Source organism: Anolis carolinensis, chromosome 2 (genome assembly GCF_035594765.1).
Source record: "Anolis carolinensis isolate JA03-04 chromosome 2, rAnoCar3.1.pri, whole genome shotgun sequence".
NCBI classification, from domain to species: domain Eukaryota; kingdom Metazoa; phylum Chordata; class Lepidosauria; order Squamata; family Dactyloidae; genus Anolis; species Anolis carolinensis.
This window is the reverse complement of record NC_085842.1, coordinates 103,800,655-103,922,550: the sequence shown is the minus strand read 5'-3', so window position 1 is coordinate 103,922,550 and position 121,896 is coordinate 103,800,655. Positions and strand designations below refer to the sequence as shown.

Here is a 121,896-nt window from a genome sequence, read left to right as displayed (position 1 = left end):
CCAATGCTTTCCTGGGCACTGAATCAGTCCTGTTACATGGACCCCAATGCTCTTCTGGGCACTGAATCAGTCTTGTTACACGGATCCCAATGCTTTTCTGGGCACTGAATCAGTCCTGTTACACAGATCCCGGCGCTTCCCTGGGCACTGAATCAGTCCTGTTACATGGATCCCAATGCTTTCCTGGGCACTGAATCAGTCCTGTTACACGGATCCCGGCGCTTCCCTGGGCACTGAATCAGTCCTGTTACACGGATCCCAATGCTTTCCTGGGCACTGAATCAGTCCTGTTACACGGATCCCGGCGCTTCCCTGGGCACTGAATCAGTCCTGTTACACGGATCCCAATGCTTTCCTGGGCACTGAATCAGTCCTGTTACACGGATCCCGGCGCTTCCCTGGGCACTGAATCAGTCCTGTTACACGGATCCCAATGCTTTCCTGGGCACTGAATCAGTCTTGTTACACGGATCCCAATGCTTTCCTGGGCACTGAATCAGTCCTGTTACACGGATCCCGGCGCTTCCCTGGGCACTGAATCAGTCCTGTGACACGTATCCCAATGCTTTCCTGGGCACTGAATCAGTCCTGTTACACGGATCCCAATGCTTTCCTGGGCACTGAATCAGTCCTGTTACATGGACCCCAATGCTCTTCTGGGCACTGAATCAGTCTTGTTACACGGATCCCAATGCTTTTCTGGGCACCGAATCAGTCCTGTTACACAGATCCCGGCGCTTCCCTGGGCACTGAATCAGTCCTGTTACATGGATCCCAATGCTTTCCTGGGCACTGAATCAGTCCTATTACACGGATCCCGGCGCTTCCCTGGGCACTGAATCAGTCCTGTTACACGGATCCCGGCGCTTCCCTGGGCACTGAATCAGTCCTGTTACATGGATCCCAATGCTTTCCTGGGCACTGAATCAGTCCTGTTACATGGATCCCAATGCTTTCCTGGGCACTGAATCAGTCCTGTTACATGGATCCCAATGCTTTCCTGGGCACTGAATCAGTCCTGTTACATGGATCCCAATGCTTTCCTGGGCACTGAATCAGTCCTGTTACATGGATCCCAATGCTTTCCTGGGCACTGAATCAGTCCTGTTACACAGATTCTGACGCTACCACCAATAAACATGAGATGCACACCTTCACCTTAGTGATGCCTGCAGAAACGTTTAGGCAAGGGAGTCTTTTGTTAGCTATTCCTTCGCTGCCAACATTTAAATATGTGAGGTACTTCCAACTTGTTGCGTTCCATAATAGAAAAGTCCCTTTATTTAATTATCTCATCAAAAATGTAAAACAGTCAGGAAGTGGTCAGGTTATCCGCTTACGCAAACATACCACCAAAGAAGTAAATGACTGTTTAATCTTTCTTCCACGTTTTGTGACTTCTTGAATTCATTTAAAGAGTATTTAAAGAGTAACAGTAACTTAGTTTATTTATAATGTTCTTGTGGTAAAAGCATAATGGTCACAAAGGTATAAATGCTTAGTAGTTAAGAAACAACGTTTCATTTCAACTCTCCTCCAATCTTTTTCTTCATAAAAAGGAATGCGATATTGCTACATAAATACAGATTTTAGATTATTTTTAACTTATTCTTCTGACTACTTCTCTAACCACCTTTCATTATCGTCCTCCCTGACTCTTACTTAATGACTAGCAAACTATCATGACTCTCCAGCTAACTCCCTCACTTACTAACTGACTTCAACTCCCTTAGACTGTTCAGTTGGGTTTTTCTTTTTTTCTTCAACTGCCATCCTTGACTCTCTCATCTTTCAAATCTTGGCACCCGCTCATTTGCATATGACCAATCAGGTCGCTCTTATGCAAAATAGCTCCTCACCTGGTGCTTCTGCTCCCTGAGAACCACAAAATAGCTACTCACATGCCAGCCCTATAAGGTAGGTCAAATCCCAATATCAACAAACATATTTAAAACTCTACATTATAACTAGGCATTTCATTACAGTAGCTTTTTTTTTGGGGGGGGGGGGGTGTTGTAAGATGGCATTGTGTTAGTGACTTACACCTTCCAATATTTCAGAGATGACCACCAACAGCCCAGTGCATTCAAAATGGCATTAAGTTTTTTGTGAGAAAGAACACAAGCTAGAAGAAGTTGAGGCAGGTTGCTTTTGCTATCTGGGAAGAGTAAGAATGCACTTCCCCTCCTCTCTGCCCTGCTGAGTTAAAACAATGCAAACAACTTGGGCATTTTGAACACCGTTTGAAATAGGCTGCGGACAAACAGAAATGGGAAAGGAAAACTGGGACATTTTCAAAGCATCTGACAAAACAAGAGGATTAAATCAGGGCAATTGAAGGGTATAGTGATGTTTGCTGTTGTCTGCATTCATGTCATTTTCAACTGATAGGGACCCTAAGGCAAACCTATCTGAGGCTGAAAGTGTTTGAGTTGCCCAAGATCACACATTAGGAGGGATCTGAAACCCTTTTCTCCAAAGTTGCATTCCACTACACAATTTATGCCTGCATAAGACATTGCAGAAATTGGATTTTTCTGATGACTTTACATAATGCCCACACAACACAACATTGAGCTGCTGGACCTCCAAAAACATAAAGCATGCTATAGTTGGACACACAGCACTGATGCCATCCTGCAAGACTTCCAATGGATTGTTGCTATGCATCCAGCTATGTGGTTCCCAACCTTTGGTCCTTCACAAGTGTTTAGGACTTAACTTCCAGAAGCCCCAGTCAGCTTGGACAACTGTCAGGAATTCTGGGAGCTGGAAAACCAAAGCTTTGGAACCACTGAGCTATCTAAAGACAGATAGCTACTTTCTCTGTGCTCCTCTGCTCTCCATTGGCTAGTAAATTGGCATGGGCTGGGCACAGCAGAGGAGGTTGGGGGGACATTTAGTTGGTGTGAAACTTTACGATAGTTCTCCTAATCCAGTGATCTCAGTCATAATCTTTATAATTACTTCTAGATTCAAAATGTGTGTAGGTTTTCCACAGCTGTTACACGAGTTCTGTATTGCAGTTTTTTGTATGTTCCCTGGCAGAACATGCAGAAACAGGTGTTCTGGAGTGAGAATAAGACATGGAACCATTAAGTATGAAACTGTAATGAACAATGGACATGAGAGACAATCCTTCCACAAATTAAAGTTGGAACTGCATGCTTCTGAGGGGGAAACCAAACACATCAAACCTTCACCAGAGTTTGGTGAGGAAATCTCTCTCAAAATGAAATTACCACAGTTTTTGTCCCATCCTGTGGGTGTGGAGCCCATTCAGAGAGCTCATATCATTGTATCAAAAATGCAATGCACAGCAGAATTCAGATCACAGCTGTTCAAGAGGAAAAAGAGGAAATTAAAGAGGAACCTCTGAAAAGGGAACAAATATTTGGATATTGAAAATAAGCTTTAATTATTGCTCTATGGCCAGCTTTGAAACTGCCTTAAGCAATCATTACTGTTAAATATCAGTTTCCTCTTTTCTTCTAAGAAAGTGACAGACAAGAAAATCACTTTTTCTCCTTTTTCAGTCAGTTATCCAAGTATTCACAGCAACAGTATTGTGTTGCTTACAAATAATAAAATAGCCTGTCAGTTTTGCAACCTCGCCATACTTCTGACTCAATTCCATCTATTACAAAATCATGTGCCATTCATGAAAAGGCTACTGGCCCAAAGTTTCTGCTCTGATTTTTAACTATTGCTTATGAGTCATTTTTTTCCTTTTTCTTTTTCTTGCCTAAATACCTTAAATCAGTATTTTCAAACTTAGTCCTTCAGGTGTTTTGGACTCAGCTCTTAGAAGCCCTAAATTACTTGGCCAAGTCAAGAAATCTGAAAGATGAAGTTCAAAGCATCCAGAGGATCAAAGTTTGGAACCACTGTCCTAAAGCCACTAGATACTAGCTGATCTTGGAAAATAATTAGGGTCAGCTCTGGTAACTATTTTGATGGTAACCACCAACAAATACCAGATACTGTGTGCTATATTTGAGAGGAAGGAACTGGCAAAACCACATTTGAGTATTCTTTGACTAAGAAAAGCCTATGAAATACATGAGGTTACCATAAGTCAACAAATAACCTGAAAGTGTGTGCATACACACATATATATTTCAAATATTTTCAAGCCATGAATGACTGAATCTGTGGATATTTGTGCTTTGAAATGTTTATCAGAACAACTGGGTAGCATTTTGTTTCTGTCCAAAAATTGTACTCATTACCCCCAAACCATTCCATAGCTGCCTAAAAGGACTATAGCTAATCAGATTCATACCACTCATGCCTGTGGAATATTTTGTTCTTGGCATGGTTACCCTTGACTACAGGCCATCAGCAAACTGAGCTGGGATCTATACTCTTCATAAGTGTGATGAGCCTCAATCTTTGTTAAAGGAGGCTTCATTCTGCAATTGTCCTCAAATGCAGCTCAAAATTCTTTTTCCCTTGCATCATTTTTCATAGGAAGAAAATTAACTCAATTCATTCGAAGACATCTAGCCCTGTTCATGCAATGCAAAGATATTTAAAAGCAGAACTTGGATTGAACTAATCAAAATAGGAGTTACTTGCCGTTAATACCTTTTCATACTACCTTTCTATCATGACAAAATAATACTGGTCCTTTTGTACCTGTGTCTGTTTTAGTCACTATACAATTGGAGTGTGATCTTATTACTGTAGTTAGTATGCTTTATGTCAAGTCTTTCGGTATGACTCTATGGTCAACTTCTGTCAGCAGTTACACTAGAAGACCTAGAGATTTCTAGAGAGATGTTCTCATAGGTTTTTAAAAAATCACTATTGTGGGGTTCCTGCACCCATAATGTCAGCAAATGTGGAGAGCCCACTGTACAGAGATGTGCTTTACAAGGGAGGACTGTCTTTGAAAAAATGTTAGATACTACAAGTGGGCCAAAGAGATGTTATTGGGGTTGACTACATGTGGAACACGGCTTCCTAGCTGCGCTGGCTGCTTGGTTGTTTTCAGGCACAAATGCTGGTGATTACCTATAAAGCCTTATAAGTTGAGTCCAGGTGATTTTTGTCAGAGTAATTGCAGCGCAGCAGCAGTTGGATGGAGTCAGAGGAACGCAGCACAAAGAGACATCAGAGACGATGGTAAAACTATATACAAGTTTTACTGAAAGCAGTAATAAAGACAAACAGACTTGCAGACGAACACAGGACTTGACACTCACTCAGAACTGAACTGAGGCAATCAGTAATACACACACACTTGTGTCTGGACACTCCCCAGTTCCAGCCACACATCAAGGTCATCACAGCTTCTTAGTAATTAACTCTTTCCAGACTATAGTACACTCTGGATGATGCAATCAGTATGCAATACAGGCAAGACACAAATTTTCATTTAAACACTACCAATACACACATCCCACATTAACAATTTGAAGGACAATATCTTCTTTTATGAGCCCATTAGAGTGCTAGAAAACCTCTCTGTCACACCAGCTGTTGGAGATCACTTGAGGATGTGAGAAGCCATGTGGTCAATTAACAGTCCCAATGCTGAGAGCTAAAGTATCAGTCAAAAACCAATAAACCAAAATGTACAGAAGGGCATGCAAAAATAGTCTGGATTCAGGAATAGGATCAAGTCTCAGAGCTGACTTAAAGTCTCCCATGGAGTTGGTAATGAACGTTGCTTCCAGTCTCCACAGTATTTGCTGTTGCTTTATTTAGGAAAGTACCTTGTTTTGTGTTAACAGCTAGGTAACATCAATTGAATTGCAGATATGTGGGGCCTTTCCCAAAATATTTGGGTCTTGCTAGTATTTCCAAGGGATACACAGTAACACCTTATCAGGCCCATTTGGTGGCAACAAAGATGCTTTTAGGGCCCTTTTACACATGCCTAAAATTACAGAAGTAACTGGGATAAAAGAGGTGGCAGCAGCTAAATGATTTTTAGTGAAGGTGCAGGTGAAATCGGGTTAACAGCTGAAAGCACATGTTTAAAAGGTGAATTTAAGACCCAATTCTGCCCCCCAAAATTAGCAAAACATGTATTTTCCTTCCCTTCCCCCTGTGTGGATTGCCCCAGTGCATGTGCGCATTTTAAAAGCCCAAAAAAGCTGATCAGGCTGTCAAAATATGGAGCCACAGGCACACAGGTGGCTAAAGGGAATCAGAATTGGAAAGCAATTAGAACTTTCTGCAACCATTCCTTTATTTAGATCTTTATAACATTGAGCTTGAATTAACAGTTGGGTGAAGGGTGAGAATAAGAAATCTGCTTGTGTGTAGATTTGGATCTCTACACATATAAGATCCAGCACATATTGAAGTTATTTTTTTTAAAAAAAAATTCCGCCTGATGTCCCATCTGCCCTTCATCTTGATCTGCTTCAAAGGAAGGTATGAGGATGGTGAGGGACCATTTCCCAGGACTGACAGATCTGTTGTGTGCTTACTGTCAGGTCCCAGGATTTTTTGCCCCACTTTTCAAACCTGCATTTTGGCGCTTTCAGGAAGCGCCCTTTAAAAATACTGAAATATTTGCTTAATTTTGCGATCAATTTAAGTATTACACCACCTCACTGAAGCAGCTGGGTGAGGTCATCTGGAGTTTTGGAGTTGGGTGCCATCTCTACGCAGATGACATTCAACTTTACTACTCCTTTCCACCTAGCTCCAAGGAACTCCCTTGTGTCCTGGAACAATGCCTGTCTGCTGTGATGGACTGGATGAGGGCTAACAAGCTGAAACTTAATCCAGACAAGACAGAGGTTCTCCTGGTCAGTTCTATGGCTGGGGTTGTTGTATGTCTTTCGGGCTGTGTGGCCATGTTCCAGAAGCATTCTCTCCTGACGTTTCGCCCACATCTATGGCAGGCATCCTCAGAGGTTGTGAGGTATGGAGAAAACTAAGCAAAGAGGTTAATATATATCTGTGGAAAGTCTAGGGTGAGAGAGGTCAGTGTGAATGTTGTGTAGTTAATCACTTTAATTAGCATTGAAAAGCTTATCTGCTGTCTTCTTCCTGCCTCTGGGGCATCCTTTGTTTAGAGTCGTTAACTGCCCTTGGTTGATTCATGTCTGGAAATCCTCTGTTTTCAGAGTATTGCTTTTTATTTACTGTTCTGATTTTTGAGTTTTTTAATACTGGTAGCCAGATTTTGTTCATTTTCATGGTTTCTTCCTTTCTGTTGAAGTTGTCCACATGCTTGTGGAATTTCAATGGCTTCTTTGTGTAGTCTGACATGATAGTTGTTAGAATGGTCCAGCATTTTTGTGTTCTCAAATAGTATTCTGTGTCCAGGCTGGTTCATCAAATGCTCTGCTATGGCTGATTTCTCTGGTTGAATTAGTCTGCAGTGCCTTTCATGTTCTTTGACTCTTGTTTGGGCGCTGCGTTTGGTGGTCCCTATGTAGACTTGTCCACAGCTGCATGGTATCCGGTAGACTCCTGCAGAAGAGAGAGGATCCCTCTTGTCCTTCGCTGACCGTAGCATTTGTTGGATTTTCTTCGTGGGTCTGTAGATAGTTTGTAGGTTGTGCTTCTTCATCAGCTTCCCTATACGGTCAGTAGTTCCCTTGATGTATGGTAAGAACACCTTTCCTCTGGGTGGATCTTTGTCTTGACTCTCATGGCTTGTTCTTGGCCTTGCAGCTCTTCTGATGTCTGTGGTGGAGTATCCATTGGCCTGTAGAGCCCAGTTTAGGTGGTTGAGTTCACCTTGGAGGAGGTGAGGTTCGCAGATTCTTTGTGCACGGTCTGTCAGGGCTTTGATTGTGCTCCTTTTTTGACTTGGGTGATGGTTGGAGTTTTTATGAAGGTATCTATCTGTGTGTGTAGGTTTTCTGTAAACTGTGTGGCCCAATTGTTGATTGGGTTTGCGGATGACCAGAACATCTATGGCTGATCGGGGCATTGGGTGGCAACCTGTACTGGATGGGGTTACAATCCCCCTGAAGTCTCAGGCCCGCAGTTTGGGTGTCCTCCTGGACTCAGTGCTGACACTTGAAGCTCAGGTGTGAGTGGTATCGGGAAAGGCCTTTGCATAGTTAAAGCTTGTGTGCTAGCTGTGGCCATACCTTAAGAAGCCTGACTTGATCATGGTTGTCCATTCCTTAGTTACCTCCAGACTGGATTACTCCAATGCACTCCATGTGGAGCTGCCTTTGAAGATGGCTCGGAAACTCCAATTAGTGCAACAGGCAGTGGCCAGGTTGTTAACGGGAGCAAATTATAGGGAGAAGACTACCCCCTTTATTAAAACAGCTCCACTGGTTGTCGATAAGTTTCTGATCCCAATTCAAGGTGCTGGTTATTACTTATAAAGCTCCAAACAGCTCGGGTCTGGCCTATCTTTGTGATCGCATCTTCTATTATGAACCTGTATGAACTTTAAGATCTTCTGGGGAGGCTCTTCTCTCACTCACACCACTGTCTCAAGTGTGGTTGGTGGGGACAAGGGAGATGGCCTTCTCAGAGGTGGCTCCCTGGCTCTGTAACTCCCTCCCAAGAGAAATCAGATTAGCCCCCACTGTGGCCTCATTCCGAAAAGACTTTAAAACCTGGCTATTTCAATGTGCCTTTGACTAGATTGGACATTTTACAGAGTCCCTATCTCCACCCATATCCAGCCATTGCACTTACCACTGGCACATGTTACTTTTTATACATTTTTATGAACTGTATTTTGTAGTCGCTGTTGTTTTATTTTGTTGTATATCACTGGGCTTGGTCCCCATGTAATCTGCCCCAAGTCCCCTTGGGGAGATGGGGTGAGATACAATAATAAAGTTGTTGTTGTTGTTGTTATTTGATGCATGTGTTCTGTGATGAGATTTCCACAGTTTTCAAATTCTGGAGACTACCAGTGAATGAGATTAACAGAGGTAAAGACCAGACAATGGATAAAGCCTGGGAAATATTATGAGAATGCTGCCATTTTAAAGAACAGAATTTGTTAGTAAAAGCTGGAAAAAACTGTCCTTGAAAACATCACTGAATAAATGGGTCCTTTTTGCTACAAATGATCACCTTCCTTCAACCTTTCATTGCTGTTTGGCACATATAAGGAGAAAGACTGCACAGTGCTGTTTCAAGACAGATTCCATACATAGTGATTCAGTTGTAAAATGTGCGTTTTCTCAGCCATGTGGAAGAAACAGAGTATTGTTCTTCTGGTTGACAAAGCCGGTTGAGAGTTGATATGACCAAAGGACTGATGTTTGGGTGGTCATTTCAAGAAAACAGTGCCACAAACTCTACTAGATGCACTATTAATATATATGTGCATCTCATTAAACTCTTTTTCAACATGTTGCTGCTTAAATGTGCAACAGTGGGAGCATTCATTTCTAGAAAAAGGCCACCCAGGGCAAAACAGTTGACCAAGAAAAAGGAAGACTGTGACACAAGCTCAAATACACCCCCCCCCCAACATCATTCAAACGGGCAAAGTGAAAGGCAAGGTGAAACCACCCACAGGTTATGGTTGAAAAGCATTTATTTCCCCTCAAAAATATTATTGCTTTATGGTTATAAATGAGCAATAAAAATGCGTATAAATGACTAGTAGCTTGCATTAATTTCTATGATGATCAGTTAACTAAAGCAAAAGGAGGAGGGAGAATGTTAAGATCTTGAAGTTCACCAGCTCATAGAGACAACAGAAATCAGCAGTATTGAGTCAAAGGCATCAATACATTTGTTTTCTTGTTTTCCAGTAACAACAAAGAAATAACATGCAGGATGAATTTTTTAAAAAAAGAAAAGAGGGTCAGGTGTGAAGTTATTTCCCAATCCTTACATCAGAAGACCAAGTGATGAAGATATAAATATATTTTGTTTGTTTAATATTGTTTGCATTCTAAGGCAGCCTGACAACCAAAGCTTAATATGCATTCAATGAATAGAATGAATCAAGACAGTAATTAGCCTAGAACAAAGTAGCCTCAAAGGAAACCACGGCATATAAAGCTGAAATGCAAACTGGTAGAAAAATCAATGAGTTCAGTAGTCTAATAGTATTAAGATGGATCTTCAAATGTAGGCAAACTACAAAATATTTATCCGGTTTTGAAATATTTATAATGTAGATGTGAGGAGAACTATCTTTGTGAATGGATTCCAAATGTGGTGTTCCACCACTAAATAGCTCTCCCTTTGGTAGTCCTCCATTTTGCTTCACAGGATTAGGGCTGCACAAGAGCTTTGGGTGACATTGTTGTTCCATGCCTAAAAGTCATTTCCAATTTATAGGGACCCTAAAACAAACCCAACATAGGGTTTTCTTGGCCAAATTCTCTCTTTCATTTCCCTCCTTTAGGGATGAGAGTGCAAAATAGTTTAACTATAATCACAAGTTGATCATATATAACCGATGTTGCTTAGTTTAACTTCATATTATGTGTGTGGTGTGTACTGCCTACTGCTGCACAGATGGGCAAAACTGAAAAAGATTATCTTCATCCAACTAGAACTGGATCTATACCACCATATAATGCAGTTTGAATCTACATTATATGGTCAGCATAGATCCATATGTGGTCTCAAAAGAAACTGCTGCATAGAAAACCAAAATTCATTTATGGCAGTGTAGATCCAATTTAGGGACCTCATCAAATTAGAAAATACTGTGTTTCTGAAATAAGGAGAAAGATCTCCGGTAATAAGAAAATTGGCAATTGCTGCTTTACCTCATTATGTGTGTGTGTGTGTGTGTGTGTGTGTGTGTGCATGTGTACATACATGGGAATCTTTCTCCATGACATTAGATTCCTAAGAACTCCTTATTAGATTCCTCAGAACTCTGTATTTTCTGCCATAAGGCAGCTATCAGACAAGTGCATTTACTGCACAGATGCGAGCATATTTTCACATCTCAGAAGAGCAGTAATTCGGGATTTGGAGGCTATGTCACTCCACAGATTTAGAAAAATGTTTAAAGAGTGATGTAGGGAGTCTTTTGAATGGATTGGGAGGAGCCAGCCTTCCATGGTGTGATGGGACGCAATGCAGCATTTTCTGAAGGCAAGAATCGTAGTGTTTGGGTGTCAGTATACATCCCATCTGCATTCATTATGCATTCCGTCAGAAAAAAAAACTATGGGATGTATACATTATTTCCTAATGTGATGAGTTTCTATATCTTTGTAATAAATGCCTGGTCTATATGCCAGCAGCAGACTCACCCCAGCAGTTGCCCCACTTGCATTCTCCAGCCCAGGGAGCTAGCCCAGTCTTGCTGAAGTCTATTGCAAAGAGGCATCTCACTCTGTTGCGGTGTGAGAGTCCCAGATGGTTATGAACATGAATCTCAGCAGTATGTGTCAAAAGGATATCAAAAAAGAAAAAGAAGACAAGAAAGCACAATTTGGAGGGGGAAATTGTGTGATGGGGCAATTGTGTTTGCTTGCTTAGAGCTCTGCCTAGTATATCTCTACCTCCTCTCTGATCTCTTCTTCATATTATCCTGCAGGGATTACAATATATGAAGAAGGCCTGCATAGTTTTCCTGTATCTCTGGCAAGTTGAGATCTTTGCTTGGGGACATGTGGGAGAACTGCTATATCTTGCAAAAGCAAGCCAGACATGTCCCACTCTCTGCCTGTGCAATGCCTTGAATGATGGATGGGAATGTGAGGAGACATTAAGGCTGTTGCTGCAAAGAGAACAAGGGGAGTGCTTTTCCAGATTCAATCCCACTCCCCCGCAACCTCTACTTATCCCACATTATACATAGCCCTTTGAACCTGTGAGGGATATGAAATTATATGCAGGCAACTGACAGTGTACTGAAAGCTGAATTTGAAAGAGAGGAAACAGATATGGAAAACTGACATCAGAGGTACAGGCTTAGCTGAACTGCTTCTCTTTATTATAGTTGGATAGGGTGGAAATGTCAGTCACAGCATTTATATGAGGTGTTATATTCCCTTGGCAGCCATTGAGTGAACTCATGATGAACTGGTTGCTTTGCATCAGATTTCCTTACACTAATGAGAGCCTCTTAGCATTGTGTTGAATTTTCCTTTCATTTTAATTATATTTTCCAAAATTTGTGAGATGTTTCCAATCTGAATATCGCAGCGACATGGCCCTCCTCAACAACAGTTGGTTTGGATTTCTCCACACCCCCACTTCCCTGGTGTAAGGAGGGAGGGATTGGCTTCTCCTCTGACCATTTACAGGAAATGAAATATATGTTGTTGATGCATGGTCTGGATCACATGAGATGTCTATCCAGGCTTAAATCACTTTCTCCCTTTCTGAGTTCTCTCTCTTTTTTATTGTGTCAGAAGCAGATTGAGGCAAGTTGCTTCTGGTGTGAGAGAATTGGCCATCTTCAAAGATGTTGCCCAGGGGATGCCCGGATGTGTTATCATCCAGCAGGGGGCTTCTCTCATGTCCCCACATGGGAAGCTGGGCTGACAGATGGGAGCTCACCCTGTCTCGCGGATTTTAACTGCCAACGTTCAAGTCAGCAGTTCAGCCGGCACAAAGGTTAATCCATTGCACCACCGCAGCTCCTACATATGGTATGTTATGATTCCTGTTCTACCTGGAGCCAGGCTGGGATTTCCGAGAGCAGGAATTACTTACCAGTCTTGGAAAGATATATTCTTGCCTACTCTTCCTCATCAAAGAACTATACAGAGACAGCCACTTACAGGTTAGATGTGGTCTCCAAGGCCAAATTATTGAAGCAACAAATGAGGGACATTGTCCTGGGAGAGCTCAGAGCTCGCTCAAATTCACCATGTTCCCCTAGGGCCCTGAACTTACCATACACTGAGCCATTTAAGTAATGTAATTTTCTTCTTCATGGTGCTTTACCAAAGACTCTTCACAAAAGCGATACTAAATGTACTTCCATCAGAGCTGTTAAATGGCAGACTATCTGGTATCCCATACTCCCAAAGGATATGCCCATGCGGTGGAAATGAAATAGAATTATTAGAACACATCTTGTTGCAGTGCCACTATTACTCAGCCCAACACGGTCAACTCATACACCCAATCCTGACCCGATTGTCTGACCATGCCCCACAAGGGAAGGTCAGATATCTTATGGAGGATAAACACGAGGTGACCCTCACTGTTGCAAAGTTCCTTGAAGTGGCAGCAAGGCTGAGAAAGAGCCTAGTCTCCGATCAGAGTATTACCTGATATTGTGTAGTATATGTCTGTTAAACACATTTCTGTTTTAAATGTTATGTAAACTCCTGTATGTTATACACTTAACAGCTGCAGGTCCATGGACCATAATAAAGTTTATTGTATTGTTGCCTGCAGTTGAATAGAACCACACTGAGGCCCCTTCTACACTGCCATATAATCCAGTTCAAAGCAGATAATCTAAATTTTATATTGCAGTGTAGAAGAGGCCTGAGCCATGTAAGGTGGTATGACCTGGTGCAAATACTGTGCTATAAATTGATGGCCAGGGATTTAACTAAAGGGTTGTAATAGACAATATATTATATTTGAGAGAGTTTTTTCCTGAAATGAGAAACCCAGTCTACAAAAGGTGAAACTGTGCAGAGATAGGGTGGGGTAGGTTTGGAGCCAAATGGAATTTGGAAAAGCTAGAATGGAGTCAAAGGGCTTATCCACAAAGTAAAAGAAATTGTTGGAATTATAAAGACTTTCTAGTTCTTTTTGTTGCTTTGAACCAAATATCCATGGTTTTGCATCCAAACTCTCTCTTGAAATATCCTGGGTTTCCCTCCCTTCTCCCCCCTTGTGTCCTCCCCCCTGCTTGTTTCCTTCCCCCCTTCCCCTCCATTGACCATCTAGATTCAGGCAATATGTCAGATATTAACTTCCCCCAACTTCTAAATTATTATTCAAGCGCTATAGTCATAATGTAGAGTGCATAATATTAAAGTGCAATATCACACTATTTAATCCTTAGGATCATTGTCTTTTATTGCTAGCATTCCTCCTTTCCTCACTTGATCTCTGTGGAATCTGGATCCTGGAAGCAAACACTGTGTTTCTTGGCAGTGGTCAGCTTAGCTAGTTACAGTACAATCACAAACAGACAGCTATAGAGAGAAGTGAATTTAATTTCAGGAAATATTAAGTTAATTTAAACTGAATGGGAAGTGGGATTAAAAAGTTGGGATTTTCCAAGGAATACATTTTGATAGAGAAAACATCATGCAGATCTTCAAAACTTGTGACTTTCATATACATAGGGGTTTCTTTTTGTTCACAGAGGCTCAAAGATCAATTTCCCCCTTTTAACATACACTTAAAATGCTTTCCCTTCATATCTCCTCTCTGCCCTAATAGACAACTGGACAGTCACAGTTATGTTTGGGGAGCCCATTTGTACCCCAGTCACTAAGAAAAATGTGCCCCAGATGCTGCTGGTTATGCAAGATGGAACAACAATGTGTAAAAAAGGACACCCTGGTCTGGAATCCCATTCTTCTTTGGATTTCAACAGATTTTCAATGGATCACATTGGCAATCCACCTAAGAATAAGAGTTGGAGAAGGTACTCTTTTAGATTACTATTTCCAGGATCCTCCATCCACCTGTGTAGTCCAAAAAGGTAACTTTTCATAATGACACAAGGATTTCAAGGTGTGTGAAGTACTGAGTGGTTGATTGTGAAGATCTTCTGACTAGCTTGAAATGGTTAGTTGGGTGGCAAGCATGGCTGAATGATAGATCTAGTTCAACTATGGTTTATTGAGATCCATCATCCTCTGCTCTTCCAGTTCTTTTTCCTTGAAGCAGTTAATCTTCCTCATTTTGTTTTGGCTAAATTTCCAAGCTGCCATGCAGGACAAGGGCCAGAAAATGGGAGACAAGTTAATTTGTTCCATTCAGCTGTTGAGTATTATGATATCTATGATTTTTAGTAAGTAGAAATCTAGGTAGCTAGAATCATCAAGAGCGCATCCAGATAGGCACTAAAATGCATGCCCTCCCATTTCTTCAATTGGGGTATCCAGATGACGCCCCACAAAAACATGAATGCTTACTCCACAAAGCAGGAAAACCCTGCTTTGCAGCAAGATAATTTGACTCCTGGAAATACACGGGTCTTTCAGAAGGCCCATGTCTTTCCAGTTGTGGGGGCTGTGTAGATTTATTTATTTATTTATTTATTACAATTTTTATATCCTGCCCTTCTCATCCAATAGGGGACTCAGGGCGGCTTACAATAAAACACATATATAAAATTGTGCAATACATTGTGAATCAATTAAAAAGTTATTAAATTACATCAGACATTCATAAAAACACTTATAAAATACAGATAGGCATGTTCGAGTCTAAAAGACTGGGTCTGTCAATTGTGTTCCAGCGTACATAATAATAATTAGTGCTGCTAATTGTTATTTGAAAGCCTGGCCCCACAACCAAGTTTTAACTTTCCTACGGAAAGATAGGAGGGAGGGAGCCTGCCTGACTTCACTGGGGAGGGCGTTCCATAGGCGGGGAGCCACTACTGAAAAGACCCTGTCTCTCATTCCCGCCAGCCGCCAGTTTCATTGGGTTTCATTGGGTTTTCTGGGGCTGAGAGTGTGTGACTTGCCCAAGATCACCCAGTTGCTGAGTGGGGAATGAAGCCACAATCGTAGTCCAACTCTCAAACCACTACACTAAACCATGCTGTCCCAAAAGCGGGCCTGCTGTTTCTTCCTATGAGGCTTAGCTCACTTCCGATGCTACACTATGTCTTAGGAAAAAACCTCAGTCTTTTTTTATGAATGCTCCCATGAGAAAATGTATGGGTGAACTACAATTCCAAAAAGTCTTAGGTCAACCCTCCCAAAACTCCCCCAGGATTCACAGCTGGCCATATTGGGTCTTTGTGCCAAGCTTGGACCAGATCTGGGATAAGAAGATAATCTAGGAGGGGGTTTCTTCTTCTGATGGGGCTTAGATCGCTTCTAACAAGGAGGGGTTTCTTCCTATGGGGCTTACACATACACAAATATAGAGCGAATTTTAAAAGGAATACTGCTAAAACAGATTTAAAATGCAACCTTTTCCCTTTCCAGAATGATACTATACTATATATATTTTGCAAATCTCCGCTTCTGCAACCAGGTAGGGAAGGCAGATTTCTCTCCATTTTAAGCCCTTTGCAAAGTCTGCTTTCTCTCTATGCAAATACTCATTGACTTTGCAAACTTCATGGCAACTCAAATGCTAATTCAAGCTGACTAACATCAACATTAACACTTGCTTTAAACAGAGAAGGGTTCTTTCTCCTACCCTGGACATTCCACAGGTATATACCCTCCACTTGTGTCACTGCCAACAGAACCTCTGAAGATGCCGACTACAAACACAGGCAAAATGTTAGAATACTGCTAGAACATGGCCACACAGTCTGAAAAACTCACAGCAACTCAATGATTCCAGCCAGAAAATCTTTCAACAATACAGACACACCCAATTTGGATCTAATCTAGATAGACCAATTGGTTGCACAGGACAGAATAATGTTGTACCATTAATAGAGAATTTCAGTAGGTATTTCTTGTCATTAATTCATTTGGCTAGATTGATATACATGTTTCACTTCATACATATTTTCATCTCATTTTGGAGGTATGGAGAGATCTAAAATGTCTTTCAGAGGATGTATTAACTCATTTTTGAGTAATAATTGTGTGGTTCTTTTGCAGTAGGGTAGCTGCTTTATATAATCACCTATTGTTTTGTTCATATTAATTTAAACTGCAAAGATGCATTGATAAGGAGGATCCACACAAATTGAACAAGTACAAAATGTATAAGCTGAGTTTTTCAGCACTTTTTAGGGCTAAATAGGCCCCCTTAACATATACTCAAGTGAGGGTCCTGGTCGGTTTATATTCGGGTTAGGTAATACTCGAGTATATAGGTAATCAGTTGGACAGTCTTATCTTACTATTATTATCTTAAATTACAGTTTTATGTAAATATTCAAAAGCATTTAACCTCAGTTAATGTAATTTTATTGGTATCTATTTTTATTTTTATTTTTGAAATTTACCAGTAGCTGCTGCATTTCCCACCCTTGTCTTATACTTGAGTAAATAAGTTTTTTTCAGTTTTTGTGGTAAAATTAGGTGCCTCCGCTTATATTCAGATCGGCTTATATGGTATATGCAGAATAGAAAGTTAATGAACAAGTAACTAGTTACAGTTAAAACTTGGCAAATCCTTTACCTTTATTTTTAATGATCTCATGGCTTTCCAAGGATGGATCATCTTGAACCCTGAGATTTCCCAGCCCTAATCTGACTAGGGATGGCTCATAATACACTTATTTTATGTTCCTGAAGAGCACCAGGATCATAAAGAGGGGCGTGTGCTGAATAATTGGGGAAACCAACCCAGCAGGCACTCTGATCACAGCTTTCCAAAGATGGCCTCATAGGTTTTAACAGCCCTCAACAAGGTACTTGTGCTTTAAAAAACCAGTTCTGAACCTTTTTGCCTAATCCTTCATGAGTCTGGCTAAGTTGGCCATTTGTTATATGCACTTCCTCTTGTCTCAAATAGGTCAATATTTTTAACTTGATGACTGGCAAGAGGAATAGATAAATGTATTTGACAGACTGACTTTTGGGTTATATTAACTCAGCACATTTTTCTTGGAAACATTTGTTTTTCTTTGGCATTGTTTCTTATTTTCCTTTGAGTCCCTGTTTTTCTTCCTGTGGACATGACCAAGAGAAAGAAAGATTAAAGAATAAGCATGACATTAGACTGCATCCTATTTTATCAAAGGTGTAAAATAGGTTAGAAACTAGATTGATTTATATTTTGTTATATTTTAGTTTCTTTTGGTATATATTTTAACTAAAATATAACAAAATGCAATGAATGCTTCCTCTACAGCAGTGGTTCCCAAACGTATTTGGCCTACCACCCCCTTTCCAGAAAAAATATTACTCAGTGCCCTCTAGAAAGGGTGTGTGGCTTAGTCAGGTAGGAGTAGCTCCTGCTCAAGATGGCGGGGCTTAACTTCTCCCCTAGTCCAAGATGCAGGGCGGGAAGGGGGAGGGGAGGTGGGCGGGGCCACAAATGGGCGGGCAGGACTGGGATGGGCAGAGTCACGAGCTCTGAGGCAGGGCTGAGCTTCTATCCCTGTCCTGCGGCACCTCCGGTGATAGCACCCACTTTGAGAATCACTGCTCTACAGGTTCAATCTAGCCAAGTCTACAAACTTTCTATAAGAAGTAAAGATAAGATAAGTAGGAACAGGGCTTGAAGGATCAAAGCATTGACACTACTTATGTTTTCAGCCAGCTGAGGACAGCATGTGACATTGTCTTCAGTGTCCTCTTTACATTTAATTGCAATCATCACATTAGCTGGAGGCGGAAGATAGACTTTTTAACAGCATTATATTATTTCGAACTAACTTTGCTGTAATGCAGAGAATTTGTAGGGCTGGTTAGTCCTAAATGGATAATTTAGCCTTTAGATTTCTTTAAAAATCTGTTCCTGTGGAGATGAACAGCTTTGTCTCAGTGTGTTTGCATGCCTGCATTCTTTTGATTTTATTATAGAATTTATTTTGCTTTTAAAAAAAGGAATATAAATGTGCTATGATTAGTGTGAAATAAATGGAGCAATGGCTACAGATTAACTTCATAATAGAGTTTCAATTTTTTTTTAATTAAAGTGCACCTCTAGTCTAACATTTTAAAAATTCAGGCCCCAAGTAGACTTGCAATTTCATAAATAATTTCATTCCATTTACTGGAAATCAAAGATTTCATTCCACTCTGGGTATTCCCTTCCAGCACATTCCCATCTGCAAAGTAACTTAAATGTGGTCGCCATTCCTTGAATCTATTTCCTCACCAAGTGATGTTTTATATTAAGCCAAAGAGGTTTTTAAAGCATAACAACAATTGAGTGCTGCAGTTGGAAAATCAACCAAGGCTTAAACCAGAAGCTATCAATTCAATGGCAGCTCCTTTTGGAAAGGGTTTCCATTACTTAGATACAGAAACTCAAATTGTTGTTCTTTCAGTGATTCTGTATGATATTTGGTTCCTTCTGAGAAGTCATTTTCCATGGTAGAATGGCACATACGTGCCAGTAATGCTTAAAAGAATGTTTGCTTTCTTTTATAGCTGAATGAAAGAAGGGCATATTCTCCAATACTGAACAGAGGAAAACTGGGATGCATATGTCTATGCAATATTAGAACGTGTTTAAGTTGGCAAAAGTTATTAAAGAAGAAGAATACACAAGCTAGGAGAAGTTGTGGTCATTTGCTTTTCCTTGCTTTATTGACTTTTTCCAGTAGTTGCTCCAAGTCTTTCCTATTTTCTGATAGTAGCATGATATCATTTGAAGATTTTCAATGGTTGATGTTCATTCCCCCCCAATTTTCACCGCCTTGCTCAGTCTTACCTTGCTTTAATATATGTCAGGGATATAAAGTAAACAGGAAGGCTGATAAAATGCAGCCTTGCCTAACTCCTTTGCCAATTGCAAACCATTAGGATAATCAAATGTTGTTATACATCCATTTCTTTAAGAGTGAGCCATCCTTTGTCAGATGCATAGAGTAAAGCACCCATCGACAGACATTTATACTCGTGTCTGGGCACATATATCGATTTCTTTTTTCTATCCCTTTGTTTACTATCTCATTTCACTGCTTCAGTTTCTAAATGCTATAAAGCACAGTGCCACATTTGATAACTGCTGGAAGGGCTTGGACTTCCTCTGTGATGAGAAAAGCACACTGACACCAAGGAAACCTGTTTTGTTTCCAAAAGAATTATTGCCTCAGCTTTAAAACCATCATGAAATCTGGCATTCATTTGAAATGAAGGCATCTGGAAAGTAGTTTATAGAACAGAAATAACATTGACTCTAAGTGACTGATAAGAAAGCTTTTAGCTTACTATAAAAAAATCCTCCTGACAGGTAAAGAAAAAAGAGTGCAGAGGTGGAGGCCCAGGATTTTCACCTGTGGTACAGTGTCATTAATAAATGCTGTGGGAAAGGCTCTAGTCTATTGATACTTCATTAGGGGTAAGGTCACTAATACATCAATCAGAACAGATGTGACATTTGTTTAGAATTTAAGTGCTCCGAGGAAATAGGCCCGAAATATTTTTGATTAATCTCTATATAACTTCCCATGCCAGTTGAATTAGAGCATTTCATTCCACACACACATGTTGAATCCCCCCCTCCCCCAGTTCCCTTGGCATTTGCTGCCTGAAGGTGAGAGGCATTGAATTAGATCAAATGTCAGCATTTTCACACTGTAAGAAAGGACAGGAAGAAGGCTCAAACCTCACTTTCAAGTTCTATTGTGCTGTGCATGAACACTGCTTGATGCCTGAGAATATCCAACTGCGGCAGAGGGAGCTTTTTACATTCCTCACGTGTGAAAAACACAGCCTTCTTGTCCTGGAAAGTATTTACAATAGCAAATCTAACACAAGTCCTATTCTAATGTCCTGCATAGGGAAAAAAAGTAAAGAGTTGTGTGGCACTTGAAAGGCTAGCAGGTTGACTTTGGGAAAGGATGCTATAAGCCATGAAAATTTCTGCCACCATGAACTTGGCACCTTAAAGGCTCAAGCTTGTGAGCTTTCATGATGCCAAAAGAGTCTTTGTTGCTTATAATGACTCCTCTAGAAACTTAATAGGAGCAGAATCTATGTGTGGATTACACATAGATCCACACATGGATCTGTGGAACCATGTGTGGATCTATGTGTGGATCTGTTTTAAAAGCGTATGGCACTTTATCACTGTTACTTATTTCCATGACACAGCACTTTATGAAACCTGTCCCTTCTGGTTTGCTTTTAATTATTCTGATTTTATCTGCTTGGATTTTAATGTATTGTCCATTATTTTATTTTGTGTATCGTTGGAATGTTTTAAGTTTTTGTAAAATATGTTGTGTTGTTGTTTCGGGCTTGTCCCTGTTGTGAGCTGCCCTGAGTCCCTTCGGGGAGATGGGGCGGGATATAAAAATAAAGTTTATTATTATTATTATTATTGTTAGTAGTAGTAGTAGTATTATGTGTATGTGTGACAAGTGGGCAGTAATCAGGTCTTCTCAAGTGGTCACTTGCATGCAGGGCCGTAGCCAGAAAAAACTTTCGGAGGGGGTTTTGAAAATTTCAGGGGGGGGGGTTGAACCCCTAACACACACACACACACCCCGGCTACAGACCTGTCAATATCTGCTTGAGATAGTGCCTGGAGGGACTCTTAATTTTTTGCGTCTCATAGACTTAGCATGGGGATTTGGTTAACCAGTTAAAATTCATGAGTAAACTAGGTTTTTTTTTAACCTGAAAAATTTTGGGGGTGGTTTGAACCCCTAACCCCCCCCCCTCCCGGCTACAGGCCTGCTTGCATGCAACTTGTATGTGTGAAATCAAGACACATACAAGTTTGATTTCAAGATTCAGAGACTTCAAACATAAAGGTGTTTTACTCTATTTATGTTGTACTCCAGAGCTGGAACCCCTCTGACCTTAGACACCACACCAGCAAGCAGTTTATTGAAGAATATATGAAAGCCAAGCAATAAAAATGCTGCAAAAAGTATAAACCAAAAAGGAATTTTCAAAATGCAACAATTAGTCCATGAATCTCAAGGTACAAATATAAAACACAAAGTACAAGGTTGTAAAATCCACAAGAACAAGGCAGCATAAAATCCCAATACTCAGAACAGGAACTTAGCAATACCGGAACCATGAAGCTAGAAATCCACTTGAATTCTCCAAACAGGAACTTGGCAAGACTGGTACCTGAAACTAGAAATCCACTTGGAAGCAAGACTGGCATGAATAATCAATGTTGATCACACTGAGGTAAAAAGCTTTCCCCTTTCTCTTATAAAGCTTTCACTGTCTCATGCAATGAAAAGAAGACATTCTGTTTCACTTTCCCACCAGATAAAGATTTACTTACCCTTTTACTCTGGAGAAGAACTGACCTTCGACGGACTTGTGAACTCTGCCTTTGTTTACAAAAGTCGTGTTGCCTATCTTCCAGCGCATTAAAATCTACACCTGACAAATCATCCTCAGAAGCACCAATTCTCAGAGAAAACCTGCTGAGGGCCCCTTTCAGGAATTTGTCCTTGAACATACTCACTCTGTTTGCAAGAAACCTCCAGCCCAGGTCTGTCAAAAAAAAAACTATCATCCCCATTTTCATCAGACACAGGCCTAGAAACCCCAGCATCCCCATTGACATCAGACACTATCACAGGCTGAACTACAACAATTTAAAATGTTTGAACAGGGAGTTTTATTTGTTAAGAGCACAAAGAGACGAACATCCATCCACTCCAAGTTTCACCATCTTCTCACAGGACTGACATTTCTGTGAACTCACTCTTTTGCCTGCAGGTACTTTTTCACATGTCACTGAGTTTAAAAATGTCTCATTGTGGAGACTGAGGAAACAGATTTTTTTTTATTCCAGCTATAACCTTTCATTTACATTTTTACATTCTGTATTTCATTTCATAATAGTCACATTTTATCCCTTTTTATATATATATTAAAAAAAGAGGTGTGTGACTATTATGTGATAAAAAAATTGCCTCTGGTTTCTGTTTATTTAAAAATATTAACTATCTTACCTCTGAGGCAGGAAGAGGAAGAGGGGTGATACAACCTCAAACAAACAGCTCCATTTCAGTTTCTTTGGTTTTCTACCAAACAAACAGAAACTGTGAAAAGATGATGGGAGATCTCTCTCCCTTCTTACTTTCTCTGAAGGCAAGGCACTTTACAAAATCTGAAACAGAGCTCTTTAGGTAAAAGAGAAAAGAGCAGAGTTCCAGAGACCTCACACTCATAGTTTTTAAACTGCCTTTCCTTCAGGGAAGGAAGGGAGGAAGGCAGGCAGTGAGGTGGGGGAAATCAATCCCAAACAGCTCTGCTATTGTAATGTGAGGAGCACAAAAATAGCAACTTTGCCCCCCTAAAAATCGAGGTGTGACTCTTATGTGATGGTAACTATTATGCGATGAAATTCAGTATATCCTGCCTTTCATTTGACATGGGGCATGGGGCATGGTTTTTAATAATATGGTTTTTAACAATAGGTATCCCACTCTGAATTGCTTCTGAACTATTTTGGTAGAGAAGCTGCAGAAAGGAGAAAAGATAGCAGAAACAAGGAAAGTATTTTGAAAAAGCTTTTAGGCAATAAAATCCAGGCACATGATAGCAAGATAACTAGATCAAGTCAGACATACTTCACTGTGTCACTGGATCCAGGCCTTTTCCAACTATTACTGGTTGAAAATATGTTGGCCACTTTGATCCATTTCTGTTTGGTTTTTCTTAGCATCAAGTTGAATAAAAGAGTTCAGAGCAACTATAAACTTATTGGAAAGAAATTAGGACATTGAATCAAAGCATTTTTTTTCTAGATAATAAATCTTTATAGCACACACCAAGGACCTGATACAAGTTGAACAATGTTCAGGTCTGGTTATGTCGACGGGGGCAGCTCAGTACGCAGTAAACTTTGGGCATTTTGTCTCAAGATGGTTGTTGTCATTTTGTTTCTGGGGCCCATGTCTAGACATGATGTAAATTTGTGTGCAGTTATCCTTCAGTTTGATAGGGGCATAAGACCCCTTGAAGAGTGAAAAAATCACATAGGAAAAATGCTTTTTTAAAAAAATCAGAGAGAATGTGTCTTCAGTAATCTCTAGGCCTTCCATCAGGACTCTGTGAACATTCCGCAGAAGAATTGCACTGGAGAATAGAGAGTTTGCATAAGAGGTATTCTCTCTAGGAATATCTCTAGGTCTTCCAGCATGACTTTTTGTTCAGCTTCTGGTATAATGTGGTCATAGAGTTTGAATTAGAGGATCAAATCAACCACTGAAAACTCTTATCAAATGCAAAAAAATCAAACCTGCAAATGTGGGGGGCTGACTAAATGTCATCTGACACTTATTGTAAAAATATTTGTTTTACTCTGAATATATAATCATGCTAATTTCAAACAGGCTGTATAAATGCCACTGTTAAACTTGGTGAAACAAAGCATAGTATCAATGATGATTTGATGATTCCTCATCAAATATTATTTTATCCCCAAAACAGATTTTTTAAAGTAAAACTTAAATAATCCATCATTTCCTTAAAAAAAAATCAAGACAAATAATAATAGAGTAAAAAACAAATATATTACACATGACCACTAATTGCAAAATGTAGAATTATTAACAGCAATTACAGAGTACAATCCTCCAGTTGTAACAGCAATTTAGTTCTTTTTCTCCCAGAACAATTTCAACAGGTCAAAGCAGGAGATCCCTCTAGTGGTCAATAGTTTGAATTACCAAAGAGGACATTCATTTTGACAAAGAGATGTGGAGGAGTCTTTAAAACAAGAATTTTGAAATGCTATTTTTCTTGCACAATATCTCTCATAATTCTACAGCTACCATGACCTTGGCAATTCTGTGAGCTACAATCCAAAACAAACAAAAATGTAATTTTTATAAACTCTGCTTGAAATGCAAATGTATGGTAGATTTCCCCAAAACAGATATAAAGAACCTGGATAAATTACTTGTAAAAGAAGAAGCTACTAATCATTACTATTTCAAGACCCCAAAAATAGTTACTTTTTGGTTACAAATATCAAAAATACTACAAGTTACTACAAGGCCCTCAGTAATGTCCTTTGTCCTGATGCTAAAATACTACATCTCCATTTTGTAGCACAAGCAACTGGAGATCCAAGGAGACAGTGAAGTTCCTATCAGAAAGTGTTACCAGGTACATCCTCAGAACACATTAATGAATTCATATGTGCTCAGAGTATATGTGCCTATCAGTGACCTTGTTGTATCTTAGGCAAATTGGATAACTATCACAATGAACACTCTACAAGGAGGATCTGATTGAACACACAGTAATCACTATATTCACAACAGCGGCACAGGAGAGTGACAAATATTAAACAGTGCATGCAAAATAGAACACATTTGTTTTAGGGTGGGGAAGATATAAACTCAAAGTGTGCAAACTTGCAAGGTTGCATGGTTTTGGAATTAAGCAATTTGAAGCTGTTGCTATTGCCTTGGGGCAAAGGGAGATGAGAGAAACTGGTTCAAAAGTAAAGGTAGCACAATACTTTCCTAACCTCGTCATACACCAGAGAAAAAGGGGGTCTATCTTGAGGAGCTGCAATATGTAGGGAAAGTGCTCTCCAAAAGGATGGATTTTAGAGATGGAGAAAGTTACCATATCTCTCCTTGACCCTATTAGATTTGTGAGAAGCTCTTTAAGCTGATAGAGTTCAAGTTCAAGGAGGAAATTTAATCATGGTTCTCTATGCTGAACAAGCACTTTGAAAAAGAAAATGAACTAAAAGATTATCTGAGTAAAATCCAAGATTCCTGGGGCCTAAAAGGTTGATTGCAAAATCAATCTTTCAGAGGTATAAGAGAGACCGAGTAATGTAGTGGTTGGAGAACTGGACTTTGGAGACTAAGATTCAAATTCTTTCTCAGCCATAGAAACTCGCTGGACAACCTTGGGCATGTCATATTCTGTCAGCCTCACAGGACAGCAAGCATAAACTCTATTTTAGCAAATGTGGGCAAGAAAAACCTATGACTTGAAGGCACACAACAAACAAATGGAGTGAAACTTAACTTACCTAGTGATTTCAGCAGGAGAGAGGCAAAGCTAAGTCATGGATTTTAGCAAGAGTCCTGTGGAAGAAAGATAAAGGCAGTTCAAGCTTTGGTTTGAATCAGTGATTCCCAACCTTTTTATGAACAGGGGCCACTTAACCAGGGACCACTTTGACTAGGGACCACTCTCCAACATTAGTACCAAAAGGGTTACAAATCAGTTTTTGGTCAACTTTAGATTTGGTTTGGTTATTTGGGGTGCAGATTCAGAAAATTGCATTGGATAGACTACATCATCTTGAGTTTCTGATACAGAACATATGCCATCCAGTAGCCACCATCTGCTCACCCACAGAAAACCATATTTAGTTATCTAGAGCTGATGTGGTCAATCCAATGCAATTTTCTGAATCAGGAACAGGAACAGGCCTAAAAACAAAGACACCAAGGTGCCCCCACTTCCAAGCGCCACATGGAATAGTGGGAGGAAGGAGGAGGAGAAGCAGCAATCAGGAGGCTTGTTGTTGTGCCTTTCATGGATAGTCAGCCTCTTTTCTCTCGACATCCCAGTTGCCTTGGCAATAAAAGAGGGTTTCAGTTTTGCGAGACCAGTTTCTCTTGTTGCAACTGTGAGGCTGCGGACCATATTTTAGTTCTTGGGGACCACTGGTGGTCCACACCCCACCCCCAGAATGACTACTTTTCAATTTGGGTGTATTTTAAAAAGTATTTCAAGTCAGAAAAATAAGCATGATTTCAAGAAGCTCTCTACAACAATTTCAAACAATTTCTGGCTTTCCTGGGAGGCATTATCCTATGCTCGGTTTAACAAATGTTAATAATTCATATATATATATGCACACACACATACATACAGCTATGATAGTGTGGAATATCAGTATGCAAAAGGCTTTTGTAGCATTTAGAGACTGAAGACCATCCCATGTGGGGTGGAAAGTGGGGGGAATCGTCATCTTACTGTAGCATTTCATTTCATTGTGTTTATAATGAAAATGGATAATATATTCACCCCCATTGCACACATTCTAACATTTATTCTAAAATAATAATCTGAGCTATCAGACAGGCAAGTGTCGTCCCTACTCATGCCTTAAAAAAATTAAATAAAAGGGAAAACTCAGAATTTAGATCTAAAAAAGAGGAAAATATAGCTACAGCAAAATGGCGGTATATCAAAATTACACAATTCTGGATGAATAAACTAATTTTTAAAAGGTTACCATAAAAGATTAGTGCAAGAGGATTACTGGTGACAAAAAGAGGATTGAGGCTCATTTGGAGACTGCCCACATGAATGCCCATTCTTCAATGTCACTAAAGTGATGTAACACAGGTGAATCTGACAGATCCCATCACACATTAAACAGCCTTCAGCTGTTTCCATGAAAATCAGGAGCTCTTAAGATGATTGCTCCCCGACTACATAATCTTCTGCTTCTCCACACTTTTGAAACCGTTTACTGACAGAGTCCCATGGGTGACTGGTGGAAATAGAAATATGGTGGGCTCTGTGTGACTCTGTCTATAAACGATTTCAAAAGTATGTGGAAATGCATCTGAAGAGGTCCTGAGAGAACAAAGTTGGAAACATAATCTTTCATAGACTAAGAATGCATCTACATTGTAGAATTAATGCAGTTTAACACCCTGTTAACTGGTATGGCTCAACATTATGGATCATGAGATCATAGAATAAAGGAATCATAGGGCTGGCAGAGACCACAAGGGCCATCCAGTACAACCTCCAATGGAATAATGGAAGTTGTAGTTTGACAAGGTCTTTAGCTTTCTAGCTTCATCAACCTCAGATCTCTCAATATTCAATAGAATTGAGTCATGGCAGGTAAAGTGGTATCAAACTGCATTTGTTCTACAGTAGAATAGAAATTAAACGGCACCCCAAGTTTAATTAATTAATTAATTTAATATTGCACCCTGCACTTGCCCTATAAGCCTTATATTTCACCTGTCACATCAGCACTTTTAATCTTGTACCCATTACTCTGGCCCGGCCCAGTTTTATTGTGTTTTAGCGTATTGTTTACTGCTTGTTGTTTATACTGTTTTAATTGTTTTAATTTGCCTTTTGTTTTGTATTGTTATATTGTGTGTTGAGGCCTTGGCCTTTGTAAGCCGCATCGAGTCCTTCGGGAGATGCTAGCGGGGTACAAATAAAGTTTAATAATAATAATAATAATAATAATAATAATTTATCAGATGCATAGAGTGATGTGTCCAAGGAAAGATCTTTATAGGCAGGCTGTGTGTATGAAGAACCATAATAATGCATAATCTGTGGGTATGATGATGAGGTTATAAGTTTAGTTTCAATGATAGACCAATGGAGGGACCTCAGGGGATAAAGGCAGGAGAAAGAATGTTGTCCAAAGCTAAGGGGAGAAAATAACCGTATAGATGGTGGAGGGAAATACTGGAGTGTAGTGTGATGCCAGAAAGAAAATGTAATAAACTGACCAAGAGAACCTTCATAAAGCTGGGGTGTAATCTAATGTTATAGCCTTCTCTGCCAAAGATGTTGATGCCTAACCAAACTACAATTCTATGATCCCATAGCATTGGGCCATGTCAGTTAAAGTGGTGTCAAACTGCATGAATTCTATAATGTAGATGCATCTTAGATTAGGAATGAACAATTTTATACCATTCTATAGTTACTCAGAAATCAGAGATATAGGGGAGAAAGGGCATTGTCATGATGGTGATAGAGAAACTGAGTTTCTTGCAGGGAAGTATAGACCAAAACTACGCACATGTTTTGTTGCAAACTTCTCTTGTTGACTTAATTCACAATCTTTGTTCACATTATGTTGCCTTTACTTTCCTACTGAAATGAGTTTATATTTGTTGTTTTTTTAAACACCAAAAATGATTAAGTGCTGTTTGCATACTATGTACTTCTAAACCCAAGAGAAGTGGAATTAAGCTCAGAAGTTTTTGTTGCCTCATTTCAATGCTGTGTGAGAATTGGGGCTGAGCTGGGCATTTAATGACCACTCTGCCTGATCATGTGTTTCACCAATGTAAGAGAACTGTATTTGGGATCCAGACTTGTAATTACAATGAAAATGCTTTAAAAGCCCTAACTGCATCAATTAGACCATTAGCTGTTATTATAACCACAGCGTGCAGTTTAGCTTATAGTGGGCCTCTCGCAGTCATGCCAACTCACAAGAGAGATAATTACTACACATCCCTACCTTTTAAGCTTCCTGATGAGATAGTTTCTACTTGGAATGAAGGCCTGCCAACACGTCTGCTGAAATTTCCTGAGGAAGTAGTTAAACAGCATTGTAAAAATGGGACCAATTTAGAACGCAAAAGGAATTCTTCCTCTTATTTCCAGAAACACATGACATCAAAGGAAAATTTAACACCCTGATATCCACCACCATCTAAATGCTCTACCAACACAACCCTCATTGGAGCAAGTAGGGTGAGTTATTTCCATAATTAGAGGCATGTGCTCACTTTCGATATCCTCATGTCAAACTTTAAATTGAGAAAACGGTGAGAGAGAGAGACAGGAGGCAGAATCTTAGCAGGATATATTTAAAGTGCACACCTTTAGAGAGAACAGAGTCTCATTATATCTTAAAAGATTAATGCCTGTTAAGGCTTTGTAGGATAGAATCTAATTTATCAGATTCAGCTGTAGTTGAGTGATTCACTTTTTGTCCTTCAGCATCCAGAATTCCTGAGCATTGACCTTACTAGCTGGGACTTCTGGGAGCTGAAATCCAAAACATCTCGAGGACCAAAGGATAATTGGTTGCAAGGAACCACAAGACTCATTGGCCAAAATTGTTAGTTCCTCTTAGCGTAGACCCACTGAAGCAATGAAATTTGCATAAGTGCTGCTGTTAGTATTGTTGTGTGTGCTCAAGTCTTTTCTGACCTTTGGCAATCCTGTCACAGATTTTTCCTGACGAGATGTGTTCAGAAGAGGTTGGCCATTAGAATTATGCATTCATGTGGAATAGCTGTTTGTTTTGTGAAGTTTCATTCGTGTCATCTCATTTTCATATTCGTGTCCCACTAACGAAAAATGGGCCCCTACACGACACATATTTTCATCTGGCTAATAAAAAAATGAAAATTTTTGGACGATTGGCTGTAATGGGAGGGCTTCTGAGGCTCACCCCCCCCCCCCACACACACACACACCCTGCTTAGTTTTTGGGGTAAAGGGGTGAAAATGTCACACAAGGAGGGCATTTTGGCCCAAGCCAAGGGAAAGCAGGGCAATAGAAGGCCTGGGGGAAGTGAGGCCCTGAGCCGGAGGCAGGCCTCAGGGGCAAGAGCCCTAATGAGGGCCGGGTGTAGCCCTCCCACTGGGAGAGGGTGGAGGCCTGGGTCTAAGGCCCCGAATAAGCCTCAAGAGAAATGTGAGATTTATTTATTATTTATTTATATTTTAATATTTATTTATTTGTTTGTTTGTTTATTTTAAAGGCCCTGTAAGGTCAAAGCAACCCTCCCAATGTAGCCGGGAGGCAGGAAGTGCCTTAGCAAGGGCCAGGGGTGGGAGGAACCCTACTAACGGAAGGCCGGAGCGGCCCTCCCGCTGTTGCTGGGAGGAGGGGGGGGTAGGCCCCAAAGCGACCTAAAGAAACAAAAAGGAAAAAGGCCTGAGCAAGGCCCCGGAAGGCCAAAGCACCCTCTCAGAGCTACAGAAATACCACACCAGAGCTGCCACCGCTTGGGTCTGCCACACCTTGTGTCTGCTGCTGCTGCTGTCCTTGCTGCTGCTGTCTCAACAATGAAAAGCAGGCCCGATGTCTGCTCTGGCCCTCCGGGCAGCCTTAAATGAATTTCCTGCCACACAGAGGGCTTCTGGGAAGAAGCCCCCTGCAGTGCCATGATGAGCCACAACAGCCCTTGCCTGGTAAGTCGGGCAATGCAAATTATTAAGACCCATTGGTACACATCAGCTGTAGTGGAAAAGCAGCAGCCCTCTGTCAGTACGAAAAGAAAATGAAAGCAAGCACGATAGCTGTGGCTTTCATTTTTGTGTTGTTTCATTTCTTACAAAAATGTCGCCATTTGTTTGTGTAAACGAACGGTCAAAACAAAATGACAGCACGAAGGAAATGAAGGAAAAAGTTTCGTGCACACCTCTTTTGACCATTGCATTCCTCTGGGAATGAGAGGAGTGGCTTGACAAGGTCATTCTGTTTGCAAGGATTTGAAGCCTGGTTTCCAGAATCATAGATCTACGCTCAAACCATTACACCATGCTGGCTCTTTAAGAGCTGACTTACAATTGAGCAGTTTTCAATAAGTCTTTTCTAACTGGGACTAACTTAGGGCTGCACCCTGGGGGAGTGGGGAAAGCAGCGGAAACCGTCTTTTTTTCACATTACCATTGAGGTTCAGTGCCTTTCCATATTCAGGGATGGCAGCTATTCCATGTCCTTTCCTCAGCTTCTCTCTGTCTTCTGGAGAGAAGCTGGGGAACACACAGTCTTTGCTCTGTTTCCCCACATTGATGCAACAGAGTCCCACGGGCAGCCACCAGAAGTGGCCTTATGTCATGTGATGGACTCTGTTTCAGCAGTGCAAAGAAACGGAGCAAAGACTACATGGGATGAAGTCCTAATAGCATTTGTTTTGTTTTCACTGCACAGCAGGTTAACATAATCACCATTCTGTATAACATTTACAGTTAGCAGGCGCCACCATCAAACAGGCCTTCAATAATAATAATAATAATAATAATAATAATAATAATAATAATAATAATAATAATAATACTTTATTTATACCCCGCCACCATCTCCCCAACGGGGACGAGGGGCGGCTAACATTGGGCCATGCCCAGAGCAATACAATATAATAAGATATAAAAACAACATATCATAGCACCATTAAAAAATACAATAAATGATAATAGGCATTACATCAAGAAATCAAAAAACAATAAAACAAGGGCAGGCCGCGTAAACACAAAGATAAAACCTGGAGTGAGAGGGACAGAGGGGTACTCCACTGCGGGCAGGGACATATGGAAGTGGGGTAATCTAAATCTTCAAATATTCTTTGGTTTCCTGTACCAGATTAGACTCCTATTTCCCCACTTTTTCAGCTGGCTTGTAAATGAATGTGGTATTTGCCACATGTCTTCTGAAACTTTGTGGAATTTATCTCCTCAAAAAAAGAGGTAGCTATCTCTTCACATTTTTCTCATTCTCCTAGACATTTTTCCATACAATTCATTCGCTCAACAGGTCTGTTGATACCAATAACTACGTGTAGTGACTGGGGAGCACAAAATGGGAACATTGCCTTCCCCAAAAAGGAAATCTGACCCCTATAATTTTTTCTTCAGCATTGTAGAAAGCAAGACACTGAAAAATGCTGACCCCTGGGATTCTTCTATTTGCTGTGTCCTCTTTACCATGGTATCATTACCTGTTCTTTTTCATTGGATGCCTATACTAAATTTCTGAATGTCCAGCTCAAGTTATTGCAATGCCAGAAATTTTGAAGACTAAAGTAATATTTCATTTGTAGCAATATCCTCATTGTGTAATCACTGTAATATTGGTATTATACTTTGGCATGGTTTGGTGGTGTTTACTATGTAAATAGCCAGCTATGAAGTTCCTGTGGCAAACTTTATGCCAGAAGTCTATCCAGCTTTTCTTAGATTCTTAGTAGCTTCTGGCTTTGTGTTGCCCTTTCTCAACTTGTAAAGCATACTTTATTGAAGGCATGAGCTAGAAGACGGATTATCTGATTTTCTCCATCTCTTCGTTTCAGTTATACAGGAAGTGCAGGCGCTCATCACAAAGCTTCCCAAACTCCCAAGTAGAATGTATAAATCTTGACAGCTGTTTTAATCCATCTCTCTCTCTCATTCTGTATTGTGTGGTATAATGCCCTATTGTCTGGGATTATTTAGCATAGAATAGAGCAATGAACTATCAAAAGACAGAACAGAACAGTGATTAGGCTGCTGGACTTGGGCAGGAGATACTTGGTTACAGAGGCAACTGGTGGTTTCTGTGTCAGTGGAGTAGCGGACCTGCTGTCGGTTTTATTCAAAACTTTAAGAGAGACATTCAAGGTGTGAAATAGTTCCAAATAACACCTGAGAAGTTACCACCCCAATGATTTAGAAAATACCACCTATTCACCAGCCAGAACTCACATTGCTAAACTTCCATTAAGTTAATTTGGTGTTTCTGTAAAGCTAATAGGTCTTAACTACTCATTCATGAGCAAGCCATTATTTGCCTTCAGAGATGACTCACAACAATAGGTGCTTGCTGGGGAAATCCACTTCTCCTAAGAATTATAGCTAAACTCAGAAAGAAAAGGGAAGATCATGTTGTCAGACAATAATAATGTTCACCTGGATAGATCTCATGGGTCAATTTCTTAAGTCTAGTGCATCTATGTGAAGGCACACCTGGGACCAAGCAGTTCATTCCAGAAAATTGTTCTCAGTGATTACCATGTGTTTAAACTGAGGCATTGCAAAAGTAGGACAGAAACAGGCACCTGTAGTCAGAAAGCAGGGCTTGAGAACAATCATGTTCTATGAAGATTTCAACCTATAATGACCCATGAAGCAATTAGATGACACACACAAAGACAAGAGGAATGCAGTCTTAGACTGCAATTCTAAATATCTGTAGGCTGCAATCCTGTGGTACTGGGAATGTAGCCCTGGGGCTATAGGTTGAATCAGGAGTTCCACTCTGTGGCTGATGATAATCCAAGCATCAGGGTTGTCCTTCTTCGGATCCCTTCCTCCAAGTCTCACATTGGCTTCCTTCTAAGGTCAAAACTCCAACCCTGTATATGAGGACGGAATTGGGACATGTTGGGGATAGGATGGCAAGAAAATAAAAGACATAGATTAAGTGGGTTCATGGCCATCTCAGTATCCAATTGACAGAAATCTAGATGGCCTGGAGTTTATATAGCTTCCTTCCTTCCTGTTGCTGCCAAGATGCGGTTCACTGATTGGCTTATTAAAAAGGGAAAGATGTGTTTTAACATCCAATTGGAAACGAACGCCATCAAATGGAGTCCACCAATACCTGCCATGCCAGCAAAACTCAGGAGGGCTGTGGGTGGAATGATACCTCCAAGATTGAAGCACTAATTTACTGGGCCTCTTGACCTTAATGATGGCTCCATCACCCATCACCATAATTTTCATTCATTAATATTCTTTCCCAATATTGGGATTCATGGCAACTTACAGGATATTAAAAACAAATTAAGAATATATTAAAATGTGCTTAAATGCATATGTATGTATGCATATACATATATAGAATAGAGGGGAGAGTTATTTTTAAAGTAATTAAATCATCTATAGAATTAAAACTATTAACCATTGTTAAATGGTGGAATATTTAAAAAAAACAAGAAAAAAGTAACACCATTAAAAGCCCATGGCAGTCAGTCCTGAATGCTTGTAGGAACAGGAAACTTTTCATTTGGCAAGTGAAAAGGAGCAAGGAAGAAGACATCCTGGAGTTTCAAAAGCTAGGAGCTACCACTCAGATGGCCACCTTCTTTGTTCCCACCAAAAATGCCTGGGAAAATAGTAGAATAAATTTCACTAATGTCAGTTAAATTTACTTCTGAATAATCATGGTAGAGGCCTTCCCTGTAAATAAAATCTCTAGGCCATCTGTTTCAAATTTCTCTTCTAGAGAAAGAGAGCTGGCTTCTTAATTGTGCACTGGCCATATTCATATCCTCTTCGTTATTTTGCATAAGTGTTTCATTGTTAACCTTGTAAGGAGTTTGGGAATGTTGTTCTGACAAATTAACTTTGTGCTGGCATTCAATGTTTTTCTCTAAAGAATCATTCAGATACTATTCAGTGAGGGGCAGGGAAAATAACATGACTTTGTTGAGCAAATTAAGACATAATCCAAACTCCTTTGTTACGTTGCATGGTGCCTAGTTTGGAAATTGCAAAGGTAATTAGTCTAACAATTCTCTTTCCACTGCCTGATTATAACTGAGACTTTTCAAAGGCTTCATTAGGAGGCTGGATGTCAGGTGCCTTCTTTCATTTGTCTAATATGCTCTGGAAATTCATTCAAAGGAAAATTGGTAGAGTGCTTTGAGTTTTTAAAAAATGAAACAGTAAGGACATATACTTATAAATGTGTGGAATTTGACTGGAATAGGTTGAACTTGAAATCTGGAGTCCAGGATTAAAACATCCATATGGCCATGGCTACCCATCGGGTGACCTCTGTCTCAGAGGAAGCCAAGGGCAAACAAATTTTGCAGTGAAAACCCTGCAATAGGGTTGCCTTAGGTGCGCTATAGGTCAGAAATGACCTGAAGGCGCATAACAGAAAAATGACAAGAATGACACTAAAAATGTTCTGGTCCAAATATAGGTGATTTCCATAGATTGGATGTGGAGTAGCGGGAGACAGCCACCACATTCTTGTGGTGGTTTTGAAGAAAGAATTTTACTGAGAAGCCAAAGAAGGTTAAGACAGAAGGGAAGGGGAATTGGTGGAATTAAAAAGAAAGCTGAAATTCCCTGCCAGTGAAAAAAGCAACGGAGTCCCTTCCGCTCTGAGTCCCTTCTGGGAGATAGGGCAGAATAGAAATAAAGTTTTTAAATGATTATTATTAAAGCAGTACAAAAGTGGTTTTAGATTGGCAATTGAGGAAGGTGGGGGAAAGGTTCAAGAGAAGGACTTTATGACCTGAAGAAAGAAAGAGAAGGCCTTGAAAGGAAAAATACCAGCTGAAAACAGGGAGCTCAGCAGGAAGGGGTGAGAGAGGGGGGAACGCAAGCTGCTGCAGAACCCTTGTGCCTGCTGATAAGAGAGAACAAAAGGAAGAAAAAGTTCACTGAACTTTGCACATGCTCAAAAAGTTCTGACTATAAAAGGGCTGAGTTGCATCTCAGTCTTATGGCACATTTCTGTTGCTCACCCAATGGCTTTGCTATGCAAATTAAAGCTATGGCAATGTGTTGTTGAAGGCTTTCATGGCCGGGATCACAGGGTTGTTGTATGTCTTTCGGGCTGTGTGGCCATGTTCCAGAAGTATTCTCTCCTGACGTTTCGCCCACATCTATGGCAGGCATCCTCAGAGGTTGTGAGGTATTAAAAGCTATGGCATTTTAATCTTCTCACCTCTAGCATCTGATTGAAACATAGATACTAGGGGTTTGGGCGGCATCAAGCCTCAACAGTTTGAGTATGTTTTCCATGTTTTTCAGCCAGATTAAGGGAGGGCAGTTTTTATTTTAAACTAGCTTGGGGACCCGGCGATGCCCAGGCTATTTGAAAAAGACATTGTTTGTTTTGGGGTGTTAGGTAATATCAGTTTGGTAATTTGTAGCTCTATTTCTTAGAAAAAAAGACTTTCTTGTTGTTGTTTTTATGAATGTTCCCATTAGAAAATGCATAAGGATGTGGGTGAATTGCAATTTCCAAAATCATGGGCCAATCACCCCAAACCCTGTCAGTGAATGTCAACTTCCAGATTCCCAGGGCAATCACCCCCAAACTCTGCCAGTATGCACAGTTGGCCATGTTGCATCTGTGTGCCATGTTTGGTCCAGATCCAACATCAGCTGGGTTCAGTGGTCTTTGGATGCAGCCGAACTACAAGTCCCATGTGCCAAGGACAATCACCCCCAATCCCTGCCTCTATTTACAGTTGGCATGTTGGGACTGTGTGCCAAGTTTGGTCATGAGTTCACTTCTGTCATGATTCTCATTTCTGTTTCCTGTTTAGCTTCTCATGGTAATTAAATTATGGTGTTTTCCCACCATGATGGTTGTATAAATAACTTCATGTTCAAACTGCCTATTTAAATCCACAGGAAAAATGAGTGGGTAACCTTCAAGAACAAATACATGAAACTAGAAATCAAAACTTGGTGGATATGATGAATAGCTTAAGCGTATTTATGTTGACACTGTTGTTGTGTCACTTCAAGTAATTTCTAAATAATGTTGACCTGAAAGAGACATTAGCATAGGGTTTTCTTGTGAAGATTTGTTTGAGGAGATTTTGCCACTGCCTTCATCTGAGGCTGAATTGCCCAAGGTCACTAAGACCTGGCAAGGATTCAAACTCTGGTCCCCCAGTGTCCTAGTCCAAGACTCAAACCACTACATCACAATGGAATACCCATATATCCCTCCTCCCCAATTTCCTTTTCTTTCAGAATCAGAATGTTTATAGGTTTTCATTTGCAGTCAACATTTTACTGCCAATGCCACAAATTATGTCATTTGCTCAGCATGAGACAAGCAATCTTAAATGGCAAGTATAATTAAATACAATTTTTTTCCCACTGCTTTTCACAAACATATACGTACTGACAATTCGGCTGGGTTTATTTACTTTTGGAACTTTCTGAGTGCCAAGCTTGTGTTTCCTTAAAACAGGCACTGCCCCAAAGTTCAATATTTTTTATTCAGAATTCCTTTCTGAATTAAAATTATTTTTTATACATTCAATTGCAAGGGTTAAAAAAGGAGAGCTCTGGCCTGCTTTGTGAGACTTTTTATGAATTTGACTTGGTTTCAAATCGCCAACATTGTGTCATATGTCCAAGGAAGAATTCTCCCACCTTTTCGGAAGCCCCATATGAATAGACTCTGAGGAGCTAGGAAATAGCTTGGAACAAATTTGGTACTGCAGAGGACTGCAGGGAGGAAGAGGATAGAAGAATGTCCAAATGATTTCTTCATCATAGCACTGGAATTAGTCTATTTTGCCTGGTAAGTACTATATATATAAGTACACACAGCCCTCACAGTTTGGAAGGGACAATCCCAACTAATCCTCTCTTCTCCCATTTTTAACTGCTTCTAAAATGTCAATATAAGGGGCTACGGTGGCACAGCGGATTAAACTGCTGAGCTGTGAAACTTGCTGACCAAAAGGTCAGCGGTTCAAATCCACAGGACGGGATGAGCTCCTGTCATTAGCCTCTGCTTCTGCCAACCTAGCAGTTCGAAAACATGCAAATGTGAGTAGATCAATAGGTATCGTTACAGTGGGAAGGTAATGGTACTCCATCCAGTCATGCCAGCCACATGACCTTGGAGGCATCTACAGACAACGCCGGCTCTACAGCTTAGAAATAGAGTCAGACTCAACTAGACTTATTGTCAACGGGAAACTTTTACCTTTACCTTTTAAAATGTCAAAATTTTCTCTCATGTTCCTATCCCCCTTTGTCCCCAGTTCACTTCAAATACTACAAACTGAATTCAAAATATACATGTAATTTGCTCTCAATTACTCAGTGGAGAGGAGAGGAACAGGCACAGTGTTTTCGTCCATAAGATCAGACAAAAGCAAACTGCTGCAGCCTCTCCTAGCTCCCATTTATCAAATGTTGGCAAGAATAATATTAGTGTAGACTGGAACAGAGACAAATATCCTTTCCTCATATCAAAGAACAATTTATCTTAGTGTTCCATATCTCACATTAGCAAAGTAGGTGAGAGGCCCGAAGTAGGGCTTGAAAACAATGGTCTTGTTGTTGTGCCCCAGAAACTACCACATAGGAATGGGAGGGAAAGGTGGATAGAGTGAAAGACCTCCTGCTTGCCCAAGCATTTGCTTCACAATTTATCTGATGTGTGTGTATATGTGTGGGGTGCAGGCCTGTTCAACCCCCCCCCCCCCCGAAATTTTTCAAGTTATAAAAAAAATCTCATTTACTCATGAATTTTAACTGGTTAACCAAATCCCCATGCTAAGTCTATGAGATGCAAAACATTAAGAGTCCCTCCAGGCACTATCTCAAGCAGATATTGACAGGTTTGTAGCGGGGAGGGGTATGTGCTAGGGGTTCAACCCCCCCCCCCCCGAAATTTTCAAAACCCCTCCTGAAATTTTTTTCTGGCTACGGCCCTGGTGGGGTGTGTGTGGGGGGAATTATTTCCTTCAATGTGCTAGAGACCGGTATCATATTTGTGCCTATTGTCTACAACTATATCTTTCTTTCCTGCAAACTAGCCAGGAACCAGCAGCCAATGACTTGTGGATGGCATGGCACCAATCCCTGGACTACCACTGTAAGTAGCACTGTTATGGTGTACGAATGAGGAAATGCTGGTGGAAGGCTTGGTAGTTGAGCTGGAGCCCAGCAGTGCCCAGCAACTCCTTTAGCCAAACTTTGAAGGAGCACCCATGGAAGGAGCTGCTACCGGATTTACTCAAGTCTAATGTGCCATCGAATCAAATGCGCACCACAGTTTTTAAAATCCTTAAACCAAAAAAAGTATTTGTTGCCAAATGTAATGCGCAGTGGCAAAAAGTGAACCCTTTGTAATTTGGTCAAAAAAAGTGTGTATTACATTTGGTGCATGCTTAGAATTTCTCCTTTAAAAACTAGAACACCAAAGCTTCCATCAATGCAAATGAAAACCTTGGGTGCATCTATGCTATAGAACAAATCCACTTTAATTGCTTTGGCTCATTGCAGTGGATCCTGGAGTTGTAGTTTTACAAGGCCTTGAGCTTTCTCTGCCAAAGAATGCTGATGCTGCCCCAAGCTGCAAATCTCAGGATTGCATAACATTGAGCCATGGCAATTAAATTAGAGAGAGCCTCTCTCAAATAGGAGCTCCAGGTGCTCCTGAAGCAGCTTCTCTCTTTACTTTGACTCAGCATTAAGATTACCATATTAAGCAAATCTAATGTGCACCCTAATTTTAGGAAGTGAACTTACCAAAAAAAAGTGAACATTAGATTCAAATAAGTATAGGTATTTCTCTGTCTGCAGAACAAAGTGCAAAGGAGTTCCTTTGAGAAGGCTGAAGAAGAGTTAACTATTCCAGCTTTCATGGACCTGCAAAGAGAGAGGTCTTAGCTGCACAGATCCTTGAGATTGGCTGGGAAGAGAGCCAGCAAAAGATAACACCCATGAATTTAGAATTTAAGGAGCTCAGGGGTCACACCTTGTTGCAGGTGCAACATCAGTTCTAAAAGCTATGACCTAGGATTCTTCCTGTCTTGCTTTCCAGAACTCTGGATTTACATTTGGACCTTGGCTTATGGAGTCTGATTTAACCTTGTACTCTGCACTCTCTGGTATTTGGCTTACGACCCTGGAACGGCCATTCAGCTTCTCTATTGTATTATCCTGCTAATATTTGCATCTCTATGGGCTTCAGGCTGTTGATTAATGCTCTGCTGGTATTTGGGGGTCGAGGCTTCTGACAACCAAAGTCTTTCAGATTCCAGCTCCATCCTCCCAACACACATATACATGACAAAGCAATTTTAGAGGGGGTGGCACCTGACACTGGAATCCTGCTGGAGATTCAGATTGGTGAGAGTTTCAAATCAGCACAAACCAGGGGTATATAGAAGAATAATTATGTTATTTCTACTATTCTCTGATCAAAATGCAGCAGCCATGGTGATGGGGAACAGCAGTAAAATCCATCTTCATAAGAATATAAAGACACTTGGCTACCTCCCAAGCAGCTCAGGAAATGGCAAGGCAGGTTTACTCCTGGCTGGGATAGCCTTTGCTGCTATTTCCCCACCGTAGCAGCAGTAGTCTTTCTTCCTCTGCTGCCATACTGCCCCCTTCTTTTTGCTGCTGTAGTTACACTGGGAAATGAGCTTGGCTTGAGCCTGTTCCAGCAAATCATTGAGGATCCTTGTGGTGTCTTTCGGAGGGAAAAATGTATTTTTGCCTGAACTTCATTCCCTCAGATGCATGAAGTACATACAAGGTAGTTTTTGAGGATGCTTATGCTTTCCCTTTGTGCCATCTGCCATGAAAAATCCCCCTCCTTGCTTTTACATTTGCAGAAGGAAAACACACATACACACACAGATCATTTAAGTCGTAGGTTTAATATCTGTCTGTCTAAATTCATGAATTTCCTATCATCTCCCTCTCTCCCTCTTTCAATAAGGGGAATGCCCAAGCTAAGCATTCTGAAGCACTGTGACACACACGTTTTTGAGATGAAACAATTTGATGCCAGATCACGTCATTAAAGAAGAGGGTAAAAAGCCAAGAAGCGGCCAGCAGTTAAGCAGAGCAGGTGATGACTGAGTTTGGGCAACTAGCTTAATAAGTCGTATACAAGAGACACTTGCTGATCAGAGGAGTGCACAGGTATGGAATTCGGCAGTACTACTGAAATGCACATCATAATTAAGTGTGTTGGCACACAACTCGAACTGAGCATGTTATATCTGATCCTGGAAGAACTGCTCCTCGGCTCTTGTGCCCCACCCAATATAGGCTTTAATGAACACAAACATCAGAAACGTTCTTCAAGTATTTAGTGTTCTTGAAAAGAATGCTAAGTACTGTTTGATTTGCTCCAGGTTTTCTCAACACATGAAAATAAAACCTGTCACATACCATCAATATCTGAATTATTTATACCAAGTCTGCATGACATGTTCACAGAGTGCAACTGCCATTGTCTAACTATTGGCTGTTCTGGGTATAGGGTTAATGAGAAGTGCAGTCCAAAACACTTGGACCTTCAGATGTTACATCACTTCTGATTTATATCATTTGTAACTGTATTCTTCATACCCATCGAAAACCCATGCTGGAGCCACTCAGGATTTCTTCAGTTTTGGCCAATGGAATTTTGTAGGCCCTTGCAGTACTAAGCCTTACAACTATTATTCAATAGTAAGAGAATCATACAACAGAGTCACCAAGTAGGAGGGGACCACAAAAGCCATGTAGGAGGGGGCCACAAAGGCTATGTAGTCCAGTGCTCTGCTATGCATGAATACACAATCCAAATACTCTAAAAAAATGGTCAACCATATTTTGCATTCATTAGGCCACTTACTGTTTTAAAGCATTAATGGTATTTAAAATTCACTATTACAGGTTAATTATAAGCCTCAGAAACAGTTGATTTTCCTTTTAGTTCCATTTTAAATCTTGGATATGGAGAAACTGGCAATATTAATTAAGGAAAACCCCTTGGTTAAGTTTTTAAAAGATTGATGTATATAATATATATAGCCACTAAAGTGAGTAGAAGTTGTTATCCCACCCTGTGTATGTAGTATAATTTGTGGGAGTGTGATCGAGGTGACCACCCCCCCCCCCCCCAGGACTTTGTAAAAGATAGTTCAAAAATCAAGACTTTATGTTCTATATTCCATATATTTATAGTAGAAGGTGATTGAGACTTTTTACTGGAGTTTACTGTGACTCTCTGCACAAAAGGTGTTTGACCTTTTAGCCTGAGGCAAGAGATAACAACTTCATGAATTGTAAAATCATGCTGCTAAAACTCCACTTTTATGGATTTCCACACTGGGTTCTCCAGATGTTATGAACTTCGTTCTTATCAAGTATTTTCAATTGTTTATATCATTCATGATTCCCCTTTATGCAATGTAACTCACTTTTATGAATTCTCCCTTATTTCCATGAAATCTATCTATCTGCCTATATGTATCTGTACTCTTTGGGATCCCCGGAAAATATGTATTTTTCCCAGCATGGTTTATATTCCAACTTTATTTTATTTTTCATTTTATTTCATATAATTGTCAAATCATGAAATCAAATAGGAAATATTTTGAACTCAACCTGAACCCCAGAACTTATCCCATTTCCTATGACCCAGGCTTCCTTTCCCAAAAACAAAAGGATAATCTGCCACCGCTAAATCCAATCAAATTCAAAATGCATGGACAATATAGGGCTTGAGTCACCGAATTCGGAGTGTTGACCTAAAGGAGATTCGCCCCAAGGCAAACATTGTCATAGCTCACCCAAAGAAATATCCAGGACACCTCAGGAAGGCGCCCTGCAGAGCCTGTCAATATGGCTCATCACCACCCATCTTTGCTTCCATCTCTGACACCCCAAGGCATATCTAAAATCTGTATACGTGACAGAAACCCGGACATCCTTGATTGCTGCCATTAATAAATTAAGCACCCTTTAGAAATCGGTCTATCTGCTAGTTCCTGTCCCGTCACCTCATTGTTTCGATAACTCCCGCCTTCTCTCTCCTGATTGGCCCGAGTAGAGACATAAGGCAGCTTCCTATTGGGCCAACGAAACGAGGCGGGAAGCGAAAGCCCGCCTCGTTCAACCTTCTAGCCTATCAACGATCAGATAGGCGGGGGAGCAGGGCGGGAAATTCAAAGGGCTGTCAGACTGAAATTTTGTATAAATATGGCTTTATTTTGATTGTATGGTACCCTAGTAGACCGAATGATCACTACTAGAGTCCTCTTCAGCTGAATTGCTCAATAAAGACTCCTTGGCGGATTTTCATTCAACTTTCGCGGACCTTCTTCATTTCGGCTTCAGGTTGTATTGCGGCTCGTAATTCTCCTTTTGGCTTCGCCAAGGTCCGTTCTCTCAGGACCTGATCGGGTCTCTCCTTAAGGGCCCGATCCCCTAAAACGCGGTCGACAGCAGGAGTGTGTAGAAGTTGTAATGTTTGTAGGTATCTTTTGAATGTTGTTTTATATGACTGGAAAATGTGTATGTGTGTGTGTTTTTTTTTAAAAAAAATAGCTCTTTCTCATTTCTTAAAACTAATTAAAATAACCTTTTTTAAAAAACAAATTTTCAAATGGCATAGGTCACTAGTGTGGTACAAAACAGACTGACGACCTGCTTGTTTCATCAGCACATCAACACTCAGAATAGTGTATAAGACAGTACCACACTAAAATAGCCTTAAACCTTACTGCTATGTTTGAAAAGAAGCGATGTCACCCCATCAATCTACAGCCATAATGTACATTTGCTACTATAAAAATGTAGTAGTGCTAATTTATAATATGCTTTTTTAATGAGTAACTTCCAAACTGATTTTCACAGCAGAAATAGTACAGAGCTAACTTTTGACTCCACTTTGGTCAATTTATAATTGCTTACTGGGGAAAATGGCAGTAGGTGCATTCCTATTTTTTTTTCTCCAGGTTGTCGGCTAACTGCTGGTGCTGGTTCTGGAAAAGCTAATGTTGGGAGCAGGCCTGAGAACAACGAGGTTGCCATACAATCAATGTGTATTTGTATATGTGTATTTGTGTGCACATGTAAGTATGCTGGCAAAGCATCATTCAAGATGTCCATTTTTTTTCTTGGTAAAGAAGGAGAAAATATTATTTTCTAATTGCAAAAAGCCATCAAAATCTTTAAAGAACACCACTCTGAAAACGGGAATTCCAGACATGAAACTATCAGGGCCAGCTAACACCTCCCAACAAAGGATTCCCCCAGGTAGGAATTAGCCAAGCTTTGAGGTGCAAGGCCATTAAATGCCAATCAAGGTGATTGATTACAACATTCACACTTGCCTCCAAGAGACAAGATATATAAACCTCCCTTGCTTAGTTTCCAATATACCTCACAACCTCTGTGGATGCCTGCAATAGATATGGGTTAAATGTCAGGAGAGAATGCTTCTGTAACACGGCTGTTATCGACTTGGTGTATACTGTCATTAATGTCATCCTTTGTAGCCTCAGGCTGTGCCACCGAGAGGAACCTACATTTCTCCTCTCCCATTAGGAGGGTGGACAACAGGGTCATAACAAAGACATATAGCCCTGAAAACTCACAGCAACCCAGTGATTCTGGCCATGAAAGCCTTCGACAACACTTCAAAATATTGGGGGGGGGGGGGGGGGGTTAGAAATTAAGCATCTTAAAACAGTTTGTTTTATAAAAGATGTGGTGCAGCAAACCTCTTTCTATAATTTCTGTTGCAACTTTAATGGGTCAAAGCACAATAGCTTGTCAGGAGGACAATGTTTGATGCCATTTGATAGAACTGTTTATTAAATCTAGGATGTGCAGGTAACATTTGAGGAATACTACTTGGCTCATTGCATGCACACATGCATAAACATTAACAAACAAAAAACAACACCACATGCTTGCCTCAAAAGGCAAACAGCCAAGACCCCACCCACATTCCAAGCTGGGACTGCTGAGGTAGCATGCCAAATAAGTGCTTCCATAATTATAGTATATCACTCTTCTGGATATTAAACTGGCATTTCAGATTTCATCACATGGTTCTGAAGGTTATATTTTCCCAGGCTACTCAAAAATAGTGATATATAGTTGTGCTTGTTTATAATATTGCTTCAATGAACCCCCAATTTTATCTGGTCTTTCAGGCCAAAATTCAGATGTATAGGATAGAGTGCCTTAGCCCAGCAAAATAATGTTTGTCACATCTATATTACTTTATGGAAAATATTCTCCCTTGATGGATTGTCACCTTGCCGTGGTGAGGGGGCTTGCGTGTTCCAATGAACCTGAGGGCACAACCACTGGAGTCACACACTCCCAGGAGTGGCCACAGGGGAGGATCCAGACCAAGAACAATCCTAAGACTCTAAGACCTCAACGGCGGAGCAGGCGGAGGATAACATGGTGCATGCTACAACGGCTGTGAAGGCGGAAGAAGGCTGCAACAGACTGAGAAGCCACTCTCGTTGTGTTAACCACACCACTGCTGGGACCTCACTCTGTGAAGAATGTGTGTTGACTGGCTGTGCACCGACCTCCACACATTAAAAAAAGTCACGCTCAGGCATCTTCCAAGCAAAATGAAAACAAACCAACAAAAGTCCCATGGCAATCAGCGAGTGGTGACGGGGGCAGGACTGTGAAATCTGGAAGCCCCTATTCACAGACTGGCACATGGGCGGTGGATACGGACTCAGTCGCTCTTCTTCAAGGTCCGAGGCAGTTGAGTAGTCCGGCAGCTGTATCCATGATTGAGCAGCCCTTTTTAGGATCCGCTCTGCTCACCCCACACAGGGAAGGGGCTAGAAAAGGTGCCCAAAACATAGTCTGCCTGTCTTATCCCTGGCTGGACTGCCACGTCCAGAGGGGTCACCACTCTGCTGCCAAAAAAGAAAAATGAACTTTGGAACATGGATCGTATGGACACTGTTGGATAACACTGACAGTGAATGCCCCGAATGCAGGATTGCTATCATTGCAAAGAAGCTGGGACACTTTAACATCAACATAGCAGCCCTTCAGGAGACCCAGAGAGCAGGAGAGAGACAGCTGAAGGAAGAAAAAGGAGGCTACACCTTCTTCTGGAAGGGACTGCCTGAAGAAGAGTGAAGAATACACGGAGTTGGCTTTGCTATCAGAAATGACCTGGTGAAGCACCTGACTGGAGCAACCATTGGCATTAACGAACGATTCTCAACCTTCCAAATTAACCGTGGCAAAAACCAACAGGCAACCATCATAAGTGCCTATGCACCAACACTAGATGCTGACGAAGACATCAAAGAAAAATTTTATTGTCAGCTGGACACTATCCTATCGGAGATACCTAAGGAGGACAAAATCATCCCCCTGGGGGACTTTAATGCAAGAGTCGGACGGGACTCCGACCTGTGGCCAGGGATCATAGGAAAAGACGGGGTTGGAAACAACAACTCGAATGGCATCTTGCTTCTCACCAAATGCGGAGAGCACAACCTTCACAGCCTGTGAAGAAACCATTGGATATCAAACTAAGAAACATCAAGACTGGTTTGACGATAATGACAAAGAGATCCAACAGTTAATTGATAACAAAAGGAAAGCCTTCCAAACATGGCAGAGAGACACCAGCTGTGCTGCTAAGAAAAAGACCTATGCTAGTGCAAAAGCTGAGGTCCAAAGAAGGACCAGAAAAATCAAGAACATCTGGTGGCCAAAGAAGGCTGAAGAAATCCAACACTTTGCAGATACCCTTAATGCTCAGGGATTTTTCAAAGCCACAAAGATAATCTACGGACCAAGGGCATACAACCTCTACGCTCATCAGATGGAACCAAACTTCTGAAGGACAAAACATCAATTGCACTACGTTGGAAAGACCACTATCAGAATCTTCTGAATCGCAGCTCCAATGTGGCCGAAGAGGCCCTCTCACAAATCCCGCAACAACAAACCAGGGATGAGCTTGCAGCACTGCCTAGTTCAGAAGTCAGCAATGCCATCAGCCAACAAAAAAAATAACAAAGCCAGCGGACCTAATGGGATCCCTGCTGAAATCTTCAAAGAGGGTGGACCTGAGCTGATACAACAACTCCACCAGCTCATTGAAAAAGTATGGGTGACCGAGAAAATCCCAGAAGACTTCAAGGATGCCACCATCATCACCCTTAAAGAAAGGGGACAGAACAGACTGTGGGAACTATCGCGGTATCTCCCTTCTAACCTCCGCTGGGAAAATCCTTGCAAGAATCCTTGCAAACCGCCTTCTTCCTGTTTCAGAAGACACTGTCCCAGAATCCCAGAATGGCTTCTGCCCCTCCAGAGGAACAGTGGACATGATCTTCACTGCACAACAGCTCCAAGAAAAATGCAGGGAACAAAATCAACCTCTATACATGGCATTAATTGACCTTGCAAAGGCATTCGACACAGTGAATCGCAGCGCTCTCTGGACCATCCTCCAAAAAATCGGGTGTCCTGACAAATTTGTGAACATCCTGCGGCTCCTCCATGATGACATGATGGCAACAGTCTTGGACAGCAACGGCTCCCAAAGTGAGCCATTTAAGGTGGTGTCAGGTGTCAAGCAGGGATGTTTCATTGCCCCTACCTTATTTTCCATCTTCATTGCTATGATGCTTCACCTTGTTGATGGGAATCATCTATCGGACAGATGGCAAGCTATTTAACCTCAGCAGACTGAAAGCCAAAACCAAGGTCACCACAACATCTATTATAGAACTCCAATATGCCAATGACAATGTAGTCTGTGCGCATTCAGAAGAAGACCTACAAGCCACTCTAAACACACAAGAAGCTCGGCCTCTCATTGAACATCGAGAAAACCAAAGTGCTCTTCCAACAGGCATCAGCTAATCCCTCTGCAATGCCAGGAATACAGCTTAATGGTGTAACATTAGAAAACGTTGACCATTTCCGCTAACGTGGCAGCCACCTCTCCACAAAAGTCAACATTGACACTGAAATACAACACCGCCTGAGCTCTGCGAGTGCAGCATTTTTCCGAATGAAGCAGAGAGTGTTTGATGATCGGGACATCCGTAGAGATACCAAGGTGCTTGTTTATAAAGCCATTGTCCTCCCAGCCCTACTCTATGCCTGCAAAACGCGGACTGTCTACAGACGTCACACTCAACTCCTGGAGCGATTCCATCAGCGTTGCCTCAGAAAAATCCTGCAAATTGTTTGGGAAGACAGGCGGACAAACGCCAGCATGCTGGAAGAAGCAAAGACCACCAGCATTGAAGCAATGCTCCTACGCCATCAACTCCGCTGGACTGGCCACATTGTCCGAATGCCCAATCACCATCTCCCAAAGCAGCTACTCTACTCCGAACTCAATAATGGAAAACAGAATGTTGGTGGGCAGGAAAAGAGATTTAAAGATGGGCTTAAAGCCAATCATAAAAACTGTGGCATAGACACTGACAACTGGGAAGCCCTGGCCCTTGAGCGCTCTAATTGGAGGTCAGCTATGACCAGCAGTGCTGCGGAGTTCGAAGAGGCACGAATTGAGAGCTTAAGGGAGAAACGTGCCAACAGGAAGGCAAGGCAACAGGAGGTCAGCAAGTTCAGCAGCTCAGCGATTTAATCCGCCGCACCACCGGGGGCTCCTTTATGGGATATCTCAGAGCTAATCTGCAGGATAGAGAACAAAAGTTAGTTTCTCTTTTTAAATTACAAGTAAGCAACCAGAGAGGTCCCTTGTGCAAATCAACATACAGTACATGGATCTTCTTCCCTTTCAATTTTTGTTTTCCTAAAATTCTCTTCCAAGCAAATGGAGGAAGGGTTGATTTAACTGGTGGCAATGGCATAGGCTTGCCATATTCCAGATTCTCAAGTTTGGGCAGCTAATTCTAAGCATGCTATTAATTTACATTCAGATTGGTAGTATGAGAGTTCAACACATTAATTATTGCAGTGCTTTTGTACCATTGTGTTTCAGCCTTGGAAACTACTTTTCTGGAGTAGCTGTGCTGAGCTGGGAAAATACAATTTCAACTTCTTGTTTGGTCATGGAATTTATCACATGTATTTAAGTAATTGATATTTCTTAGAAATCTACCTTATTGGATTATTTGAGGGGCAAAGGAGTAAAGATAAAGGTTTTCCCCTGACGTTAAGTCTAGTTGTATCTGATTCTGGGGGTTGGTGCTCATTTCCATTTCTAAGCCGAAGAGCTAGCATTGTCTGTAAACACCTCCAAGGGCATGTGGCCAGCATGACTGCATGGAGTGACGTTACCTTCCCACCTATTGATCTATCCATATTTGTATATTTTTGAACTGCTAGGTTGGCAGAAGCTGGGGCTAACAGCAAGAGCTCACCCTGCCCCCCAGATTTGAACCACCAACCTTTTAGTCAGCAAGCTCAGCAGCTCAGCGGTTTAATCCACTGCGCTACCAGGGGCTCCAGGGGGTTGAAAAAGGAAGACCAAATTAAGAGGCTATATGTATTCCTGGTGTGGTAAATGATAGCAATCCAGAGATATGGCAACCCCACAGTGAAGGCATAGACAAAGCCTATTCCTTTGATAATGGAATGTGACCTTCTAAGGTCAGACTGCACGTAATATATAGGTCAGGACTGCTGTGCCTTATATAGATCTGATATCAAAGTTAAACAGGAATGCGTACTAATAAAAGCAAAATGGAAGTAGGTTTAAGATGCCATGGAATCTGTCAGTTGTCAACAGCAGGTGTCTGGAAGCATGCTACCTTTTGAATAATATCTGCTAAGAAATCCTTGTAGCTATGCAGGACCATGCAGCTGCCCAGAACAGATGAAGGATTTCTAACCTTTGTTACTGTGTGTCTTCAAGTTGTTTTCAGTCAGTGGCAACCATAAGGTCAACCTGTTAGAGCTTTTTCTTGGCAAGATTTGTTCAGAAGACATTTGGCATTGCCTTCCTCGGATCCTAAGAAAGTGTGACCCAGTGGCTTTCATGGCTAATCAAGGATTCAAACCCTGGTCTCTAGAGTAGACGTCCATTGCTCAAACCACTGCATCATGCTGACTCCTTGCACGGAGCACTAAGATACTCAATAGAGACCTAATTCTTTTGGGTTCTTTCTGGACCTTACCATCATATGAGGTAAAGCAGATGGCTACTGGGGAAAGACCTGTGTGGTAGATTTTGGAATGTTCTGCTCAAGGAGACTTATTTGGTGGCTGCCCTGATTTCAATGGGGCTAATGTTTTTTGTTTTGTTTTTTTTTAATTCTCAAGGCTTTTTAAATGCATTAAACTTCAAATTGTGATTTTTTTTTTACTATGACCAGCTGTTGGACTGTTTTGGCCATGGAACCTTACTAATGCCAGCAGGGTAGATAGACCTCACCCTACCTTTCTTTAATTGCCCAACAACAAGTTTTCATGATGTGATAATATAGCTTCACATAACAGTCCATGATAAACATGATCACATAACTACAGCTTCTTGATCTCTCTTTGCACTCCAGACGAGGGCCCATCTACATTGGCCATTTAGGTCTGTGTGAGTGTGGATCAACATCTGGGCAGCTACAAAACACAGACAGGCTGCTCTAGTTTAACCCAGGGAAAGCTGTTAAACCAGTGGTTCTCAATCTTCCTAATGCCGCGATCCCTTAATATAGTTCATATTGTGGTGACCCCCAACCATAAAATTATTTTCATTGCTACTTCATAACTATAATTTTGCTACTGTTATGAATCGTAATGTAAATATCTGATCTGCAGGATGTATTTTCATTCACTGGACCAAATTTGGCACAAATACCGGATATGCCCAAATTGGGAGTTTGGGGAAAATAGACAAACAGACAGATTGATAACTGGCAAATAGAGGGAGAAAACGTGGAGGCAGTGACAGACTTTATATTTTGTAGGTGCAAAGATTACTGCAGATGCAGACTGCAGCCAGGAAATCAGAAGACGTTTACTTCTTGGAAGGAGAGCAATGACCAACGTCGATAAAACAGTAAAGAGTAGAGACATCACACTGGCAACGAAGGTCCGCATAGTCAAAGCAATGGTATTCCCTGTAGTAACCTATGGATGCGAGAGCTGGACCATAAGGAAGACTGAGCGAAGGAAGATAGACGCTTTTGAACTTTGGTGCTGGAGGAAAATCCTGAGAATGCCTTGGACCGCAAGAAGATCCAACCAGTCCATCCGCCAGGAAATAATGCCTGGCTGCTCACTGGAGGGAAGGATATTAAAGGCAAAGGTGAGGTACTTTGGCCACATCATGAGAAAACAGGAAAGCTTGGAGAAGAGAATAATGCTGGGGAAAATGAAAGGAAAAAAGGAAGAGGGGCCGACCAAGGGCAAGATGGATGGTATCCTTGAAGTGACTAGCATGACCTTGAATAAGCTGTGGGTGGCGACGGCTGACAGGAAGCTCTGGTGTGGGCTGGTCCATGAGGTCACAAAGACAACAACAACAGATTTGTTGGGAGTTGGGAGTTGTAGTTGCTGGGATTTATAGTTCACCTACAATCAAAGAGCCTCTTGAACCCCATCAATGATAGAATTGGGCCAGACTTCCCATACAGAACCCCCATGATCAACAAAAAATACTGGAGGGTTTTGGGACGAATTGACAGTGATTTAGGGGAGATGTAGTTCACCTATATCCAGAGAGCACTGTGAACCCAAACGATGATGGATCTGGACCAAATTTGGCACAAACACCTGATACGACAAAATTTGAATACTAGTGGGGTCTTGGGGGTATTTATTTTGCCATTTGGTAGTTGTAGTTGCTGGGATTTATAGTTAACCTACAATCAAAAAGCACATTGAACCTGTCCCACAATGGATCTGCACCAAACTTGGCACACTACCTACATGACCAACATTGAATACTGGTGGGTTTGGGGGGTGCTGTTTTTGAATTCTGGGAGTTGTAGTTCACCAGCACTCAGAGAGCACTCTGTACTAAACTGCTGATGGAACTAGCAAACTTGCCACACTGATATTATGTTACTTAAATGGGTAAGCAATAAAAACACCCATTAGTTGCTTAACATGTCTATAAGAAGCATATTTGTAGAGATCTAATTTAATTAAAGGTGTTTGTGATTTTTCAACCATTATAACTACAGGTTATATTACCATTTATTTCATGACAGCATGAGAGTGGGAAGAAAAATTCTCTATAACTTCTAAGTGCTATGAATGAAGGATATAAGATGATGTAACACGTGCATAGGAGAACTTTGATCGCTTCATATGATGGATTGTTTATTATATTTGTTGTTGTTGTGTGCCTTCATATTTCTTCCAACTTATGACAACCAGAAGGCAAACTATAATAAGATTTTCTTCCCCAGATTTGTTCAGAGGGGTTTCATCATTGCCTTGATCTAAGACTGAAAGAGTGTGCCTTGCCCCATGTCACCAAAGGCCTCATCATAGAGACCAGGCGAACCATCATTGTTTGATGTCCAGCGTGGGCTCCATCCCCAAGATAGGGTGGAAGCATCCTAGCATGCTAAATTCACCCTGTCTGATAAGATCGCAAGTGAGTTTCTATGGCTGAGTGGGGATTCAAACTCTAGTGCTCAAACCATTACATAATGCTGCCTCTCCTGTGAATATATGGCCATAGATGTTTCTGAGGCACACCACTGTGATAGGTCCTTTCCTTCCCTCACTTTGATTTACTTCCAGCCATGAGTTGTACTCCAATCTCTCAAACACTTTATTGTTCTGCTTAGGTTATTCCGCTGCTTTATGTTACTGCAAACATCCCTTACATTAATAGACATCCCCAATTATTTATTCTTATGGATGGATGGAGGTGAAAATGAAACATACAGAGATTATATGCAACATTAGCATAAAGGAAAAACAGTAGTGGGAAAGCCTAGAAGTATTTTGAAAAGGAGCACACAAAATGTGTGTGTGTGACACAACTGCAATTTGTTGGATGTGTGTGTGTGTAGATGTAGAGTCCTACTGTTGGAAGAGGAGTAGGGAGTATTTAAAGAGGGGTCTCTCATTTGCCCCCTCTTTAATTACAACTCTGCCAAAAGTAGCAAAGATATATTATGTAAAGTAGCCTATGTAACAGGTTATAGAATAACCACAAAAAAGAAGTCTGTTTTTTATGTACAAACTCATACAATAAATAAAAATTACTAGCTTTGCAGACACAAGTGAACACAGACTGTTGCACTTCAATTCACTTAAGAAAGCTCCACAGATTGGATTTAATTCTCCAATCCACATGGCTGGTTCTAATCAACAAAGGAACTGTTCTCCAATGTTAAGCTATTGTTCTGCTGTAATTGTGATTTGACTGCCTTGTGTTATAAGCTCCTTTGTGTTTCCACAGAAAGTCTTAAGATGCCAAGCAAAAGTTTGCTATCTTTTGTTTACACTGATTGCCTGGTAATATCTGCACAGCTAATATGTCACCCAGGGAGAGGTGATGGTAGAGAAGATGCTATTTCCAGATGTTGCACCTGATAGTATTGTCTTTCTCTTTTGTGAAGACACTATGTTGGCAGTTCTCTTGGCAGTCATACTGAATTTTTCTCATGTTTGAACAAATGCATTGGAATGGACAATATATAGCAATATTCATGTATGCTTCCACCACAGACTCATGCTGAAGGAACTGGAAAATTACTACAGAGGATATGTCTGTAGGATTGGCATTGGGAAGCCAGTGGAGGAATGTTGGAGAACTACAGACTTTCATTATTTGATTTCAGCAGCATGTCTGCAATAAATAACATGATAAACTTTGAGTGGAAGCTCATTCTAACAGATCCTACTGTTGCTGTGTGTGACTACCTTCCATAGGAAAGGTGAACAGCAGCTGCCATCCAAATTCCTTATGGGGCATACATTAATAACAACAAAACATATAAAAAGGAGAAAGGATATAAGCCTAATTGTCAACAACAGCAGCATATTTTTTAAAAGCATAGATCTATGGGTGCACCTACACTGTTGAATGATTGCAGTTTGACACCATTTTTACTGCCGTGGCTAAATGCTATGGAATCATGGGAGTTGTAGTTTTTAAAAGTCTTTCACCCTCACAACTCATTGAGCCATGGCAGTTAAAGTGGTGTCAAACTGCATTATTTCTACAGAGTAGATGCAAGTCTGGTCACCAAAAGGAAATCCGAAGAAAAATTGAATCTAATGAAAAAAAAAAAAAAACCTCTTAATGCACTTTAAGTAAAAAAAGTTTTCTTCTTTGTCTCTAGAATGCTTTTATGTGATGCAAGGCTTACCTAACCATGTTGCTTATTTCATATGCACATATTTTAGTTCTGAATAGAAAGTTTGCTGAAACATGTTAAACTTCTCTTCTTTCCTCCGATGTTATTGTTACCCCTAATATCTGTTTAAGAAGTAATGTTCAGGAGCATATCTGTTTTTAACTGAGGCATCCCTAATTGATTCTTGTTCATTCTCTGAAAAATATTTGAAGTGCTCCACAGTCTTAGGTTTCTTCAGTTTTACTTCTGGACGGCTTTAATATTTTTGAAGTGCTGTCTTTTTCAAAAAGTCTAATTTTGCTGTCATTTCCCTCAAGGTATTTTTGAATGTTGCCTTTCTCATATGCGATTAGTTCAAAAAGGGTTGTTGTTTTGCCTCTCAAAATAGCACCTGGAGACTGGTAAAAATCTCAGCTGAAAACTGCCCTTGTCATTATTGAAATCGAGCAATCATTATCAGATCAAGATTGTCAATTGTTATTTTCTGGAAATTAATGAAGCAACCATGCTCCAATTGAGCCCAGAGATTTTCTATTCTCTCCTGTTGCTGTTCTCTTTAACCACCCAACCAACCTTTCCCTCTTATTGCTAGCTGGGGGGTGCACAGAGTATGAACCTGAGGTCACACAAGGCCCACAACATGTTTTTTTGAAGTTCTTAAAGCCCCCCATACTCCCTGGACAGCCCCTTTTCTAGCAAAAAAAAAAGAGCTGAGTTGTTGTTCTTGAACTTGTGGCGGGGACCCTCTGGCATGGTGTAATATTTTTAAAAAGTGTTTATTAGGACCAGAAATAGATTTCCAATAATTTCTGCTTTATCTTTGTTTTCTTTCTCCATGCATATGACTGAGAAGTTTTGAAGGAAGATAATTGGCCCCCAGACCTGACAAAATTATTCACCTCTTTACTGCTCAATGAGCAAAGTCATAGGAAGGACTTGTTCACTTTTAAACTTTACCTTGCCTCTCCATCACTTGGCAGGAGGTGGCATTAGCAATCCAGGATTTTACTGTGATTTGATAGGCTTTTCCTTAATCTCTCATTATCCAAGATATTCGCTTATCCAAGCTTCTGCCGGCCCGTTTAGCTAGGATAAGTGAGACTCTACTGTATTTTGAAATATTTTAAAAATTACCTTCCCAATGCGTGCAAAAATTGTCTGCCATTGATTGCACTCATGTTATGGCAGGTGGGCCTGGGATGGAGTGTTTTATCAACCCAAGCCAGTGTCCTCATTGCTGGGGCAATGGGATGACGCCGATAACAACAGTATAAAATTATCCAATTCCTCTCTAGTTCAACCGTCCATATACCTAACAAAGTTTTTCTTTCACCTGAGGGCAGAATCAGTTTGGAGTAACATCTGGATTTCATATTGCACAAAACAAGAGAGCAACCATTTCCTTCATCCCAGTAGCCCTGTGAAAGTAAAAGGAGATTGCTCTAGCACAGGACCGGCCCAAGGATATTCAAAGGGGTACGCAAATATTTTTTGTGCCCCCGCCCCTGCGCTGCAGGAGGCGGGGCCAGGACTGGCCCCGCCTCCCACGCCCTAACCCCACCTCCCACGCCGGGTGGCCGGGCGGCGTGGGAGGCGGGGCCAGGGTGCACGGCGCGGGAGGTGGGGCCAGACGTGCCCTTGCGCAGCCAAGCTGCGGCAGGAGTTCTTCCAGGCCGCAGCCTGAAAGGACTCCCGCTGCAGCGGGCGCGCGCCGTGGGAGGCGTGGCCGGTCCCGCCTCCTGCGGGGTGCGCCCTGGCCTGGCTGCGCCATGGCGCCCCCCGCGGGAGGCGGGGCCAGACCTGGCCACGCCTCCGCGTCACACGGCCCCGCCTCCGCCAGGTGTGGCCCCGCCTCCCAGGGGCTCAATAGCACCCCTGGGAAGGTGCCGCCCAATGCTGGCCAGCGTGCCATGTTGGGCCGGGCCTGCTCTAGCATGTGACTGCAGATCCAGGAGGTGACAATCCCATATGCCAGTGATGAAACATAGGTTAGATGAGTTTCAACTGAATTAGTTCTCTTTCCCATGGGCTCCCTCTCTTCACTTGCTCGCCAATAAACAGCCACAGTAACGCCTCTGGGGTTGCTAGCAGGCTGGGGCAGAAGACTGCAGAACATTACAGCGTTCCCTCATTACTTCGCGGTTCACTTTTCACAGATTCGATTTTTCATGGTTTTTCAATAAAGTCTAAAAAACTATTATAAATCATAAAAAATTACAATGTACAGGCTAAGGAAGGGAGGAAGGAGAAGCTGAAGGGAGAGAAAAGACGCCCAAGCGGCAACGGGAGGAGAAGGAGGTGTTTATCAACACACAATTGGTTGATAAAGACTTAAAATAGTGTATAACTACTAAAATAATGTATAAATATTAAAATAAATATAGTGTCCCTATTTTGTGGATTTTCACTTATTGCAGGTGGTCCTGGAACCTAACTCCAGCAATAAGTGAGGGAACCCTTTTGGCTTGGTTACCATCTTAATGTTCCTCTGGCTATGAACGCTTCATGACTGCAGTCTCAAATGAGTCTTTTGCCCCATCCTATCAGCTTTTGCAACATCTTGTCTGATAAAAGGAACTGGTAATCTAGAAAGCCCTGATGGTCAAACTAGCTAAGAGGAATTAGTATTCCCTGTGATTAACACATTTTCCCTTTCACAGTGGGGTTTCCATCAGAGATAAGGCCTGTGGCTAAACAATCAAGACTTGCAAATGAAGCTTACTACACTGGTGTAGTTATGCAGGAGAACACACCCTTAAAACATTTTGAAATCCATTTTTAAAAGTGGTCCCATTAAAAGCTCGTTCTTCAGGGCCTGTTAATTTACCACAAGGCAATTTACCACAAGGCAACTATGTGACAACAATGGGATGATTCGTTCAACCTTCTTTGCCCCTTATCCATTGTTCAAGAACTTGCAGTTTCACTGGTTTTGTGTAGCAGTACCTGTAATTTTAGGTCCAGTCATGAACCAAGCCTGGAGAACCAAAGTAAAGAACCCAAAAATGATGTTGGAGCTGAAGTGGTCATAGCTGTATTGGTTTTGGCTGTTAAGAGTCTTGGGGCAGAATGGAGGAAGAAATCTAGGCATTGCATGGTCTGTATGAGAACTGATTGGATTCCCCTCCAGCTTGCCAGCTGGGGAAACTCAGGAGTGGCTTAAATTGGGATTCTAAATGTAGAAATGAATTCAGTTTGACATTACTTTAACTATAATGGCTGAATGGTATGGAATCATGGAAACTGTTGAAGCACCAGCACTCACTGACAGAGAAGGCTAAAGACCTTGTAAAATAATACTTTCCATAATTGAGCCATGACAGTTCAAGTGGTGCCAAAATTCATGAATTCTACAGTGTAAATGCACCCTCAGTTTCTCCCCTTCCATTGGAGAATGTAGCAGAACCGCTAGATGTCTTAGATTTTTTACTTCAAGATTCCTTAAAGCAGTGGTTCTCAACTTGAGGTCCCCAGGTGTTTTTGGCCTTCAACTCCCAGAAATCCTAACAGCTGGTAAACTTGCTGGGATTTCTGGGAATTGTAGGCCAAAAACATCTGGGGACCCCAGGTTGAGAGATATCTCCAGGGTAGTAGAGAAATATATGCAGCTGTTACACCCCCTCCCATTCCCATGCCTTCAACCCAGTGCCCAAACCAATGGCGACAAAACTTCAACGTTGTAACTGTCAATAATATAATGATCATATAATGTCATCGGTATCTTGGTATCTGCTAGGATTTGATTTCAGAAGTTCACACAGAACCCTAAATCCATGGATACTCAAGTCCTATTATATGCAATGGTGTAGTAAATTGATGTTCCTTATGGTAAAATCTAGGTTTGGTTTTGGGGTTTGTTTGTTTTTTAAAGAAACATTTTCAATCCACGGATAGCTGAAATTGTGGGTGCAGAATCCCTTTATACAGAGGGCTGATTGCAGTTTATTGCATACCATATAATAAAGTGATACTTACATGTCACACCAAAAGGCAGAGCTACTCAATACCTATTTGTTCCAATTTTTCCCATAAGCTGAGCTCTGTGCATCCACACTTCAGCAGTAAGGGATCTAGACCACAAATCAAAATTGGCAAAGAGATAGTAACAGTTTACCTAATCTAAATAAGTTCAAAACTGCAAGGCCAGTTTAAATGCATCCAAAAATTCTGAATGTGCTGATGGTCTCTCAACCACTTGCCATTCTTTCTGAGAAAATTTGGAGAACTTGTGCGGTGCCAAAGGACTGGGGAAGAGCAAAGATTGTTCTTCTTTTCTAAAAGGGTAAAAAAGAAGATCCAGGGAACTACAACCTGTCAGTCTGACCTCCGTACCAGGAAAGCTATTAGAATGGATTAGGGAGTCTATTTGCAAGTTTATAGTCCCTGAGTATGATGAGGTTGTTCAAGTGTTCCTAAAAAGTCTTTTTCCATATCTTTGGTTCCATGAGCTTCATAACCCTTCATTTTTCTTGACCTATTATATGGAAATGCCTCCTGAAGATCTAATTCACTGACTGTCCAGTGTTCAGCGATTTCTTCATGGAATACTTTAAAACTGGCTTCACTATGAAGATATATTCAAAACATTAGTTATAAAACTCTGATATATAATAACATTTCTGAAAGTAATTATATTTATAAAATGTAGTTTTTTTCAGAATTGACTATTATTTTCCTCTTAACATGGCATATAAAATAACACTCAAAGTGAGCCAAAGTGGTGCAGGTGTTTGAGTATTGTACTGACTCCGGAGACAAGGATTCAAACCTCTGCTTAACCATGGAAACCTATTGGGTGACCTTGGGCAAATCACAATCTCTCAGCCTCAGAGAAAGGCAAATGTGAACCTCCTTAGAACAAATCTTTCCACGAAAACCCTGTGATAGGTTTTTCATAAGTTTGAAATTATTTATATATATACAACCCTTCAGCCACCAATATTTTGCAAACTTATAGCACCAGAATATATAAAATGAATGATGACAAAAAGTACAACATAGAGTTAAAATAAATTAATAAGTTAATGCAACTATCTGATGAAGGAAGGTTGGAGAAAAAATAGCTAATGTACATGAAAAGTTGCATCAAATGTATTCTTTCTTCTTTTCATTGGCTTTCCAATGAGAAGAAGAAAAAATACATTTGATGATCTTTCAGAAGTCTTATAGTTTCTGTTTCTAGATGCTTTCCCATGTACACTTTTTTGTAATGCGGATATATGACATATACAGCACCCATACCATCTTATCAAATGGCACCAGCTATTGTCTTCAGAAATATTCACACTGTTGTTTTATGAAAGCCTCTTTAGTGGTGGCCTTGTGACAATACAGATGAATTCTATTGGCACTTCCTCCACTAGGCTGGTGAATATTGGCAAGGATCAGGAAATTGTCTGCCAAATTTGTATCCCTACCGATTGACTGACAAAGCTGAGGCTGCCAAGATCTGCCACCCTTGACAGAGGGTTTTTATTAGACTAGTTGACAATGGCCAATAGATATGAGACAGTGTCTCTGTGTTCTGGGTCAATGGATTCTGAACACTGGCAAATCCAGAAAATGTTGCCACCTTCATAAACTAAGGCAAAACATGTGAACAAGCATATTTCAATAAATTATTTCAGATCTGCTGTTATCTTACATTGAGGACACTTGTTTAAAACTTAAACAAGTTAAAATTGCCTTGCAAAAATGTATTCATCTTTTACTGAAAGGTCTTGGTACTTTTTCCATCATGCCTTCTATCAATATTGTATTGTATACTCATCCCTCGATATACATGAATACTTTAATACCTTGTTTGCCATTTTATATAAGGAACACTGTTTTACTATGTCATTTTATGCAGTGGAACCTGAGCATCTACAGACTTAGGTATCCAGAGGAAGTCTTGGAAATAAATCTCAACAGATACCAAGGGCCCACTGTATACCTACTTATTGAGTGAGACATTCAAGAAAAATCCCATCTATCAGTTTTAAGACCTTTGTCACATGTAGTTCTGCCAAATATTTGTTCTTGATACTCAGAACCCCAGTGTTGAGTTGCCAGCCACATATTTGCTTTTGATTGGATTTGTAGAAGTGAGTACCTGTGCTAAAACCACAGGGGCCCCCGTTATTTCTCAACCTGATGTATCTTTAAGGTGGGTGCCAAGCACGCAGTGAGTCCCTCTCTGGAAGGAAGGAGTGGTCAAATTCCTATCTCACTCTGTATTGTGAGATGAAACCTAGCCATTTACCCCCCTTCGTCATACCCAGCATATATGCTTGCCAGCCAGCGTTTTACAGGCCTAGGCAAAACTCTGTCCTTTTGGCACATTTCCAAAACTGAAGGATACAAATCCAGAGAAAACATTTCAGCCGAGTTGTCTTGGCAGTTAAGGCAAATGGAAGTACTGTCATAGCAAGGTGTCCCATGAGTACGATGGCTGTATATTTAATGTAGTGTCAATACACACATTAAATATACAAATCACTGTTTGTGTTTTAAGTCTTACTGTACACTCAGCCAGCTGGTGTGGAGCAGACCATTCATACTTTCAATGTGTAGTTTGTATTTGTATTTTTAAAAATAGGTTCCACAAGGGAAAGTTTGGATGTATATTAGGACGGAGAGGTGTCCTAGGTCCATTTGCACAGTTTTAACACCCCTTCTTTCTCCAAACAGCTATTTGCCTCTGAAGGGCACAACTCTCTCCTTGGTTTAAGTGGCTATTCCCATTGCCATATTTTAAAAATTATTTTCAGGAGCCAAGGCTTATGTCTGTCATTTCAGGAAGCAGAAGATTCTAGTGTGTGCTGAAGGTAGAGTGACCAAAAAGAGACCAGGGATAATGACTGTGGCTTGTCAAGGGAGATACCATTTTAAGTTCCATGTACGGATGGAAATTCAGTGTTTCATTTAGACATTTACATTTGCAAGAGGCACCAGGCCAGGACAATGAACAACATACCACTGTCAGGTTCATAACCACGAGGAATATTTTAGAACATGCCTTTTCCTCATGGTACCTGATCCAGTGTGGTGCAATGGTTTGAACACTGGACTACAATTCTGAAGACCAGGACTCAACTCCCTGCTTGACCATGACAACCTCGACTGAGTCACATCCTCGCAGCCCCACATAACGATTCGGCTGGTTTATTCAGAACTGGCTGACGTTATTTATACAGCCATCCTGCTTTCCTGGGCTCAGGTGACTCAGGGACAGGGGATGGCACTTTCTGGATTCCTTTTTTATTTTATTTATGATATTTTTACCCCACTTTTCTCCACAGTGGACCCAAAGCGGCTTACACATCAAAAACATACAATACAAAAATTAAAAACATATTTAAAATCACATGTTCTATATAAGTGATTAACCCTTTACTGGGTTTGACTTATAGGAAAATAGAAAATGTTTGTTATAGCCATGTCAATGATAGGAAAGTGTAGAAATCAGAATTGGTTTAAACATTTAATGTTTGCGTAATGATTAATGTTAGTATATTTATTTATTTATTTATTTAAAACATTTATATTCCACCCTTCTCACCCCGAAGGAGACTCAGGGTGGAGCACAACATATATACAGAAAACACTCCATGCTGGGACATAAAATAAACACAAACATTAAAATCAGTTATATCTACTTTAAAACCAGCTATTTATACATGGCAAAACATTTGATGTTAGTCTATTTTGGTTTTGATATGAGTGTGCTGGGTGGTTGTTATGTTGTTTTGTCAATTAGATGTATGTATAACAAGCATTTAATCATATATCTATGTGTGTGTGTGTGTGTGTGTGTGTGTATGTATGTGTGTGTGTGTGTGTGTGTGTGTGTGTGTGTGTGTGTGTGTGTATATATATATATATATATATATATATATATATATATATATATATAAAATTCAAAGACATGGGCGTATTAGTCTGGAATATAAGTATCCAAAGGGACACACACACACACAAGATCCTTCATACTGAGATACATAAATGAACACACATAGAATCATAGAATCATAGAATAGTAGAGTTGGAAGAGACCTCACGGGCCATCCAGTCCAACCCCCTGCAAGCAGCATGAAAATTTAATTCAAAGCACCCCCGACAGATGGCCATCCAGCCTCTGCTTAAAAGCCTCCAAGGAAGGAGCCTCCACCACAGTCTGGGGTAGAGAGTTCAACTGCCCAACAGCTCTCACAGTGAGGAAGTTCTTCCTAATGTTCATACACATGATCCTTTGCATATGGGTGTCCCAAATGTCGACATACAGTAAAGTCTCACTTATCCAAGCCTCGCTTATCCAAGCCTCTGGATAATCCAAGCCATTTTTGTAGTCAATGTTTTCAATATATCGTGATATTTTGGTGCTAAATTCGTAAATACAGTAATTACAACATAACATTCCTGCGTATTGAACTACTTTTTCTGTCAAATTTGTTGTATAACATGAAGTTTTGGTGCTTAATTTGTAAAATCATAACCGAATTTGATGTTTAATAGGCTTTCCCTTAATCCCTCCTTATTATCCAAGATATTCGCTTATCCAAGCTTCTGCCGGCCCGTTTAGCTTGGATAAGTGAGACTCTACTGTACATAGAGAAAATGAAAAATTGTAGCTAAATGTACCTTGATTTACAACAAATTCATTTCAAAATTTTACAAAATATTTACAAATATTCTCTACCTGTTGTATATTTAAAAGTATGTTATATAGTATGGGAGTTTGTTAATTTTTCCTATGTATGGAGATTTTTGGGAGGCTCTATGGATTTTATTGTGTCGGAAGCGATTTAACAACATACTGCCAGTCGCTTCTGGTGTGAGAGAATTGGCTGTCTACAGAGATGTTGCTCAGGGGATGGCCAAATGTGTTACCATCCTGCTGGGAGGCTTTTCTCATGTCCCCACAAGCTAGAGCTCACCCCGTCTTGCAGATTTGAACTGGCAACCTTCAGGTCAGCAGTTCAGCCGGCACAAGGGTTTAACCCATTGCACCACCATGGCTTCCATGCCCTACGGATTTCTTTGTTATGCAATTGTTGTTGTTGTTGTTATTTGTATTTATTTATACCCCGCTTTATGTCCCCTGAAGGAAACTCAAAGTTGCGTAATATAAAAATGTTAGTACAGCATTTAAAATACAAATATTAAAACAGAATTAAATATAAACTGTATAAAGATTCACAGTTAAAACAGTAATCTCTTTCGCTTACAGACATATCTAATAATGCAAAGGGATCTTATTCATTCATAGCTCTATAAATCCGTTGCATGTGGATATTCTACCCTAACAGCCACGACTTTGAATCCTAATTATACAAATATAAATACAAAGAACAAACAACAACCAAAATGTGTTGTCAAAGGCTTTCATGGCTGGAATCACTGGGTTGCTGTGAGTTTTCTGGGCTGTATGGCCATGTTCCAGAAGCATATTATCTCTTGATGTTTTGCCTACATCTATGGCAGGCATCCTCAGAGGTTGTGAGGTCTTGATTGTCTGGAATTCCTCTGTTTTATTTATTTATTTGTTTACATCACTTTTACCCCGCCTTTCTCTCCGAGGGGACTCAAAGCGGCTTTCTGTTGTTTTCTGAGTGTTGTTCCTTATTTACTGTCCTGATTTTCCAGGTTTTTTTTAATACTAGTAGCCTGATTTTGTTCATTTTCATGGTTTCCTCCTTTCTATTGAAATTGCCCACATGCTTGTGGATTTCAGTGGCTCCTCTGTGTAGTCTGGCATGGTGGTTGTTAGAGTGGCCCAGCATTTTTGTGTTTTCAAATAATACACTGTGTCCAGGTTGGTTCATCAAGTGCTCTGCTATGGCTGACTTCTCTGGTTGAGTTAATCTTCCATGTTCCCTGATTTGTGTTTGGGCAATGCTGCGTGTGGTGGTCCCTATGTAGACTTGTCCACAGCTCCATGGTATGCGGTAGACTCCTGCAGAAGTGAGAGGATCTCTCTTTGTGGTTCTGTAGATAGTTTGTAGGTTGTATTTCTTCATCAGCTTCCCTGTGCAGTCAGTGGTTCCCTTGATGTATGGTAAGAACACTTTTCCTCTGGGTGGATCTTTGTCTTTATTCTCGTGGCTTGTTCTTGGCCTTGCAGCTCTTCTGATGTCTATGGTGGAGTACCCATTGGCCTGTAGAGCCCAGTTTAGGTGGTTCAGATCACCTTGGAGGAGAAGGGGTTCGCAGATCCTTTTTGCAGGGTCTGCCAGGAAAATTCACAGCAATCCAGTTATTGGGTTGTTGTGTGTCTTCTGGGCTGTATGTCCATATTCTGGAAGCATTCTCTCCTGACGTTTCGCCCACATCTATGGCAGGCATCCTCAGAGGGTTGAGAGGTCTGTTGGAAACTAAGTAAGTGAGATTTATATATCTGTGGAGTATCCAGGGTGGGGGAAAGAATGCTTGTCTGCTTGAGGTGAATGTTGCAATTTGCCACCTTGATTAGCATTTTAATGGCCCGCAGTTTCAAGGTCTGGCTGGTAGCTGCCTGGGGGAATTCTTTGTTGGGAGGTATTAGCTGGCCCTAATAGATTCTTGTCTGGAATTCCCCTGCTTTTTTAGTCTTGCTCTTTATTTATTGTTCAGATTTCAGAGTTTTAAAAATATTAGTAGCCAGAATTTGTTCATTTTCATGGTTTCCTCCTTTCTGTTGAAATTGTCACATGCTTGTGGTTTTCAATGGCTACTCTGTGAAGCCTGACACGGTAGTTGTTGGAGTGGTCCAGCATTTCTGTGTTCTCAAATGTCCAGTGATTTGAAAACTAATTACACAAATATAAATACAGAGAGCAAACCACCACGCAAAAGGAGACAGCTAGACCTAGACCTAAGGATTGGGTTATTTGCCTTCCTCCCACCCTCACCACCGGATTGGCGGGGGCCTCCTAAGTGACAGCGGCGCTCCGCCAACCGGCGGCCGCCTTGTGTCCCGTGTCACGTGCGCTCCCTCCTCGGCTGAGCGTGCCTGGCTCCTCCCACTTCCCTCCTCCTGCTCCTCCTCCTCCGGCGCCTCAGTCGCCTTTCCCTCCTCCTCCTCGGCCGGGGATCCCTCAGCTTCCCCGCCGTGGTCCAAGGGCGCATTCCCGCTCTCGGGCCGTCGCCTGAAGCCGGAGATCAACTGCAAGGGCGGTCTATTCAGTCGGCCTCCCTCTTCCTGGCTCCTGAGAGGAAGAGAAGGCCTCCCTTGGCCTCCTTTCCTGCCCCTTCGGCGGGGCGGGCGGCCCTGGATGCCAGCTGAGGTCCGGGTGAGGCGGTCCTTCTTGTGTTCTCTTGGGGAGGAAGGCAAGCGGTTGTTTTGAAGGGGGAGGGGTCACGCAGGGAAAAAAGGGGAAGAGCCGGCAGCCAAAGCACAACTTCTTTCCGCCATTATATTCATCTATATCAGGCATGGGCCAACTTGGGCTCTCCAAGCATTTTGGACTTCAATTCCCACCATTCCTAACAGCCTCAGGCCTCATCCTTTCCCCCCTCAGCCGCTGAGGGGGGAAAGGATGAGGCCTGAGGCTGTTAGGAATGGTGGGAGTTGGAAGTCCAAAACGCCTGGAGGGCCCAAGTTGGCCCATGCCTGATTTATAACTTAGGAAGTGCCTCCTGGGACCAACCCGCGGCCTTGGGATTCGCCCATCTGGTGTGTGTTGATGCTGCTTCTCTTAAATCCCCGCCCGGCCTGCAGGCGGAGATCCCCAAGACTTGAGCAGAAAGAATTAAAAGTGGGTCTCCACTGTATCCCCAAATCTAAAATCCCTGGACTGTATCACTTCTAGATTCCCTTGCCTGGCTTGTAGTGTAGATGGAGATTCAAAAGCCTTTGAGCAGAAATGTACAAGATAAATATCAGCTCTTCCTAATTCAAAGGTAAAGGTTTCCTCTTGACATTAAGTCTAGTCGTGTCCAACTCTGGTGGTTGGTGCTCATCTCCATTTCTAAGCCGAAGAACTGGTGCTATCCATAGACACCTCCAAGCTCATGTGGCTGGCATGGCAGTATGAAGCGCTGTTTCCTTCCCACCGGAGTGGTATCTATTGATCTACTCACATTTGCATGTTTTCAAACTGCTAGGTTGGCAGAAGCTGGGGCTCACAGCATGAGCTCACTCCACTTCCTGGATTCGAACCATCAACCTTTCGATCAGCAAGTTCAGCAACTCAACAGTTTAACTCAAAATTATCCACATTGGTAGCTGAGATCATACGCTCTTTGCTTTCTCATGGCTCAGTGTATTCAGACACACCTTGCCTCATGCACAGAATTTTTACAATGTTACATAAAATTATAATAATAGTAATAATAATGATAATAATAATAGTAATAATAATAATAATAATAATAATAAATATTTGTATTCCACCCTATATCTCCCCAAGAGGACTCAGGGCGGATTCCAACAAACAACAGGCACACATTTATTATTTACGACATTTATATCCCGCCTTTCTCACCCTGAAGGGGACTCAGAGCAGCGTATAAGTTATGTGTACATACAATATATTATATTATTAGCATAGCACTACATTAGCATTATATATTACTATCTTGTACTATACCACTATGCTGCAACTCTACCAGTAATACCACATTTAATATAGAATACACAATTATTACATTATTATATTACATTATTAGTAGTACAGCATTCAAAGGCCATGTGCATAATTCTTTTATGAAATATAACTAGAAGATGTGGGTCTTATTATTACAAATATTATTGCTATCTCAGTCAGTCATCTGGGTAGTGTTGGATTTTGGAATTCTAGATAATAATATTTACATCCCGCCCCCCTCTCCACAAGGGACTCGTGGTGGCTTACAACATAAATAATACATAGAGTGGAATAAACAATTAATAGTGCACCCAGTTGATATAAAACATAAAATACGGCACAGACAAGAACACAATTAACAATAAAATTTAAAACATTCCATTATAAAAATGGTCTAGGATTGTGTACAACATATTTATGAAATATAAATGAATTTCATGTTTAGACATGGATATCAAGATATTTCATTATATACATATCTGCAAATACAGGTATTCAAAAATTCAAAACAGTCCTGATGGCAAGCATTTGGAATAAGGGATACTGCGATCTTCAGGGAACAGGGAAAATAGCCCTTTCTTGTACAATAATCCATTAAGCACACACACACATGCATATATACACACTCCAGGTGGATTGAGCTTCTGTGTTATGACTACAGTCTTATTTGTGCCCTTGTTTACAGCTGTAAAATGCAGCTGAAAATGCTGCAGCTACAGTGACTGGAAAAGGATGGGTGTAAATAGGTTTCTGTCCTGATATCACTCCAGGTTTGAGGTGGGATGATCAGTTGGATTTGGTAGCTTAAGGGAATACCTTAATTGAATGGATCTTCATGTGAACTTTCCCAAGTTTCCTATATCCAGAAATTTACTGTTTATTTTTATTTATTTTTTCTTAAGGTACATATTCAGTCTTGTGCATCTCCATCTGAATTCCTGGAAGGACACAGGCCAGGCAGGAATGTTTCTTCTATTCGTGAGATCTAGAAGTGGTGTGTATAAATGCACATCAGCTGGATTTTGCCTAAGGCTGCATGGTGGCCCTACCACTGACTCTACCTCCTGTCTAGAAGACATTTAGAATGTGGTGTGTGTATGTGGTAGTGGTTGAAGGATACGGGCCAGGCATGGGTTTATTTGGCATTCATGAGACCTAGAACTGGTGTCTGACTCACTCTCACACAGCTAGAGTAGGGAATAGGGAAATTTTTGCTTTGTCTGGTAGTGTTATTTGAAAGTACCATGACTGGCTGGCACTTTGATCCATTTTCCTAGCCACAGGTGATATCTACTTTGTGTGCCTCATGTCTAGACATGCAAACCCACATTCAGAGAGAGTGAAATGCAGATGTTGACAAACTGTTCCTCTGCATACTTTCTCCTCCTGAGGAAGTCAGTGCAGGTAGGTCACTCTGCTATTTTCCTTTAGCTGGAAAAACAGGTAACAACTGTTCCCCTGATCATTCTCACACATGACATTGGGTCACCTGGAGGTGGCAGCTTTTGAGAAAGCAGCTGGGAAATAATATAACTTGATTTTGATGGAGAACATAAACGTGACTGAAGTTTGGAATGATAGGCTTTCTGTTTGGACTTCTTTTAGTTTATAAGAAGTCTCAAAGACAATATTTGGCAGTTTCTGTAGCAGGAGCGGAACCCACTTTGTTATTGACATCCTTTCTCATTGTTTAGCGCTTGCTTTTTGCCAGCTGCCTATTGTCTTATGTCTGTACTTGTTGAGTATTCTTCAGGGATTTTATGAGGTCTTATCAACATGTTGACACAGCACACAAGTTCCGTTTGTCATTACTCCCTTTAAAAAAGATAGATCTTGCAGATAGATCTTGTTAGTGATATAAAAGGAACAATTTGTTACTGTCCACTGCATTCCATAAAGGTAGATGATAACTGTGTTCTGGAACAATGAGCTAAAATGGATGTTTATTGAAAATTCTATCTTCCTTAGCATTTTTTTTTATCTGAATAGTGCTACTTCTAGGTGTTGGGGGATTCTTGAATAAGGGTTCATTTACACGGTATAATTCATGCAGTTTGACACTACTTTTAACTGCCATGGCTCAGCATTGTGGAATCATGAGAGTTATAATTTTACAAATGGTTTAGCCTTCTCTTCCAAATAGTTCTGATGTCTCAGCAACCTACAACACCCATGATGCCATAACATTGAGCCATGGCAGTTAAAGTAGTGTTAAAATGCATTAATTCTATAGTGTAGCTGCACCCTAAGATGACTTTACTAGAGCCACATCTTCCTTGTTGCTGTTATTGCTGTTTTTTCACTTGTTCTCTTTGTTCAGGCACTGCCCATCAAGAGGCAATGAAAAATATTGTTCCATCTTTTCACTATGTGTGAGGGTTAGCATGTGCTTCCAAGTCATATGTCAATTTATAAATAAATTTATATCAACCCCATACATTTCATAGAATTTTCTTAAACGTCACCCTTTCAAGCACTCACCAGACCTGCCCTTGTTTAGTTTCCAAGCAAGGGGAGTTGGTGTTTTCAGAGTACTTAGGCTCTTCAGTCTGGTCACTACACAGAGGATCAGTGAGAAAGTAGAGCAATAGAGCCAGGAGCTTCTAGGGCTGGCTGTAACATGTGGACATTTGTAGATGCCCAGTAATGTTTACCCCTGACATCAGATTTGGATTTGATACTAGATTTAGAAAGATTAATTGTAAGGCAGGGATTCATGCTTCTACTTCTTTGTTGTTTCTTCGTATTGTACAATCTCAGTCTTCTGCAGTGTCTAGTTTAATTAAATATTTAATCATTGTAGTCAGTGTTACATTTCCCCTTAATAACTGCATGGGCTCCTTTGAATCCCGTTATATGCACTTACCTCCTTATAGGTCTAGTTGTAAAAAGGGTGATCAAAATTTTATGTGCTGTAAATTTGGCCTTATGCTCAAAAGTTTTTTTAAAAAAAATATTTCAACTTTACAATATCATACAATGGAAAAATGTTGGAGGGATGTTTGCTTCAAAGAATTTCCATTGTCACCTGCACCAGTTGGATTTTCCTGCTTAAATAGTGTGTGTGTGTGTGTGTGTGTGTGTGTGTGTGTGAGAGAGAGAGAGAGAGAGAGAGAGAGAGAGAGAGAGAGAGAGAGAGAGAAAGAGAGAGAGATGAATGCAAATTAAAAGAAAGTAAATGGGTCTGCATCAAATCTGAAACAAATTTAGGCTTTTAAAAAATTAGTTACTCTGTATTGCTTTGTTTCAGTATTTCAAGGGATATGTCATCCACTAATGGATTCTAATTTTTTAACAGGCCTATGAAGAATCTTTTCCTTGGATTAAGAAAGACCAGTTGCTGCAGTTAGAAAACTGCTATTGGGCCTGAGAATCTAAAATTTAGTTCAAAAATTGCTTGAAGACTTGTCAAATGACATCAATGGCCAGCCTGTTCTCTTTTACTAGCCCAGCTGTAAAGCGTTTGTTGGGCTGGAAACAAGGCGATGAAGAGGAAAAATGGGCAGAAAAAGCAGTGGATGCCTTGGTTAAAAAACTCAAAAAGAAAAAAGGAGCTATGGAGGAGCTGGAGAAAGCACTGAGCAGTCCTGGACAGCCTAGTAAATGTGTTACAATTCCCCGTTCATTAGATGGACGACTTCAAGTTTCTCACCGCAAAGGCCTCCCCCATGTTATTTACTGTCGTGTGTGGCGTTGGCCTGATCTACAGAGTCACCATGAGCTAAAACCATTGGACATTTGTGAATTTCCTTTTGGATCTAAGCAGAAGGAAGTCTGCATCAATCCATATCATTACAAAAGAGTGGAGAGTCCAGGTGTGTTTGAGTGTTACGATATTGTCTTCACTTATTTCCAAGTACTGCATAGTAGTATTTAATGACTGAGAAGGTGGCATGGTATAAATGTGGCAGAGGGATTGCTGGATGTTAACAGTATACAGGTTTTTTCCCCAAGTTAAATTTTCTTTCTTGGGTCTAAAGCTGGCAGGGACAAACTTCGGCCCAAAACACCTGGAGGGCTGAAGTTTGCCCATGCCTGGTCTAAAGTAACACTGATGCTGTGTATTTGTTTTGGGTTGCGTGTATGTGTTAAATCTAATTCAGGTTGAAACTGAATTTCTGATCTTGTTACTAACTTGATAACTGGTTGTTTTCCTAAACCTGCTTTGCATCCATGAATATGTCAAAGCCCTATGCATCATTTATGTGCATATGTATATTCATTCATTCATAGGCCAGTTTAAACCAATGAATGTTTCTATTCTACCCTTTCCCCTGATTCGTATCCTCAGTGCGATATTTCTCTCTCCTCAACCTCTTTGTTCCTTAATTCAGTTGATTTTACTTTACTGACACAGTACAGTATTGGTGCACTGTGTTCTCTAGCATTCTGTGCAATTTGTTTTAGTTCAGCCTCAGTTATTCAGGGGTCCGTGATTCATCCACTACACAATTTATCAGTTGGACACATGTCTTTACTCTACTAGGCTGCTACGGTGCACAGAACCAGAATTTTCCCAACTGGGAAATGCAGTGCAGTGCTTTGACAGGTATGATGCTTATGGCTTGTGTGTCTTCCTCTGTCTTTCTCATTTAAAGGGCTGGTAACTAGTGGGATGGGAAATTAAAATCTTCTGATCTATTTTAGTTCTTCTCTGCTTTTGTTTTTTCCAGTTTTACCTCCAGTCTTGGTGCCTAGGCATAGTGAATTCAACCCACAGCATAGCCTCTTGGTTCAGTTCAGAAACCTAAGCCACAATGAACCACATATGCCTCACAATGCTACATTTCCAGAATCGTTCCAGCAACCCAACAGCACTCCATTTCCCATTTCTCCAAATAGTCCATATCCACCATCTCCAGACGGCAGTACCTATCCAAATTCCCCAGCTAGCTCTGGACCATCGAGTCCATTTCAGCTACCAGGTAAAGACTTCTGTGTGACAATCATTGAAAAGTAAAATTTGTATTATGAAGCCATTTTTTATTATTTCATACTATGAGGGTTGAATGAAAAGTAATGCCTCCATCTTTGTAACTCCTCAACAGATGGCAGTACTGGTATGCGGCAGGTACTGGCTTGTTCAGTAGACTCTCCTCTACAGTTCCATTTGGCGGGAAGCCTTAGCGTTGAATGGTTGTGTTGTTAAAGTGCAAAGTATGGAAGCCTGCGCAGACAGTCGATCAATGCAACTTAAGCAATGTGCAGTCAGTGAAATTTTGACAGCAGTGTCAAATTAAAATTTAAAAAGAGCAAGTATCAAAGTCTGTAGCGTAACATGCCTCTAGAGTTTCAGCATTTCTCCAGTTTATTTTGTTTAACATCTCTCATTTACAGAAGTAATAGCAAGAGCAACTTACCATGGATGCAAGAATGTTATGAAGGGACAGTAGTCACAAGGCAGTTATATTTTCCGGTCACACCTCAACTCTTGAGGTTCTTTCCTGTTTTGTGCTTGTCCTTTAGTCCTTAGATTGATAGGAGATTGATATGATAGACAAGGAGAGGGTAAGGAAATGGACAATGTTGGTGATTGCAAAGATCACAGTTCTTCCTTCTTAGTACTGCTAATTCACTTTGCTTTCCCTACAAGCACAAGGAGTTGACAACTCACTTTTTGCCTATCAAATACAAGAAAAATGATGTCCAGTAGGGATAAAAAAGGCTTTTTATTTTTTTACAAAAGGGAAAAATAAAGAAGCTTGGGGTGTGGTTTCCCAAGTTCCTGTGGAGTGGAGATTTAGTCCTGAGTCACTGTCAATTGCCCACCCTTGTGCTAAAGCAATGGAAAATTGCAGAATATGCATGGGGCCTTCTGAAGGTGCTTTCATTGATTGTGTAAATGGATGAGAGGTGAAAACGGGGAGGATGGGAAGAAAAGGTGTAGACAGACGGGGACTGGAATAGGGTTGTCATAGGGTTGGGGAGAGGTAGAGAGTGGTAACAGTAATGTTGATCCAAATGCCAAAATTAGAAATACCAGAGCATAGATTATTTAAAACATGTTCACTTTGAGTTGGATCACATTGTGTCGATAAATCACTTCCAAGTATTTGAACATTCAGGCCTAAACCCCATATAATAGTATAATATTATAGCCCAGTATAATAATAGCAATAAAAACATTTTACCCTTTTTGCCCTCTGTGCTGGCTCTAAAACTTGTTCCAGAACATCTTCTCGCCATGTAGTGTATATTTCAGGAGTGTAGGATATATGTGAGTGTCATTCTTGCTTGGTTGTGGTATATAGTAAACAGCGATAGGGAAGATAAGTGGCATTTGGATTTAAGAGTGAGACATATAGACAAACTGTGACAGATAAAGAATCCAGTGCCTTAGAAACTAACTCAGTCTCAAAGGTGCTATAAGATTCCTTTTAATGTTTTCAGTCTGCTTTAGAATACTAGTACAGGGAGTCCCCAAGTTAGGAACAAGATGGGTTCTGTAGATGTGCTCTTAAGTTGAATTTGTATTTAAGTTGGAACAGGTACATTTTAAGTGTAACTTCAGCCAGTTGTGTGTGTGTATGTGTGTATCCTCTTTGAATAACATAGGGAAGGGTTAACACCCTTTTTCACATTCCTTTTGTTGCCTGTGACTCTGTTCAGAAGATTTCACCTCACTTTTTTCCTATGATAATTTGATTTTTTGAAAAATGTGGCTTGTGGAAACAAAGATTGGTGATAAAGCTTCAGTGGAGACACCTTTTCCTCACAATAACTCTTTCAGGAGTGATTTTCTTTTCCTGGGGGTAGATTTCTCTCCCTGTTGTCTCACCCATTCTTAACTACGAGACGTTTGTAAGTCAGTAACTCAAAAACTACTTGTTTATTTACAGAGGAATTGTAAGAATGTTTTAAAAAAAAAGAAAAATGGAGGAAGGCAGGGAGTACGAATGTCACAAAAATGAGAATAATCCATTGATTTTGGAAGCAATGAAGAGGAATTCAGATTGTGTAGCATAAAATATATTTCCATCACTCCAAAATTCCTAACTTTTATTTATAGCAGATACACCACCTCCTGCTTATATGCCTCCTGAAGATCAAATGGGGCAAGATACATCACAGTCTATGGACACAAGCAATAATATGATCCCTCAGATAATGCCAAACATTTCTAACAGAGGTAAGGAAAACAATATATTTATTAGTCATAGTTGTATTTTGTCATTGTTGATATTTTGCCAGTGTCAGTAGCTGCTGAAAAATACAGCTGGACATCAAACTTAAATTTTTCCTATTACCTTTTTTCCTTTAGAGTGATAATGAGATCCTCCAGATGTTGTTTTATTGTAATTCCCAGCATTTTGAGGCATGGGATGTGTTGAGTGGGGCTGCTTGGACATTCAGTCCAATAACATCTGGAGGACTCTGTGATGCTTACTTCTACCATAGAAACTAAGCAGTGAATGGACAATATGTAACACCTAGGCATGCGCGAATTAATCGGAATTGTCGTTAATCGTAATAAATTTGTTAATTGTAATAAATCCAAACAGGTTTCTGAAGTGGTTTGGTGCTTCGAATGTAACCTTCCAATTTGAAGCGTTAGCGCCCATGCCTCGGAATACCTTTGGATAACCTTTGGATATATGAGAAAGTGTTTTAATTCAACCAATCTCCTGGCTAGCATTGGGGTTTAAGAGCCCCGTAGAAACCAAGCCTGGAGTGTTTCTCTCCTGGCTATCCAGGAGAGAAATCCCCCTTCCCTTCCTGGTTGGTTTCTATGGGGCTCTTAAACCTGTTGCTATCCAGGAGAGAAATCCCCTTTCCCGTCCTGGTTGCAGAAGCGGATGGAGCCTGGTTTGCAAAGGGCATTGCTGGCTGCTTCTTCACACCTGCAGGATCTCCCTTGCACACCACTTCCTCTTCCCCTTCGCAGCTTTCCCCTCCTGCCTTTGCGAGAAGCTTTGAGGAAAGGGGAGAAAGGAGGGGGGAACAATCCACAATCCAGATCAGATCCACAATCCAGATGCTGGCAAAACCCCAAACTAGACCTCTTAACTTAACCTCCACCCAGGTTGGTGTGTGACTTTGCACTTCAGGGGGAGAAGAAAATTGAAAATGGGCAGGGAAAGCAAACTATCACCCTGCTAAGGATTTTCCACAACTCTCCCCCCTTTTATTTTAAATTACCCTGATATTATTATTTTCACTACTAATATTATGTTTTATTATTATTATTATTATTATTATTATTATTATTATTATTATTATTATTATTATTATTATTATTGGTACCCCACTTTTCTCTTTAGATTTGAGACTGAAAGAGACTCACGTTAAAATATGTATAATAGTATCATTCTGGGAAGGGGAAAGGATGCATTTTAAATCTGTTTTAGTAGTATTCCTTTTAAAATTTGCTCTATTTGTGTGTATGTGTAAACCCCATCGGAAGAAACCCAACTCCTGAGCACTTTCCTCCTTAGAAGCGGGCTAAGCCCCATCGGAAGAAACCCCCTCCTAGATTATCTTCTTATCCCAGATTATCTAGCAGTGTAGACTCATATAATCCAGTTCAGAGCAGTTAGTCTGGGATCAGATCTTGGGATATAGCAGTCGTGTGGAAGGGGACTTAGCCTGGATCTACACTGCCCTAATTCCCAGGATCTGATCCCAGATTATTTTCTTGTCCCAGATTATCTGGCAGTGTGGACTCATATAATCCATTTCAAAGCAGATAATCTGGGATCAGATCCTGGGATATAGGAGCAGTGTGGAAGAGGAATCAGGCTGAATCTACACTGCCCTATATCCCAGGATCTGATTCCAGATTATCTGATTTAAACTGGATTATATGCGTCCCCAAAGCCATATAATATGGGATAAGAAGAAAAGTGACAGATCTGGACCAAGCTTAGCACACAGACCCAACATGGCCAACTGTGAATATTGGCAGGCTTTGTGGGAGATTGACCTTTGCATCAGAGAGTTATAGTTTACCCATATTTGAGAACACTGAACCCAGCAAGTGACGGATCTGGACCAAGCTTGGCACACAGACCCAACATTGCCAGCTGTGAATCCTGGGGGTGTTTTGGGAGGGTTGACCCAAGACTTTTGGGAATTGTAGTTCACCTACATCCTTATACATTTTCTCATGGGAGTATTCATAAAAAAAAATACTGAGGTTTTTTCTAAGGCATAGTGTAACATCGGAAGAAACCCACTCCTGACAGCTTTCCCTCCTGGTTAGAAGCAGGCTAAGCCCCATAGGAAGAAACCCACTCCTGAGCATTTTCCCTACTCGCTAGCAGTGAATCCGTTTTGAGACAGCATTGTGTAGTGTAGTGGTTTGAGAGTTGGGCTACAATTGTGGCTCGATTCCCCACTCAGTCATGGAAACCCACTGGGGCAAATCACACACTCTCAGCCCCAGAAAACCCAATGAAACAGGAAATAACACTTTCAAACCAGGAACAGATTTCCTTATTCAGAGGCTGATGGCCATCTGTCAGGAATGATTTGATGGTGTACTTTGATTTCTGTTCTTGGGTGATAAATGTCATTTCCTAATTGGTTCTGTCATAGAAACATGGCAAAACTTTATTACACTGCCATAACTTTGTCTTTGTGCAAGGGACATGGTGCTATGATAACACATTATGGTTTGCTGGGACACTGTCCACCAATTTCACTGTGTTTCAGCCACAAAACAAAGTTTCTGAAGTAGAACAAAGATTTTCAAAGTAAAGACAACCCAGTGAAACAGTAAATAAGATTTTCAAACCAGGAACAGATTTCTGCAACTAATAAAAATGGTTTATTATAAAAGCTATGAAAATTTGCCTCAGAGGATAAGGGAAACGTTCTGAGATTTGGTGAGCTAGCTGTGGTAAATATGTTTTACCACTGTACCACATTTGATCAGGATAGCTCAAAAAATGAGGGCGGGAGAGTCCTCTAAATCCCCCCCCCCCCCAGTGCTGTTTTTCGCCATTGTGTATGCGTGTCCGCCATTAATGAGGTAATTACAAATATTCCGAATGTTTGTAAAGTTTCAAATTTTTTTCTTCAAAATTTGGAAATTACTTTAGAAACAAAGCGCCAGCACCCCCTACTTTCGAAGCGAGTTTTGAACCATTTTTTTCATGGATCACACATGCCTAGTAACACCATCATTGTAAGCTATGTATGCAGTCAGTTTGGTTCAGAAACTACAGCTGGTACAAAGATCAGCGGCCAGATTAATAACGAACTAGCTACAGAGAGCGGTCAAGCCTTCTGTTTAAGCAGCTTCACTGGCTACCAATAAGTTTTTGGGCCCAATTCAAGGTGCAGGTTATCACCTACAAAGCCCTATATGGTTCAGGACCTGCTTATCTTTGCGATTGCCTCCTCCCCTATGAACCTGCACGGGCCCTAAGATCTTCCAGGGAGGCCCTTCTTTTGCTCCCACCTCCATCTCAAGCATGGTTGGTGGGGAAGAGAGATAGGGCCTTTTCAGTAGTGGCTCCCTGACTCTGGAAGTCGCTCCCCAGGGAGATTAGACTGGCTCCTTAATCGTCGACCTACTGCCGGAGCCTAAAAACATGGATGTTGCCGTGCGCTTTTGGGTGAAGAGGCCACCAGCCATGTGTCTTGTTTTCAAACAGTGCTGCAATTTAATATTGCCCCCCATTTTACAGGTTTTAGTGTTTCAACGCGATCAGTTTCTTGTCCTCCCCCGCCCGTCTCTATTTTATTCATGGACTTTACTCAGAGTTTTGTACTAATAACCCTCTGTACATAGCAATTGATGTCATGGTTTTAGTAATTGTCATGTGTTGTTTTATAACTATGTTAATATATTGTATTTTAAATGTATGGACTGTTTTTCTTATGTACGCACCCCACGTCCCTTCGGGGAGATAGCGGCGGAGTACAAGAATAAAGTTATTATTATTATTATTATTATTATTATTATTATTATTATTATTTGCAAAAAGTTCTGTAAAGACGTTTGCCTAGGGTAACCCTCCCCACTGTCGTGGACAAAACTGTATCTTGGGATTTAAAGATGAGAAGGATTTGTGCTCAGAGGGTAACCTTTGAACATATAACCTGCCTTATGGTAGTTAGATGTAAGTATAGTTGATTCAAGAATGTATGTAGATTTTATGCACATAGCAGTGCATGCTGCATGCAGTTGAGAGTAGAAATGTGTTATGGTTACATCATGTAGCCAACTGGAATTTGGAAGGTAATGTAAAATAAAATATTTGTTTCATTTGTGTTGTTTCGATGCTTTAAAAATAATATTGAAAGAAAAAGAAACTACTTTTCAAAAATATTTTTGAATTCTCATAATTTTTTTATTATGTGCTTCTTTTGAAAGTGCATTCAGTATGGCCAAGCTGTAGTTTAAAACAGGGACTACTTCAGTTGAAGTAAACATAAAATATGTTTATATTTTAAATTAAATAAAAAGAGTTTGCTTATTAAAATTGTCCAACTGAGTTCCTAAAATGACATGCAGTAAAATAATTTAAATATCATTTTTAAAAAGCAACGGCAGTGTGGACTGATGCATTTCAGGACCACAAGTTCAACAAGGATGAAACCAGACTGACTTCTTTTGGAATGTTTTCCACAATGCAAGCACTGCAGAGAAATTTATGTCCTGTAAATGTATCAACCTGATTGCTCAGGATGTTCAGACATACAACAGAACTTCAACCATTAATCTTTTTTTGTAGAGGTTATGATTATGAAATACATGCCCATATGAAATGTTTATATCTCAGGTCAGCTGTCCAGTGGAAGGTGGACAAAGTCTGTCTTTGTAATTCACTCCTTGTTTGCAATACAGAGGTAATAGTACTCATTTGGGAGGTGATTGTTGGGAAAATGCTTGAAGTTTTGTAAACCATTAGGAAAGAAGCATTAATGCTAAAATACTGTTTTGCATGACAAAGGGTGTAAATTAGCCCTCTGCACTTTTAAGTGTGTTGGACTATGGATTCCATCATTCTGCAGCCATCGTCCTGTTCAGAAAGTAGAGGGATAGCCTAGCAAATCTGGAGGTTACCATGTTGGGGGATCTTGTAATAGATCGTAACTGCTGAAAATGACCATGTGCATTGTTTTTGTTCATAGATGTTCACCCTGTGGCCTATGAAGAACCCAAGCACTGGTGCTCAATTGTGTATTATGAATTAAACAACCGAGTTGGGGAGGCTTTTCATGCATCTTCTACTAGTATCTTAGTAGATGGCTTTACAGATCCTTCTAACAACAAAAATAGATTCTGCTTAGGTTTGCTCTCCAATGTTAATCGCAACTCAACTATTGAAAACACCCGGAGACATATTGGAAAAGGTAACATGGAAGTGTAGTTTGTTTGATCAGAAGCAACTTGCTTTACTGAGCTGCAATCTCAGTAAATGAAGTAATGTAATTAAAGGCAAGAAACTGAAACAGTGTAAACTTGCATCAGTCACTTAAAAATGCCATGCCAACTTTAATAAAACATTTAACTGGTTTATGTAGTGAAACATTGTATCATGGAATTTCCTATTCTTATTCCAACTTTACCCTTTTGGATTTATTTCACAGCCTGTAGGGTTTACAAATACTGTAACCACTTTTGAAACATTTGTTCATAGTGTACACATTTGAGGGTTTTGTGTAGAAATGTTTCCCTGATGCTAGTATAACAAGCCATTTTAAATAAACAATGGGAGGAGAAGAAAGTCTAAGTCCTGAGTTGGATTTAGAAATATGGCAGGTTAGAGCAGGCAAAGAAAGGTACCTTGAATTCATAATATACTTGAAATCTTCTAAAAAGATCAAAAAAGTGCAGTATCATCTCATAGAATTTGAAACATAATTTCTTATGTATCGCACAAAGGGGCTGTTTTTTCATAACAATCATCCATTGCTAATAGGTTTCTCACCAACAGGACATGAGCATGTCTTTTTCATGGGTAGGGATTAGGACATTCTCCCAATTTTGTTGGACTGCAGTTCCTAGCAGACTGAACCAGCATAGCAGTGGTTAATGTATTGTCGAAGGCTTTCATGGCCGGGATCACAGGGTTGTTGTATGTTTTCTGGGCTGTATGGCCATGTTCCAGAAGTATTCTCTCCTGATGTTTCGCCCACATCTATGGCAGGCATCCTCGGAGGTTGTGAGGTTGTGGTTTTCTAGGTGTTTGGGACTTCTACTCTCAGATGCCCCAGCCAGTTTGGCCAGCTGTAAGAAATTCTGGGAGCTGAAGTTCAAAATACACATAGGACAATCACCTTTTGTGGCCTATTGTGATGAATATTGGGAGTGCAATTTAGTTACTTCAGTAGAGCTGAACAATCACCAATCCCGATCTACGTAGTAGGAGCCCCAGTGGCACAGCGAGTTAAATCCTTGTGCTGGCTGGTTTGCTGACCTGAAGGTCGGGTTGCCGACCTGAAGGTTGCTGGTTTGAATCCCTGATATGGGGATTCGAACCGGCAACCTTCAGGTCAGCAACCCAACAGTCAGCTTTCGTCTGTCAGCTCTAGCTTGTAGGGACATGAGAGAAGCCTTCCAGCAGGATGGAACATTCTGGCATCCCCTGGACAATGTCTCTGTAGATGGCCAATTCTCTCACACCAGAAGCAACTTGTAGTATGTTTTCAAGTCGCTTCTGACACGATAAAAAAAAAACACAACACTATTGAAGAATCCTGTTCTGTAATTAATGGAAGGGAGACCTCTAGTGGCTCATTTTTAGAAAAAAACTTAAGACCTGGCTTTTTATGCAGGTGTTTGGTGAATAGGAAACTACAGAATGAGACTTTTAACAGCTTGAACAATGGACTATGGATTTTGGAAAACAATTTGGATATGAGATCATGACTTGGCATTTTATATAATTTTAATCTGTTAAATGCTTTTTATGTGTTTTAATTGCTTATATATTTAGATTGTTTATATTTTGATGAGATGGGTTTTATTGTTTACATATGCAGCATTGAATTTTTGCCAGATCTGTAAGTCGCCTTGAGTCCCCTCCGGGGTTGAGAAAGGCAGGGTAAAAATGTAGTAAATAAATAAATAAATAAAGTACTGGGTTTGTGGGATGAAACTGGATCTTCTTGAAACAAATCTGGTTTAAAGTGAGGGGCTATAATTGCTTTTACAATTAACTCGATGTTTGGTGTTCTACTTCCTCAGGTGTCCATTTGTACTATGTTGGTGGAGAGGTCTATGCCGAATGCCTGAGTGACAGCAGCATATTCGTACAGAGCCGAAATTGTAATTACCATCATGGATTTCACCCCACAACTGTATGCAAGATTCCTAGTGGCTGCAGCCTCAAGATTTTTAATAATCAGGAATTTGCTCAGCTGCTAGCTCAGTCCGTCAATCATGGGTTTGAGGCAGTATATGAGCTCACCAAAATGTGCACAATTCGGATGAGTTTTGTAAAGGTAAGATATGGTTTATTTATAATCAAATTTATGTAATGCTTCTAAAAGGAATAGCCATATAAGCTTGCTATAAAATAAAATATCGAGCCATATAGAGATTGGATCAGATGATATGGGCTATAGTTAGCAATAGTATCACCTCATGATAGATTTGTCACTCTTTTTAACAGAAGTTGACTACAAACCTACATGACGTATTTAAGATCTAACTCTCATTAAATATATGTTTATTTTATAGGGTTGGGGAGCAGAATATCACCGACAAGATGTTACAAGCACCCCATGCTGGATAGAAATACATCTCCACGGGCCTTTGCAGTGGCTGGATAAAGTACTTACTCAAATGGGTTCTCCACTAAATCCCATCTCTTCTGTTTCATAGTGTGGAAGTATTTCTTCAACAACCATAACTTTAGTGACAATTTTTTAAAAATTCTACAGAAACTTCCAGTGTGGATACTATAAGAATGGGCCACGTGTTAGCTGTCTTGTCCCAATGATGACCAATTTTGTTTTTCTATTACCATTTTACTTTTCATTTTGATAAAAGAAACAGTCGTGTTTGGAGGAAACTTGTTTTTCCTTTCTAGACATATTTTAAAAATTGGCTCCACTGGAAACATTTTACTATGTCTTGGAACACTTTGCTGAACTGAAATTAGAGAACACTATCTTTTTTGCTGGTTGCATGTATTTCCCACTTGCAGACTGTTTTTAATGCTCATGTAAATTTACATTAATGAAGTCCATGAAACTAGCTTTATTACACCTGAGGTTGCCTTTAGCGTTAATAATAATGTGATTCTGATATATGTGTGTTGAAAAACACTTGATACTGGTAGTGCTGTTAGAATGCATCCTTGCAGGTTCTGCCATAAACAAGGGCAATTTTGACGTTCACCCCAGTTCTTTGTGTTTAAATTGAAGGACCTCTGTGAGACTTCCAGATAAATATGTGGCTTGCTTCTTAAATCATTGTTCTGAACAGATATTTGATTCAAGGAAGTATCTTATTTAGCCTAGTCAGTATTTTCTCTTGACTTGGACTCATAGTATATGAGACACTTTTGAGATATAGCCTTTTAAGCAATTCACTTGTGCAGAATGTTACGATTTTGCTTGTTATGCTGCAAGGATTATTTTTTGCATTTACATAGTATCTTGAAGGGTTGCTAACATCACACTACTGCTGTTTTGCAGTATTAGTTTTGCCCCTTTTGTAATTCATTTTTATAACTACAGTATTAGAAATCTCACTTCAGAAAGTGGTACAGAATGTTTGCTTCTCAAGATTGCTGGGCAGACCGGGCCCATCATGAAAACCAAAAAAATAGTTGCCTCTTGACTCTGGAATATTTTGATCTTATTCTTACAGGCTCTCTGACGTAATATGATACTAGAGATCTCTGTCTACATCATTCACTGTTACTAATTCCACTTAATAGGTAAAGGTAAAGGTTTCCCCCTGACAATGTCCAGTCGTTTCCGACTGGGGGTTGGTGCTCATTTCTATGTCTAAGCAGAAGAGCCGGCATTGTCCATAGACACCTGCAAGGTCATGTGGGCGGCATGACTGCATGGAGCGTTGTTACCTTCCCACCGGAGCGGCACCTATTGATCTCACATTTGCATGTTTTCGCAGAAGCTGGGGCTAACAGTGGGTGCTCACTCCGCTCCCCGGATTCGAACCTGTGACTGTTCAGTCCGCAAGTTCAGCAGCTCAGCGCTTTAACACGCTGTGCCATCGGGGGCTCCAATTCCACTTAATAGGCTAACAGAAATAGAGATGGTCCCAATGAATGTGTAAATTTGTCTATGTTGAAATAATTAGAATCCTTTCACGGATATTTTTGTTCATTGGATAAGCAAAGGAGATGTCTGTGGCACAGCCAGCTCTTAGGATTATTACTGATGGAAATCAAGATTATCTAAATGTGTTGTGTGTCTGACAATCTCTCTTCTCAAACAGCAACATATTTAAACCATAGCCTTATGCTAGGTTATTAAGGGTTTTCTTCCAAAATACCTGTGAGCTCTTGTTGCATCTTTTAATTGGTTCTTTTCAGGAACTAGTAGCAATACTTAGTGCCATGTGGAATAAATTTGTTTCTTTAAGGAAGACGGTCCAAGGTACTATTAGTGATATTTTTTTCTTTGACAATAGTAATTAAACATATGCTTCTAATTACTTAGGATGACCTAACTGTAGTTCTGTATGGATTCCAGCCAAGCTCATAAAAATAACAGAATTTCATACAGAACATTAGATTTTCTTTAATGGCACAGAGAGGAGGAAGCATATCTGCTCCTTAGATTTCAGGAATCAATTTCTTAGGTACAAGGCCTTGTGGGAGTTCTAGTGACTGAGATGAAACCTTTTGTGCTTTATGTATTTCCTTGGCCTCCCAGTGATAGGCGAAATAAATCGTACAAATCTGAAATCTGGCTTGTCTTGGCATAGGTTATGTTTGATCACTCTGTTTTGATTGAGAATTATGTCTTCATACCAGGGTTTGATGCCTGCCTCCTCCTATAGCAGATAGAGAGTTATGTGAAAGTATTCCTGATACAATAGTTCTGTCAAAGAACTCTAGATTGTGAGAATAGAAGCTGATTAATAATCATCCTTTCAAATGGGACATTTTAGAGTCTTGGAGAATTCACACATAGCTAGACCTACAAGATATGCATTTTATACTGAATAGTGTCTTCAAGCATCAGTCAAGCATTTTTTTTTCAGGCAAGTTGTAAGTGGGGTTGTCTTTTTTTCCACACAATGTATTATAATGGGACAAAAAAGTCCCTTTCCATTTTGTGATTGGAACATGATGCCAAGAAATTGATGCTAACTCTCAGATAAGAAACTGCTACCCTTTCTGCTGAAAGGTGGCAAGGCAACAAATGTACACTTATGTGATTCACTCTAGAAAAGACTAAGTGGATGTACTGATGTTATGAAAAGAAATAATGGGATGATTTGGTGATATTGGCAGGCTATTCACCACATTTAGAAATGACCAAGGTCAGAGGAGGATACCAAAACAAACAACAACAATGCAGTGCTAGCAACTTTTGACCTGCTCTTCCAATAAAGTTTTTTTTACCACATGGTCAGTAAAAGAAATAGGGATGGGCTGTATTCAGAGTATAGAATGAATGAAGGAATGCTACCAGAATCAAACTCCTGTAGAAGTCCCTTTACATCATTGAACTGAAAGTATAGATTGGGACCTTGAGGAATGGGCATCTGATTTAGTGCAGCAATAAACTTTTAGGAAGTTTTTGTATTCATATGGCACTTAATGTTCAGTATGAGTGATGCATGGAGACAATGATAAAGTACTTTTTAGAACATATGAATTGTGTTCATTGATCAACTTCCAATGTCTTACACATGACTGGTGAACAGCTAGTTGAATTGATAGGTAAATGCCCATATTATAGGTATATGCTAAGTAAATTAAGAAAATGTGGAATAAAAGTGTGACAGTGCCACAGCACTAAACAGCATGTCCTCAGAAAGGAGACATTTGACTGAGCAGGTTGTGTGGTATGTCAGGTATTGCCTAGGTTGGTTATACTGTTTGTACTTTATATTCATACTGGTTTAATTACGGGAGGCATTTTTTCACCCGCGTAGAGCTAACAAGGTCTACTGGCAAAAACCAGCATATTTGAGACTGACAGAATAAGCTATATCCCCAACCACACACATGCACACACACTCCTTGTACATCTGCAATAGTGCACCAGACCAGAAAAGGAGGAGATTATGGCTTGTAAGGCATGTTTCACTTGTCTGGGTTATTGCAGTAGCCACATCACACCATTTAGTTGTCTGTAGCATGGCATTCCTTTATGGTGTGTGTGTGTGTGGGGGGGGGGGGGGGGAGGAGGGGGGGTTTGGGGAGCTCAAGAAGCTACTGTAATTCCGGAAGCACAGTTCTTCTTACTCTGGAGGTAATGTTCATCTTAACATTACTTAGTGGACTTCTTCACAAATATTTCTAATTTTTCATAAATCAAGCTGCTTGGCATTGCCCTGTTTTGTAGTAATTAACATGGCATATCTATATGCTTTGTGAAGAAGTGCGCCTTTTTATGTGTCATGAATTTCTTATCACTTGGCTTCATTGGATGAGCCTGAGTTTTGGCATTTTGTGAGAGTAAGGAGATGAAAAAGAGTGTTCAAGGACAAGAAATACAATTGTTTACATATGAAGAGAAATGTTTTGCAGCTGACTTAAAGTGAAATCAAACCATTTTTCACCATATTCTAGAGCTCTAAAACAGTTACCTTTGGTTTTTTTTTTAATTTTAAAATTTCCATCAGTTTTTTAAAACAACGTAGTCTTGCTTTTGTTACCTTAAATTTCAGGCAGCTGTTTGATCCTTAGAGCTTGATCCTCTTCTTGCCTTTACTGAGCCACAATGCTAGTTAAGGGTTAGATCCACTGGGAAGTTCTGCAGAAGGTCCACTGAGATTAATGGAAACTTCATATTGGATCATCTCCCTCGCCTTTTCTAAATCTCTCTCTTCCTGTGATTATAATGGTTGCGATGTTCTTTTCTTGCACTAGTTGTCGATTTGACATACGAAGAAGTAGTGGGCATCTACATGTTTCCTTGGATTATAAAACAAAAATCAAACCTTCATTTATTGCTCCTCTACAAAGAAGAAATCAGGGATTTGTGTAACTAATTATTTTAGATTTCAGCTCTTTAAGCTAGTGGTTCTCAACCTGTGGGTCCCTAGGTGTTTTGGTCTACAACTCCCAGAAATCCAAGCCAGTTTACCAGCTGTTAGGATTTCAGGGAGTTGAAGGCCAAAACATCTGGGGACCCCAGGTTGAGAACCACTGATTTTTTTTTTTTCATGTCAGGAGCAACCGGAGTTGCTTCTGGAGTGAGAGAATTGGCCGTCTGCAAGGACGTTGCCCAGGGGACGCCCGGATGTTTTGATGTTTTACCATCCTTGTGGGAGGCTTCTCTCATGTCCCCGCATGGAGCTGGAGCTGATAGGGTTTAAGCTATCAAATGGCTTAATATATGATTAAATATCAGTGGTTGCCATACTTGCTGATGTATGCTGTTTTGAGTACATTATTCTGGGCAGTTTGCATATAGTCCCAATAATATTGCTACAGGTCTGCAGTCAAAGAAATGTATGTAGTCCTGATGAGAGCATGGGTAGTGCATTTTATTAGATTTCTGTTTCGAAATGGGAGGAATGTACTAAATGCATATGCAACATGGTGCCTTTTACTTAGATTCCCTACTCCACAGTTCATGATTGTAGTTTTGATTTGCCAGTTTCTTTCTCTGCTGTAGTAGTGAATATTAAGAATATTTGCACCAGCTAGTTGGTTGATGAATTTTTATAATTCACTGCTCCTGCTTCACAGGGATAGGTTTTCCTTTTTTACCACAAGTGAAGCCACTATTTGTCATGCTTGGAAGTGAGTAAGGAGAAAAATATGCTGTCCAATTACTTTAGTCCAAATTATCATCTCATTTAAACTGGCCTTTTGTTGTCATCTCTTTTAAGGGAAGTTAGGGATCAGGATACTAGCCAGTAATATTAGTTCAATGTACTGAAAGGTCTTACTGTAATTGTCCATAAGGTTTTTGGTGGGCATTAGGGGTAGTTGGCACACTATTTTCTTAACTGTATTCCAACTTAATTTAAACTCTACTCAGATTTCTATCTCTATGGATTAAATCAATATGTGAGAAAAGATAGGTTACTTGTCCTGCTTTCCTTTAAGTCTAAATAGGAGAGAGACTATGTAATGTGGCAAGCGGAACAAACCTGAATGAATAGAACCAATAACAGATAAGAAGGATGTAGCCACTGTCTTCACTTTCACAGCTTAAACACTATAAAGAATCTTTGAATACTGCTTGCTTTTACAGTTTAAGTCACCCTAATTGTATGGGATTGTTACTGAATTTGACAACAGCCAGGTTGCTAAAGGACCAAAGTGTATTATAGGATGTATTTGAACTTTTCTCAGCCCCCTTACCATTCACTGAACCTTTTTCACCCAAAACTTGTGTTTTCTCATTGCATCACTTTTGGCTTACTCTGATAATCTGCATCTAAAATACAGGTTTTGTGATTGGTTTTTGTTTTTAAATCATGGATTATTTTGCAGTATTACTCATGTTTACTTGTGGATGGACCGTCTTAAACTTTGTAACAGGCAGAGATATGTTTCTTCCTCAGATTGCCTTAAGAAATAAAATAGAAAGTTAAGGTTTTATTGTTACTGGAATTGTTGCTAGGTAGGAGTGTTTTTTTAAATAAAATCTTTAAAATATGTTTCATTTAATGGACATTTGCCTACTCATGTAACTTTGATATATATCTGAGAAACTATCATTGAAATTCAGACAATGATTCATTTTATATATTCTAACCTTGTTACTTGGAGAATGATGTGTCAGTTTATATTACAGATATAACCTCTGTGCTTTTGTTTACACTACAAGAAGTGTCATTCTAGCAACAGGATTTAATTTTATTCCTCAGAGTGCCTACACTGCAGTTGTTTTTGACTGTATTAAGGTGTTTATTTTTGCAATCTAAATAAATAAGTTCTTTTTAGAATTAACTTCTAGTCTGGCATGAATAGAAACCTAGAGTTGCTTCAAGGGATGATGTCCAGGTTTAAGATAATAGTTTTTTAAAAGCCATACGTTAGCCAGATAGAGTCTATATACATACATCTATACCACTTGGATCCCCATTATGTGGGCTTGTCCCCACTGTATCCCAGAACCACTTTGCTCGGTTTGTGTCCAATAGCAGTGTAACTTAATTATTTTTATTAATCTTATGTATATTAAGTTCCATTCTCAGTGTGCTTGGAAACTTGAATGTCAGGGGAGAGGTGGCTTCCACCTTATAGCAGTAGGTGTATTAAAAGCAGATTCAGCAGATTTGCACTAGTTGCCTGAACTAGTTGCTGAAATTGTTAACAGATGTGTAAGTTAAAAGATGAGTCAAGAGTAGCAAATGGGAAGAAGACATCAAAGTGGATAAAGCGGACAGTGAGATAAGAGGGTGAGAAAGTGAAGGACTGAATCTTCAGGAGCCATAGGGGAATGCTGGAGACATGGGTGCACTAAGGTTCAACTATCTAGCATAGCTGCTGCCAAGCAGGTGAGGAAGACATAAGCCAGATATAGAGCTGGCGGAGCAACATTGCTGGCAACTGAGATCTCAGAAGGGAGGCAGCGAATATCTCAAAGTGAAGGGAGACTGGTGGGGACACATTTACACATGAAGGAATAAACTGGTTATTGTTTTGAATGACGTATAAAAAGTCAGCAAAATTGTATTTCCATTGTTGTAGTTTTATTGTCAGACATAGGAAGATATGTTTGTGGCACTCTGTGGTTCATGTGCCAAACTATGTATGAAGAAAAGGCATCATATTCAGTATTTCTTTCTCAATCTGGCAGCAAAATGTCTTGGACTGGTCTGTTTACTCTCTGTTGTGAAACAGAGGATCAGGCAATTGGTTAATCCTAACTAAAGGAAGGGGCACACTTTATTCATCTTTTGATCAGAACTATGACTAGGACTAGTTGGGCATGCAGTTAGTTAGGTGATCCCTCGTAGTTCGAGGATGATGGTCCTCCGTCTTTGCTATCTTGGGGATGGATCCATAGATGGCTGAAGCCATCTACGGAGTTGGGCATATTTAGATGCATACACATAAGTTTTAGTTCTGGATATGGATGAAAATAGAACCATATCTTATGAAAGAATCAGAGTTGGAAGAGACTACATGGGCTATTTTGTCAAAGCCCATGCTGCCGTGCAGGAATACACAATCAAATCACCCTAAACAAATGGCCATTCAGACTGTTTAAAAATCTTAAAGAAAAGGAGACATCACTATGCTCCAAAGCTGTAACTCAACACTACTTGGAGGGTTGTGTGATTTCTGACCATGGTTGTTAATTCTCTTGTCATTTGCTTATCCGGTCTATCCAAACACCAGAGGTTCTCAGAGTTCTCAAAGTTGTCAAGTGGAGGTAGGTAAATAGGGGTGTGTGACAGACAGACAGGAAGGAAGGAAAGAAGGAAAGGTTGAATACTCCATTGTAATGTGCCAGCAGCTTCAAATCAAAGCTTGGAGCTGAGTTGACAAAATATTTACAGAGCTTATTATTTATCTCACATAATCCACTGTCTGCATGTAAAACACTTAAAGAATGCAGACTATCAATGAGACTTGGCTAGCAAGCTAATCAATTTTAATTGGATTCTTAAATCATTGACTCTTACGCTTACTTAAGAAATTTGAGCCTTCTGGAAAGGCATGGTATGCATGAGTGTCCAACACAGCATTTATCCAAATTGCTCGGCCTGAGATGCTTGCGAATGAAACTGTAAATGAAAACATGCCTGACTAGATATGCTGTGTTGTGTCGCCTTTATTTTCCTATGTATGTCCCAAAAACCGCAACAAAGCAACTTAAGTCCAAAACAGAGAGCACACCAATACCATGCATTTCAGGAAGCCACTTGCGGGGCATCTCTCTCTGACTTTGACTCACCACATCGACATGAAATGAGTGGACCCAAGATCAAAACTTCTGAATATCTGTGGTTTGATAACAGTAGTCACACCGTTCTGTGAAATGATAGTAAGAGATTTTTCACATTGTCTAGCTATGTGGGCTGTAGCCCCCTTTTAACTGTTAACTGGTTAAAGAGCTTGCCTGTTTCCTCAGGTAGTCATCACACTGATGTTGCTTTCTTATTGAATTAAAAAATCTAATTGTATTAAGAAAAAGACAGTACATTGTGATGGAAAGCCATAGTAATCTCATTTTAACCAATCAGCCTGCAAAGGCAGGGAGCTATGTTTACCTGCCTAACTGGGAGAAAAACCCTCCAGGGAATGAGAGAAACAAATCAAGTAAAGAAGACATCAGCAACCCCTAAGAATATTAGTTTAGGTCTGAAGGATTGTCAGCGTCAGCAGACCAGGTAAAATATCCAGTGGCCTGAGGAAATCCAACATTTGCAAACAGGTATTTACTGAGAGTAAATTGAGTTGCACTCCTGTCAATGCCATTTTTTTAAAAAAAAATTAAGCCTGAAGTCTAATCTAATCTATGGCTGTAAACCTAGGAACATAAATATGGAATTCAATCTCACAAAAATGAATGAATTAACTTGTTTAACTTGGTCTGTTTATATCCCATCTCTTTTTTTAATGAGCATATGTCTTGCTTTCCCCTTACTTTATCATAGCAAGAATTCTACAAAGCTGAAAGTGAGTAGCCCATGGACACTCCATGAATTTCATGAGTTAGTGGGGACACAAAGCTGAATCATCTAGATTGTAGTCCATTTTTTGTCCTTTGATGACAGCAATAACAAATTGGATAAACATACTGTCACAGATGAAATGTATGTATTTACCATTATCCAGTGCTGTACTAGCAGATGTCTCCTAGCATGGTAGGATTTCTTCTGTCACAGTATATCTCTGGGCCACATGGCAACCTAATCTGATTCTGCCTTCCCATCCTGTGGTGAGAAACAATTTTGTATGAAGAGCACTGCTGGTTCATAACTTATGTCAACAGTTTCTAAATTACAGATGCCAAGACATTTCTTCCACAGATAAAAATTCTATATTTGAAAGTGAAAATGTTTTGATTTCACAAACTAGCTGACCAAGTTAAATAATTTTCCCAGGGACCTAAGCAGAAGTAAACATCTTTATCTGAAATTAAGGGAGGGTTTACACAAACATTTTCATTATTTGATTAATGCAACATTAATGACTTGCCATTGTGGTTAAGTTGACAGGTAGGACTAGGGCTTTGTAAATAACTCAAATAGATCTGGACTATACAATCAATTCATTTCCACTTGTGTGTACACGCATAGATTAGCTAGCCTTTTATATCCAGCAGCCAAATTCTGTGTAAAAGATACCTTAGGGGGGAGGGGGGGGGGGAGAGAGAGAGATGTTTTAGCTACAATGTTACCTGTTAGCTGAACCACAATGGCAAATCTCTGATGTTGTATTTATCAAGTACTGTAATGAATATGTTTGTGTAAACCAGTCCTTACATTGCTTCTGTTTTATTCCTTGGGAAATTTATTCTGTTTGTTCTGCTAGCTTGTGAAATTAAAATATTTTCACTTTCAGAAATAGCATGTTTATCTGTGGAACAAATGTCTTGGCATGTGTTTTCCAGAAACTTTTGGAATGAGTAATGATCCAGCACTGTTCTACTTATAGCCCTATGCTGTAATTGTGAAGAGAGAACCAAGTTCTGAGTTCATCTTTATGTTTTACAGTGCTAAATAAGACATCTTTGGTGTTCATTGGCAAACTTGAGAATTTTACAAGTTCCTCAAGCCATTTAAATGGGAATTTTACTTGATGGGAGTAAATCATCATGTTAGAGGGGGGAATTAAGTGAAAAGGTCTGCATAATAATTAAATGCTCAAGATATATATAATGTTTCATACTGCAGGCTTTCAGCCTTGCTTGACTTGGTACATAACTGCTCTCATAACAGCTGGAGATACAGCTAGGAAAAATTCATTAATTGCAGTTTTCGGAATCCATCATTGTTAATGCTAGTCAAGGGATTCTTGGCTGTTGTCCAAAAAATTAACTTCCAATCTTTGGAGTTATCTACTAGAAGAAGGGAGAGAATTTTTCATTCCATTCCCCTTAAGCCACCACTAAGGATCTACCAGCTCCCCACTCTCTTCAAACACAGCTATCTTGTCTGATTTTAGAAAATATGTGGGGTCAGAATCAGAGTTCCGATTTGAGAAGTTGTGTTGGGATAAAACAACCAGGAATAACAGAAATAGGAAAAAGTCCTATCTGAAACTGAGAGATGGTTCTAGTATTGAACTCGATAAGCAGTTCATTAGACTCAATATAATGCTTATTTATTGTATTTACACCCTTCCTGTTCAAACAAAAAGGCTTCAAGAGCAGTTTACAAGCACTTACTTGAACAACTGCTTATTCTCAGGGTTTCAGGGCAAGACACAAAAAGAAAAGGGGACATTGATGCAGAAAGAGTTAAGTTCATTAAATCTTGGCTGCTCTCAGAATCTGAAGACAGGAGGGCTTTCACCAGCTGACAAGTCCCAAGCAATTAAAATTGAAATTACTACTTAAAAATAGTACACAATTAAGCTTAAAAAACAGAGCAATGAAAATCAAGACAAATTAGCACTCAATAGCTTTATTTCCCTTTGCAGGACAGTACTGGGAACAGTGCTGCCCTCATGAACATATAACCAGTGGCTGATTCAGCAAATGCCAGTGTTCCCACCCATGTCTTCAATTAAATAACTCTGGCCTCTGAGTATGGTTTTGCAGTTTCTTAAGATCATGTTGATTTATATCTTTAGAACTCATTTAAAATTTTTGTTATACTTTTGGCCCAAAAATGGTTCACGCAGCTTATCATCTCTGTTTTCACCATTGGCAATTATTCCAAAATAAATAGGTTTTGATAAATATATATAGGAAAAACATGTTATGCATAGTATTTTGCACCTAAGGAGAAGTTTTTAGGTTGACAATGACAGTGCACAGGTGCTGAGAAATGCATCAGAAACTCGAAGATGGAATCCTATGTACAGTTGGCTTTGTATCCATGGATTCAACCTTCCACAGTTGAACATTATTTTTGGAAAAAATCCCAAAAGCAATCCTTGATTTTGCCACTTTTTATAAGGGTCACTATTTTACTATGCCATTGTATATTATGAGACTGGGGCATCCATGTGTTTTTGGCATCTACAGAGGGTCTTGGAATCAAACTCCAGCAAAGGCCCACTGTATAGATAGCTGACAAAGTAAATCAGGCTGTTCTTTTGGCAAATCAAGAGTAAGTCTGGTTGCTGGTATGCATTTACATCGTTAGGTAGCCATGCAGTTAAATCCATTAAACTTGTGTATATGAACTGACTTCACTGAAACATATCAGGTCTCACATATGAAGTGTTATTTCTGAGTTATAATTTATTTCAATAATGTGATGACAGGTATAAGCCATTATCACTTAATGTAATCAAGTGATTAGTGTGAATATATGAATATGCAGCTAGCTAAGCGACAATCTCCACTAGATCAGACTGAATTTGTGTGAAGACTGAGGCTGGGAAAGTATAGCCTGTAGGCCACATTTGGCTTCTTTTTTGTTTTCTCAAAATAAAATGTCTATTAAAGCAGCATTTCTTTAAAAAGTAGTCTAGGAAAGGCTCTTCAACATTTCTTAGTATAACTCTAATATAATGTGTACAGGCACAATTTAAAAAGATGAAATGTCACCACTGGGGGAAAAAAACTCTATGAAGACACTTGGAGAAGAACATTAGTAGCAGATCTCAAAACAAGGGCAGTATGATTGAATATCAAGCAAGGTTGTTGTGGGAAGTTGAAGAGGAATGTCATTCTATACATTTTATTATTTTATTTACTTTATTTATACCCCACCTTTCTCCTTAAGGGGTCTCATGGCGACTAATAATCACACACTTTGGTCAATTTTAAACAAAGCAAATACAGAAACGAAAAAGAAAATAGTATTGTTTGTCTGGTTAAAAATGCAATTAAAACATAATAAATACAATTAGAATGCATTTTAAAACATATAATCCTCCCAAAATCCCACTCACAACCTGCTCAGCAGTGTGCCCCTTATCCTTCTCCAAATGTCTGCTGGCAGAGAAAGGACTTAACTTGCTTGCAGAAGGCCAGCAGTGGTGTGTCCATCCTGGTCTCTCTTGGGAAGGAGTTCCACAGTCCGGGAGCAACAGCCACCTAAAAAGCCCTCTCCTGTGTTCCCACCAAACATGCTTGAGCAAGTGGTGGGACAGAGAGGAGGCCCTCCCTAGTTGATTGCAGATGTCTACCAGGTTGATATAAAGAGAAACAATCCTTCAGATAACCTGGACTGGAGCCGTATGGGGTTTTGTAGCTCAAAACCATAACTTTGAATAGTGTCTGGAAATGTGTTGGCTTACTTAACATACTTAACACCCATTCCTAAAATGAGTTTCTGTCCTTTCTGGCTGATTTTGGACATCGCTGAAGAATCTGTGGGCATCCATCTATTGAACTACAACTTCCATTTTACATCAACATGTTAGCCTGACTGGGGCTAATGTGAAATGGACTTCAATAACATCTGGAGGTTTCCCAACCCTTACCTTGAACATGAGGGCAGTGCAAGGATTCACAGCGAGGAACTTTAGAATAAGAGTGAAAATATTTGATTTCAATATAGATGACTTGGTGGTCTCAATTTAATCTAGTACAATAAAAATATCAGTGCTGATAATAAGTCAATATGTCACTTGCAATGCTATAATAAAGAGCAAAATCATTGGAGGGAAAAGTTATTTTTTTCAAGTAAAACATTTTTAACTGCTGCGTAGGCAAGGATCTGCCTGATATTAATTGCATTTTAAGTGTTATTGATTTTAATGGCATTTCCCCTGTAAATTCCCTGCAGACTGCATTCCTTTTACTAATTTCCTTAAATATACATGCACCATTGTCCTTTTTTTCATTTCAATGTTTTCTGTGAGCTTGTGTATACCTTCGGTGAACTTCAAATAGATTCTGTTTCAGATGGCTGGGACATAGCCACACCTATATCCATACTAGGCCCCTTTAAAATGCTCTCTATATACAGTGAGTTCTACCTGCTTCTCCTGTGCTTACCTAAGGAATCGAACCTTAGCAGAGCACCCATGTAATAATAATAATAATAATAATAATAATAAAACTTTATTTATACCCCGCCACCATCTCCCCAACGGGGACTCGGGGCAGCTTACATGGGGCCATGCCCAAAGCAATACAGTATAAACAGCATATAAAAACAACACATCACAACACAATAAGCGATACAATAAATAAAAATATCCAATTACAGTACAAATCAAGGGGACAATGAGAACAAGGGTGGTCCACATGAACATTAAGTTAAAACTCGGGGTGAGAGAAACATAAAACAAAACCATAACGAACAGGGTTATAAGGAAGTGGTATAGTCTAGAGCAGGGGTCCCCAAACTAAGGCCCGGGGCCCGGATGCGGCCCTCCGAGGTCATTTAACTGGCCCCCGCCCTCAGTTTTATAATATAATATATTGTATATACATATAATATTGATAATATTATAATGTAATACAATATAACACTAATAATAATATCATATAATAATATTAATTATATATTCTATATTACATATAATATTACTAATAATATTACAGTATAGTGGTATAGTTCAGTATAGTAATATATAATGCTAATATTGTGCTATGCTAATAATATAATATATTGTATGTACATATAATTTGTAAGCCACTCTGAGTCCCCTTTGGGGTGAGACGGGTGTGATACAAATGTAGTAAATAAATGCAGTAAATAAATGAATAATAAATAAATAAATTTTAGACTTAGGCTCGCCCAAAGTCTGAAATGACTTGAAGGCACACAACAACAACAACAACAACAACAACAACCCTAATTAACTTGACTATCTCATTGGCCAGAAGCAAGACCACACTTCCCATTGAAATCCTGATAAATGTATGTTGGTTAAAATTGTTTTTATTTTTAAATATTGTATTGTTCTTTAATTGTTCTTGTTGTTGTTGTTTTTGCACTACAAATAAGACGTGCAGTGTGCATCGGAATTTGTTTGTATTTTATTTTCAAATGATAATCCGGCCCCTCAACAGTCAGAAGGATTGTGGACTGGCCCTCGGCTTAAAAAGTTTGAGGACCCCTGGTCTAGAGGATAGATATTAGAGGGAGCAACAGAGAAGAAATATAAAATAGTTGAAATAGTTACTCTCCAAAAGCACCACAGAAGAGCCATGTTTTCAAATCTTTTTTGAAGGCTACTAATGTGGGGGCTTGCCTAATCTCAATGGGCAGTGCATTCCACAATCGGGGGGCCACAGCAGAAAAGGCCCTCTCCCTTGTTCCCACAAGGCGGGTCTGGGATATCGGCAGTGGCGATAGAGCTTCCCCTGATGATCAAAGGGATCGGATAGGCTTATGATAGGAGATACGGTCACAAAGGTACGTGGGTCCCAAACCATTTAGGGCTTTATAAGTGATGGTATACATTTTGAATTGGGACCGGAAAATAAACGGCAGCCAAGTGAGTAGATCTCTCCCTGTAGCTCGCCCCCGTTATTAATCTGGCAGCCGAACGCTGGACCAATTGTAGTTTCCGGGCCGTCTTCAGGGGAAGCCCCACGTAGAGCGCATCACAGTAGTCCAGTCTAGAGGTAACTAAGGCATGCACCACCGTGGTCAAGTCAGACTTCACGAGGCAGTTGGCGCACAAGTTTGAGTTGTGCGAAGGCCCGAGTATATATGCTCCTGTCTTTAATGCTTTTACTATACTTGGTAATTTTTATCATGTACAAGTGTTTCTAGCCACTCATATGTATTCCCCGTAGGTCCACTCTGACCTTGATATTGATACATTGTCTTGACTTTCTTTCTCTTTCAGCACAAAGAAGATAAGAACTAGGACAGCATGGCAAAGTGTGGTCAAAATGACAGAAGTTATTAATGATGAAGAACAATCAAACTAGAAGAGGATGTGACAGTTTGATTTTGCCTAAGTCTAAGGTCAAGGTTCTTCCCTCTCCTCTCCTCTCCTCTCACTAAATTAATTGAATGCAAACTACTTTTGTACTTTGTGTTGAATTTGCACCACTGAAAGTGAACTGAGGACAAAGAGGGAAGTAAGAAGAGAGGACAGAAACTAAAAACATTTTAAAACAGCTGAAAAAGTGGGATGGTGCAATATTAATTAAGATTCTTTTTGCCAAATCCGGACAGTTGGAGGATGTGCTAAAGTAGGGTATGTGCAAACATGCCAATCACCTGTATTTCTGATCTTGTGTTCCACACGAACATCTGGAAAGGGGGCTTGTGTTTGGCTGAATGGAACCAAGAAGCACAGAGTCTGCATCCTGACCTCTTCCACTTACTAGCTTTCACCCATCCCATTGAATTCAATTTGCAGTGGCACAAATCAAGGCCTGTTGGAGATGCCCCCCCCCCCCAGACAAAAACCCAGTAGAAGTTTGTCTTTACCATTCAAGAACAGACCTTTGGAACAGCACCACATCAACCACCAATTCATTTCACCTTACAGGCTGATATCTTTGAAGTTACTCAGCGTAAATAATTAGGTGTCTAAATAAGATTCACTTTTTAAAAGATCATTAAAAGGAAGTCCTTAAGCAAAACAGCATCCAACCGAGCACTGGCTGTGTGTTGTGATGGGGAAGAGCTAAAATTCCCCTTCATTTTCAATGGAGCCACCCACTCTGTCTAAATACTGTATCCCGTGGCACAATGGGCCTCTGCAGGAAAGCAGAACTTTTCATCCGGCTCGGTATCTCCAGCTGCTAGTCACTGAAATCTGCTTTTGTAAAATGTAGAAGGAACACCCCACAAATGATACCATTGACAAATGATAGTTCTATTTCTAACATCCACTAAATGGTGTGGAAAAGTACCTTCTTCCTTTTTGGGGGAAAGGGTGTTAAATGAAGCAGGCATACCAACATGTCAGGGATACATTTTGAAGTTTTCTCCATGTTTAGTATCCTAGTGTCTTGGGATTCCCATATCGGATATTGGTCATTATTAAAATATGCAGTTAACAGGATAGAAAGTTGCCTTTTATAGAATCAGACTGCAGTCTATTTAACCCATTATTTAAGATTACATAGAACAGGAAAAGCAGTTTGTTTGGATTCCAGTACTCCAGAATCCCCAGACAAAATGGGGGCGGGGTTGATTTGGTGGGTCTATAGTCCTTAAAGAGCAACTTTCCTAAACGTGCTTTTATTGGTGCTCTTTCCCATGAAGCAAGGATCTCAAATCCTCTCTGTATCAGATACTTAAACAAGGAATGCAAAGAGTGGATGTGGGAGTCACAAAGCATGTGCTCTGCTCCTGAGGTAGGACCCTGACTGTGTTTCTATAAAGGTGCACTGGGTGACTGAGAGCTGACAGTATGTGACACATCTATACATTTACAATTGTACTTTGGTGATTTCCGCCTCCCGCCTCCACCCAATCAGAACAATTATACAATATATATTTTGCTCACAGCTAAAAGAAGCTAAAATAGCACAAGCAAAGCTAAAATAAAACAGCTCTCATAACTGAAATAGCTATAATGCTGTCTTTGCCACTCTAACACAGCAGAAAGAAGACACAAACTTTGTATGTGTGTGTGTGTGTGGGGGGGGCTCTTAAGTCAAATGTGGGTTTACAGACAATCCCCAAGTTACAAACAAGGTAGGTTCTGTAGGCTTGTTCTTAAGTTGAATTGGTATGCAAGCCAGAACAGGTACATTTTAAAAATGTAACTCCAGCCAAAAATGTACCCCCCTAACATTTCTTTTGTTGCCTGTGCCCCTATTCAGAAGATTTCACCTCACTTTTTGTCACTGTGACAATTGGATTTTGAAAAATTTGGCTTGTTGTGGAAGCAAGGATTGGTTGGATAGCTTCAGTGAAGACATCCTTTTCTCATGATAATTCTTACATGAGTGAATTTCCCTTCCAGGGGATAGCTTTCTCCCACTTCCTGTTGTATTCCCCCTGTTCTTAACTATTTGTAAGTCAGATGTTAGTAATTCTGGGCCTGCCTTTACCTTGAAGTGGATACTATTCCAGATGTTCTGCAAGTATTAACATGCTCAGACAACTTTCCTTGGTTTCATTTCTGGTATTAGCCACTCTGAGTCCCCTCAGGGAGATGGGGTGGGGTATAAATAAAGTTGTTGTTGTTGTTGTTGTTACTACCTGTCAACTTGATGCTGCTGTGTATTAATAGCATGTTGTCCAAGGCCCAAAGGATCCAAAGAAAAACACAGAGGTCACCTGCACATGTGTATATAATCTACATGGATTTTTTTTGCTGCCTCATATCAAGGCTATATTCTTTTAAACCAATGCTATTTAAAGTCAATCCCTGGTAAGTTTCCAGGTAAGAAAGAAATTAATTTAGTGCCAGTTTATGCACAATGGAGGAGAAAAGGGTCCCCTACAACAGATAACTCAAGAAGACCTGCTTTAAACAACTTGCTCTCTATTATGCCATTGTTAGTTTCACTACTTTTCTGACAGGGATTTCCAAACAAACATTAACTAAATCTACATCATCATAATAATCATTATTATCGTCATCAATATAATCTCCGACATCAGTAACTTAAGTGATTGATATCCTCGCCCCCTCATATGGAGCAGATTTGCTTCTTTAATTCTTTTTCAAGTGATTTACCTTCTTTTGCTTTTCTATGCTGCACAGAAAGTACTACCATTTATAAAACTGAGCTCAAGTGGACAGATCTGTGGAATAGTTCAAAAATCAAGGGGTTCTTGTTTCAGAAAGAGTTACTTGTTCCCTCTGTTTTTATGTGCCCACTGCCTTTCCAAAGCTGTAACATCTGAACACTTTTAAAGAGCTGTTCCTTCATGAATCAGAAGATATGTACCTCATAAAAGAGACTGAATATGGGCAATTGTGATAAAACATGGTTGTTGTGAACCTAAATAAAAAGTTCTGTTTAAAATATGAGCACAAACAAGTGCACAAAAAAAATATTTAGGTATCCAAGCTTCAAGCTAATGTATTAATATCACTTTTGTAGTGTCAGCCAGGGATGGTATAATATTGCATCTATCATAACTAACATGGTGGAAAAGATCTGTGGGTGATAATGTCTTGGGAAAAATGTTCAAAGTTAGAGCAAACCAGCATTGTAACTAATAATAAGCTGGAAATAATGAACAAATATAACTTTTATACCCCGCCACCCTCTCCCAAACAGGACTCAGGGCAGCTTTCACATGGGACAAAATGCCCATAAACACAAATGCAAACAATCAATCAAAGCAAAAAACAGGTTAAAATAAAAAACATAGCTTAAAAATAACAAAACAGTTAAAAAACAAATTCAATAAAGCATAAGACTATAAAACAATACTCAGTGAACCCAGTTGTCTTTTCTAGCACTATTGTTACCATCAAGTTTTCCTTTTCTTCTTCTTTCTCTGAGGTCACTTCTTGTGGTCTCCTCCATAGCAATTACCAGCATCCTTGTAATATTAGGGTCTTCTTTTCCAAAGCTGTAGGCTCTTTCTCCTGAAAAATCCCTGAATGAATTTCCTGAAACAATAAATATCAGTTTCCACCCTTTATACAGTGTTCCCTCACTTATCATGGGGGTTAGGTTCCAGGACCACCCGCAATAAGTGAAAATCCGCAAAGTAGGGACACTATATTTAATTTAATATTTATACATTATTTTAGTAGTTATAAACTATTTTAAGTCTTTATCAACCAATTGTGTGTTGATAAATCGCCTCTTCCTCCTCCTGTTGCCACTTGGGCTCCCTTTTTCTCCCTTTGGCTTCTCCTTCCTCCCTTCCTTAGGCTTTAAATTGTAATTTTTTATTATTTATAATAGTCTTTTAGAGTTTATTGAAAAACCGCAAAACAGTGAATTGGCGAAAAGTGAACCACAAAGTAGTGAGGGAACACTGTACTTAATTATGGGCTTTCAGAGCAGTTACTCTGATGTAATAGCCAGTGTCACTCTGCTTAACAAATAATGAAGTGTGGTATAACGCAGGGAGAAAAAAACCTGTTACCATTATATTAGGATTATCTCTCCCTTTACAAAATACATCAGCAATGGTTCAATTTTTTTGCAGGACTTTTTACAACTAGATTGAGATGGAAAACTTTTTTGGTTAGATACCTTGACCTTGAGGAGCCCCCTGTGGCGCAGTGGATTAAACCTCTGAACTGCTGAACTTGTTGACCAAAAGGTCAGCAGTTTGAATCCGGGGAGTGGGGTGAGCTCCCGCTGTTAGCCACAGCTTCTGTCAACCTAGCAATTCAAAAAAGTGTGAGTAGATCAATAGGTACTGCTCTGGCAGGAAGGTAACAGCACTCCATGCAGTCATGCTGGCCACATGACCTTGGAGGTGTCTATGGACAACGCAGGCTCTTCAGCTTAGAAATTGAGATGTACAACAACCCAAAGAGTTAGACACGACTAGACTTAATGTTAGGGGAAAACCTTTACTTTACCTTGAACTTAAAATGGATCAAATATTGCAAGATTTTAATTAGGGGACAGATCTAGTACAACAGTGTAATGCAGTACTGCAGACCACTTTTGTGGGGATTAGGGGCACAAGATTAACAAAGTGGAAAAATCATGAATAAAAACACACTTTTTTATTTGAGAGAACACTTCTCTAGGAATGTCTAGGTCCTCCAGTGTGACCTCCAGGAGAAGTTTTTCATAGGATTGCTCTGGAGGATCTAAAAATGGACCTACACCACTGGAACACTTACAAATGCCTTTAAGAAACCCTTTTTGATATTTCTGTATCAATCTAAACTGGATTTTAAAATGAAGCAATGCAATGAGATTACTGCATTAAAGCAGCTTCAGCACTTTAGCTTCAGCAGTGATTGCTACTTTGGAAGGAAAGTGAACCCATGCTGGGTTTTGTTCCAAGATAATTCTGAAGTCAGGGGTGCTCTGAATCCACTCCAGCTGCAATTCCAAACTTTTAAAAGTCTCCAAAGTGCAGAACTTCTTTGGAGAGTGGGGTTTAGTATCTTGAAATACTCTTTCAAAGCCTAGAGTCGAACCCAGAGTAGATTCAGTGAAATCAGTGTAGATTTCAATAAATCTCCTCAAATCTCCAATTTTAAATGTAATCTTGTAGCAGTCCCTGCTATTGGTTATATATTATAGCAAACAACCAAGTGTATGGGAACCTACCATCCAAATATGTCCTTATTGAGTGTAGAATTGTAAAAAGCTACTTTCCCCCCCTGAAATACAGTTCCAAGAATTCCTCAACCAGCATGTTCAAAATATTTTGTTATGCATTCGTAGACTGCTGTGGTCTAATACTGAGCTTATGAAGATTAAATTGGATCAATGGCTCTAGGAGCTCATAGCATGACCAAACTGACTTCCATAGGCTATGACTGGAGTGAGTACCTTAATTCAGCACTGAACGTAAGACCAAGTATATCTCTCAAAACTAGAATGTCACTGTTGATTTGCCTATGGGTGATTTTAAAACAAAATATATTCCTATGAGTATGTCACGTCCAAAAATATGTAGGAACTCAGCTGGATCTCACTAAAAAAACCCCCAGCCAAGCCTCGCATCCTTTTTCGCACCATTATCCTTTAGGTATCCCTAGGGAAACAACCAGTAGGACAGAAAGACAATTATTTTTTTCTTGGCATTCCCTTGGTTTATTTCCATGAAGGGAGGAAAATAGTATACAATTGTTTATTTCCTTTTTTTAGTTACATTTAGATCCTGAGTTAAACCCCTCTTTTGTTTCACAACAACCTTGTGAGGTCAAGGAGAGAGAGAGAGGGAGGACAGGAGAGGAGAAGAGACAGCCCCAAGATCACCCAATAAATTTCATGGTCCAATGGGGGCTTTAACATGGACCCACCAAATTTCAGTCTAATACCAACCATGGATATTAGAGGCAAAGATGAAGTACTTTGGCCACATAATGAGTAGACAGGAAAGCTTGGAGAAGAGAATGATGCTGGGGAAAATGGAAGGGAAAAGGAAGAGGGGCCGACCAAGGGCAAGATGGATGGATGGTATCCTTGAAGTGACTGACTTGACCTTCAAGGAGCTGAGGGTGGCCATAGCTGACAGGGAGCTCTGGTGTGGGCTGGTCCATAAGGTCATGAAGAATTGGAAATGACTGAAACAACAAACACTCTAACCACTGGATTACAGTGCTCTGCACAAAACTGTTGTGAAGTGGGATAGTATGTCAAAAATGCAATGAAAATGTTCTGTTTAGTCCCTAGAGACTTTGACTCCCCCCCCCCCCCCGCCAGCACCAGACGAAAATGGAACACACAAGCTCAAATAAAATTGGGCAGACATTTCATGTGTTTATCATTAAAGGTGCTAAAAACTACTTTTGTTTATACAGGTAGCTATTACTGGCTGCCTAAACTTTCAAATAAAATAAAACTGACAGAGCTACTGCTTGAGCAATATTTCTTTTTTAAAGGGCACAATACAATGACATATTATTTAATAAAGCAATTGTGGTGAATGTTTAATTTTTCACCAGTATAAAAGGATGTAAACTAAATAATATTTTAATCGCTGTGCTTGATCTAAGCTTCAGTAGTGGGAGGCTAATACTGTAAGCTTGAGGAAATGTTAACTTCATGCTGGGATTGAATGAAGTCTTGATTAGTGACTTAATTGACTTTTGATACAGAATACTACCTTGGGAGTGATGTCACTACCAGGTCGGGGAACACAGGCTTCTTTTTAAATGATAGAAGCAAATATCTAAATTTATAAACAGATTGATAATTTTCAAGGGATTGAAAAACATCAAAACATCCGGGCGTCCCCTGGGCAATGTCCTTGCAGATGGCCAATTCTCTCACAGCAGAAGCAACTTGCAGTTTCTCAAATCGCTCCTGACACGAAAAAAGGGATTTTTTAAATACCATGACATAAGGCACAGTAAATGCAAGCACTATTTTAAGATGTATCTACTTTCCTGATTTGAAGCAGAGACCTGTAATACTGTAGTAGTCCTGCCCATCACCATGTCTCCTTGCTAGCGACAGATCTCGAACCCAGGTTCCGAAAATATTTGAGACAGTGATGTTTCTTAGCCTTGCAACCTGAGACTGTTTATCTGAAAAAATAAAGGCTTGGAGGGAAATATTTGTATCTGCACATTGTTACACTGCACAGAGAACTCAGTCTTTTTCTGTATAGTTCCCTTTCATGGTAAAGTTTCCAGGATTAATACCAAACATGGTTCCTTTACATCATAGGCAGATTCCTCACCAGTGCTTGTGATGAGAAATTTTCCCCTTTTAAAATAAGAAATATATAGCACTTTCAGCAACCTGCTGACCTTGTTGATTCAAACTACTTGACTATCAAGTTCTTATTTAGCACTCACATCTATGCTATTATTTTTGATAGAAAATACAACAAGTGTACAAACCCAGTGTCTTAATGTTGCTTTCTTAAAAAGGTCCACTGTATACTATGGCAAAACAATTGCTCTTGGGCATCCACTTTACCCTTGAGCAATGGGATTGACACCCATGTGAAGGCAAAAACCATGCCTACATACAAATCCATGCTTCCTTTTAAATTCAGCTTGCTTTTAAATTGAGATTTAGTATGGACGTCCTCTAAATATTAGGCTTACAGATCTGAAGAAAAGTTGCTGACTTAGACTGAACATGATGTGTATCCTGTTAAGGGGCAGGTGAGAACTAGACATGCATGGATTAGTTTTCTTCCGGTACTTTCGGTACCTCTGGGAGCTTGTAACAGGAAGGGTCCCTCCCAGTATGAAAACCCGCCTAACACGAAAGCAAACAGGACCTGATTTCAGCTCCTTTTCTCTTATTTGTCATCACAGTTGAATCTTTTTTATTTTTCTTTATTTTCCTTTTTCTTTTTATTTAGTGGGACTGACTGGGAATTTGGGACCTGAGGGATAATGGGTGGCTTTCACCCTTTTAGCGTCCGCGTTTGGGGACTTTCACCCCTTTAGCTTCTTTTTCTCCTTCCCTTCCTCTCCTTCAAAAATACTTCTAAAAGATAATAATTATTAATAATAATAGTAATCCCTGAAAACAAAAAAGAAGGCTACCTCTTCTCTAGAGTAGAAAGTAGAAACAGTTTTAAGAAGCAAAACCTCAAGCAGAAAGAAGACTGCAGGCAAGCGAGGGGATTTTTAAGGGAGAATAGCTCCGCTGAGCTCCAAGTCATTACTTTTCCTTCCCTGGGCCTCCTTAAAATGCCTTGGAAAGCTGTGTGGCATGCAGTGCTGGTGCTGGATGAGAAAACATGCGCGCCTGCCTCTCCTCTAGAGTAGAACAACTTTAAGAAGCATTAAACCCGGTCTCCTCCTCCTCCTCTACAAACAGACGAGAAATAGGATCCAGAAAGAATAGTAACTCTGATGCTTTTTTAAATCCAGGTCTTAATGAAGGATATAGAAGGAGAGCCTGTGGGAAGTCCCCCTGCCCAATAATGGGCTGGATAGGATGCTTAAGCCCATTTCTGACATCCAGGCTCCCTTGAAGGGGAAAGGGGAGCCTAAGTTCCCATTGCTGATAATGGGCTGAAAACAACCCTTTTTTAAGATACAGAACAAAAACACCCATTTGGCAGCATGCCCATTTTCAGGAGGCACTAGAAAATGCATATTGGGGCTTCCGGTATCTGTCAAGCAGAAACAGATAGCAATTCACCTGAAATGCACAAGCTGAGAAAACACACTAATTCTCATGGGGATTTGTCTGCCAACCAGTTGCAGTTATATTTCCCATAATGATGATGATGATGATGATGCAATAAGTATGTAAGAATGTATGCGTGAATAGTACTGAAGCAGTTCTTAAATGTATTCTATGTATTTTTAATTTTGTATCAGAGCTTAAATATAACATGCTTTCTCTTCTCTAGTTCAATGTTTTCTTTAACTTGCTGGGTGGTAATGCTGTTATTTGCTCTCCCAGTTAATTCAGATTCAGAGGTAATGCACCTAGACTGATGTATTGTTTGTTGTTATGTGATTTCGAGTTGTTTTGGACTGATGGTGACCCAAAGGCGATCCTACCATGGGGTTTTCTAAGGCTGAGAGGATGTGACTTGCCCAAGGCTGCCCAGTGGGTTTTCCTGGCTGAGTGGGAATTCAAACCCTGCTCTGCAGAGTCCTAGTCCAATAATCACACCAAGTTAGGCCAATGGCAACTATTTCTGAGAAGACATGGCTAGGGCTGTACCTGTTCAAAGATTATTCCCAACCCTCGCCATCTAAACAATTAAAAGTAATTATTAAAACTCATTTGTCTCTTCCTTGACTTAATGAATTATTACACTAAAACATGGTATAGATTTAAGTTTTAAAGAATAAATAGTGTTTGGTTAGGCCTGGGAAAATGCAGTTACATAAAGGAGCAAACTGCCGGTAATGTAAAGGAGGATCTTGGTTCTGGCATTAGAATATTGAATTATCTTCTGTTTATAGGTTTTATATACAACTTTATATATTTTATAACAGTGTCATTCTAATCATGGCAGAACAATATTCAGTTGAAAGTATCAAAGCAGACATTAAGCAACAACTGAGAAAATTGTTTCTATTATTGTTTTAATTTCAACCACCGATTAGTGATGTGTATATTGTGGTATGAAAATAACAGGTTGTTGGGGCAGGGAAAATCCTGCTTCCCTTGGCACAACAATGTTAAGAACATAATTAAGAATTAACAAATCTGTTCACACATTTATAAGCAGTATAACCATCAGTTGACCACCTGTCTTTGCCAATACAAACAACAGTATACAGCAATGGTTTTTGTTTGTTTTTTTTTTAAATCAGGTATGACATTTGCATTTATATGTTTGATTCCTGTAGTCTGAAATGTAACAGTACATGCGCCACAAAACCTCGGTGCACTCTGATAATGTTTGACTTGTGCAAATCAGCATGAAGTCTCTTTATGTGTACCCTACTGTGATCAAATCTGAACATTTTTCTGTTATACATAAAGTAAACAAGTCTTTGCATATATCACACAAAGTCATACAATGTTAAAGAAGTCTCGTTCCCCTCCTCTCCCCGGCCACATCCTTTAGCCAATATCTTGATGTTTATGAGACACATTATGAGAAATGATGTGATTTCTAAGTGGCTGCCTCCACTCAGTGGTAAATAGAGACAGGATCATGTTATGCATGTATTCAGGACCACGAGACTCGTGTAATGGCATATAACAAAGCATTATGGAAGGCACCCCACCCCTTGTCCTCATTTAGACTTTGCTAGACAGCTTGCGTCTTCCATGGGCTCCTAGCTTCTCGTAGTGATCTGTCATAAGGTAGTGAGGTGAAAAAAGAATTTTTCAATTGGCAGTTAATGAAAAGTACAATTATAGTCACAGCCAGCAGCAGGAAGAAGAAGAGAATAATGTAAGTCACTAGATCTGGCTTATTTATCTCACCTTCTTTTAACACTCGGGTGGTGGACATGTAAAAAGCCGAGGAGTTGACAGGTCTCTGGGTGCTCCCGAGGTAAGGGGTGTTTGTTTGGATGATCAGGTGAGAGTCCGTGGCCCCAGTAGAGTTGAGGAAATCCCCATACATTCTCCCTCTTGGATTACTTCCTTGGGGCTCACAATGAAACGTGTGTGTATCCAAGGAAAAAATCTCCTATGTATTCAAGAGCAAACCAACTTGCCACATGTCAGAGAAGGATGGAAATGGTAGGAATGAAGTGGTCTCCTTACAATATCCTTGAAAGGTCAGGATATTGACTCGTCAATATGACTCGCTACTCGTCATCCCTCTACAGATTGGTCTCAGATCAAAGGTGATGGAGGACCTCCTTAGGTTGCTACTCTGAGTTCCCTTTCTCAGGTGAGCTGCAGAAGGGTCTCAGAGTCAACTTCGGTGGAGCAGCACAACAGACAGAAGTGGACAGGACGCTCATTTCCCCCAAATCCAGGGATTCGCCGAGAGAGAGGAGAGGGTCCACTCACGTGCTTCGCCGGGAAGGCACCCAACGCGACCTCGGCAAAAACCACGTCCAGCCCAAGAGACAGACCTTTCCCTGGCCTGTGTGTGTGTGTGTGTGTGTGTGTGTGTGTGGCTCTCCAGTGGCAGGAAGGGGGCTCCTCTGGAGCATGGGGCAGCCTCCCCTGATCTCGCGAGGTCCCGACTGGAAGAAGGAGAGGAAGGAAGAGGAGGACTCGCTCTGGGTCGCCTTCTTTCCTTCGAAAGGGAAGAGAAACAAATTCTCTCGGTTCCTGGAGAGCTTCTCCTGCAAAGAGCGACCTGGGAGCTTCGGGCTTCTCTGTTTCCTTAGCTCCTGCCTTGCTTTGCGCGGGGAAAGCAGAAAGAAGGTTTGCTCCAGTGAGCGCCTTTCAAAGCTGCAAGAGACGGGAGGAAGGAAAAAGTCCTCGCAAGCGTTGCCCGATTCTGGCTCCAACGGAGAGAGAGAGAGAAAGAGGCGACAAAAAATCCAAATACCTCCCCGCCCTTCTTTTCCTTCCCTTTCCCCTTCCCTCTCTCCTTGCTTTCTGGAGACTGTTGTTACGCCAACGGGACTCTCCGGAGTATATGCAGAGGAGTAGGCTGCTGCCTGTCCTCGCCACCCTCCGCAGCCTGCGAATCCTTCTTCTTCACCCAACTGCTTTTTCTCACTTGGGATTTGCCCCTGGCTCCTTGCCCAGCCTCTTTCTCGCCCTGCCTCCCACGATGATCCATCAGATAAGCCAGGCACGGGCACACTTTGGCCCTCCGGGTGTTTTGGACTCCAACTCTCACAATTCCTAACAGCCGGTTGGAGTCCAAAACACCCGGAGGGCCAAAGTTTGCCCATGCCTGAGAGAAGCCCTATTGTTCAGGCTTTATTTTGAACATCACATCTAAGGAAGCTTAGCTGGGGCTGGAGGGAAGCAGAGCCCCACTACACTTGTCCAGGCTTTGGCTCCGGTTGGAGCTACAACAGGCGTGGGCAAACTTGGTCCCTCCAGGTGTTTTGGACTTCAACTCCCACAATTCCTAACACCTGGAGGGACCAAGTTTCTACACTGTCAAAGGATGCAGTTTGAAATGCATTTTATGGTCGGTGTAGATCCACATAATGCAGTCTGAAATGCATTATATGTATATATGCACTGACCACATAATGCAGTTTGAACTGCATTGGGTTGCTGAGAGTTTTCCGGGCTGTGTGGCTAGGTTCCAGAAGCATTATCTCCTGATGTTTCGCCCACATCCATGGCAGGCATCCTCAGAGGTTGTGAGGTCTGTTGGAAACTAGGCAAGTGCAGTTTATATATCTGTGAAATGTTCATGGTAAGAGAAAGAACTCTTGTTTGCTTGAGGCAAGTGTGAATGTTGCTAATACTAATACATTGATATATGAGTATCCACACGTATGAAATAAAATACAGTTCAACCCAGGAAGGAGCCACTTCCTAGTGGGAAAGCTTATCTCCCATCAACCATGAGGGCCAGCCATATGCTCCCAAAATCGAGATTTTCTGTAAAACATGTGGGGTAAAAGGCATGTTTTTCTGAAGCAGATTAAAGCCCAAAGAACTGCATGACACACAAATTGTCAAGAATGCTGTGTGTCAGGATTGCAGCTCCTATGAAGTATAACTTTCCACCCTACAGTGTAGACAGGTTCTAAAACTGGGAAACACAGTCATTGAAATAACTAAGTGGGATCTCCATGTGGAAAGCTTTATTACTGAATATCAAAGCTAGAATCATAACTGCCATAGTATTTCCAGTTTGTCTGGATGGTTGTGAAAGCTGAATGATGAAGAAAGCTGACAGGTTGAGAGTTTCATGGATATCATGAACTCCCAAAAAGAGAAATGCATGGGTTCAAGGGCAAATCAGGATTGAACTTTATCTAAAAGGCAAAACAATTGGACTGAGGCAATCGGACTGAGGCAAATGGAAGAGAATAGGAAAAGAGGAAGACAAATTACATACAGTCCCAAATGTGCAGGGCCTGAGCAATGCTGCTGGTGTCATCAGGGTTTTCTGAGGGCTCTCCTTCATAAGGTCACCATAATTCAAAGCTGACTTGGTGGTAAATAACAAGAATGTCCTATTGGTCTAACAATTGTTGGAAGCTTAGGGATATATCTGTCTCCTGTATGTGTGTGTGTAGGTGTTAAAATAATTCTGACCTGAGGAGAGAAAGTGATGAAAGAAAATGAAGTGATTAAAACACACAATCTTTTCAATTGAAAAGATTCCCTTCCTAAAAGATGCTGTCAAAAGCATCACACACCAAACTTTTTTATTCATTAATTTAGCAAAATTTCTAAATCATTCATTATCAAATTATATCAAAGTAGCTCCTTTACTGTCTTCTTATTGTGAAGATCCTTCAATTAATCCTAAGAACAACTCTTTTATATCATGCAGGAATAATTGGCGAGGTAAAGGTTTTCCCCTGACATTAAGTCTAACCATTACCTTCCTGCCAGAGCAGTACCTATTGATCTACTCACATTTGCATGTTTTCAAACCGCTAGGTTGGCAGAAGCTGGGGCTAACAGCAGAAGCTCACCCTGCTCAATAATAATAATAATAATAATAATAATAATAATAATAATAATAATGTTATTTGCAGGATAAGGCTATGCATTTTTTTCTAAATGACCACTGTGTCTGCTTCCTCCCCACCACATGTATAATATTATCAGTGGAAAATGGAAGATGAAGAACTTCCACTGGAAGGCACCAAATCCTATAATACAGATAATATGCATCTTTGAAAACGTTGCTGTGAGCAAACCTCAGGAGCATTTCCCTTGTAGTTATGCCAGTTTATCTTCTATCATGCACAGACACATGGATCAAACCAACAGCTCTTGTTTCCTTAGTACTTCACTTGCCCTGTAGCTATAGCAGTTTAAATACACTCAGTCTCGAGAGTCATGAAATGGCATTTTTCACTGTTGTGTTCTAGCCTCCAAACCTCATCCTTAGATAGAAAAAACCATGGTAAATTACAACTAGCCTATGTGCTCAGAATATATGAGGCACATTACTCTCTTTCTGACATGTTCTTAGCATCCTGCTATTTATGCTCTGCCACCTGATGAGCAGCTTGTAAGCTTGCCAGATATATTTTGAGCTAAAGCCAATAAATCTCATCTTAATTTCAAAAAGCTTAATTGACCATAAATGGTGTCTCAATGAATAAAGAGGCTACCTTGGTTACATTTATATTAATTTAGAGATTCCGGTTTCAGGCCTATCGTATTAGCACTTCAGGCCAGGAGCTGGGGTGAAGCTAGCACCTACTGAACCTACTGACATTTTATATGTGGTGATGGTATTAAATAAGCATTTGCTTTGATTCATCACAACTTTTTCTGTCTTGTTTTATCATGTTAGGTTTCACTATATTAATGTGACAGCAATGCAAAGCTGTGTTTCCTCTTCAGCGCTCTGGGCATCTTGCTGATAAACTGAATTGAGACATCATTCAAAGGATAGAGAAAACATTATCTGATGATTTATCACCTGATCTTTAAATCAAAACAGAGTGCAGTATTAAGAACAAGAGAAAACGGAACAAATCATCAGTATTGTCATTATACCAGAGACAAACATACCGATCCAACACTGTCATGCTTGGAAATCAAAAGCTTGATTTTAAAAAAAAGTTTTAGTAGTTTGTTGAAATGGGCTTTGTTCCTAAATTTTACAGATCAAACATCCTAGAAAATTTAATCAACATTAAGTGGAAACAGAGATTATGAGCAGTTTATTTATTTAGGCAGTGGTTCTCTAGACAGACTTGTGAGAGAGGGAGTTTTATTGAACCCAGTGGGCTTGACTTCTGAGTAGCATATCTTCCAACTGTGGCAGGAACAATCCTGATTGATTTTCCTAATTAATTTTCATCATCACACCTTTTCACCTGCTTTTAAAATACCCCAGGTTCTCTTTCTTTCTCCAACTTTTCATCTTGGTCCTGAGCCTATTTCAATTGTTACAAACTGTGATTGCACATACGCTGTAAAATAGATGGAGTTTGATACCACTTCAACGGGCATCGCTGTGGAATAATGGGAGCTGCAGTTTTGCAAAGTCTTTAGCTTTATCTGCTAAAGAAGGCTGGTTCTTCCCCAACTCCCATGATCCCATCAAGCAAGGGTCCCAGTCCTCACTGGTCTCTTCCAACCTCATTCCTTCATTAAACACCATTGTAATCAAACATTTATACAATGTCACTTAACATCACCCTTTCCCACCCCTTATGGTTGTTAATGTGGTGCAGTCCCCAGTGGCGCAATGGGTTAAACCCTTGATTGCTGACTTGAAGGTTGGGTTGCTGACCTGAAGGTTGCTGGTTTGAATCCAGGGAGCGCATGGATGAGCTCCCTCTGTCAGCACCATCTCCCCATGTGCGGACATGAGAGAAGTCTCCCACATGGTAAAAACATTTTAAAAATCCAGGCATCCCCTGGGAAATGTTATTGCAGATGGCCAATTATCTCACACCAGAAGCAACTTGCAGTTTCTCAAGTCATTCCTGACATGAAAAAATGCTTTCAGTTGTTTGACTGGGGCTCTGGGAGATCAGGATCCAAATTCTCACACACCACAAAAATCCACAGGGTGAATTTGGGCAAGTCCCACTCTCTTTGTATCATTGGTAGTGGTTAACCCATCACTGAATAAATCTTGGCAAGAAAACCTCAAAATATGTTTGCTTTTGGGTCACTACAAGCTGGCCATGACTTGAAAGCACATAACAATGAGATAATTCTTTTGAAAGATTTTGGCCCCTTCTACACTGCCATATAATCCATATTATCAAAGCAGATAATCCACATTATCTACTTTGAACTGGATTATATGAGTGTACATTGCCATATAATCCAGTTCAAAGTAGATAACCTGGATTTTATATGGTAGTATGGAAGGGGCCTGAGATCATGTCCTGGGATATAGGGCAGTGTTGATTCAGCCTGAGATTCAAAAGCTCACACAATGTATTTTGTGCCTTTCTGTCAGAGGCGTCCATAGGTATTTTGCCTTAGTAGGCAAAATTAATTTTGCCCCCCCCCCCTGCACCGTGGGAGGCATGGCCATGCGATGCGGGAGGCATGGCCAGACCTGGCCTGCCTCCTGTGCCGCGTGCCCTGGCCCCACCTCCCGTGTCAGGCGGCCACGCCTCCCGCATCGCATGGCTAGGCCTCCTGGCGGGGCAAGGGTGCGTGAGCCATGGCGAGAAGGCCCATCCAGGCTGGCTGGACCAGGCTGCACCGTGCACCCTGTGCAGGAGGCGGGGCCAGGGCACATGGGCCATGGCGGGAAGGCCCAGCCAGCCTGGATGGGCCTTCTCCTTTGGGCCTGGATGGGCCTTCCCGCCGCAGCGGGAAGGCCTGTGATCGAGGTGACCACCCTCCCCCCCAGGACTTTGTAAAAGATAGTTCAAAAATCAAGACTTTATGTTCTATATTCCATATATTTATAGTAGAAGGTGATTGAGACTTTTTACTGGAGTTTACTGTGGATTATCCCTGCACTCTGAGGCAAGAGATAACAACTTCATGAATTGTAAAATCATGCTGCTAAAACTCCACTTTTATGAATTTCCATGCTGGGTTCTCCAGATGTTATGAACTTCGTTCTTATCAAATATTTTCAATTGTTTATATCATTCATGATTCCCCTTTATGCAATGTAACTCACTTTTATGGATTCTCCCTTATTTCCATGAAATCTATCTATCTGCCTATATGTATTTGTACTCTTTGGGATCCCCGGAAAATATGTATTTTTCCCAGCATGGTTTATATTCCAACTTTATTTTATTTTTCATTTTATTTCATATAATTGTCAAATCATGAAATCAAATAGGAAATATTTTGAACTCAACCTGAACCCCAGAACTTATCCCATTTCCTATGACCCAGGCTTCCTTTCCCAAAAACAAAAGGATAATCTGCCACCGCTAAATCCAATCAAATTCAAATTGCATGGACAATATAGGGCTTGAGTCGCCGAATTCGGAGTTTGCTGACCTAAAGGTGATTCGCCCCAAGGCAAACATTGTCATATCTCACCCAAAGGAAAAACCAGGACACCTCAGGAAGGCGCCCTGCAGAGCCTGTCAATATGGCTCATCACCACCCATCTTTGCTTCCATCTCTGACACCCCAAGGCATATCTAAAATCTGTATACGTGACAGAAACCCGGACACCCTTGATTGCTGCCATTAATAAATTAAGCACCCTTTAGAAATCGGTCTAGCAGGATTTAATCCTCTGGTTCCTGTCCCCGTCACCTCATTGTTTCGATATCTCCCGCCTTCTCTTTCCTGATTGGCCCGAGTAGAGACAAAAGGCAGCTTCCTATTGGGCCAACGGAGCAAGGCGGGAAACGAAAGCCCGCCTCGTTCAACCTTCTAGTCTATCAACGATCAGATGGGCGGGGAAGCAGGGCGGGAAATTCAAAGGGTTGTCAGACTGAAATTTTGTATAAGTATGGCTTTATTTTGATTGTATGGTACCCTAGTAGACCGAATGATCGCTACTAGAGTCCTCTTCAGCTGAATTGCTCAATAAAGACTCCTTGGCGGATTTTCCTTCAACTTTGGCAGACCTTCTTCATTTCGGCTTCAGGTTGTATTGCGGCTCGTAATTCTCCTTTTGGCTTCGCCAAGGTCCGTTCTCTCAGGACCGGATTGGGTCTCTCCTTAAGGGCCCGATCCCCTAAAACGCGGTCGACAACAGGCCCAGGTCTGAAGGAGAAGGAAGCGGGCGGTGATGCCATCCTCCCGGGGGCTCAACTGCGCCCTGGGGACAATGGTGCCCCAGGCAAATGCCTCCCTCCCCATACAGTTGGACCCCTCTGCTTTCTGTTGACCTAGCAAAGTTATCAATCACTGGGGGTAGTTTTTCATTTTATTGTTTTACTTGGTGTTTCTAATGACTGTTATTATGAGCTCTTGAGTATGCTAATTAATGCTATATTTCACTTCTAATATATATTTATATTGCAGGGTTGTTGTTTATTTAAAAAATTTTTTAAAAACCCCCCAACAATATTCTATACCCTTTGGATATGATGTTACATGACGGAAGTACTGATCTATTTTTGAATGAACAAATAAACACACCAGCAAAAAAACCCTGTTGTAATAATAACATTACAAAACACTGAAGGAAAGCTGTAGGAAATTGCTCTGTTTATTCTGGTCATCCATATTAGCATTCGTATTGGGCGAAACACCATGTTATTGTTGCTGCTGCTGCTGCTGTAGTGTACCCTCAAATCATTTTTGACTTGTGGTGATCCTAAAGCATACCTATCATGGGGTTTCCTTATCAAAATTTGTTCAGAGAGGATTTACCAATGCTTTCCTCTGGGAGAGAGGAAATATGTGATATGCCCAAGGTCACTTAGGCTGGGTCTACCCTGCCATATAATCCAGTTTCCGATCCTAGATTATCTGCTTTGAACTGGATTATATGAGTCTATGCTGCCATATAACCTAATTCAGATAAAATAATCTGGAATTTATATAGCAGTCTAGATGGGGCCGTAGTGGATTTTTGAATCGTAACCTCCCAGAGTCCCAGGCTAACACCCAAATCACTGGCTCTCTATCACCATTTCTCCACCTCATAAAAAATCCAGAAAGCTAAACCAGATATATAGATTTTCATTGCATTGGATGCATCCATATTGTAAAAATAATACAGTTTGACACAACTTTTAACTGCCGTGGCTCAATGCTAGGAAATCCTAGGAGTTGTACTTTGGCAGAGAAGGCTAAAGACCTTGTAAAACTACAACTGCCATGCTTCCTTCTTTTACTTGTTGTTTATTCAATCAGTTGCTTCTGACTCTTCGTGACCTCATGGACCAGCCCACGCCAGAGTTTCCTGTTGGCCGTTGCCACCCTCAGCTCCTTCAAGGTCAAGTCAGTTACTTCAAGGATACCATCCATCCATCTTGCCCTTGGTCGGCCCCTCTTCCTTTTTCCTTCTATTTTCCCCAGCATCATGATCTTCTCCAAGCTTTCCTGTCTTCTCATTATGTGGCCAAAGTACTTCATCTTTGCCTCTAATATCCTTCCCTCCAATGAGCAGCCGGGCATTATTTCCTGAAGTATGGACTGGTTGGATCTTCTTGCGGTCCAAGGCACTCTCAGAATTTTTCTCCAACACCACAGTTCATAAGCATCTATCTTTCTTTGCTCAGCCTCCCTTATGGTTCAGCTCTTGCATCCATAGGTTACTATGGGGAATACCATTGCTTTAACTAGGCGGGGCGTCGTTGCCAGTGTGATGTCTCTACTCTTTACTATTTTATCGAGGTTGGTCATTGCTCTCCTTCCAAGAAGTAAACGTCTTCTGATTTCCTGGCTGCAGTATGCGTCTGCAGTGATCTCCTTTTACTAATTATTTGGATAATCAGAGGTTTATAGTTGCAACATTTCTATTTCTCATAATGATTCATTTCTCAGCATTAATTCTACAGTCTAGATCAGGCATGGCCCAACCAGCCCTCCAGGTGTTTTGGACTTCAACTCCCACAATTCCTAACAGCCAGTAAGCTGACTGGGATTTCTGGAAGTTGAAATCCAAAACATCTGGGGGACTGAAGTTTGCCCATGCCTGGTCTAGTTGCACTTTTTCCTACTCATGTTGCTGTGAAGTAAACAGAATCTCTGAACGAACCAGAATAGATGAATAGCTATATGAAGATTTTGGCTGGGGGAAATAACAGGAAATGATTTATCTCCTTTACTCCTCCCCACAAATGGAGAATCATTCTCTCTCTAGCACCCCCTCGTGGCCTCCGCCTGGATAATGGAACAATACCGTATTCTGTAACAAAATTTTAAAAAAATATTTTCCTGGTTTGAAAGTGTAATTTCCTGTTTAATTGTGATGTACTTAGTGTTGTTGTGTGTTTTCTGGGCTGTATGGCCATGTTCCAGAAGTATTCTTTCCTGATGTTTTGCCCACATCTATGGCAGGCATCTTCAGAGGTTGTGAGATATACCTCACAAGCTCTGAGGATGCCTGCCATAGATGCAGGTGAAATGTCAACAAAGAATATTTCTGGAACATGGCCATACAGCCCAGAAAACACACAACAACCCTGTGATTCCAGCCATGAAAGCCTTCAACAACACATTGTGCTGTACTTACTTTGAAAGTAGTTGTTATACTCCAGAAACATCATTTTTGTTTTTTATCCTTCTATTATCTGAAACCCAAACATTTATAATTTTTCTTAATAAAAATATGTGCAAAACCTAAGGTTTCCCCACATTTTTATGATAGAACCAATTAGGAAATGATATTTATAACCCAGAAACAAAAACCATGTTTCATATTGATTGGAACCTAGTCCACCTGAGGGTCCTTAAGTCTCTTTTTTGCAGCAGAAATATTTCAAGTAGCTGTTGTCAATTCAAACCTGCTCTTGTATTTTTGTTGTTGTTGCTGCAAGTTTCTTATTGCTATTGATGCCTGACACTGTGTTTATGATTCAGCTTGAAGCTGCGAGCCATGTGTTTTTGGAATAAAGAGGCAATAAACAAAAGATTGGGGGAGCTTAATTGACTTGGCAAGGAGAAGAAATTTTTGTGGTAGTTTCAGGCTAAAGGGTTTGCTTTGGTGAGAAACTCTGAGTGAAGTCTGTTCATGAGCATTTTAAGCAAGCTCTTATTGGGCAGGTGCTTCTAAAAGCAGGGCTAGTTCTCCATTGTATTGCTCATGCTTTGCATCTACAACATTGAGGTCTTATTCTTTGACCTTCTCAGGGCCCTTCCAGACAGGCCCTATATCCCAGGATCTGATCCCAGGTTTTCTGCTTTAAACTAGATTATATGAATCCACACTGCCAGATAATCTGGGATAAACAGAAAAACTGGGATCAGATCCTGGGATATAGGACCTGTCTGGAAGGGCCCTCAGTGAAAATGTTCTGGGTGTCAAATTCTTTCAGAATTCCTTCCAGCGAGGGTTTACCTGCTTTCACTAACCAAGCACCTTCCATATATGCTTTTTGACCTTTTCCTTTGTTTGTATCAGGTATAGGCAAACTAGGAATGATTGGAGATATATCCAAATACAGTGGTGCTTTAGGAAAAGTAAGGAAAATATTGTATTTTTGCAGGAGGAGTTAAGGAAGAACAAAGTACTAAATCATTGTTTTGGAGAAGCACTTTTAGAGTGTCACATTTCAATAAATAATCCTTTTGTGAGAGGAGACATAATAATATTGCTATTCCTTATTGTACAGAGAACTCCATTTACTGAGGCTCAAAGAACCAGAACAGTCTGGCAAAGGTTGCAGTCATCATCATTACTAAGAGGAGGAAAATGAAGATAAATTGCACATCACCCTCAAGGACATTTATAGAAACTTTTATCTTTGTATCTATGTAATCTTTTGTCCTGAGCTTGTGAGATTTACTGGATCCAATCAGAAGCAGTGTTACAGCAATCTCAAAAAACATGCTAGCTCGGCCTTACCCCAAGGCCCTTCTCTGAAATAAAAAGAGTATGTTTGTGCAGTTAAATGCGGGCTTTGTAACTCTGGGAGAGATGAGAGATTTGTGCTTCTCCAACCATATCACAAGAGGAGACGTGTTGCATGCAATCCCAAATCCTTTTTGTACTTTCTCAGAACCTAGAATGCCCCTAGACACCCCAAAGAATCACCAGAATTAAACATTGTTGTTGTTAACTTTATTTGTATCCTGCATTTTCCCCAAGACTTGAACTCAGGGCAGCTTACACAAAAGATACATTTAAAAATATACAAAAAGTAACAGTAAAACTTTGAAAAATTTAAAACAATAAACAATGCAATTAAATCAGTACAGTACATACACCCCCATTTCAATACTAAAAATCTGTCTGAATTAAAAAGTTTTGGCCTGGACCTAAAGCATATGGGGCTTTATAGTTCATAACCAAGACTTTGATTTGTGCCTGGAAACAAACTGGCAACTAGTAAAACTGTTGTAACAGGAATGTTGTGTGACTGAACTTTCTCACCTGTGTGAACTTATGGGGAAGTCGCTTGACCTCGTCTTCTCACAACTTGCTACATTAAATGAGAAGATAGACTACCTCTTCAAAGGGATCTCCCTCTTGGTGAGCAATCCTGGTCAGTGTTACATCGGGAAGGAAGAGGACATCGCGACTGCCACTTCAACCGAGTATAAGTGGTCTTTGACTTCTGATGGGGAGGGTGGGGAATGGCAATCAGAACATAAGGAGGAATTTCTGAAGGAAGATGGGGACGTTGAGAATGAGAGACAGCTTCCTCATGACTACAGGGGAGAAGGGAGGGCTGGGCATAAGGTTACGGATCAGGGTTTAAAAAGGACAATTGCACATGGAATATCCGAGTCTGGCCTGTGCACACTTGACCCAATGCGCCACCAAAAATATTTACCTCAATTAGAAAAATTGGCGTTTGAAATAACAGACTCATGGTTGAATAGGGGCAGATGGACCTCAAGGAGAGCGGTACAGGAGTCCCTCGGTCAAATACTATCTGTGAGCCCAAGTGTAGTCAAAATTAAGTTCATTTCATGGCTACGTAGGGACTTTCAAGCTCAGGACCGCTCCATACGTCTCGTTATCACCTTTGATGATAGCACTTTAATTGAAGCACTTTGGGCGCGTAAACCCCTGTTGAATTCATGGGGTATTAATATTAGGAAGGTATTTCTGGACCCCACAATCCGCCCCTTGATGGCAGGTTCGGAACTGCATTTTCAAGGTACCATTAGTTCCAGAATGGTTAGTGCCCATGACTCTTTATCTAGGTCCCCTCCACTCTTAGAATCTTGTGTAGTGTCCCCCATTTCAACTCTAGACCCTTCCCAATCTATTCTCGATTCCCGCCCAGAGACATTGCTCTTGTTTAGTCAATCTAGTTCCCCTGACTGTTCCATCATCTCATCATTACAGGATTCATTCTCAGACTCTAAGCAGGATAGAATCCTGAGTCACTCCCCATTTATGGACAGCTGACTAGGGCATCGCAATGAGAGCTCTATCCTGCCTGTCGCCCTGGGGGGAGTGGACCGGAGCCTGGGGGAGACCATTGAGGTCGTGTGGGGGAGGAGGAGGAGTGGTCACCTTTATCCCAGGGATAAGCGCAACAGAGTTCTTGCGACCCTGGAGAAGGATAGGAGTGGTAGCCTCCATGACAGTCCCCTCCGTTTGAAGGTCCTGCTATTTAATGCCAGATCCGTCAATGGTAAATCAGCTATCATCCAGGATTTGATCCTGGATGAAGCGGCGGATCTGGCTTGCATCACCGAGACCTGGTTGGATGAGCCCGGCGGGGTAAATCTCGCCCAGCTGTGTCCTCCAGGTTTCGGGGTGCAACAGCAGGCCAGAGCCGGGGGGCGGGGAGGTGGGGTTGCGGTGGTCTTTCGGCAGACAATCTCCCTGGTCAGGTGCGCCATCCCGCAATCTGCAGGTTTTGAGTGTGTCCATCTTAAGGTGGGTACCCGGGACAGTTTGGGGATTCTGCTGGTGTACCGTCCACCCCGCGACACGGCAGTCTCCCTGCCCAAGCTGGCAGAGGTGATCTCTGGTGCGGCGTTGGTCTCTCAGCATCTGGTAGTGCTGGGGGACTTTAACATTCATGCCGAGGCCACATTAACTGGTGCAGCTGAAGACTTCATGGCCGCCATGACGACCATGGGACTGTCCCAAGTGATATCTGGTCCCACTCATCAAGCTGGACACACACTTGACCTGGTTTTTGTTGCGGCAGATGGTGAGGTCGGAGTGGAAGAGCAAAATATTCTTCCGTTGTCATGGTCCGATCACCACCTGATCAGTTTAAGACTCACTGTGACCTCAAACCTCCGCAGGGGTGGTGGACCCATTAAGATGGTCCGCCCCAGGAGACTGATGGATCCAGATGGATTCTTGAGGTCTCTTGGGGATCTTCCTGTCATGGAGGCTGACGATCCTGTCGATGCCTTGGTAGATCGCTACAATAGCGAGATGTCCAGGGCAATTGACATGATCGCCCCCGAACGTCCCCTCTCATTGCGAAGAGTCACTTCGGCTCCCTGGTTCACGGAGGAGCTGGCAGTGATGAAGCGCTCGAGGAGGGGACTAGAGTGCCACTGGCGGAAAACTCGTAGCGTTTCTGACCGAGCACGGGCTAGAGCCACTATTAGGGCCTACTCCGCGGCTTTGCGGGCAGCCAGGAAGACCTTCACGACTGCCCGCATAGCGTCTGCAACTAACAGACCATCGGAGTTGTTTCGGGTCGTCGGGGAGCTCCTTCACCCTCCTGAGGGGGGAGGGGCACCCGAAGACTCGGCAACTCGGTGCAGCGAGTTCGCGCACCACTTTGCAAACAAAGTCGCTCAGACTCGCTTCGACTTGGATGCTAGTTTTGTTGCAGTGCCAAAAGAGGTAACTGAGGCACCTGTCTGTTCGAACTTGTGGGATTCGTTTCAGCTTGTTCGCCCGGATGACGTGGACAGGATCCTTGGGGCGGTGAGAGCGACCACTTGCTCTGCAGACCCTTGCCCCTCGTGGCTAATTAAATCGGCCAGAGGAGGGTTGGTAGAGTGGTTTGTGATGATAATTAATGCCTCTTTGGATCAAGGCAATTTTCCATCTGTCCTCAAACAGGCCATAGTGAGGCCTATATTGAAGAAGGCCTCCCTTGATTCGGCCATTCTAAACAACTACAGACCAATCTCGAACCTCCCTTTCTTGGGCAAGGTCCTGGAGCAGGTGGTTGCCTCGCAGCTCCAGGGTTTCCTGGATGACACCGATTTTCTGGACCCATCGCAGTCTGGCTTTAGACCTGGGCACAGTACTGAGACGGCTTTGGTCGCCTTGGTGGATGACCTCCGCAGGGAGCTGGACAGGGGGAGTGTGACCCTGCTGGTTCTCTTGGACATCTCAGCGGCTTTCGATACCATCGACCATGGTATCCTTCTGGGACGGCTCTCCGGGATGGGCCTTGGGGGCATGGCTCTGTCGTGGCTTCAGTCCTTCCTGGAGGGCCGTTCCCAGTTGGTGAAGCTGGGGGACACCTGCTCAGACCCCTGGCCTTTGACCTGTGGGGTCCCGCAAGGTTCCATTCTGTCCCCCATGCTTTTTAACATCTACATGAAACCGCTGGGAGAGGTCATCCGGAGTTTTGGAGTTCGGTGCCATCTCTACGCAGATGACACTCAACTCTACTACTCCTTTCCACCAAACTCCAAGGAAGCCCCCCAGATACTGAACCAGTGCTTGGCAGCTGTGATGGGCTGGATGAGGGCGAATAAGCTGAAGCTTAATCCCGACAAGACAGAGGTCCTCCAGGTCAGTCGTATGTCCGATCGGGGTATTGGGTGGCTACCTGTGCTTGACGGGGTCGCACTCCC

General features: G+C 40.8%; 2 protein-coding genes and 2 long non-coding RNA genes across 10 annotated transcripts; 1 reads left to right on the top strand and 3 right to left on the bottom strand.

Annotated features, from left to right (window-relative positions):
* Positions 1-5,131: 5,131 nt before the first annotated feature.
* LOC103279591 (uncharacterized) lies at positions 5,132-30,017 on the bottom strand. Of its 3 annotated transcripts, XR_010002736.1 has the most exons (4): positions 29,562-30,017; positions 28,864-28,932; positions 25,648-25,702; positions 5,132-14,776 (listed from the first exon to the last, which is right to left on the bottom strand). It is a non-coding gene; the product is annotated as an uncharacterized LOC103279591 (long non-coding RNA). The 3 variants fall into 3 exon arrangements; XR_506881.3 differs by lacking the exon at positions 29,562-30,017 and having other exon boundaries at positions 28,864-29,501; XR_010002737.1 differs by lacking the exons at positions 5,132-14,776; positions 29,562-30,017 and adding an exon at positions 17,846-21,761 and having other exon boundaries at positions 28,864-29,501.
* Positions 30,018-42,140: 12,123 nt separating this feature from the next.
* Positions 42,141-59,657, bottom strand: LOC134296159 (uncharacterized). Its single transcript, XR_010002735.1, has 2 exons — positions 57,845-59,657; positions 42,141-48,278 (listed from the first exon to the last, which is right to left on the bottom strand). It is a non-coding gene; the product is annotated as an uncharacterized LOC134296159 (long non-coding RNA).
* Positions 59,658-64,863: 5,206 nt separating this feature from the next.
* On the top strand, positions 64,864-84,169 carry smad5 (SMAD family member 5). Of its 5 annotated transcripts, XM_016995432.2 has the most exons (9): positions 64,866-65,121; positions 67,320-67,411; positions 69,716-70,232; positions 70,904-70,966; positions 71,091-71,342; positions 73,427-73,546; positions 78,502-78,723; positions 80,561-80,817; positions 81,056-84,169. In XM_016995432.2, the coding sequence occupies exons 3-9, from the start codon at positions 69,830-69,832 to the stop codon at positions 81,197-81,199; spliced, it is 1,461 nt and encodes a 486-aa protein (XP_016850921.1). In that variant the 5' UTR covers positions 64,866-65,121; positions 67,320-67,411; positions 69,716-69,829; the 3' UTR covers positions 81,200-84,169. The 5 variants fall into 5 exon arrangements, with proteins under 5 accessions (XP_008113735.1, XP_016850921.1, XP_016850923.1 ...); XM_008115528.3 differs by lacking the exon at positions 67,320-67,411 and having other exon boundaries at positions 64,864-65,121; positions 73,430-73,546; XM_016995434.2 differs by lacking the exon at positions 67,320-67,411 and having other exon boundaries at positions 64,866-65,115.
* A 10,441-nt stretch (positions 84,170-94,610) lies between these two features.
* On the bottom strand, positions 94,611-108,167 carry smim32 (small integral membrane protein 32). Its single transcript, XM_062970338.1, has one exon. It carries the CDS (start codon positions 107,099-107,101, stop codon positions 106,781-106,783), a length of 321 nt encoding a protein of 106 aa, XP_062826408.1. The 5' UTR covers positions 107,102-108,167; the 3' UTR covers positions 94,611-106,780.
* Between the last annotated feature and the right edge of the window lie 13,729 nt (positions 108,168-121,896).

Bases quoted from the DNA above. Each gene is read 5' to 3' on its own strand.
- smad5 (XM_016995434.2), top strand. From the start codon at position 69,830: ATGACATCAATGGCCAGCCTGTTCTCTTTTACTAGCCCAGCTGTAAAG. The intron at 78,724-80,560 runs GTAACATGGAAG...CTACTTCCTCAG, and splicing joins CCGGAGACATATTGGAAAAG to GTGTCCATTTGTACTATGTT. The intron at 80,818-81,055 runs GTAAGATATGGT...TTTATTTTATAG, and splicing joins TTCGGATGAGTTTTGTAAAG to GGTTGGGGAGCAGAATATCA.
- smim32 (XM_062970338.1), bottom strand. From the start codon at position 107,101: ATGTATGGGGATTTCCTCAACTCTACTGGGGCCACGGACTCTCACCTG.